This window comes from Urocitellus parryii, chromosome 4 (assembly GCF_045843805.1).
Source record: "Urocitellus parryii isolate mUroPar1 chromosome 4, mUroPar1.hap1, whole genome shotgun sequence".
NCBI lineage: Eukaryota > Metazoa > Chordata > Mammalia > Rodentia > Sciuridae > Urocitellus > Urocitellus parryii.
This window is the reverse complement of record NC_135534.1, coordinates 89,918,125-90,062,303: the sequence shown is the minus strand read 5'-3', so window position 1 is coordinate 90,062,303 and position 144,179 is coordinate 89,918,125. Positions and strand designations below refer to the sequence as shown.

At 35.5% G+C, this 144,179-nt stretch overlaps 1 protein-coding gene across 5 annotated transcripts; it reads left to right on the top strand.

The window, feature by feature from the left end:
• The first annotated feature begins 27,506 nt into the window (after window positions 1-27,506).
• On the top strand, window positions 27,507-143,385 carry Trpc6 (transient receptor potential cation channel subfamily C member 6). 5 transcript variants are annotated; one of them, XM_026392476.2, is made up of 13 exons: window positions 27,507-27,679; window positions 101,998-102,772; window positions 113,012-113,194; window positions 115,137-115,301; window positions 119,310-119,526; window positions 124,923-125,156; window positions 127,497-127,761; window positions 129,037-129,232; window positions 129,855-130,058; window positions 131,676-131,750; window positions 141,060-141,143; window positions 142,705-142,780; window positions 143,234-143,385. In XM_026392476.2, exons 1-13 carry the CDS (start codon window positions 27,507-27,509, stop codon window positions 143,383-143,385), a joined length of 2,799 nt encoding a protein of 932 aa, XP_026248261.1. The 5 variants fall into 5 exon arrangements, with proteins under 5 accessions (XP_026248261.1, XP_026248262.1, XP_026248263.1 ...); XM_026392477.2 differs by lacking the exon at window positions 115,137-115,301; XM_026392478.2 differs by lacking the exon at window positions 124,923-125,156.
• Window positions 143,386-144,179: the final 794 nt, after the last annotated feature.

Sequence of the window (144,179 nt, the reverse complement as noted above, 5' to 3'; positions counted from 1 at the left end):
CAGCCCACAAGACCTCTGAAGAGAGAGGTTCCTGATTGGGAAGTAGAAAGGGAGGAAGTGAGTGAAATATTTGGGTCAAAAGGTGGTTCTATTCCCAGTTTTCCAAGGAATCTCTATACTGCTTTCCATATTGGCTGCACCAATTTGCAGTCCCACTAGCAATGTATGAGTATACCTTTCTCCCCACATCCTTGCCAACACTTATTGTTGTTTGTATTCTCAATAGCTGCCATTTTGACTAGAGTGAGATGAAATCTTAGAGTAATTTTGATTTGCATTTCTTTAATTGCTAGAGATGTTGAACATTTTTTCATATATTTGTTGATTGATTGTATGTCACCTTCTGAGAAGTATCTGTTCAGTTCCTTGGCCCATTTACTTATTGGGTTATTTGTTTTTTGGTGTTTAGCATGTTGTGTTTTTTTTATATGCCCTAGAGATTAGTGCTCTAGTTGATGTGAATGTGGTAAAAATTTTGTCCCAAGCTGTAGGCTCTCTATTCACTTCAGATTGTTTCTTTTGCTGAGAAGAAGCTTTTTAGTTTGAATACATCCCACTTATTAATTCTTTTTTTTCTTTTTTTTATTGTTGGTTGTTCAAAACATTACATAGTTCTTGATATATCATATTTCACACTTTGATTCAAGTGGGTTATGAACTCCCATTTTTACCCCGTATACAGATTGCAGAATCACATCAGTTACACTTCCATTCACTTATTGATTCTTGATTTTAATTCTTATGCTATAGGAATCTTGTTAAGGAAGTAGGAGCCTAATCTGATATGATGGAGATTTGGGTCTACTTTTTATTCTATTAGACCCAGGATCTCTGGTTTAATTCCCAGATGTTTGATCCACTTTCAGTTGAGTTTTGTGCATGGTGAGAGATAGGGGTTTAATTTCATTTTGTTGCAAATGGATTTCCAGTTTTCCCAGCTTCATTTGTTGAAGAGGCTATCTTTTTTCCAACATACGTTTTTGGTGCCTTTGTCTAATATAAGATAACTGTATTTACCTGGTTAGTCTCTGTGTCCTCTATTCTGTACCAATGGTCTACCAGTCTAGTTTGGTGCCAATACGATGCTGTTTTTGTTACTATTGCTTTGTAAATAGTTTAAGTTTTTGTATAGTGATGCCACTTGCTTTACTCTTCTTGTTAAGGATTGCTTTAGCTATTCTGGGTCAAGGACTTAAAAACAGAATACTACAGGGACACAGTCACATCAATGTTTATTGCAGCACAATTCACAATAGCTAAACTGTGGAACCAACCTAGATGCCCATCAGTAGATGAATGGATAAAGAAAATGTGGTATACATACACAATGGAATATTACTTAGCAATAAAAGAGAATAAAATAATGGAATTTGCAGTAAATGGATGGAGTTAGAGAATATAATGCTAAGTAAGCCAATCCCAAAAAATCAAATGCAGAATGTTTTCTCTGATATAAGGAGTCTGATTTGTAATGGGGTTGGGAGGGGGAGCATGGGAAAATAAAACAAACTCTAGATTAGGCAAATGGGAGGGAGGGAAAGGGAGGAGGCAAGGAGGTAAAAAAAGATGGTGGAATGAGATGGATATCACTACCCTAAGTACATGTATGAAGACACAAATGGTGTGAATATACTTTGTATACAACCAGGTATATGAAAAATTGTGCTCTATATGTGTACTATGAATTGTAATACATTCTACTGTCATATGTAACAAATTTGAATTAAAAAATTTTCAAAAAAGAAAGGGAGGAGTTGAGTGAAATAGAGTTTAGAGACTAAATTAGAGACCAGGAATTGTGAGGTCTACAGGTGATATACGGAGATAAGATCAGGTGCCCACATTCCATAAGTGGGTCCCAAGGAGATCTTTGGGGTCCAGTCTTCCATTTGGGACCAGCAAGTGCTATACCTCATCTCCAGGAACTCCGCCCCCAAGACCAACCCTCCCACCATAATACCTTCACCATCCTAAGGATGGAGATATCAGCAAACAACAGACAACCCCACCTATTGGATGAGAAGGGAAGCAGGAATATTGAGCTCCAACAAAACCAATTCTTGAATTTTCCTTTGGGTTTTTTTTTTCTTTTCTCTTTTTCCCCCCTTCTTTTCTCTCTCCTTCTTCTCCTGCCTCACATTCTCAACATTCGCGAAACCAAGTACTTTTCATGAATTGGCATACTGAGGACTGGGATGTCTGATTAGTATATTACAGTTGTCTTGTATATTTTTTTATCTTCTATTTTTACATTTTTAAATTCTTCTTAATTTTCATGTATTTTTTTGTTTGTTGTACTCTCTCTATTGTCTTCCCACTTACTTGTCTTTCCAAAATCACTTTCTCTCTTTTCTCCTGCCAACTTTTTTAGATTCCTCTTTCAAGTATCCTAAGATCTAATAACTCTATATCCTTACCTACTAACCCCTCAACATCTCATTCTACACCCCATCCCCGGTTCTCTCTGCCCATCATCAGAGACCCTTTTGCAAACTACTGTAAATATAATATAAACATATTATAGATAATAATTGAACTCAACATTTTTGTATATTGTGACAAAACCATAAACATCTTAATAGCAGCTATTTGGCTTAAGGCTATGTATTGCTTGTACTGGAATCTGTAAATATTGTTCTCCCCTTAAAGGAGAGGTATTTGAACCCTTCAGGGAAACTATAAGTCTATAGGGTAAAAACTACAACACCTCAGATCTGCAGTGCTAGAAGGGAAGACACATGAACAACATGAAAAAAAAAAACAAAGGAAGAAAGAGCCCCAAACAAACCAAGATGCTACATTTTAGAATCCATGCCCAGCACAGCAGAAGAAATTACAGAGAAGGAGTTCAAGATGTACATAATTAAAATTTTCTGTGAATTAAAGGATAATAAGAGCAAATACAGGCAGCAAAAGATCATTTGATAGAGACCTACATAAGCAAATACAGGAAGCAAAAGATTACTTCAATAAGGAGATAGAGGTTCTGGAAAAAAAAACACAACCAGAAATTCTTGAAATGAAGGAAAACAATAAACCAAATTAAAAACTCAATAGGAAGCATCACCAACAAATTAGATCACTTGCAAGACAGGACCTCAGACAGTGAAGACAAAATATATAATCCCTTTTTTACAAAGATTTTTTTAAAAGATGGACACAATATGTTTACTTTATTTATTTTATTTATTTTTATGTGGCACTGAGGATCAAACCCAGTGCCTCAGATGTGTGAGGCAAACGCTATACCACTGAGCTATAACCCCAGCCCCCAAATATATAATGTTGAAAATAAAGTTGATCACACAATGAAGATGGTGATAAACCATGAGCAGAACAGTTAAGAATTATGGGATAACATAAAAGACCAAAATTTAGAATTATTGGGATAGAGGAGAGCATAGAGTTACAAACCATAGGAATGAACAATCTATTCAATAAAATAATGTCAGAAAATTTCCCAAACATGAAGAATGAATTGGAAAATCAAACACAAGTGGATTTTAGGACACCAAATGTACAAATCCCAACAAATCTACACCAAAGCACATTATAATGAAAATGCCTAGCATACAGAATAAGGAGAGAATTTTAAAAGCCACAAGATAAAGGAATCAGATTACACATAGGGGGAAACTAATTAGGATCTCTGCAGATTTTTCAACCTAGACTCTGAAAGCTAGAAGATCCTGGAACAACATATACTAAGCTCTGAAAGAAAATGGATGCCAACCAAGAATCTTGCATAATTAAGCTTTAGATTTGATGATGAAATAAAAACCTTCCATGATAAACTAAAGTTAAAAGAATTTACAACTAGAAAACTTGCACTACAGAACTTCCTCAACAAAATATTCCATGAGGAGGAAATGAAAACAACAATAAAAATCAGCAAAGGGAGGTAGTACACTAAAGTAAAAACCAAACAAAAGAGAAACCAATTCAAGTTAAATACCAAAAATAAATAAAAATTACCATGAATACAAATCATGTCTCAATAATGACTCTGAATGTAATGGCCTTAAGTCACCAATCAAAAGACATAGACTGGTAGATTGGATTTTTAAAAAGATCCAACAATATGCTTCCTTCAAGAGACTCATCTCATAGGAAAAGACATCCACATAATAAAGGTAAAAGGTTGGGAAAAACCATACCACTCACATGGACTGTGGAAGCAAGCAGGGGTTTCCATCCTCATATTAATAAAGTAGACTTGAAGCCAAAGTTAATCAAAAGGGGATAAAGGCTATTACATACTGCTTAAGGGAACCATACAGCAGCAAGACATAACAATTACAAATATATTTGCCCCAAACAATGGAGCATCTACATACATCAAACTCAACTTCAAGAGTCAAATAGACCACAAAATAATTATGGGTGACTTTAACATACCTCTTTAACCACAGGATAGATCTTTCAAAGAAAAACTAAACAAAGAAACTACAAAACTCAATAATACGATCAACAAATTAGACTTAACAGACATATATAGAATATTTTATCCATCGATGAGTGAATACACTTTCTTCTCAGCAGCACATGGGTCCTTCTTTTTAAAAAAAAAATATTTATTTTTTATTTGTAGTTGGACACAATATCTTTATTTTGTTTATTTATTTTTATGTGGTGCCGAGGATAGAACCCAGGGCCTCGAATGTGCTAGGCGAGCTCTACCACTGCGCCACAACCCCAGGCCCCTACATGGATCCTTCTTTAAAATAGATCATATATTATGCCACAAAGCAACTCTTAAAAAATACAAAAATGTAGAGATACAACCCTGCATGCTATCAGATCATAATGGAATGAAATTAGAAATCAATTATAAAATAAAAAATAAAAGGTATTCCAATACCTGGATAGTAAATAATATGCTACTGAATGAACAATGGATTGCAGAAGACATCAAGGAGGAGATCAAACAATTTTTAGAGATAAATGAGAATACTGATACAATCTCTGGGACACTATGAAGGCAGTACTAAGAGGAAAGTTCATTGGATGGAGTGCATTCTTTAAAAGAAGAAAAAGTCAACAAAATAAATGACCTAACTTTGTATCTCAAAGCCCTAGAAAAAGAACAAATCAACACCAAAAGTAGTAGAAAACAGGAAATAATAAAAATCAGAGCTGAAATCAATGAAATCGAAACAAAAGAAACAATTAAAAAATTTGAGAAAACAAAAAGTTGATTGTTTGAAAAAATAAAATTGATAAACCCTTAACCATGCTAACAAAGAGGAGAGAGAAAACTCAAATTACTAACATCCATGATGAAAAAGGAAATATCATGAAGAAAGAAGACAATTAGAAATTATTTTGAAAATTTGTACTCCAATAAAATAGAAAATATCAAAGGCATCGACAAATTTCTAGAGTCATATGATTTCCCCAAACTGAATCAGGATGATATACACAAGTTAAACACATCAATTTCAAGCAATGAAATGGAAGAAGCCATCAGAAGCCTACCAACCAAGAAAAGCCCAAGACAGATTGACACACAGCTGAGTTCTACAAGACCTTCAAAGGAGAACTAATACCAATACTCCTCAAATTATTCTATGAAGTAGGAAAAAGGGAAACACTTCCAAACTCATTCTATGAGACCGATATCACCCTGATTTCCAAACCAGAAAAAGACACATTAAAAAGAGAAAACTTAAGACCAATATCTCTAATGAACATAGATGCAAAAATTCTCAATAAAATTCTGGCAAATCAAATAAAAACATATTAAAAATAGTGCTCCACAATCAAGTGGGGTTCATCCCAGGGACACAAAGTTGATACAACATATGGGAATCAATAAATGTAATTCATCACATAAATAGACTTAAAGATCAGAACCATATGATCAACTCAATAGATGTGGAAAAAGCACTCAACAAAATACAGCACCCCTTTATGTTCAAAACACTAGAAACACAAGGGATAACAGGAACATATCTCAACATCGTAAAGGCTATCTATGCTAAGCCTCAGGCCAACATCATTCTAAATGGAGAAAAATTGAAGGCATTCCCTCTAAAAACTGGAACAAGACAGGGATGCCCTCTTTCACCACTTCTATTTAACATAGTTTTTGAAACACTATCTAAGCAATTAGACAGACAAAAAACAATTAAAGGGATTTGGATAGGAAAAGAAGCACTATTTGCTGATGACATGATAACTAGAGGATCCAAAAAATTCCACCAAAAATTTTCTAGAACTAATAAATGAATTCAATAGTTATTTCATACTAGACAAAGGCACCAAAAACATATATACAGAGGAGAAAAGATAGCCTCTTCAACAAATGTAGCTGGGAAAATTGGAAATTCATATGCGGCAAAACGAAATTAAACCCTTATCTCTCACCATGCACAAAACTCAACTCAAAGTGAATCAAGGACCTAGAAATTAGACCAGAGACCCTGTGTTTCATGGAAGTAAAAGGAGGCCTAAATCTTCATCATGTCGGATAAGTCCTGACTTCCTTAAAAAGACTCCTATAGCGCAAGAATTAAAATGAAGAATCAATAAATGGGATGGATCAAATAAAAAATCTCAGAAACAGTGAGGTGAATAGAGAGCCTACAGTATGGGAGCAAATTTTTACCACATTCACATCAAATAGAGCACTAATCTCTAGGATATATAAAGAACTCAAAAATCCTAACAACAAACAAAACAATAACAAAAACAACAACAAATAACCCAATCAATAAATGGGCCAAGGAACAGAACAGATATTTCTCAGAAGATGATACATAACCAATCAACAAATACATGAAAGAATGTTCAACATCTCTAGCAATTAGAGAAATGCAAATCAAAACTAATCTCACTCCAGTCAGAATGGCAGCTATTAAAAATACAAACAACAATAAGTGTTGGTGAGGATGTAGGGAAAATGGTACACTCATACATTGCTGGTGGGACTATAAATTGGTGCAATCAATATGGAAAACAGTATGGATATTCCTTGGAAACCTTGGAATGGAACCACCATTTGACCCCACTATCCCACTCCTCAGTTTATACCCAAAGGACTGAAAAACAGCATACTATAGCAACATAGCCACATCAATGTTTATAGCAGCACAATTCAGAATAGCTAAATTGTGGAACCAAACTAGATGTCCTTCAGTATTTGAATGGATAAAGAAACTGTGGTATATATACACAATGGAATGTTATTCAGCATTAAAAGAGAATAAAATCATGACATTTGCAGGTGAATGGATGGAGTTGGAGGATATCAAGCTAAGTGAAGTAAGCCAATCCCAAAAAATCAAAGGCCGAATGTTTTCTGATATATGAATGCTGGTCCATAACAGGAGTTGCGGGGAGCATGGGAGGAATGGAAGAACTTTGGATAAGGCAAAGGGGATGGAGGGGAAGGGATGGGGCTTGGAGGTAGGAAAGATGGTGGAATGAGATGGATATCATTATTCTAAGTACATGTATGAATGAAGACACAAATGGTGTGACTCTACTTTGTGAACAGAGACATGAAAATTTGTGTTTTATATGTGTACTATGAATTGAAACACATTCCACTGTCATTTGTAACAAATTAGAATAAATAGGTAATTTTTTTAAAAAAAGAAGGGAGGTACTTCAAAAAGGGAAGTTAGAGTTCCTTTGGGAATGAGGCAGCTGCTTCCCTCTCCGTGTCTTTCTTGAAATCTGTGTTCCAATTTTATTGAACTCTCAGGGGGTTCCTAACCCTTCCCTTCTGTCTTCCTATTCAGATTATTCCCTCTTACATTCCAACCTCCTCCCCTAACTCCTAGCAACGATAGTCTGTTGGTGTCAGATGCTACAATATCACCTTTGATGCTAAAAATGCAGTAGGTCTCCAACCCAGTCACTTCCATACCATCTTGTGTTTATCCTTATCATAGGTGTCCCACAGCACATCCATCCTGCTTACAAAACAAAACAGTGGACCAAGGTTCTTAGAGTAGTTGCCATTAGAATGGTTCACTATTGGAATTTTTTGTTGTTATTGTTACTAGGGCTTGAACTCAGGGGTTCTTTACCATAGGGCCGTATCCCAGCACCACCCCCCTGCATATATATATATATTTTTTTCTTTTTTTATCATATATATATATTAATATTTTACATTTGAGTTTATTCTTTTTTATTATTTCTTACATACATGACAATAGTTTTTTTTGAAGACAGGGTCTCACTAAGTTGCCTAGGGCCTCACTAAGATACTGAAGCTGGTTCTGAAATCGCGATCCTCCTGCCTCTGCCTCCTGAGTCACTGGGATTACAACCTTGTGCTAGTATGCCTGTCCACTGTTGGATTCTTAGTGCCTCCAAGGTGCCAAACATCAAGTGGAATGCAATACAGTTTTTAAATGAAGATATTGAACAATAATATTGGACTGGGAACTATCTATGCTGGTATTAGAGAAGGGGATCAAAGATATCCAGACAAATGAAATTTAAAAACATTTTTCTCCAAATTCAGAAGTGCTTCATTTGCTCTGAGTTGATACCCCTATTTCTACTGCCTGTAGGAAGACACAGTAGTTACCCTGGAGAAAGCCACTGGAGGAAATGTGTCATAAAAATAAACTTTCCACCTTTCTATTTTCTCTGTGATTGACAGAAACTGAGTTATCTTTGGACCATAAGGCCATTTTCAATGTATTTCAGGACTATCTCAGTACTATTAAGCTGGGAAAAAAGCAAATTTTTTTCTATCCATATTTCCCTCCAATTCCCAAGGGCCTACTAGGACAGAATCACAGACTAAAAATAGCTTAGACTAATTTAGGCTCAGTTAGGCAAGCAATTTCTCCTGTTGTACACAGTTTTTTTTTCCTTTTAAAACATCTAGTTATTGCATTAATGCCATGAAAGCATCTATGTGGTACAAGCAAGACTATGAAATGCTGTGCATACTGAGTCATTTCTGTTAAAGTAATTCTCAGAATTCAGTTTTTGTCAAGCATCCATTTTTTTCTCTCTAATCACACTATTACAATTAAATCACCATATATATAAATAACCATAAATATAAATAACCATAAATCCTGGATTGTCTGCTGATTACTGACAATACATTCAAACAACCAGATTTTTAATACCTAAATATTCTGTTTATAATTGAAAAAAATAAATCGTTTTAAATATTTTTCTTTCTTTAGTTTTAGGATTTTGCAGGTCACTTTATATTGAGCATTTCACAGGTTATTTTACATTGAATATTTGAGTTCCTGTGGTTTTATTTCATATACATTATTTTTTATTCAAGTCAAGATACATTCTGCATTGTTATGCTTGCACACTGCAATCATCCTTCATTAACTCTTTATCCATATTTAGGCTTCTTACTCATTATATCTTTTAAGTTTCTTCCTTCAAAGTGCCTGCAAGTTCTCCAAAATAAATTTATCTTTTCTATTATTTTTGTGAATTTCAGTTTGTGAATCACCCAGAATAGGGGGCGGGAAAGAACAACAGCAAGCGTATTTCTATCTCCTTAAGTACTATCTTAACAAACTATCAAGTAACTGTTTTTTTTTTTAAAGCAATTTCTTATTCCCATCTCACTTCATCAGCCCCATCCCAAAAATGTGTGTCAGTTTTTGGTGCATTACATTTCACTAAATTAATTAAGAGTGAAGTGGTGGAATCAGCAAGACTCAAGGCATAGTTTTAATATGATAGACAATTCCCAGATACTGACTATGTTCTTATATAGGCACTAAGAATTCAGTAGTGAGTTTTATAAAGAAAAGTCCCCACACTCATGGATCTCATAATCAAATCAGGAGAAACAGTCAATGAATGAATTATCTGTCAAGTGGTGACAGTACTATAAAGAAAACTGGGAAAACAGATAGAGTGATGTCCTGAACTTCTTTTTCAAGGATACACTTTTTTATCTTGGATGATCCAGAAAGTTTTTCTGGTGAGGTCACCATAGCAGAGGCATCAATGAAGACAGAGTCAGCTGTGCTGTTGTCCCAGTGGGAGGATCATTTTCCGGAAGGAGGGAGCAAAAAGGATAAAACCCCTAGGGCAGAGACACTTTTCCTGTGTTAGAAACAGAAGACAGGAAGTAGAAATGCAGAACCAAATTTGTTTGCAAGTTTCTGCAGGGACCACATCTGCTAGCACCTCCCTGCCAAGCTAGATACACAGCCAAGAGCGTGAGGAAATCAGCTCCCCTCTTTAGTGGTTGGAACTGCAAAGTCACATGGCAAAGGACATAGAAAAATGGGTGAAAAAATGGATTCTTTTGGAAAGTCTTTACCCAAATCCCTAATTACTCAGAATAAAAAACAGAGTAGGAATTATGAGAAAAATGGTATTTTTTTCCTATACACAGTTAATGTAGGAAATAACTGATCAGATTTTTAAAAATATTAGATCCCTCTTCTATTCCTAGGATGAAGTCAGTGTGTTCATGAGATATATGATTTTTAGGTATTTATATACCTGGTTCAGTAAGGTGTGGATGGGCTTCTGCAGATCGAGAGCAGATGCACTTGAATGAACTTGGCCTCCGATTTTCTTACCTTACATTGTCCAATTTGATTTGATATGAAAGCAATATTGGTCTCATGAAAGTAACTAGAAAGTCTAACCTCTTCCTATTCTATAGATTAATTGGTATCAGGTTGGATTAATTGCTTCTTGAAATATTTAGTGAAGTTTGCCAGTAAAGCCATTTGACACTATTTTCTTTATGAGGCAGTTTTAAATGTGAATTCAATCTTTTAATTGGAACCTAGCATGAGTTCGTATTTATTCTTGTGTTAGTTTTGATGTGTTTTTCTAAGAATTTTTCAGCTTTAATTTGCATTTAGTTTGTTCATAATATCTTTGTAGTATTACTTAATGTCTAAAAGATGTGTAGATATGTGCAGAAATATTCCACACTGCAATTCTGTAATTGCTTTCTTTTGTATTTTTTGATAAGTTTGCAAAAGGTTTATCAATTTCTTCATTACACAAATAATATAAAATATTCATACCTATACTATGCTACTAATTTACATTATACTGATCATATTAACTAAGGCAAGTAGACCACGTAAAAACAACTAGAGTCATGGAGATTAGGGGGAAGAAAACAGAAAACCTATCATTAGTTGCAAATTATATGATATTGCTCCAAGAAAACCCTGGTAAATTAATGATAAATTAATTAAAACAAAAGAATTCAGTAATTACCAGGCATTAAGATTAGCATAAAGAAATCAGTGGCTTAAATTTAAGCAAAACAACTTCTGCTAAGGGGAGGGGGAACAGGAAGGGTAGCAGAATACAATAGACACTAGTATGGCCCTATGTGTAAACGTGGCTGTATAACCAATGTGATCCTGCAATCTGTACACGTGGAAAAATAAGATTATGTACCCCATTTGAATCAAATGTATGATATGTCAAGATCATTGTAATGTTTTGAGCAACTAATAAAAAAATAAAAACAAAAAAAAACAATTTCTGCTTTCATCAGCTTTTTTATCTCTGTGACCAAAGGACCTAACAAAAACAATATAGAGAAAAGGAAGTTTATTTGAGGCTTATAATTTCAGAGGTCTCAGTCCATAGATGTTGACTTCATAGCTGTTGCTAGAGGCCAAGGAGAACATCAAGACAGAAGGGAATGGTAGAGGAAAGCAGATCAGGACTTGGCAACAAGGCAGCAGAGAAAGAGGGTCAAAATATAAACCCCTAAGGCATGCCCCAAGGGGCCTACTTCCTCCAACCACACCCTATCTGTGGAGTTACAGCCCAGCTAATTCATATCAGTGAAACGTGCCACTTTGGTTTATACTCTCATATCCCAATCATTTCTCCTCTGAAAATTCTTGCATTGTCTTGCACATGAGCTTTTGTAGGACATATTCTAACCATAACAACTACTTAGATAACATAATAAAAGATAAAACTATATTTAAATAGTGTGATAAAATTGAAAATCTTAGAGATGTTCATAACAAGAAATGTACAAAACCTGTATGATGAAAACAATTCTAAGAGATGCAAAGACAAATCTGAGCAAATACAAAAGGCATCCCTTGCATTTGGATATGATGAGTCAACATTATAAAGATGTCAGTTTTTCTTAAATTTATTTTATAATTTAATGTGATTTAAATAAAAATATCAACAAACATTTTTTTTGCTGAAGTTAGAGCAATTGAAACCCAACTTCATGAGGAAAATCAAGCACCAAAGAATAAAAAGGATAACAGAAATGCTAAGATAAGTGACTAATCTCACAATATATAAAAAATATATTATAATTTCTTTATAATTAAATCCATGTGGAACTCACAAATGAATTAATGAACATGTCATCTGAGTAGACTATGTCTAGAAATAGACCCTGGTACACATGGAAATTTAATATATGATAAAGATGTTGTCTAAAAACACAGGGATGGAAGTGAAGGGTTTAATAAATGGTATTGGAATAAGTAAAGCTATTTGGAAGAAGATAAAATTGACTCCATAATTCACACCACACATAAGAAAAACTTTCCAAAGAAACTAGATATATACATATAAAAATGCAGCTATGCAAGTACTGAGAAGTATAACTCCCCCCACACCCTAGCTGTAGTAGGAAGACAATTTGTGACTTAAAAACCTATGTTTGATGAGATTTAAAGGAGTTATACAACTGTCTTCTGACCTCCTAAAGTAAAATCATTGGTTAACTGAACAGTTGTTCCCCATACAAAATGTATCATTTTCCATGTCTTTTGTCAAGATCATCTCCTTTAGTTTTCAGCAATTAATTATGATGTGCTTACTTCTATATGGCAAGTTAGGGTTCTTTGTGTAAGACTCCAATCTGCCACATGCAACAAGTACTAACTCTGGAACACAAACACAAAGTGGGATAATAATAGTTGAGAGGAGCCAGAACTTGGAAGAAATCTATATGGTGTAAATTTACCCCTTTTACAACTTGGCAGAGGAGAGGTCAAAACAGCCACCAAGTGGAATGGGTAAATCTGCAGTAGAAAATGCATAATATTAATTGCCTTTTGACAAGTGGGCAGAATTCAGGGCAGCCTCAGATTCTGGGAAGTCAGGGAAGATTCCTGAAAGAAGACATTCTTTCAAACTAAAGTGTTTCTTGTGATTATCATGTCCCAGTTCCATTACTGTATATTGGGTAAGTATGCAGCAAATCACATTTATTTTAACCCTGCAGACAAGACCACTGTTTTGCATCATCAGAAAATTGACTTGGAGTTTGATGCTGTAACTGATGGTGACATTTTTGTTGTTTCTCTCAATGGCTAAAGTCTTTGACACTTGGAAGCCTACTATTTGTGGGTGGATGCTGTTCAACAAACATTTTTGGTTCTTTGGCTACTGGACACATGATAAAATTGTACTTCCTGATTTTGTAGTTGCACTGAGGCCATGTGACTAGTTCTATGAAATGTATTGTGAATGGAAGTGATCCACATCGTTTTCTATCTGAAATTTTAATTATTGATTGGAGACCTCCTGAAATATTTTCATAATATTTGGTCATAATGATGGCAATGTTGGAAACAGTGGCCTTTACATTAGCCTCTGTGCCAGAGTAAGCCAAGATGCACATGTAGTATAAGAAATCAACACATATTATGCCAGTGAAATTTTTATTACCACAGCATAATTCTCATTTTGAAATGAGTGGGGTTCCAAATGGTTAACCTATGTTTTGTCTGTTCTTAGGAATTTCTTTTCCCCTCCCTCCCTCCCTCCCTTCCTTCCTTCCTTCCTTCCATCCATCCATCCATCATTTATTTTGTTCTTTCAGGTCTTGCTATGTTGTTCAGGCTGACCCGAAACTCCTGGGCTCTGGCCATCTTCCTGCTTAGCTTCTTGCATAGCTGAAACTAAAGGCTTGCACCACGGTGCCCAGCTGTGAGGATTTTTAAAAAATCATTGATTTTATGCTTTTTGTTATGATGGTTCTAGGTGTGGATTTATTTGCATTTTTCTTTCTTTTTTCCTTTGGTTCACTTTTAACTCAAGCATTGTTATCATCTATCTCTTTATTCCTATCACCTGTTTTTTTTCTCATAGTTTTTATTTATATTACCTTGTTTTTTTAAATGAACTTTATTGTCTTTTGTTACTGAATATTTTATTTTAAAAGTAATTTGTAGGGGTAATGTGAGGCCTCAGACAATATTTTCTCCATCAGAGAGGATTTTTATTTCCTTCTCCCATATGACTGTGGATCTATAAAAAGTAGGATCTTTTATTCTACCTTTTTGGTTGTAGACATTAATGCCATTATTCGTATATTTACATATGGACATAGGCCAAAGAGTGAAGAGTTTATCAATCCCACACTTGAAGTATGTGGTACTCTGGCTCTTTACCCAAGTTAGAGTAAAGCTCTAACTTTTAGCTATCTTTTTTTTTAATCCTCCTGGGATAAAATATCTTGTATGTGTAGCACTGGTTTATCTCTCTTAGCTGCATATATTGACATATATGTTTTAATTTTTGTTAATTCTTTAAATCTTTTTCTTTTTTAATCTTTTAGTGAATTCTTAGTCTAGCTTTATCCAGATGATTACATATTTTACTTATTTAAATTTTTAAGTTCATTAATTAAAATTATAAAGTGTATGCTATGATATTCTGATATATGTATATATTGTGGATGGCTAAATCAAGGTAATTAACATGTGCATTACTTCATATGTGACATTTTTTGTTGTGAGAACATTTGAAGTCAACCCTTTCAGCAATTTTAAAGTATGCTATTAATTATAGCCATCATGTTGTACAATAGATCTCTTGAACTTGTTCTACCTATAATTAAAATGTTGTACCCTTTGACCAACATCACACTAAGCTTCCCTGGAAGGTCCCCCAAGTGGCACTGCTCTTTACTTGTCTTGACCAAAAAACATAGAGTTGTTCTGGACCTAGCCAGTTTTGTTTTACTCTGCAGGCTTGAAATCAAGCTAAAGCCTTGAACATTTTCAAGTACTAGTAAAGGTATTTAGGTTGTTGCCCAAAATACTGAAAGAAACTAGCCCTGGACCTGAGCTAAATTCCTTACACTCTTCTATGAACACCATGTCCTGAACCTTTTGGCATGGATGTACCTAAACAAATCATCCTTTTCTGTTGATGTCTTCCCAAGGATGTGCTACAGTACCCTGCAAGTTCTGACAAATGTTTTGGACTGATCACTCTCATGTTTAGTGTTTCTGTCTTTGGATTTGCAACTGGCCCCATCTCAGGACAGTTAGGAGCAATTCCTTGTTGGAATTTCCCTGCTGCCACTTTTGGAAAAAAATGTAGTTATAGTATCAAAGGATAACTACCTCCAACACACAGAGTCACTAGTAACTGCTATTATATTATGTTTGTATGAATTTGACTTTTTAGATTACACAACAAGTGAGATTATGCAGTATTTGTCTTTCTATGCCTGACTTTACCACCTTAACATTATGTCCTCCAAGTTCATTAATTTTACATTAGTTTTCTTTCTTTTTAAGGCTGAATAATATTCCATTGTGCATTTATGCCACATTTTCTTTATACATTTACCCATTGACAGACGCTTAGGTTGATTCCATATATTGGCTGGTGTGAATAATGCTGTCATGAGCATGGGAATGCAGTTATCTCTTTAGCACGTTTATTTCATTTTCTTTTGATGTGTTGTGATTTTCCTTTAATTTGATCTAAAAAAATCTTTCTCTGGAGAGTGGTAATAAATTTTATCTTGACCCAGTTGAGGTGGTCAGGAATATGACAATATGCCTTATCTTTTTATCCTGGTAGATGGCTTTATGACTAACTGCCAACCTTTCACAGAAAAAATGATTTATACTGTCAGACACTCTATGGCTCATTTCTTATCTGCATCAATTTTATTCCTGCCGAGATTTCTGCCCTCTATGGAAGTCTTGACTTAGGAGAATTAGGTCTGGGTATGGTCAGGTGAGATACAAAGAAGGCAGCACCACAAACACAGGAAATAATAGAAGCATGGTATTACTAACAGATCCAGGGAGAAGGCTGCCTGCATCCCAGGGATAACAGGAAGGAAAGGAAGAGCATCCAAAACATGTAAATACAACCAGCAAGTGGGGAGTGAGAAAGAGGGAGGGAAGCTTCTATGGGACCAGGGCATTATCCAAATAAATTTCCTGTGGGAAGTTCTAATTGGATTGAAAACAACAGGCACAAGCTCCATGGAGGCATGTTATGACTGAGAGAGGATCACTGTGGCCTATCTACACAGCCTGTGAGGGACGTGGAAGTATGTGGGTAAATTAAGTAGATTGGTTGTATTGTGGTATTCTATGGGAGGTGGTCACTGGGAGGTAGCTGTTAAAGGCAGATATCCAGATCAATCACTTTGAGAAACTGGGAGGAGATAGAGAACTGGAAGCTCTGTCAGTGGTGACTAAGCCCTGCTTCTGGTATGAGAAAGTCCAATTTATGTTTAAAATTAATATCAAGACAACATAAAATTATAGTAATTCATTATAGGAGTTCTAGATTTATTTTTCTGAGGACCCTCATACTGTTTTCCAAAATGGAAAACACACACCCACCCTCTCCTACACTTGTTGGCTCTTGTAGTTTTGACAACAGGCATAGTAAGAGGTGTGACATGATACCTTAGTGTTTTTTTTTTTCTTTTTCTTTTCTTTTTTTATCCTGGGATTGAATCCAGGTGCACAACCACTGAGCTATATCCCCAGCTTATTCTATTTTTTTATTTTGAGACAGGATCTCTGTAAGTTGCTTAGGGCCCTGGTAAGTTGCTGAGGCTGGCTTTGAATTTGCAATCCTCCTGCCTCAGCCTCCCAAGCAGCTGGAATTATAGGCATGTGCTACAGTGTCTGACTTCATTGTGGTTTTAATTTGCACAATTTGGTCTTAATTTCCTTAATGATTTATAGTGTTGAGTACTTTTTTCATGTTTTTTAAAAATATCTTTTCAACTTCTTTGACCATTTTAAAATCAACTGATTTGTTGTTGTTTTTCTTTTTTCTCTTTTTTGGCCATTGAATTGAATTCCTTGAATATTTTGGGTCTTAATCCCTAATCACATATATGATTTACAAACATTTTTTTCCCACTCTATAGGTTGTCTCATCACTCTGTCAAATATTTTCTTTGTTTTACAGAAACTTTTTATGTGTTTGTTGCAATCTCATTTGCCAATATTTGCTTCTGTTACCTGTGCTTCTGTGATCATACCCACAAACTCTTTGTCCAGACCAGTGTTGAAATTTTTCCCCTTTGTTTTCCTATAATAGTTTTATTACTACTTTAGGTCTTATGTTTCAAGTGTTGTGTTTAAATCTTTACTCAACTTAGAGCTAATTTTTGCATATGTATATATTTACTATTTTGGATGTAATATCCTTTTTTTCCAATACCACTTATCAAGAGATAATCTTTTCTACAGGCATGTTTTGGTCCTTCATTCTGTCAATTAATTATGAAGGCCTATATTTATTTCTGGGCTCTCCAATCTATTTCATTCATCCATGTGCCTGTTTTTTGCCCATAACATGTTGTTTGATTGTGACAACTTTATAAGTAGATTTTTGAAACCAGGCAATGTGATATTTCATTTTTTTTTTCTTTTTGCTTAGCATTTCTTTGACTATTCAGGGTCCTTTGTGGTTCTATAAATTCTTTTAATATATTCTCTATCTTTTTTTTTATTTATTGTTGGTCGTTCAAAACATTATATAGTTCTTAATACATCATATTTCACAGTTTGATTCAGGTGGGTTATGAACTCCCAATTTTACCCCGTATACAGATTGCTGTATCACATCAGTTACCCTTCCATTGATTGACATATTGCCTTTCTCGTGTCTGATGTATTCTGCTGTCTGTCCTATTCTCTACTATCCCCCCTCCCCTCCCCTCCCCTCCCCTCCCCTTTTCTCTCTCTACCCCTTCTACTGTAAATCATTTCTTCCCTTTGTATTATCTTGTCTTACCCCTCCTTTCCTCTTATATGTCATTTTGTATAACCCTGAGGATCGCCTTCTATTTCCATGCGATTTCCCTTCTCACTCCCTTTCCCACCCACCTCTCATCCCTGTTTAATATACATCTTCTTCTCAAGCTCTTTGTCCCTACCCTGTCCTTGTTTACTCCCCTTATATCAAAGGAGTCATTTGGTATTTGTTTTTTAAAGATTGACTGGCTTCACTTAGCATAATCTGCTCTAATGCCATCCATTTCCCTCCAAATTCTATGATTTTGTCATTTTTTACTGCAGAATAATACTCCATTGTGTATAAATGCCACATTTTTTTTATCCACTCATCTATTGAAGGGCATCTAGGCTGATTCCACAATCTTGCTATGGTGAATTGTGCTGCTATGAACATCGATGTAGCAGTGTCCCTGTAGCATGCTCTTTTTAGGTCTTTTGGGAATAGACCGAGAAGGGGAATAGCTGGGTCAAATGGTGGTTCCATTCCCAGCTTTCCAAGAAATCTCCATACTGCTTTCCAAATTGGCTGCACAAATTTGCAGTCCCACCAGCAATGAACAAGAGTGCCATTTTCCCCGCATCCTCTCCAGCACTTATTGTTGTCTGACTTCCTAATGGCTGCCAATCTTACTGGAGTGAGATGGTATCTTAGGGTAGTTTTGATTTGCATTTCTCTGACTGCTAGTGATGGTGAGCATTTTTTCATGTACTTATTGATTGATTGTATGTCCTCCTCTGAGAAGTGTCTGTTCAGGTCCTTGGCCCATTTATTGATTGGGTTATTTGTTATCTTATTGTCTAATTTTTTGAGTTCTTTGTATATTCTGGTTATTAGGGCTCTATCTGAAGTGTGTGGAGTAAAGATTTGTTCCCAGGATGTAGGCTCCCTGTTTATCTCTCTTATTGTTTCTTTTGCTGAGAAAAAACTTTTTAGTTTGAGTAAGTCCCATTTGTTGATTCTAGTTGTTAACTCTTGCGCTATGGGTGTCCTATTGAGGAATTTGGAGCCTGATCCCACAGTATGTAGATCATAACCAACTTTTTCTTCTATCAGATGCCGTGTCTCTGATTTAATATCAAGCTCCTTGATCCATTTTGAGTTAACTTTTGTGGATGGTGAGAGATAGGGATTCAGATTCATTTTGATGCAAATGGATTTCCAGTTTTCCCAGCACCATTTGTTGAAGATGCTATCCTTCCTCCAATGCATGCTTTTAGCCCCTTTATCAAATATAAGATAGTTGTAGTTTTGTGGATTGGTTACTGTATCCTCTATTCTGTACCATTGGTCCACCCACCTGTTTTGGTACCAGTACCATGCTGTTTTTGTTACTATTGCTCTGTAGTATAGTTTGAAGTCTGGTATCGCTATACCGCCTGATTCACACTTCCTGCTTAGCATTGTTTTTGCTATTCTGGGTCTTTTATTATTCCATATGAATTTCATGATTCTCTTTTCTATTTCTGCAAGAAATGCTGTTGGGATTTTGATTGGCATTGCATTGAACTTATAGAGAACTTTTGGTAATATTGCCATTTTGATGATGTTAGTTCTGCCTATCCATGAGCAGGGTATATTTTTCCATCTTCTAAGGTCTTCTTCTATATCTTTCTTTAGGGTTCTGTAATTTTCATTGAATAAATCTTTCTCTCTTTTTCTGTAAAAAAATATCATTGCAATTTTGATGGTGATGGCATTGAATCTGTATATTGCTTTAGGTAATATGGATATTTTAACAATATTAATTCTTCAACTTCTATTATCACTTTTGTTTTCCGTGTACAGATATTCTGCTCCCATGGTTAAATACTTTATTCCTAAGTAACTTTTGCAATTATTATAAATGAAATTGCTTACTTGATTTCTTTTTCAAATAGTTACTTGTTAGTATATACAAACATTATTGACTTTTGTATTCTGATTTTGTATTCTGCTACATCACTGAACTTGTTTATTAGTTTAATAGTTTTTATTGTTGTTTTGGGGATTTTTAGGGTTTTTTATATATATAATATCATGACATCTGTAAACAGTTAGAATTTAACTTCTTTTCCAGTTCAAATGCATTTTATTTCCTTTTCCAGCCAGATTTCTGTGGCTGGTTCTTCAAGTCCAAGGGAGAATAGAAGTTATGGCAATGGACATACCTGTCTTTTCCCTGATCTTGGAAGGAAAGTTTTAAACTTTTCATCATTGAGTATGATGTTAATTATGTACTTTTCATGTGTATTCTTTATTGTGTTGTGATACATTACTTCTATATTCAATTTTTTGAAAGTTTCTATAATGAAGGAATGTTGAATTTTGTCAAATACATTTTTCACATCCACTGAAGTGATCGTATGGGCTTTGTCCTTCATTCTGTTAATATAGTATGTTGATTCATCTTTGCATCCCAGAGCTAAATTTCCCTTGATCATGGGGAGTGATCTTTTAATGTGCTGCTGAATTTGGTTTGCCAGTGTTTTCTTGAGGATCTTTTCATCTGTGGTTATCAAGAATGTTGGCCTGATATTTTCTTTTCTTATAGTGTTTTTTTTAAATCTGGGTTTGGTTATCAGGATAATTACAGTTTTGTCAAATGAATTTAGAGGTATTGATTTCCTCTTTGAATCTTTAAAACAGTTTGACAAGGATCGCTGTTTGTTCTTCCTCCTGGGCCCCCTCCTCTCCTCCTTCCCTTTCCTCTTCTGTGCTGAAATTTAACAATGCTAGGCCATGCTCTACCACTGAGTTACACCCTTAGCCCTTCTTCTTTAAAAGTTCAGTAGTATTCACTGAATTCATCTGGCTCTGGACTTTATGGGATATTTTTGAGTACTGATTCAATCTCCTTACTCATTGTTGATCTGTTCAGACTTTCTATCTCTTCGTAGTTCAGTCTGCAGAGGAAATTTATCCATTTCTTCTGTGTTACCCATTTACAGTTGTTCATAGTAATCTCTTATGATCTTTCGTATTTCTGTGATTTCAGTTGTAATATCTCTTCTCATTTCTGTTTTAAATCGTCTTTTAGTTTTTATTAGTCTAGATAAGTTTTGCCAAATTTATTTATCTTTTTAAAAATGAAAACTCATTGGGCTGGGGATGTGGCTCAAGCGGTAACGCGCTTGCCTGGCATGCACTGGGTGCTGGGTTCCATCCTCACTCAGCACCACATAAAATAAAGATGTTGTGTCCACAGAAAACTGAAAAATAAATATTAAAAAAATTCTCTCTCTCTCTTCTGTCTCTCTCTCTCTCTCTTTCTCTCTCTCTAAAAAGAGTTTACAAAAAGAGAACTCATAGTTTTGTTAATTTTTCTATTGTCTTTTCTAGTCTCTACTTAATTTATTATTTTCTCTGATCTTTGTTATTTCCTTCTTTCCATAACTTTGAACTTAGGTTTTTCTTTTTACTAGACAGTCTGCATACTTTACTGAAAGTCTCATGAATGGGCCCCAGAATCTTATTTATTTTTGCTGATTTCATACATATATTTCACATAGGCAATCTTTTGAGTATATTTATGTCTTTGGCATCAAGTGCTTCATTTCCTCATGAAAATAAAAGTTTTTCTTCACTGAAAATGTCTCTTCATGTTATCTTGCATATATGAATTTTTCAAAATTGTTTCTGAAGCTTTTTCTGGGCTTCTAGTGTGTCAAGTCCACTTGTCTACAGCTACTTTAATAGTGGCATCATTGATCTACATTTTCTCACAAGCAATTTTGTTCTTTTCCTAGTCCCTAAGGTTTAGCATTAGGTTGTTTTGTTTTGATAACTTTCTTTTTCTTCTTTTTTTAAAATGTTTTTTAGATGTTTATGGACCTTTATTTTATTCATTTATTTATATGCAGTGCTGAATAGAACCCAGTGTCTCACACATGCTAGCCCAAGCCCCCCTTTCCTCTTTTTAATGTGAATGTTTATTGTTAGAATCTTCTCTTTCAGCTCTCCTTTTGCTGCATCCAATAAATTGTAGTACGTTGTATTTCCATTTTGTTTTGTCTCATTTTTAATTTTCCTTTGATTTCTTTTTGATTCATTGGTTATTCAGGAATAATGTTGCTTAATTTTCTCACATTTGTAAATTTTCCAAGTTTCTTTCTGTTTCTGATTTCCAGTTTCATGCCATTGTGATCATAAATGATACCGATATGATTTTGATCTTAGATTGATATATATATAAAATTTACTATAGCAACATATATATTAAACTCTACCTGTATCTTACTCTAATTTTTTAAAAAAATTTCTTTAATAACATTTAAATTCTTAATGCATTCCACTTGTTGTGACAAAGATATGAGCTAGAAATATCTATTCAATTCATTTAATATTCCTTATTATTGTTCTCATTTTAATTAATGTGTTCTTTATCATACCATAAAATAGTTTATATCTTAAGTTTTTTAAGACTACTTTATATTATATTCTATTAATATTTCCATTTGTTGAGTATCAATTTATTTTATTCAGTGTGGCTTTACTAAATCATTTGATATTTTATAGGCAAAGTTTCTTCCATTGCTTCTCTTTTGTCAATTTTTTCTTGATTTTGACAAAATTATTTTTAGAAATGTGAAAAAGTAAATAGTAGAGAAAACGTGACCCTAGATGGATAGACAATATTAAAAATACTACTTACTATTCAAAGTTATTTATAAATTTAATGTAAGTATAAAAGAGTTATCAGTAACTTATATAATTTGATATAAATTTTAATTCATTGTCTAATTAGGTCTTAGTGAAGTTTTATAATTTTCTTTAGTCTTAACATTCTTCATTAAGTTTATTTCTATGTATTTTATATTTTGTAGCTTTTGATATAGTTTGATTAGATATTGCTAGTCATGGTAAACTACATTTTCAAAATTATTTTCTTTTATTATTCAATATTGTACTAAGCACACTTCTCTCTTTTCAATTCAAATATATTTCAGTAATAAATCTTGTATTTTTACAGTAAAAAATTATATAACCTATAAGCAAATAAGTTTATATTCTCATTAGAAATCTTTTCATCTTATGTATTATGTTTTATTTTCTTGTAAAATTTCTTAGATAACGACTAGTAGCAACTATAGTAACACATTTCTTTTATTTCTTACATTAATGGAAACATCTCTGGTATTTCTCCATATTAGTTTCTTCTAAAGTCTGTCTTCCTTACCATATTAAAGATGTGTCTCTAATTTATTATGGTTGTAATTTATTAATATGATTATTTAAAAATAATCATAAATAGATATTGGATATTAGCAACTCCTGGATCTTTGGAGATGGTGATTAATTTCTAAATTTTAGACTTTTCTTAAGGAATCTTAGGGTTTATTTAATTTTCAACAGATATATTAATTTATTTTAGAGGCCAAGGCTGCATTTAATAAGTTTGAATAAAGAACCTAAAAAACACCTAAAGCAGCTCAATCTATTTTAAACACTTTTATTTACTCAACATTGGTGGCATTTGTCTGTACATCATTGGTCTTTCCAACAGTCTTCTGACTAAGTGTGAATCACTCTTATTACCTAGTGCTTATTTTTCAAATTTGCTGACAAATATGCTCCACCATAACCCTGGCAAGTAGTTGCTAAAAGTATCCCAATAATTCTATTAGAGAAATTAATTTAGTCCAATGTGAGTAACTCCAAGTGAAACCATGTTAATTGCAACTGTTTACAAAATATCCATATGATAAAGTCAGAATTCTGGACATCTGTGTTAAGCTCGAATCAAAACAAACACTAAAATATATCGCTATTTATTTTTCTATATTTGTCAACAGTAACTTAACTTTAAGAGAGGTTCTAAATGTAATATTATAATCCCTTTACTTTGGAAAGTAAGAAATTGAGATTCAAAGATTCACCCACTTCCATTTCATTGACCAGGATTTACCAGGACTTTCATTCATAAAGGAATCCTCTAGGATGCTCCCACTCCCCCCCTGGATTCCATATGAAGTAGGAGTCAGGGCTTTAGGTTCTAACTGCTTTAAAATACCCATGTACATATAAGACTAAATTTTATCTGTAGCTCTGGCCAACTAACCTTAAACTGCATTTCCCAGAAAGGCTCCTTTGCCTTTGTCTCTCTTCAGCATTTCACAAACTGTAGCTGCTCTGAGTTCTGAGTGTAACTGCAGCTCAGCTTCTTGGGTCATTAAGCATCTGATAATGTTTTCTCAACCTTCTGCCCCCAGTGGCATTTTTTCCCCCTTGAGCTCCTAGCCTGAGGCTTTTCAGACAACAACGATTTTTTATTTTTGTCTCTATTGACTTTTTGAAATACTGTGCTATAATAGTAATATCAAGTTTTAAAAAATTAATCATCAATTGAACAGCACAGATATGTACAATGAGGCAAAAGTTCATCTCTGCCCAAGAAAAGGAAGGAACTGTAGAATGAAATTGAGCAAATTATGCTATGTACATACATGAATATGCCACAATGAATTCCACCTTTATGTATATAAAGCATCAATTAAAAAATAAATTAATAGAAGGAAGACCAGTAGAGTAAAAGAAGAAAAAAAGGGTGGGGTGAGGTGGGGAGGGAAAGAGGAAATACTGGGGACTGAGTGGAGCAAATTATGTTCCATGCATGTATGATTATCTATAACTAAAATGCAATAATAAAAACATTAAAAAGGACATCCCTCCATCCACCCACAGAGACATGTAGCCCACATTATCCTCAAGTTTCAGTTAACAACTGAACTGTTCTTATTCCAAAGTTATAAACATGTTACATAAGCACATATAACCCACAACTGCATCAAGCACCCAACTTTGTGAAACTATAAGTTGTTCACTCATCTAATATTTTTAATCTTTATTTTTATTTGTTTATTTTTATGTGGTGCTGAGGATCGAACCTAGGGCCTCATCTGTGCAAGGCAAGCGATCTACCACTGAGCTACAGCCCCAGCTCCCATTCATCTAATATTTTTAAATTTTCAATCTATTGTTCTTTCTCCCAACATTCATTATTCTAGATCTACTCAACACTTCTGTACTTGATTTAGAAATATTGATATAGTAATTTTTACTGGTTTTACTGTGTTTTAAATGTAATTAAAGAGTTAAAACTGCATAGATAACTATAGTTTGTACAAAGTTAGACTGAGGTGTCTTCAGTAACTATAGATCTGCTTACAGATGAATCAACTGAGGCAGAGAGACATTAAATGTCCCCTCTGAAATTACACAGCTTCAGCAGTGAAAGGCTGGAATGAAAACACAGGCTTCCAGAATTTCAGTCATCTGGTCTTTCCACTTCATCAAATCATAATTCTCTCAGAATCCTCTAATCCCTTTACACCACCATCTCCCTCTAGGGAGCTCCATAGATGCCCTGGTTTTATTGGTCTAGAACCCACTGTACTTCAAATAACAGAAAAAAAGGATGTCTTATTTTGCCAAATAATAAATTGATGTAACCTTATAAGTTTACTGTAAAAATTTTTTCAGTGTGAAGGTTGCTATGTGTAAATGAAAAACAGTGTTATGAGAAAAAGCACAAACAGCTCAAACAACTATAACAACAAAATAAATTCTGTCTCAATTTTTTAAAGACTAACACTTAACTAACACCATACATGTTTTCTAACTTTGCTTTAACTTACAGAATTTGAGCCAAGTAGAAAACATTTGAACGTTATATTTCCCTACTAAATTGTTTCCTATATATGGTGTTCTCAGATTACCTCAGCACTATTTAAATAAAACATTTATTAACCAATTCATTCAAATCTCAGAGCTGTTGAGTACTTACAGATAAGTTTCCATAAGCCAATAAATTTCAAGTGGAGTATTTTATTGCTGGGTAAAGTGACCAGGAAATAGAATAAAATCATAGCTCCATGTGTTGAGAAATAAAAAAAGAAAGCTCTTAAATTAAGAATAAACAACTTCAGAAAGATCTAGGTTAGTTTTTCAAGGAAAATGTCTTTTTAGTGTCCAAGAAGTTTTCTTTTTCTTTTATACTTCATCCCTCTTTCATCCATCCACCCATTCCACACACCTGTATCAATCACAGGGCTAGACCCTCAGGGTTTTCCTCTCTGAGCTTTGATTCTTGATGTATTGGCAAAGTAAAACTTTCTAAATTTGCACTCCCCACCCCTTTGCTCACCCATCCATTTCATTGCATACCTGTTCACTGGAAGCAAAGATACCTTAGGTTTTCATACACTAACTTTCTTCAATCCAGTTATAATGTGCTTCTAACATTTTTGTGGCTGGCCACATGTATGTCTCAAGTAGTACCTTCTTGGGGAAGCCTCTTACAACCACATAATCTGAAGTAGTCAGCCACCAGTTAACAAAACATCAACCTGTCTTATTTTCATTGTGCCCTTGTTTCTGATATTTTCTTATGTGCTTCTTTAATCTCTCCCCCCCCCCCCCGCCCCATGAAATCTCTATGAGCACAGACAGGTGTCTTCATTGTTTCTGAATCCTAGAACAGTGCTGGGCATACAGTGGTTTTCATTAAATATTAGTGAATAAATGAATGGATTCCGAATTGATTGACCCTGTTTTTCACTACTATGGACACTGATTCATTCATAATGAGAATTTCTCACATATATGCAGATTATGGGAATTTTAAGTGATGACTTAAAACGGTTTTGAAATATGAGAAACAGCTGTCCGAGAAGAATTCCATCATTCACAGTGATGGAAGGATTCTTCTCCCAAGGATGTAAGAAAATGCTTTTCCTATTTTTGTTGGTTTGCTCAGAAACTGGGAACATCTGGCGTTGAGAATATAGAGTTGTTCATTTTAGAGTAGAGTCTTAGTAACTTCGGGGATTGGGAGTAGGAGCAAAAATGCCCTAAGAAAATGAAGGCAATATGGAGGAAGGGGAGACTCCATGCCCCTTTTATAAAACTGGTCCTTTGTTTCTAAATCGAGTATTACTTAGGGGAAGCTTCCTAGAAAGTCCTCAGTCGGTGTTGTTACTAAATAAGCAGACTCTGGCAGCAGTACCCCCTCCCCCAGAGCGCTTGTCTGGCTCCGCCTAGTTTAGGTTTATTCAGACCCTGGAAGTTGTAGTTGCAGGACCGGCTTTGACTGCTTTCTAGAACGCCCTTCTGATCCCTTTAAAGGTGGGGATCATGACGGAGGATGCGGGGGAAGAAGGCGGGAGCCGAGGGTTGGAGGCTCGCGGTTGACATAGTAACTTCAGCTTGGTTTCTCTTGCTCTTGGTTCTCAGGCTCCGTAGCCACCCTCGGCCCCTCCTGTGCACTCTGTCCCGGCGCCCTGCCCGCCTCCCAGTGAGGTCCGCTCAGCCAGAAGAGCTCAGTTCAAGGTCCCCTTTGCGCCCCCCTCACCAGTGACTTCTCCTTCGCGCGAAGCCCAGACTGCTAGGCGTTTGCATCCTCTGCCTCATCCTTGTCCCTTAGGCATCGGTTTGTCCCGGACCAGTTCGGCAGTTAAAGGGGCCTCAAGGTACCAGGTTCCTGTTGGAACTGCGGACCCCTCCTCCTGGAACAGGGCCCAGGCCAGTGGAGCGTTCTTGCCATGAACCAGAACCCTGCCTTCGTGCCCCGGCGGGGCGGCTCTCCTTCGGCGGCGGCTGCCGGAGCCGGCGCGCGGCGGAACGAAAGCCAGGACTATCTGCTCATGGACTCGGAACTGGGAGATGAAGACTGCCCGCAGCTCCCGCTGCCTCCCTACGGCTACTACCCCTGCTTGTAAGTGCGGATAGCCAGGCGGGGCGGGCTCGGGGTGCACCGCCGGAGGCTGTACGCTCAAAGGAGTGTAAGAGCCAGGTCCGCGCGCGCGCTTGAACTCGCGTGTGTGCCTCTAAGGATTGGTGACTGCAGCTCCGCGCGAGCCAGGTCTGGGTCCTCAGCGAGTAGAGTGGTAAAGGCGGCTCTGGGTTTGGTCTTGGTGAGCATGTAGGGGTCTGTTTGCTCAGAAGATGATACAGCAGAGTGCCAACCGCATTACAGGTGATCAGGTAGCTGGTCAATTTCTTCATCGTGGGTAACTTTGCGCCCCCAACAGATTCAGTATTGCTGCGCAACAGGCATGATTGAATAGGGGGCTGATTCAACTGTGCGGGGGGGGGGGGGGCGTGACAGTCTATGTGGGAGAAGTGACTAAACTCTAAGGGTCTTTGGAGCTGACTTGATGTGTGCAGGGGAACTCCAGAACCCCAGCGCGGGCGCTCTCCCAAGTTGTGCGTCTCAGCCCTTCTGGCGGTGCACACATCTTTGGGGCAATCAGCCAGCCAGAAAGTTCGGAAGTGTGAGTGTAAAGGGTAGACCTGCCTTTTAGCCCCCAGACATCCTCCTGTCCATTCTGGGCGTTGGGGTTAAGCCAGGGAAATAGAACCAATCGGGCTTTTGCATTGGCGGTGCGAAGCTTTTACCGAGGGCGTCAGAGGAGATGAGTCTGTTAAGAGTGCGGATCCAGAGACCCCCGAAATGTAGGAGGGAGGACGTTTGGGTCCTTTATAGTGGCCTCTGAGTAACTGCAAACCTTTAAGTATCTGAACTTTGGGGAGGGAGGGGTTGTGGGCGGGCAGAGGGTGGAATGGAGGACAAGAAAAGTCCTCACTTTCCCACAGGCTATGTGACTGACCATGCCTGCAGCTGGCAGACAGCATTTCTGCCTCTTTGCCCCTTTGATGTATTGGTTAGGTCAATTTCCTGCCCTGTCACATCCATCCGCAAGCTGTTTCCCGAGAAAAGCGGTTCTCATACATTTGAATCAAATGGGGTATAATTTCTCCTTTTCCCAAGTGTACAGGTTGCAGAATCACATTGGTTATACAGACACGTATATACATACAGAAATACTAGTGTCTATTTTATTCTGCTGCCCTTCTTATCCCAAGATCATTGTATTGTCATGAGCAACTAATAAAAATAAATAAATAAATGAAAAAAAAAAGAGAACACTTTACAGGTGATTAGTGAGGAAATTTCAAAGTATATAGAGAACTTTAAAGAATCATTATCTTTTTCACCTTATATTCAGTCTCCCTTTTTCTCAGAATTTAAACTTAGTTAATATTTTAATATCTATTCCTCCAAATAAATAAACAGTATTCATACACACAAAAAAAAGAGAGAAAAAAGAAAAGAAAGAAAAGCGGTTCTCACCTCTGTAAACAGCTCTAGGTTGGAGGGACCTTTCAGCCCGATGGTCTGGCAGACCCTCGGGTGGATGGGCATACCTTTCAGCGTTGGTCAGTGCTGCCAGAGTCAAAGCCAGCTGTGAGTCCCTTGTGCAGTACGAACTGAACCCCAGGAGACGGGACCTCTAATTTTTCTCCAAGATGAAAGAAAATAGTTGGAACTGGTTCCATTCATCCATGTGCTGTACAGTTGTAAGCGTTCACCACAATTTATCCTTTCTTTCCTTTTTAAAAAGATAAAAGTCACATAGCGAAGAATTCACCCATTTTAAATTGTACAGTTCAGTTTTGTTTAATTCATCCCATTAAGTTTGGGAATCATCGCCAATATCTAATTCCAGGACATTTTCATCATCCCCAAAACAAAATTTATACTTGGTGTTAAATTAGAAAATATTTCTAAACCTCATCATATAGAATTTTTGAACCTTAATGGACATAAGAATTTCCTGGAGATTTTGTTTAAATGCAGATTCTGAATCTCTGCATCAGAAATTGTGCCTTTCTAACAATTGTTCAGGTGACATCAGGCTGATATCCATGGACTACATTCTAAACTGGCAAGAAGATACATACCAAGAAAAAAATAGAAAACCAAATCTTGTATATTAGGAATGCAGCGCTTCTTGCTTTGAAAATATATATCTAAAACATAGATGGACTTTTAAAATTGGGTTTAAATTGAGTTCTACTAAGCCTCAGTGTTGTATGCTTGGTAACATTACTTGTTGAGTTAACTCAGTGACTTAACACTGTTGGTCCTTCCTTCCTTCCTTCCTTCCTTCCTTCCTTCCTTCCTTCCTTCCTTCCTTCCTGTCTTTTCTTCTTTCATAAAAAAGTAGATTATCTCATGAAAGAACCTTTTCTTTTTTTATTTTATAATCTCTATTGTCACTTGTTTCTGTGTCTGTGGGAAAGAATGGTTTGATTTTAAAAACTTGTGGTTGTAAGAATAAATAATTCATCCCAAGTTCTCCTGAAAACTTTCCCCAGTGATTTCTTCAAATGTGGCTTACTGCTTAATTGAATTATATATATATATAATTGTCTACAATTTCTCTCCTTTAGTTCAGGAATCCCACACTATCCTTAAAAGTATAGAACTGATAGAGGAATGAACGGAAATATTTTAAAGTGCTTCAATTCAATTCATGGTACTCTCTGTGTCAGGTTTAATGTACTATAATACATTTAAGTGTGAACCATGTTCCAGAATTAGAACTCGGTGTTATCTGAATCTATTATTGCCCAAAGTTTCTATAGATACCTTTCATCAACTGTTTTCTTTGATCAGGATTTTATTTTATTTTTCAGGTGAATAATCAAGTAACTAAAAACTTTTAACCAATAGACTACAATCTATGATGTATGAGAAAAAGTTAAAGAAAATTCCTTTCTTCTGGTAAAAAAGTATAAATAAACTCTCCCATATGTATTTAGCTTGTGATTTAAGCAATTGTGCATATTATTTGTAATAGTGGCAATCAGCAATTACTTTAGATACAGTATGACTGTTTTCTCAAGTCATGGAGATTTTCCCTTAGAAGATTCAAATCGTTGTAAACTGTCATTTCTATGGCATAAATACTGTGACTCTTGTTAAAATATTGTTTCACAGTTCACTTCTATAGGAAGATTTTAACATTTTTGGAATTTTTGTACTGGAAATTGTAGTAAATTGTCTTGTTTGAGAGTAATTACATATTCTCAGGTCTGAATAGGATAAAATAACATTTTGAAATGATGCTTAGAAGAAGAATCTCTCATGTTCTTTTATTCCAACTTTCAGTTGCAAATATACTCCATTATAATCAATTTTTAAATGATGATTAGCAGGAAAAGTTCAAGTCCTGCTAAAGTCCCAGGAGGTATATCAAAGTTCCTTTATTTAAAATTTAAAAAATATAACTCTAGACTATTACTTTTGAACATGATAAAAAATCTCAGACATATCCACTAAGGACTTCTAAAAGAAGAAGAAATGAAACAGTCCTACTGAACTTTTACTTGGGAAGAACTAATTGATTAATTTTGAAAAATTAATCAGTAAATTAAAGGTCTGGCAATATAGTAGACTAAGATAATTAAAAATAAAACTTGTGATTATAAACACCAAGAAATACTGGTGTTTCTGGATAAAATATTTTAAATGATTTAAAAACTTTGCTTAATTTTCAAAAACTAAAGGGAGTACCATGTGCAAGAGCATAATAGTTAAAATCCAGAGTGTAGATTGTGAAGGGATGCTGTGGCCAGTCTGGGAAGTAAGAGGCCTCAGTGACTAAGGCACTTGGGGTCTTATATCCATATGAGACAAAAAGAAGGTAAGGCCTTGTTTTCAAATGGAGCAGAGAGCTGGAACTGAGACATTGCTTGCATAAAACTAGAACCATATTCTATTGAAGAGTTAGGCTAGAAAATTATGCCCACCAGCACAGAGGGAGATCAAGAAACTACTAGTAAGAAGAAAAAAAAAAAACTTCCCTGGAGAATTTTGTTTTAGGGTTTATATGCACATGCCATGTGAGGTTTTAATTTTTTTTTTTTAACTAGACCTAGAAAATCTCAAACTAAAAACTACCCTTGGGACTCCTAGAAGAGTAAAACACAAAGCATGATGAAAGAAACATCCCAACCATGTAGACGGCTTAGAATTTTCATGAATAAAACAAGCCCTGCTAAAGATATATTCACTGTAATCAATGACAAAATACAAGGAAACAGTCCACAAAGTCAGTGGACAATACAATCCATGTGTGTGTCAACGTAAGGTATAACATCACTGTTGGATCCTTAGCGACTTGAGATAATGTAACAACATGAAAGGGAATATAAAATAAATATGTATAAAAGTGCTGACAATATAAAAAAATATAAAACCCTAAGAAAAAGAGTTGCCTTAAAAAATAGACAAAGAGAACATTTATAAATGAAAAATATAATTATTAAAGTAGGGAAAAAACTCAATGGAAGGATTAAAATGCAGATTAGACATAGCATAACTGATGATAATGTGAAAAATGCAGAGACATAGAGAAATAGAAGATATAAATATTGTTAAGAGTTATGAAATTGGAAGGTAGGGTTTCCAAAAGAAGAATGGAGGAAATGTATCATTTGAATAGATAATGGGTGATTTTCTAGAAATGATAAATTCTCATGTTCATAAAGTACAATAATATTAGTGTGTACATAAAAAGAAACCATTTAAACATATCATTTAAATTTCAGAACATCCAACAAAGATGAAAGGAAATATTAAAAATTAACCAAAACACAGGGACTTGGAAATATTTAAAATGGAAATACACTCATATGTATTTTGATATACAGATTATATCATGTGTAGCTTTCAAGAACTATGGTTTTTCTTTTGCATAGAAGCATTCTTTATTGATGTAGAATTGTATGCAAAATCAGTGTTCCAGGTTGATAGGGTTGCTTTAAATGTGGATGTGGACAAACAACTTTACAGGGTTATATCACTGAATCACAGTCCTAGGAGAAACCAAGAACCTTAATTCAATTCCCCATTTCACATAATGAAAACAAACAATTTTTTTTAAAAAAAGATGTCATGGATCTTTTAAAATTTTTATTGACTTCAAGGGGCTTTTGGATAACCTGAAATCCATTTATAGACCTTTAGACCCAGATTTCAACGTTCTGATTTAAGAGAGATACAGTAACCTAATATTAGAAACCACTGATGAATAAAATTCACAAAACACAGCCTTCTTTATTCCAAGCAAAATAAACTCAGTCTTGAACACATTTATGTATTAAATAAGGGAATGAAAAATTCAAACTGTAGGCTAAAAATTTTTTCTGACATTAATTGCTGAGAGAACACACTGCTCTCTTAAGAAAGTTTAAGGTTGAAGTTTGAGTATAGCCTCAGATCTATGAATCATATTAAATTATTTTATACTTTTTATCTCTCTCTTACTTTTTTTGGTAATTATGTTTTCTTAAAACATCTGAGTCACATTTTTTATGCTTGTTTGTTTGCGTATCTAGCCACATCCCAATAGAATGTAAATTTCCAGAGGTGGAGGCATCCTTCATCCATCTCCTGTACTTACCAAACATAGGAAAGAGAAGGTTTTAATTGATTTGCACCTCAGCAAAGATATGTTACTCCTTCTTAATATTTGTTCTAATAAGGAATAAAGTGGTGCTAGCTTCTTTAAAAGAGTAACATCTGGTTCCTCTCAGGTAAAAGGAAGATTGTCTATACAAAAAGATATATTCTTATATTCCAGCTGCCAGTCACTACAATTTGCTTTCTTCTGGGGAATCTTTCACTACTTACTATTGCCACCAACATGCCACCTTTTAGCACTGTAGTCCTGGGCTCATCCCTTGAAGTCTCCCATGCACTCCTGAGATGAGCCTGTATCTTCGCCAGGACCTGCTACCTATGCAGGGATACCCAAAGGGAGTAGATGGGAAAAACTCATGGCTGGCTATCTCTGCTCTTCTATCTCATTTTGGAGCCTTGAAGCCTCTTAAAAAGAACTGATGCTGGCCTATCCCCATTCCTGCCTCACCTCCTCAGACCATCCTCAGTGGATTTGTCCCTCCATAACACCATTGCAGATAAAGGAGAAATAACTTTTCCCCTTTTGTCTTCAATGTGAGATCTGACTTTCAAACTCTATTTCTTTCTTTAGGGTCTCCTTCTTTCCTTTGTGTTCATTCATTGAATCAAAGACCCCACTTAACCACAGACGTGTGGTTTTGCTTGCTGACTCTGAAGGTGTAGTTACATCAGAGCATGACAGCCCAGCAGCAGTATAGAGGATTTCCAAATAAAAGCAAAGTTCTCATTTTCTTACAAGATATAGTCATCAAATTATAAATAAAACCAATAAAAAATCATAATACCATGATTTTAATACATATGTAGTAGTTTAGAATTCAATGAAAGTCTCAATATCCATTATGTCCTCTGAAATAATTTATATAACCCTAAAGTCAAGACCTGGCCTTTGGTCCAGATAAATGTGGCATCTATCATTGGAAAAATACAATTCTCAAAATTAAAAAACTCAATGGATGAATTAAAACAGATTATACATAGGAAAATTGATAATACCTAAAATTCAGATACTTAAAACTAGAAAATGTAAACATTATTTGAAGGTTAAAGGTTTGCATTTTGGAAGCTGCTTCCCAGGAGAAAAAACAAATGTAAAAACTGCCTTTGATAAAAATGCTTTGATTTCCATTCTTTATTTAGGAATCAACATCTCCCCCAGCCACTTGGATTAATGGTGGTTTTCTTATAATTGACTCTCTTGGAGGTCTGTGTTCTACAGGATAGAAACCACCCATTTTGTTTCTAGACCTTCCCTGACTTGAAGCAATCATGTCCACTGGAAACAAATGATGACATGACACATATTTTTAGGGTGCCGACATTGTAGGTTGTCGAGTGATTGCCAGATGTGTTTAAATGCTCACATTTATTCTGTAGCAGAATGTTTGTTTATCTCTAAGAAGACATTGCATAATTTTTTTCTTTAGACAGCTATGTTCCCTGAGTTATAAGAAGTAACTTCATAAGGCAATTCATCTTTTAGAGAGCAAAAATCATAAAAGGAAAACATTTTCTTGAGTCCATTCTTCTTTTCCTCCCTTTCATAAAAAATGCTAAATGTAATTGGATCCAGTTGGATAAAATTACCACTTGTGATTGCTCTTTGTTTTATAATCTTCTGCTAGCTTTCAGTGTATGAAGAAATGCTCATCTATATGCCAAATTTCAATTAAACTTTGGCATCTAAAATTTGGTATGCTACTCAAGACTCTTTAAGACATTGGGATTGACTGAATCACATTCCTTACAGAATGCCCGGTGGAGCAGCATATTAAAATCAGTGTTACAGATACCCAAACAACCTGCATGGTTATAGCATAACTGTTCTCTACCAATTCAGCTAAGTCAGCTCCAACAAAGCAGAGAAATAATGTTAGCTAGAATTGTACACAGTTCAACGTAAGTTGCTGTTTCTGCAGAGAATGAATCTAAAATATGTACATGTATTCGGGGCAACTAACATTTTTTGAATATCCACTCTGTAGCAGTCCTTTTCTAGTTGTCATACAAACATAATTTGCTCTTGAGAGCAGCCACTTTCCTATTTTGTAATGTCCACTTTATAAATAAGAGTGTTAAAATTTATAGATGTTAGGCAACATGCAGGTTACATAGCTGGTAAATTGTTGTCAAGTTGGAAAAACCATCTCAATGCAGACTGTCTGGCATACACAGAGGCCTGAAAGTTTGTACTGGATCCCCTTACCCTCTCAGCATTCCATATGATCATGCTGTTACCAGGCACTGCTAGATAAGGTGGGTTGTGCTCTTAGAAAGTATACAATTATTCCTTCCTCCTCTCTCTTCCCGCAGATATTTGGGAAACCACCCATTGGCCCTGATACACTGTTCTGAGGTCTCTATGCTGTGCTCATTATGTCTGCATTATACTCTGGGTGGGGGGAGGATACCAGAAAAAAAGTTATGAATAGCAGTACTGAGAGTGTTTAATCCTCATTTTGTCTTTTATTGAAAGCTTAAACATCTTTGAAGGTTATTCTACTTCTTTCATTAGTTCATTAATCTGTTTATTCATATAGCTCTGTTGGCTTTATATGATTATGTTCAGTAATAACAAAAATAGATTTGTTGGGGGCTTCTATGTTTTAGGCCTTCTCTAAGTACTTTATAGATATTCATTCATTTAATCCTTATTTAAAAACCTATGAGATATGTACTTTTATACCCTAATTTTTCTGACAAGCAATAAAAATGTCACAGAAATAGCAGGGTAACTTGTCTCTCAATGTTACACAGCTAGTAGTTGGCAAAAATGGAAAGGAACAAAAGATTCTGTTTCATCATTTATCTCAATAAACAGTGAAAGAAGGGTTTGAAAAATTGCCAGGCTTTGTCACCAAAAAACAATTATGACAGGCTGGGCTTGTAGCTCAGTGGAAGAGTGCTTGCCTAGTATTTGTAAGGCACTGGGTTTGATTCTTAGCATCATATATAAATAAATAAAATAAAGGTCCATTGACAATTAAAAAATATTAAAAAAAATCCCTCACCAAAACAATAATGAGTATCCTAAACATTTTACCAAAGATCCACAAACTGATCATGGCTCTTTAAAGATTATCAAAACCAAAGCTTTCTTTTACTCTTCATTTCTGTCATGTGGATGAAAGTGCTTCTATGCTATAATGCAGGTCGTATTAGAGAAACAGACTCAAAATATAGTATGAAACTGAAGGTTTCATTGTAGTATTTGCATAGATTTAAAAAGAATGTTTCTTGGTATCGCATTCTAAAACACTCAGGGTCACTCCAGGGTCACATATAAAACTGGGCCATGCAAAATAACCACACAAGAGACAGAGATACATTTTTCTTTGGGGGTGCTGTGACTGCTCCTCTGACCTTAAGGATCCACACAAAGAGAGAGGGAGCACGTGCTGACCCCTTTTATTGAGGCAAGGGGTCAGGTTTCAAGGGGCTGAGTCTAGCTTCATGATGTCTGCTGTAAGCAGATTGACTGACATCTAGGAAGGTCACACCCAAAGTCAAAGCAAGAGAAGAGGACACACAAAGGGCGTTTCCATGGAACATTCTATCCCAAAGAGGGCAAGGGGGTATATCACATAGGAACAGGTGAGCATAGCTCGACCCACAGAGCTGCAGGAAGGCATGCCCATGCATGAAGGCACATTTGGCTTCATTTTTACTACCCTCAAGATGGGGGCTACCGTCTACAGTCACTTAAAAGTAGCCAGATCATCGGGGATGCCGACAGTGCCTCAAACCCATCAGGAGAGAAAAACGCTGGTCACATGACATGGCAGCCTCCCACAGTGTGGTATTTATCTGGAAGTGTATATTGCTAGATATACGTGGGTAGTCATGTTGCCCTTGATGCCTGTTCATGGCAGGGTTCATGTTTCAGGGACAGCAGCTCTGGTTTCCAGCACAGGGAGAGTTGTCCTGACATGTGGATCAGTTCAGATCCCTCACACAAAACCAAAAAGAGTCTTTTTCATGGGAATAGCTAATGAAATTATCTTGAGAGAATTATAATAAGAATTGAAAATGGCAAGATTTCTAAAGTTGACTTATTTAATCCTTATAAAAAACCTATGAGATATGTACTTTTATACCTTAATTTTACTGACAAGAAATAAAAAAAACACAGAAATAGCAGGGTAAGTTGTCTCTCAATGTTACACGATGTTGAACTTATGGGTAAAACTCATTTTTGTTATTACTATGTTAACCTTCTTGGAACAGAATTTTGGACTGAGTAAATTGGATGGTGGCAGGGGTTGCTTAAGAAAAGCTGATATTTGGGTGGTGCTAGAGTTCCCATATTTACTTAGAGGAATGGTTTGTGCAGTATCCCTTTCCTTGGAGAGGTATTCAGGGCCAGACACTATTCCGTTATTCCATCCTGAAGGATTCATTAATTTATTTTCAACAAACATTTGCTTAGGTTCCTTTAATGTACTAGGCACTGTGTTTGAAAACTATGAACACATTATTTCATCAAATCTAAGTTTTGATTAGTTGTAAATAGCCATCATGATATTTTATGGACCTTCAAGAAACAAGCACATACACACACACAAGAAGAAGGAGAAAACGTGGGGGTTATTATCCATTAAACTATATTTAAGGTTATTATTTTATGTCTACCAAAATGGCTCTTTACATTAAATTAGATATAGATCTGGGTCATATATGTGTGTATTTATACATATATACATATAATACTCCTATACATATAAAAAGAAAATATAAACAAAATAAATTTGTTACAGTATTACTCAACTCTTCTACATTCAAAGGTGTTCTCTTTTGAGTCATTTTTCATCTTGGAATCTTCACTGCCAAGGTTTTCCCACACACTGTGGGAAAAACGGACACTGGTAACGATGTATTCCTCTGTGACCAACGAAATACTGGTGATGATGAATTTCTTTTTTTTTTTTTTTGGCTCCTCCTCCTCCTCCTCCTCTTCTTCTTCTCCCTTTTGTACTAGGGATTGAACCCAGAGGACTTAACCCTGAGCCCTTTTTAGTATTTTATTTAAAGACAAGGTCTCACTGAGTTGCTTAGGGATTTGCTAAGTTACTGAGGTTGGCTTTGAACTTGTGGTCTTCCTGCCTCAGCATCTGGAGTCTCTGGGATTACAGGTGTGCACCACCACATCCAGCTGGTGATGATATATTTATTTAAAGAATTCAAAGAACCCATAATATATTAAAACCCTTTTTTTGGTGTTAGGCAATTAAACTGACCTTACAAGTATATGGAGCTAGCTTATTCTGACTAACAGTTCCAGAATGCTTCTAAACAAATCCAATTCACCATTGTTTCTTATGTACTCCCTGCCGTCCTCAACACACACATACATACTCACACTCGTAGTTTTTTCTTATGCTTCAAAGCAATCCTTCACTTCTATTTCCAGTTTTTATTTTCAAGCCACTGTCATCTATTCTGAAACTTTGGATGCCATTGTCTTTAATCTTTGTAAATGTACCCATTATAAAATCTATGTCATGGTAATGATTTGACAGCTGACTGACAAGGATTACAAGGAGGCTTAGATGATAAAACATATTGTCTTCCTAGGAAGTTAAAATAGAAAAAATATGTGGCTTAGAATCAATGAAATGTGATGTTCAGTGTGCTAGAGCTAGGGTAAGTGACAGAGAAGAGGAGACATGAAAGATTGTAAGACAAATGCCATCCTTTATGGTCTAACCAGAATTTAAGAGGCTTGGGCTTTATTCTCTAGCTGACATGAAATCATTTACTCTAACTTGTTTGATTTTTAAAAGATATTTTTAGTTGTAGATGGACAAAGTACCTTTATTTTATTTATCTATATGGTGCCGAGGATAAAACCCAGTACCTCACGTGGAAGAGGCAACCGCTCTACCACTGAGCTACAACCCCAGCCCCAGCTTGTTTGATTCTTACAGGAAACCTGAGTGGTAGGTAAATTGCTTCCACTTGTAAATGTGGAAACAGAAATTCAGAAAGGTAAAATAACTTGCTGAAGAATCATTGGTTCTCAATTTTTTTGAGTCAGTATTTTACTGTTTTGTCGATTGTTTCTTACCCTTAAGGTTTTATTCTTCTTTCCCTTTGTTCTTGTACCTCTTGCAAAGACTTTGTACACCACCCCCCCAGGTATGGGTACTCTAGATAAAGAACTGTCAACCTAGACCAGGGTTTCTCAAAGTCTGTGTTCCAACATCACCTGGGAATTTGTTAGAAATCCAAATTATTGAGTCCCACCCGGACCTACTGAATCAGAAACTCCAAGGAGTTCATGTGGCATATAGTTCAGAGTAAACCTCACTCAGTACTTTAATAGCTGCCTGACTCAAGTATTCCATTCCTTGGGTCTTTATTGTTCTTATTGCTTAAATGGCGGAAGTATTCTCTGTCTCCTCCATATTTGGTAGGGAGCTCTTAATATGTGACTAGTGCAACACAGCAACTGAATCTAGAGTATTATTTAATTGTATAAATTAAAGTTCTTACATGTGGCTATAGGTTACCAAATGGGACTGTACCATTCTAGCCCCTTTACATGGATGAATTTTTCAGATGTCTGGCAGAGGGAACACTAATAAAGGACATATTGTATGCCAGGTACTATCCTAAGCATTTTACACATATGAGATTCATTTAGTATTTGTTATCTACACTTTACAGGTTAGAAACTGAAAGCTCAGATTTATCTAGTAATTTTTAAAAGTCACATAGTTGATTGACAGAGCTGAGATTCAAGACCAACTAGTTTGACTCCAATATATATATTTGTAATACTCTGTACTTTCTTAATCAAGGTCATTTTAATACTTCTAATATCATATTTCAAAGAGGTTAGGTCAGAAACAAGGACAAAAGCCTTTTGTATTTTAGGCTTTCACTGACAGCAGAAGGTAGCTACCTACAGGTAAGTAGGGATCAAGTTATTTATTATTCAAAGTAGGATTTCTGATATGAAGATTTATGAGGCAAAATTTATATCATGTGTTCTAGTGTGCTAGAATTTGGGGTTTCTCAGAGCTAGGCATTTTCATAGAATGTAATAAGTAAAAAGAAAAGAGAACAGAAGAAGGATTTTAAAACATGTAATTTGCAAAGGGATTTACCCTGGAAATATTCTGGGATGAAGGATGAAGTCGTATGCTTTTTGAATTTAGGGACTGCCCCAAATTCATGTACTAAATATATAGCTACTCATTCAAATTATTGCAAGACCTCTTGAAATTGTGTGATTTCCCTTAGCATCCTCTTTGCATTTTTTCTTTCTTCAGTTGCAATCTTTATTTTTAAATCCTTTGTTATTTTTTTTTTTAAATTTCAGTGCTGGGGTTTAATTCCAGGGTCTTGTGTATGCTAGGCAAGGACTCTGCTGACAAACTACATTCTTAGTGCTTTCTATTTTATTTTTGAGACAGTGTCTTGTTAAATAGCCCAGGTTGACCTCAAACTTGTGATTTTCCTGCCTCAGCCTCCTGAGTAGCTGGAATTATAAATGTGTGTCACCATGCCTGGATCATTATGTCTCTTTCGCTTTCCTTCTGTAACTTGTTTTATCTATTTCAAGGAAGATGAGAGGAAAAAGAGAAGTCAGAATTAAGAGCAACCATAAATCAAGGCAGGTCTGAATTTTTAGGATCATAGGGTATAATTTACCAAAGGTTTACTTTATTTCCCCATGCCACCCACCCCATCTTTTTGTAATGGGCTTTTGTGAAGTGTGCTCCAGACAATTGATTAACAGGAATTAAAGATCCAAACTTTTTAAAATTTACTTTTAAAAAACATTTTATATGTATTCTTTAATATCTCTATATTTATACACAAACATGAATTAATATGTATGTATAAATATATATGAGTAAAGTAATATGTATGTATTTTCTGTATGCTCTTTTGTATATTTGTGTTTATACATCATATATACATACATATACTTTAAAATGGGAGCATATTTTGTCTACTTATGGTGCAATTGTTTTTCTTTCCTTTTTAAACATTATAAAATTTAGGAAATTTATGTTTATCCTTAAAACCCCCTTGAGTTAGTCATCTTTATGTCTCTGTGGCAAGATACCTGAAAAAAAATCAACTTAGAGGATGAAAGTTTTATTTCACCACATGGTTTCAGAGGTTTTAGGCATGGTCACTCACTTCCATTGATTATCGGCAGAACATCATGGCAGGGAGCACATTGTGGAACAAAGCTGCTCACCTTATGGTGGCCTGGAAGGAGAGAGAAAGAAAGGAAGAAGCTGGGGACAAGAGATCCTCTTCTGGGGCATGCCTCCCTTACCTACTTCCTCCAACTGGGTCCCACCTTCAAGTTTCCACCACTTCCCCTAATGCCACCATCTAGGGCAAGTCTTCTTGCTCGGTAACACCTCTATAATACCTCTGATATTAACATGACTTCTCATATGTTTCCACAGTAGAAGAGGGAGTATTGAGACTTGTTCATAACCCAGCTGATACCATCTACATTCATGCCAAGGGAGATTTCCTCCCTTTAGATATTTGTGAGATCACATGCAGAGTAGAAGGATAAAAAGCATGAGAACTCTGTTCTCAAATGCAATCAAGAGTTTGCATAAAATTTTTAAATAAAAAGAATTGATATGGAGTTCATGTATACAAAACAAGTGCTCATCCCAATCTAAATAAAAAACTATTTCTCATGAACTTTATTCTTTACTTTTAGCTTGTAGTATATTAGGAAAAAGCAAATCAGAAGAGGGAGACAGTACTTAAGACTTAATTTTCATTGCTGTCAACTTATCTAGTAGCTTTGTATAAAAAAGATGATTACTCAAATAGAACATTATTAGTATAGATGGAAAAGTCCCATAACCCTTAAACACACTTACAGCATTGATATTTTATTGGCAGTTTGGTATAAGGATTGATAATAATAACAGTACCCTTGAGTCATCAAAAGAAAATTCATCATTGCAAAGATAATTTAAGACAGGAGAGATGTGTGTAATTCATTTAGAAGGATTTTCTACCAATCTAATAGTTAAAAAATATTCATGCTAAAAACATGATAGTAGACTAGAATGTTCCTTTCAGTGTACTAACTCACTGGCAACAATCAAATGTAATCTGAGCCCCTGTTGTGGGACAGCTCAGTGTACTGGTTCTGCAATCTGACTTCTGCCTTCCCTCTCCAATATCACTGTCCTCACCTTCTTTCTGATAATTGTGCTCTACCAATGAATGGCTAATGCTTCTGATTGCTATGATGTTTTCCCACTATTCCTCTGCCTAGATTACCCTGGACTTGTTTTTTTATCAAGTTCCTCCCTTAGGGAACCCTTCCCTGAACTTTCTTCTGCACTTCAGGTTGTTTCTCCCCTCAGTTCTCATAATGTACTGGGCAGATCTACCTTATAGTGTTTACCACATTATAGTACAGCGATTCATTTTCCCATTTGCTCTATGGGGCTTTTGGGTATTTGAGGGCAGGGAGTAGGGTTTAGTACTATGCTTGTTAGTTGTAGAACAGTGTGCTACATATACTATCTAAAAATGTCTTGTGCATTGAAGGATGGATGAGTGAATCCATCTTGCCAGCTCAAATGCCTGGGCAAGTGCTAAAAACAAATAAAGCAAGTCTGGTGTAAAGGCAGGAGGGCTAGGGACATAGACACTTTGAGAAGATGCCCTTCATAAAATTGACAGCTTTGAAAAACAAGTTTTGCCACAGATGTGGAGAAATTATAACCCTCATACAATGCTGGTGGAAAGTAAGATGTTGCAGCCACTTTGGGAAATATACTGATACTAGCAGCTCCTGCAAAAGTTAAGCAAAGTTCTCATATGACCCAGCAATTCCACCCATAAACATACCACCTAGAGAAAGGAGAACATATGTAAACATAAAAGGCTGTACATGCATGTTCATAGCAGCATTATTAGTAATGACTAGAAAAGGAAACAACTCAAAAGCCCATCAACTGATAAATGAATAAATAAAATATATGGTATAACCATACCTTAGGATATTACTCAGCAATAAGAAGAAATTAAGCTCTGATATCTGCTTCAACATGGATGAACCTTGAAAATGTTATGCTGAGTAAAAGAAAACAGTTACAGAAAAAGCCAGACTACATATTGATATGAAATGTCTTGAATAGGGAAATTTATAGAAAAAAAGCAGATTGGTGGTTTCCTAGGGCTGAACAGTGAAGGTAATGTTGGATGATAATGAGGATGGGTTTTCTTTTTAGAGTGATAACAAAGTTCTAATACTGTGGTGACAACGCATAACGATGTAAGTATATTAAAAGCCACTGAAATGTGTATTTTAAAAGTGACTGAATTTCATGCTATGTTAATTATATGTCAATAAAACTGTCACCATTTTTTTTTAATTACAGTCTTTGCTTAGCTTTGGTCAATTGTTGTCATGAGGCACACTAGAGGCTTATGTTCCTAAATGCACTGGTTTTTCTTTCTTTTTTTAAAGAGAAAAAGTAACATTTTTTAATGGGATGTAATAATAAAGGGCCTAAGATGATGAAAGACCAAATGCAACTCCCAGACTGATAACTTATACAGAGTTAGAATGAACAGAGTTAGAATGAACAGGTCCAGGTCAGCTTCCATGAAACTCCAATTAGAGGTTGAACACATTTTGCTTACTCAAATGCTAACATAATAAAGCCTACCACTCCATTGATCCAAACCAGAGCAAAAATATTATCATCTTGGTATCATAGAGATTTTATTTTATTTTGTTAGGCTGACAGATGTTATGTTTTCACAAGATGGCTTGCTTTAAAAATGAACTGTAAAAAAGATTGACTTGATAGTAGATGCTTTCAAGCTTATGGAGAAATAAGTCTTAAAACCATCACGGTGATAAAATCCTTTTCAATTTACCAAGAAAGTGTCCTAATTTCCTGTAAAAGAGAGAGGACCATTGATGTTAGGTCATAATTAATAAGGATTAAACTATCTATTTTGTTGAAAATCTATAGTGATCTTCATGGAAACCTTTCCTTAGGGAACAGTTGGTATTATGCTTCTCAAAGTTTTGTAAATAAAAATTTATTTGCATAAAATACTCAACATTTTATAACCCTGTCTGCGGGGTAAAAAATGACTGGTTCTCACAAAAATCTAGTACAGCCAACTGGAAATTTAAATATTCTTTGACAGTTTTTACATTAAAAGTGTGCATCTTAATCCATAATATTTCCATGTTCTTCTGAAAATAAAATTATTTTTCTACCATCCCTTCTTTCAAAAAGATATAATGTATTTATCCATAACTTTGTGTGTCTCTAGGTCATGCTAAATGGTCAGGGGTATTCATCCTAGGACAGGGATAAGCCAATGACTCGCTGATGGCCATCAGCAGAAAATATCAATCCAAATACTCACCAAGCTTAAGTCATGACGAAATACACCCAGTTCACAGGACCCTTCCTAGACAGGAAAAGGAAATTAGGGGAGCCAAAAGGAAACCTTTAAAAAAGTGAAATAGAAGGGAGGTCCATTTCAGAGTAGTGAAAGAGTAGGATGCCTCATGACAAAGCTGAAAAAAAAAAGTATTTGGGACGGAAGAAATAATATGGAGCCCCCATGTGTTCCATGACCAGTTGACCCCATGGCTATGCATCCTGCCTTTGAAGAACAGGTAAAAAGGATGATTTCACCAAAAAAAAAGAGTTAGCTGTATAATCATCTACTGAGTGAACATTTCAGAAAATTAGAGAATGAGCTCTACAATCTGCAGATCCCGTGTTTGTGGCAGTGTCTCTAGTGCCTAGCATGGAGTGTAGACTCAGAGATTGTCTTAGCACTGGAAATCATCTAAGTAACAAGAAACACATTAATACAACCCGAATCTATGTATGGAGTAGAATTGTTGTGGCTTGTTGTAAGACTCTGAGGTTTAGAGAATAAAATGAGCTTAGGGAAGACAGGAAGGGAGGGAGTCAAGAAGCTACATGGCCACACCTATCGGGACAGGCTGGGGTGGGGAAAGGGCTGTGGTTGATTGAGCAAGCATCCAGTTCTGAGAGATCAGCTGCTATCTGTCTCAGCTTGAAGTTTAGATAACTCTCACTAACTTTTAGCTTGAATTTTAGTTAAATAATTTTGCTTATTGATTGTTTTTTATTTTTATTCTTTATTTTCCCTTAGTCCCTAGATGAAGCATGGAAAGGGATACAGAGGAGCTATGTCTTCACATTGCCCTGTTCTGGGCACCTGCTACTGGTCAGGGCACTGAGCAGAACTGTAGAGGTTAGTGTTTCTCTTTACAGCCAGGAAAACTCGCCATACTCCCAGTCCACATATGGTTTATACATAGATTTATGCAGGAATGGGAAACATTATGGATTCCAGCTTAATCAGATTACTGTTTATTCTCTTAATGGGTTAATTTTAAATTTTTTGCTCAACTTTGGAAAAGTTGTTGATTCTCAGTTAATATACCAAGTATAACATAAATGCAAACAAAAGTTTTAAAAATGCATATATGTAAATCTAAAAATTTTCAACATTTTGGTCTAACTTCTCTGCCACTGTTCCCTTAACAAAAAGGGCAGAAATGAAAAGGAACAATTTCTTTTTTTTCTTGTTGAAATGACACACTATACAATATTTTGTCTTACATATAATTTCCATTGCATATAGTGTTCTATCTGGAATTGATTTCTCCTTCCTCTTTATTTATAAAACTCCTTTGCTTCCAATCATGCATAGTTTAAAAGTCACCTCTATGAATTCAGCTTAGAATCAGGCAGAGTTCAGTGTGTCTGCATATCCATGTGCATTATACATACATATGCTTTGAACATTTTCCTCACCAATAGCATCTAGTACAGAGCATGAAAAATGATTCTTTCCAGCAATTCTCTCATATTACTTTGTAGGTACTCTATTGCTGGTTTGATATCTGGAGCATGATAAATCTTAAGTAACGTTTTGCAGAGAGAATGATGCATGAGTGCACTTACTCTTCTAAAACTAACTATAGAGCCAAAAGAAATGTGAATAACAGAGGTGCTTTTTCAGATATATGTGGTAGAATATTGTATAATTCCTAGTGATATGGTGCAGTATATAATGAAATCTCAACAGATGAGCTGGTTGAGGGGGATGGAAGCTGGAAACTAGTAAAAAGAGGATCTAGGCAGATTCTAAAGTGTTCATTAGTAGTCTAACATTCAAAGGCACAGGACTAATTTTACTTGGTGTAGACTAACATCAGCACCAAGGAGGATCTGATCTGATGGAAGGGAAAGGTAACAGGAATTTATAGGCAGCAAGAAATTTGGATTCAGCCTATGATGTCATCTTTATTTATTCATCCAGTTTGAAATAGCTAAAGGTTCAGAGAAAGGATCATGAAAACTAGTCAGGAAGAAACAAAATCAAATATATATATATATATATATATATATATATATATATTTTTTTTTTTTTCTCTTTTAAAGGTTGTTATTAGGGTAGGCAGATAAGGGATAGATTATAAGGAAGAGTGTAGCCCAGAAAGGCATTAGGTTTCTACATTAGGCCTGTTCCAATGGTAACCTTCACTGGCCAGAGTTGCCGTAGTCAGAACTAGGTCAGTGCATGATTTTGAGTCAGGCAGAGAAAGAAGGAACTGATACTCTCTCTTTTTGTTTCACCCTGTAGCCCTTATCTCACTTCCCATTAGTATCCTACTTCCTGAATTTCTGCCAACCCAGACTTAAAAGAAACTTCTCTTTTCACATGAGCTGAGTATAACATATTTCTTTCCCATTATCTTGAGAAAAGAATGATTTCTTGGTTCATTTTATTTTTGGTAGTTCAGACAGAAAAACCACTTGGGATGAAGTCTGGCAGTGTTTGTCACTATCATTCGTTTTTATGCCATATCATTTACACAACTGTTGTTATAGACTCTACCCAAAACCCAGAATTAGACCCCGCCTCATCCATGAAGGTAAGGTGTATAGTCAATACCAATACAGAATATGCAGAGTTTGAAACATTTATTGTCTTAATTAGACATAGATTTATTTAAAATTAGGCAATCTGGTAGCTGGGAAATAAATTTCTTTTCAAATTTGTTGTTGGAGCATTAACCAATGTTCTCTTTTTGATCTGGGTAACAAATGAACAAACTGAAACGATAAGAAAAGAAATCTCAAAAGCTATGCTTGGTTTCTGACTCATCACCTTGGTTTCTCTTTATTGTTTGGTACAAATTTTTCCTGGACCATTTTGTTTCTTGACATGTAGACTACTGAGACAGAAGGTGACAAAAATATTTGGAGCCAAGAAATTTTGGATAATTAGAAAAATCTGCCTCATGTGGCTCTGTTAATATTTTTTTAAAAATATAGGTCATGTGTGTTGCAAATATGGGTTATGTTGATTTCTTTTCTTCATCCTTATTTCTTACAGCTAAAGATGACCTGATGCACAATAGAAAATGTGCATTGAATGGCTTTGATGTCATTTAGTTAAAGAAAATCATAACCTTCTAGATCCTGAAAATAATAAATAAAAATAATTTATGAGTTCTCAGTAAAGTATACAATCTTATTGGTGTCAAGAGCAATAAAGGTCAGAGATTTTCACTTGTAAATGTATAAGATAGCCTGTCACTATTTCCTGAATGCTGTTAGAAGATGCATACTTCCTGGGTTGAAGACAGTATTTTATGATAGTAATATTATCATTTTTGAATTGGTTTCCCATGCTCCAATTTCTACAAGAAGATACAAAAGGATGAGATGGCAGCTGCCCTCACAGTGAGTTGTGTTATAGGAGAAAAATTCTGATCTTAATGAACCTAAATCTTTTGTAATGGGCCATAACCATGGCTGGTCCTATGTTCTGAAGGGGAACATTCTAGCTTCCAAGGCTGTTTGCTGTATAAGCACACTTGAAAATACAGTTGACTTAAGGGGCAAACTTTGTTTTGTACACAGATATGTAGAAACTCTAGACCCATCTGGGAGTTTTAGGAGTGTTTTTGAGTCATTGATTGGTAGAGGTGATTTATTAGGGGTAAGACTTAAAAATGATTTAGAACTATAGGTAAAAATTGCAAACCTATGCCTAGATGAAGAAGTAATGAAAACAAATTTATCTTAGTTTTGAAATGGTAAGTCAGAGTTTTGTTTTTCCCCCTAAATGCTAGTTCCTCAGAGAATATGTGAAATTACTTATCTTTTTTAAAAAGAAAATTATTAAAGAAAAGAAAAATATTTTAAGTTGTCAAATCCAATATATTTTGGCTTTTTTCCAAACTATTTATAAAAATATTTTTTTCTTGAGATCATCACCCTAGATTGGACATAAATACAGCTTTTTCTTTAATGCTTTACAGTAGGTTGCACTGCAGGGAAATGCAAATCAAAACTCCATTTAGATTCCTCTGACCCCAGTCAGAATGTCTGTTTGAAAAAAAAAAAAATACTGGTAAGAATGTGGAGAAAAAGGAACCCTTATACATTGTTGATAGGAATGTAAATTAGTATAGCTACTATGGGAAACAGTATGGAAGTGCCTGAAAAAGCTAAAAATAGCACAATCATATGATCCAGTTGTACCGCTCCTGGGAGTTTATCTGAAGGAAATGACATCAGTGTCCAAGAGATGCCTGCATACTCATGTTTATTGCAGCACTATTCACAGTAGCCAAGATATACAATCAAGCTAGATGCCTGTCAACAGATGAATGGATAAAAAATATCTGGTCTACATATACTGTGACTTTTATTTAGTTATAAAGAAGAATGAAATTATGTCATTTGCCCCAAAATGGCTAAAACTGAAGGTTATCATGTCAAGCAAAATTAGCCAGTCAAAAAAAGAAATATATTTTCTTTCACATGTGGAAACAAGCAAACACCAAACAAAAAGACCTAAAAATAGAAGATGAATCATTAGGGGAGCCGACAGGTGTTTGGGGAGAGGAAAGAGAAGGGAGGACAAGAGAGGTCTGTAGGAAGGGTGGGTCCCATCTATCAAAGCAGGAAATGTGCTGTATGGAAACCTCACAGCAAGGCTCATTAATTTATACAACAATATGATTGAATAATTATAATTAAAAAGAAATATTAAAGGAATAAATAACCAAAATTGAATATTTAGTTAAGGTTAAGAAAATTCAAACTTAGTTGAGATAAAAGCAACAGAATCTTGAAACTTACTTAATTCAGGGCCTTATAAGACTTCATTAAAATACTTACATATAAAAAAAATAAAAAAATAAAACACGATTGACATACTTCTTAGTCATATGCACACTCTTCTGAAAACTAAGTAAATGATACTTTATTAAAAGTAAATAAATATGTTGTACTTATTGAGTGCCAATTTATGATACTCATTTATTCCTTTAAATTCATTTAGTAGTTTTACTGGCTACATTTACTGATTAAATGTTAGATACTCATTTCCAGGAAATTTGCAATTGAACTATTTATTTATAGAAGTATATTGTTCTTAGAGTATTCCTTTATATGGAAAAACTATTTTCTGATTATTGATGTACAGAAACATTTTCTCCAAGCAAACTAGACTATAGATACTTAATACTTTGTCCTAAATGCTTATTTGTAGTTTTAAGTTCAAAATGATAATGATTACTTTAACTTTTTGTTAATGCAATACTAAAATTTTTTCATTATTAAATCACATGGCTCAAATTTTTAATATTATAATAAAATATAGGAATAATCTATTATCTTACAAGAATATTAAATGAACCCAATGAATGTATAATGAAGCACATATATTATTTTAACAAAAATTAAATACATCCATGTGGTGTGACTCTACTTTGTGTACAAACATAAAAACGAAAAATTGTACTCTATCTGTGTACTATGAATTGAAAGGCATTCTGCTGTCAAATATGACAACTTAGAATAAATATATAAATTTTAAAAAAGAAATATATCCATGTGGAATATTCAAAAGCATTGCATTTGATAGGAACACATTTTTTCCTAAATGTAGAGACCTATATACCTCCTGTTCTGTATGTTCCACATACTTTTTATTATTATTTTTTTTAGTAGTAAATGGACATAATACCTTTATTTTGCTTACTTATTTTTATGTGGTGCTGAGGATGGAACCCAGTGCCTCACACGTTTGAGGCAAGTGCTCTACCCCTGAGCCACAACCCTAGCCATGTTCTATGTACTTTTACAATTTTTATTTATCCTTTTTGTTGAATAAGAACACTACACTGTTTTAAAGTTACGGAAATTATTAGTTGACAAATTTTATAGCAGCATTAAAATAAATCAAAATTAAGAAAAAAAGTATCAGTAACATTTTAACTCTAAAAAATCAAATTATATTTTTCTCAATTACCTTCTTGTAATAGCCCATATATGTGCTTTGTTTACTTCCTAGCACAAATCTGTCTTTTAAAATTTGACATCATATCTTCTTTTTCATATGTACAAAATATATTCTTTATAATAATAATAATGTTAAGTCACATTATTCTATCAAGAAAGTTGAGGACTTTATTTTTAAATGATTAATGTTCTCTTATTGTTGCACATATATAAGATGACTCTAAATTTTTGTTCTTATATATAGTCTTGCAAAAAAATCTTACATTAAAAAAGTTCTTCTTTACACTAAAATCTATCAACACCAACTTCTTTTCTTTTCTTTCTTTCTTTCTTTTTTCTTTTCTTTTTTTTTTTTTTTTTTTTTTTTTTTTGCGGTACTGTTGATTAACCTAGGATCTTCTAAATGGAAGTATATCTCCAGCCCTTTCTATTTTTTATTTTGAGACAAGGTCTTGCTAAGTTGCTCAGGCTGACCTTGAACTTGTGATCCTCCTGCCTCAGCCTTTCAAGTAGCTAGGATTACAGTGTGTGCCACCACATCCAGTGATCAAGAACCTGAAGCACAGAAACAATATATTCATAGGTCTTAGATTATGTTATGAATTTTATTTTGAAAAATGTTCCAATTTCTTTGTCATCAGCAAAAAAAAAGGAGAATATAAATTTTACTTTAGTTTTATGGACTTTCAATGATATCATTCTTTATGGTGATAATTTAGTTTGAAAAATAAAGCTCATTTAGGTTTTAATGTGTGTGTGTGTTTTTTTTAATGTTTTGGCAGTGCTGGAGATTGGACCCAGGGCATATGCACTCTACCACTAGGCTATACTCCTAATCCAGACTTGCATTTATTTGAATATTAATTAATTGTTTGAATATTTTTTCCATGAGTTATTTTTATTATTTATATTTTATATTGTATCAATTATACTTTCATAAAATTTGCCTATTTATTTTTTAGGGCTATAAAATTTTTTTCTTTGCTATTTTTACTGAATTATTTTATTATAAACATTTAAATTTTTTCTTTTACTATGACCTTTTTTAGCTCATCAAATCTTGTAAGTACCAATACAAGAATGAATAAATATTTAATTGTCTTTTCTATTTCCCTGGATTTGTTATTTATTTAGCTAAATTAAAAAATAAATGTTTTATTCACATATGAGTTTTTTGTTATATTGTATAACATGCATTGAGGATGTAAATAATTCTCCTTCCATATGTAGCTTATTAATTATCCTCACATAATTTCAATGAACAATTCATTTTGTAACATATAGTTTAAAAAATAAAACTGTCCAGTAAGCAAAGTGTATTTCTAGGTTTTGCAGTCTTCATCTAATCTAAGATTTTAATACTGTATCTTACTTGCTCTTTAATTATTGCAAGTGATTAAAGCAGGTAAGTTGAGTATTCAGTTCTCTCTGGTAGTAGGCTTTTGTTCTGATATGAACATCAAACCATCATTTTTTCTTTTAGTCATAGAAAGATTTTATTTATATTAGAAATTTTCTTTCAACTTTGGTTCACTAAGATGAACAACCATACCTGGTTATTGTTATAATAGAGACCATTTTAAATATTTATATTTATTTCCCTAGCAGATCAGGGCCTCATTTACCAAACCATCTGCCTTTTGTAGATAATACTATTTCCACACGCACATCCTGATATTACCTCAAATACATGATTAACACCAAGCGATTCTGAACATTTTACAAAAAAGGTAGTTCCTCTCTGTACTTCCTTTTTAGTTTTCTAATCAGTAACAGTGAAGGTTCCACATTCACAACCTTAAGTCATTTTGGACTTCTCCATTTTCTTATGTCCATCTCCCTCAAGTATATTCAGTCATCCACAAACCTTTTGTGATTAAGTCACAGTATCTCAATAACCTGTTTCCTTTTCTCTCTCATTTTTTAAAATACTGTATTTTAATAGTAAAAAAGTAATAGTAGAACAAGAAATAAATCAGAAAATAAAAGGAACAAGTCTTAATCTCTCTGTATGAGTCCTACTTTCAGTACTGTTCTCTAGAGATACCCACTGATATTTCCTTGCAAATCTTTTAATAAAATGTCTATGCATATGCATAGACATATGCATATATATTATTTGATACTGGGGTTTGAGCTCAGGGGCACTCCACCACTAAACCACATCCACAGCTCTAGTTTGTATTTTATTTAGGGACAGGGTCTCACTGAGTTGTTTAGCACCTTGCTTTTGTGAGACTGGCTTTGAATTTGTGATCCTCCTGCCTCAGCCTCCCAAGCCACTGGGATTACAGGCATGCACCACCATGCCCAGATATATATTACTTTTATAAAGCAAAATCAGATTATATCTTTATGTCCTCTACACCATCATTTTTTCAAAACTCAATAGTATATGTATTTTTTAGATTCTTGCATGTAGCAACTCTAGATATTCCATTCTTTTAATAGTTGCATTACATTTCATTATGTAGAAATACTGTTTTTAAAAGTTTTTACTAGCCATTTCATCTCAGTATTCTTTTTGTAAATATGCACAATTATCTATGGATGCAGTATTTCTTGTCTTGGAATGCATGTGAACTTTTCTGTCACAGAGTATTGGATTCTTAGTTTGGTTAAAAGGCTCATCTTAATCTTTGGACAAGCTACTCCTTTAAACCTATTTTCCTAGGCTGTTGGGAAGACTAAATGAGACAGTGAATTTCAACCATTTGGCCTTTCGTACAAGTGAAAGAAGGAGACAACATTTCAGAAAGCCTAGTTTGTTGAAGTTCTCTTAAATTCTAGTTGGTTTAATAGAAATCCTTTCATAGCTCCATTACTAAAATAAGCTTTGATGTATATTGCAAGGCATCCATGCTCTGAACATCCTTTTAGAATCTTATTGTCACAATTGGTATCTTCTAAAGACAGTGTGTGAGAAGTGTGGTTGCATTTGAATGTAGCATATTTATTGACACAACAGTTATATGTTGGTGTCAGAATTATCTAGTAGTCTTATTTTAGTGTTACTTAGTTTGTTAATATTGAAAATTAATTAGTAGAAGAGGCAGCAGGCTAGGAGCATATAGCGCTTACTGAGACCAAAGGAGATGCATCTGTAAACATCTGTTCCACTATCCGTGTCCTTTTGTTTGACACAATCCGTGTCCTGGCATTTGGACAGTACCTTAGGACATGAGTCAGAAATACATAAAGTTCCTAAACTTCTAATCACTTCTTTCTAAATTACAGATTGAAAAAAAAAAACATTCATAAGACTGAGCTGTAACAGAAATTGATGGTGTCAGTGATATGTTTGAGGTATGCTTGACAGAATTGATAGGGTTTGTTTTAACTCAACCCACGGAGAGTACAAGGTTTGGGGATTTTAAAATCAGCTAATATAATCCCACAAAATGTTCTTGACTGCACACTCTTTGTTCGATGCTGTTCGTCTTACATATGCTTTGGAGTACTTGAGTTTTTGTTATTTTCTATATCTAAAAAAAAAAAACTATTTACTATGTTAAGATTTGGGAATCTTAGGGCTTATCTTATTCCTGAAGGCAAGAAGACACTGGGGGGATTTCAAGAATACTGGATGTAAAGGGCCTTTTGTGAGTCTCCTTCTTGGTGCCTTTGCATCTGGAACCATAGTCTTGGGAAGCTGTCTTATCAATTTCTTTCATTCATTCATTATGTTTTCATTATATGATTGTATGTAAGTGTTTAGATACAAGTTCTTGCCCTGAGAACCTAGGTTTTAATGAAGGAAGCCTGACAAATAAATAAACAAAACAAATAAGATCATTTTAGACAGTGGTATTTGCTTCAGGAAAATGAAATTGTGCAGTGGGGTAATAGGCAGGGTGCAGAGCTGCTGTGAGGGGACTGTGCAGGAAAGACCCATCCCAGGAGTGGTGAACTGCAAGACGAGACTGAAACAAACATTACAGGAAGGATAGAAAGACTCTGAAACAGAGATGGGATTGGCGTATTCCAGGAACAATAATGACAGTGAACAAAACCATGGCTTCCGGAGCATACCAGAAGATGAGAAGTGTGAGCCACGTAACCATGATGCCAAAATCTATTTGATTTTTTTTCCTGATTAACCTCAGCAGAAAATTTTGTACTATTTTATTGCAGTGGAAAACTATTAGAGTTTGTCTTTTAAAAAAGGAAAGACACAGAAAAAACATTTAGACCTTGGTGTAAGAGGCAAGAATGGAGGCCAAAGAGACCAGAAAGGAGATAAGAGAACAGGGGATGTTAACATAAACTGGGATTTTATAAGCAGACATATTGATAAGTAGTTGTATTTTAGATATATTTAGAAAATAGGAACACTGAAAAACTTGTTATATAGTTATTAGTTGTATGGAGAAGAGTGGATTCTGGCCTTAAGTAGATGTAGTGACCACTTGTTGAGTTAAAGATAACTGGAAAAAGTGGAATATGACAGCGCTGCTTTGGTTACATTAAATTCTAGGTGCTTGTTAGGCATCAGGAAGCAGAATATCTAAGTCTAGAGCTGAGGAATCAGGCCAGAGCTGGTGAAATGGATTAGATATTTAAAACCAGAAAATGGATGGACTCTTCTAAGGAGTGAATTAAAGTAGACCAAACAAGGGAACCAGGCCAAGAGTACGGAGGCATTCTAGCAGGAGAGGTCAGACAGAGGAGGAGGATATACTAAGAGGAGTAGAAAAGGGACAACTAGTCAGGGGAATTTGGTTTCTCAAAAGCTGTGGGAAAATGTCTTTAAAGATGGAGGAAATATTCATTGTTGTCATTAATGCTGGAACAACAGGCAAGATGGGAGCAGATATATTGACCATGGAATTTTCAAGATAGAAGTCAATAATAACGTTGATAGAAAGTTTTCAGTGGAAGAAGTACAAAATTCTGACAGAATAAATTGAAGAGAGTCAGGCTGAGAAAATGGAGACAGAGTTCTTTACAAAGATTTTGAAAACTTTTGTTATCTGGGGGACCTTTCTCTTGCTTCCTTTCTTTTTTTTTCTTTTTTTTATTGTTGGTTGTTCAAAACATTACATAGTTCTTGATATATCATATTTAACACTTTGATTCAAGTGGGTTATGAACTCCCATTTTTACCCCGTATACAGTTGCTTCCTTTCTAATATGTTCACCTGGTTGAAAATATATTATATACCCTCTTATCTTTTGGGACCAATAGCTAACAGTTTAATTGCAAGTGTCAATTGAAGTAGAGAATCATGAGAAATAATTTATTCAAACTTAATACAATAAGTTAGAACATAATAAGTTGAAACATACATTAAGATCCATTCAATGATTTTTTGATTCAGTGTTGTTTTTCCTGGAGCATTCTGAAGACTCAGGGTCACCAGATTGGTGCTTCATGTCTTTCTCCCATCTATCACACTAAAATGCATCTTAGAGTGTCAATTTTTTTTTTGTACCAGAGACTGAACCCAGAGGTGCTTTACTACTGAGTCAGAGTAGGAGAATATAATGTGGCACATATATTCTCTTTTTTATTTTTGTAATTCCAGCAGCTCAGGAAGCTGAGGCAGGAGAATTCCAAGTTCAAAGCCAGACTCAGCAACGTAGCAAGGCTCTAAGCAACTTAGGAAGACCCTGTCTCAAAATAAAAAATGAAAATAAAAATTTAAATAATAATATAAAATGAATTTCATGGAATTAGTATCAAGACTCAGAAGATTCTCCTGGAGCCGTGTTCCCAGCATGACTCTTATTATCAAGGTCATTTCTTTGTTTTTCCTTTTCATTTGCCATTTAAGTATTTGTCCTTAAACAATATACTATGATTGAGCATCCTATAAATGGATCATGCTATTTGTATTCTTTTATTTCTTGCTTAATTTGCTCACATAGTTTTGAGAGTCAGCAATTTTTTATCTCTAGTTCATTAATTTTCATTACCATATATATATATAATATTCTATTATTTAAATGTATTATGATTTATTTATCCATTCTGTTACTGATAGATACTTAACATTATTTCCAGATTTGGACTACTATTGTTAATGTTGCTATAAACATGCCTCGATGTATATCTTCAGTGCATTTTTTGACGTATTGTAGAACTGCATGGTCAACTATGAAGTCTAATAGGTAGTGATTATTTAAATTTAAATTAGTTGAAGCTAAATAAAATTAGAAATTGAGTTCCTTAGTTGTGGTAGTAATATTTCAGATATTCAATAGTTACATACGACTAGGAGTTATAGTATTGGACAGTACCAATTATTAAAACTTCACTCCAGAAAGTTTTATTGGAAAGCCCTACTGCAAGGTATATATCCTAGATAATGTTCAGGACCTGGAATATACATATCTTCAACTTTACCAGATAATGCTCAAGTGGTTTTCAGTGAATTTTCAGTTTATATTCCACTTGACAGTAGCTGAGGATCTCTACTCTTAATTCTTCTACCACTTCAACCCTTGGCTCAGCCTTTATTAGTTTCCTGGTGGCTGCTTTCTGTAACGAGGTTCCCCAACTGGTGGCTTAAGCAACACAAATTTCTTGCTTCACAATTATGGAAGCTAGAGCCTGATATGAGGTGTTAGTAGCTTGACTCCTTCTCGGGGTTGAAAGGGAAAGGTTTCCTCCGGCCTTCTCATGGCTTGCATATGACCATCTCCTTGTCTTTACATTGTCTCCTATGTGTATGTGTTTGTGGTTCCAAATTTCTTTCTTTCCCCTTTAAGAAGACCCATTTTACTGGATTAAAGCCCACCAGCATGATTTATTTAATTTAATTTTATCACTACTGTAAAGACTCTATTTCCAAATGAGGTCATTCTTCATGGTATTGGGGGTTAGGACTTTACTGAGTGAATTTAGGGGATGGGGAGAAAAACTCAACCCATAAGGATATTTTAGACGTCTTAATATTTGCAAATCTGGGGGAAGTACAATGATATTTCATATAATTTCAATTGTAATCCCCCTGATTACTAAAGAGATTGAGTATATTTTTCATATACTTATTGTTCACTAGGTAACCTTTTTTATTTTTTAAGTGCCTGGTCAAAGTTTTGAACCTTTTTTTGTGGTTTCATATTGCTTTATAGAAGTTCTTTTCTATATTCTGAGTATTGGCCTTTAAAATTATATGTGCCACATTATATTCTCCTACTCTGTGGTGTGCCCACTGCTTGGTTTTTAAAATAAAAATACATTCTTAAATTTAACATAACACATTTAGTAAACATCTCATTTGTAATTAGTGTTTTTGTGCCTTGTTAAGAGCTCTGTCCATATCCTGAGGTTCTGAACTTTATTTTTCTATGTAGCCTTCCAAAAGCCTTGTAGCTTTGTTTTTCTTATTTAGGTCAATTTGGTACCTGGAATTGTTCTTGTTTATTTTAGGTAGGTGCAAAATTTTATATTTTTCAATAAAGAAAACCAATTTTCTCAGCTACGTTTATTGAGAATTCTGTTCTTTCTCTGAAAGCATGTAATATTATCTCTTTTGTACATAAAATGTCCATGAGTTGGTTTATTATATGTTGTTTGCTTCTGTTGGTATGGTTTTCCACCTTACATCAGTGTTAATATCAAGGCCCCATAATAAGTCTTATCCGACAGGGTGAGTCAGCCTAACTTTTTGTTGTTGTTGTTTTGTTTTGTTTTGTTTTCGAGTTCCATAGCTACTATTGACCTTTTGCATTTCCTAGTTTCGTTCTTTCTTTTTATTTTTTTTTTATTTTTTTTTTATTTTTTAAGCTTACTTTGTAGACTAAATTACCTTCTATTCCTAGTTGGAAAAAAACCTTTATTTTTAAAAATGTTGGATAGAAGTTGCATTTTTTCAAGAATTTTCCTGTAGCTGCCTTTTACTTTTTTGAAAATCTACTGCTTCCCTAAGGATGTGATAGATGCTTTACATACATCCTACTAATCTTCAGATCTGTTTTACATGATTACTCCCATCTTGCAAATGAAGAAGTCAAGGCTCAAAAAGACTAAGTCGTTTGCCCAAATTTCTGGCTACTAAATGGAACAGCTGGAATTGAAACTCAGATTTCTCTAGCCACTTCATTCACTAATTCATTAATCCATGCAGTATTTATTCCATAAATTGTTAACTGAGGAACTTCCATGTTCCCATGAAATTTTTGCATTTGCTTCCATTACCTTCTTATCACTTAAGTCAAAGTATAAAGAATTCCAGAATGTGATGTTAGATCAATCACTTTCTACTTCCTGAACTGAAATAATTTATCTTCACTTTCTCCTCTTTATTATTGCCCTAGTCTCAGAATGGAACAAATTTATCATCATAGGCAAACAAATAAATGGAGGGCACATCTGTGAAAACTTGGTGGCACCAGGAATGCTACAAGGACAAGTGGGTTAGATAAAATTGATGCTGTTCAGTATCTGATAGGAAGAGTGAAGTTCATCTCAGTAGATGAGGCAAGTGGAGAGAGGCCACATCTAAAGCAAGAAAAAGTAATAAAGGCTTCTATCATCTGTTTAAAAATTATTTTAAGTAGAAAAAGATATCTAATGTATTATCTAAACTACAAGAAATGCATTAAGGCTGAAGCTAAATGACTACTTCATCCAACTATTTGGTTTTCATTGGACACTCTGTGATCTAGTTAGCAGAGTATTAGAATGAAAGTCAAAGGAACCAGGCAATTAATAACTTAAAGAAAACTATTTTTTATGGATTATAAAACAGAGGTGAATGTGCCTTATAATCATATCAGTTCCATTTATTTCAAATACAGTGGTAATATTTTGGGTACATATATATGATATGCATGTATGTAAAAACTAATACAAAACTATTTCTCATCCGGGACCAGAACTCTTATAGGAATATCCTACTTAGAGGGCCAGGTGACTTCATGAATCAAATAAATTCCCAAGATGCCATTTCACAGGGCAGGGTTTCTGTGATACCAGACTACTACTGGTGCTCCCACTGCATTCCTGGAAATATTTTAAAAGTATCATCAAATTTGAAGACCAGTAAGCAAATGTGCTTTTATTTATTTTTGAATTGGATTTTTGGGTCATAGAGTACATTTAATTTTATAAGAAACTGTCAACGTGCTTTTTAAAGTGGCTATTTACCATTTTGCATTCCTATCAGCGATATGAGAGTTCCAGGTATTCCAGACCATTGTCAGACAAGATATAGTGAGTATTCTGATTTAGCCATTTGATAAGTAATTATCTTGAACAACTTTTCACTTGCCTATGGGAAATTTTATTTTTATTTTAAAATCTTTTGTCCATATTTAAGGTTATTTGTATTATTGAGTTGTAAGAGTTCTTTATACAATCTGGAAAAAAGTTCTTATTACATAGGAGTTTTGTAAACATTTTCTCCCTGTTTGTTTTGGCATTTTTTCCTCAACTGTGCTTCAAAGAGCAGAAGTTTATAATCTTAATGAAGTACATTTTGTCAATGTTTTTTAGTGGTTCCTACTTTTTGTATCCTATCAAAGAAATCTTTGTGTTAATCTAAGGTCACAAAATTTTTCTCAAGTTTTCTGCTTAAGTTTTATCTCTAGGTTAAAGTTGCAAGTCTTCATAGAATTTTAACCTATTTAAGTTCATCTTTAATTTTTATCATTTGTAATTATGCACAGATCATATCTACTAAGTATAAAAATATGTAAATCTAGCTATAAAGACATTCAAAATTTCTTTTTAGTGGCCTTCATCATGGCAAAATGTGTTTATTTTTTAGTAGGCATTATTCTTTCTTCAGTTTTCTTTTATGTGTTTTTGGAATACTGTCACTTTTTAGAATTCATAATAAAGGGTTTAAGTTTTAGATAATCACTAATTATTGGAAGAAGCATGATACAATCTTCACTTGGTTTCTAATATGAACTGGGTTTTACTGCTGGCTTTATTAATGACATCATCTAGCTAATAGAAATCAGTAATTTCACAAGACAAACCTGCAAAACTACCCAAGAGAGCTAGATCTGTACAAGCAAGATATGTTTTTAGATTTTAATTTAAGGGAACTATCTTTATCAGTAGGCTTGAATAGAGTGACCAATTGATAAATTTTAAGTCAAGAGGAGGTAGCAGCCTGCTTATGATTTATTCTAGTGTTAATTTATTATCTATCTAAATAGATACTCCAAGCAAATGCCCCAGAGACCTTGTACTTTATTTGACTTTTTGTCCTAGCTGGCTGTAGCCTCGAAGTTACAACAGTCAAGACACAACCAGTAAACTAAATGCAATTGTGGACCAAGGCACTATCAGTAAACTAAATACAATTTTGGTTCTAATTTCAAATCTTTTAAGAGTTTATCTGGGGATCCTTCTTTTCTTCCAATATAGAATGAACCATACAGACTAATAACATTTCAGACCTGACGATTGCTGATATCAATCTGAATTGTCCAAGAGTTGCCTGCTGTTGCTAGATATCTCCCTCTTCCAGACATGTTATATTTATCAAGATAATAGAAACTACATGGGAGGTTTCTGGTTGGAGGATCTCTGCTTGAGAGTGGTCCAGTAAGTCACATCACATGATAACACAGTGCTAAACCTGGATGTACATAAGCACCTTTAAGCTATAGCTCTTGAATTATTAAGACTAATAACAGGGAAGTACTTTTGCATTCCTGCACTGCATAATAATCAGAAAAGGCATCTTCCAGCACAACGTCCTCCAAGATGTTCTTCGTTCCTTAGTAGAAGTAGATATAAAAGGAAATAGAAATTGCCTGTGAAAAATTCCTTCAGCACATCTCATCCACTCAGCCTGCCCTTGGCTTAAGCCTTCTGTTTCATATAGACTATGAAAAAATGTTATTTTTAAGAAGAAATTTATTTATATAAAGCCTCTGTCCCATTCTGCCAAAACCTCACATAATTAGATGATAGATCACCAGGAAGCCAAATAGTTTTGATAATTTCTGATATGTTTCCTCCTAGAAAAAAACTGTCTGGCTTTTATCTATTTAAAGTACATTTCTGAGATTAGTACAACTAAAAACCACTTTGGTCTCACAAAGAATTCCAACCAAATTTCTTTACTCATAAACAATAATATATTTTTTCTATTATTCAGCAAAGGCATGTTTATTTTTGCTTTGCTATCCTAGATCTCTTAGACTATGGTGATTTGTGAAGATGCATTCTTAGCTTGATTTATTACATCTGTCTACTAGCAATTTTAAAAGATTGTTTGAAGGGTGAAATTTTTTGGTATGTAAAGAGTTTTATGGGGTTTTTTTGTAAGTTTTTGTGAACATCATCTGATCTGATCCTCACAATTCTTTGTGTACCTTTATCTCTGCTTTGCAGAAGTGAAAATACTCAGAAAATTCAATCAACAAAAATTACAAATTTGACAAAATTAAGAATATAATCAAATATTTTCACTTTTAGCTTAATTTTATTTAGACTGAATATTCAAAGTAATTGTATGTTTCTGAGCAGAATTGTATGTTTCTTTCTGAATTATTTATACTACTGATCAGAGTTGTTTTTGGTGTACATCCATTTCCTCTACCATTTCACATTAATAAAATGGCTGTGACATCTGAATTATATATTCAGTTGCTTCAGATATCTGCTTTACATTAAATATAACGACACAGCTAAACAAGAATGAATTTTATTATACTCCAAGCATGTCTGGTGTGGTCATTTGACACTATACAAAACCAGGAAAGTGTTCATGATAAAAACTTTTAAAAATATACAGTGAAGTGTACTCCATTTTTCTTTTCCAATGCACTCCATTTTTATTATTCTTTAAGAATAATAAAAATAAAAAGATAGTTTAGTGTAATTTAATATACTGCTCTGAGTACCTAAGTCTAACTTAATTTCCAACATGATCCTTAGCTTGCATTACTTTTGGTTTCCTCACCTGATCTTGCTCCACTTGTGTTCTGCCCATCATAGGTGGGGAACAGAGGCCTTGGGCAGTCTTCCATGTGTCCCCACATGGGTGTGGTCTCAGTTTCACTACTGATAATTGTTTTGGCATCTCTTAGAGAATAAGAAGTTTTATACATTTGTATTGCTAAGGGCTTAAATAGGCTAAAAAAGTTCGGGATAACTTTTTCACCTTATATAACTTACTCAATTTTTTGTCATATTTTGATATAACAGGAAACTTAAAAAAGATTTAATATTTCAAATATAAAAGTAATTACAGAACAAAAATAGATGATCCCTTTGAAACTTCTGTGATCAACCCTTCTATCATTATCTGCCAATTCTTCAGTATTGATGTACCTAGAGAGGTGGGCTTCACTTCCAAACACCCCAAATCCCACCCAAAACAGATTGTCTAGGCATTATTGAATATATTTTAAAGTAACTCTTTATTTACACAAATCTAAACTAAATTTCTTCACAATGGGAGCTGCCATTGGGAGATTGAAATATGGTCTATTTTAAGAATATTCATAAGGTTACTTTTCAAAAGTATGTCTAAAGTAGGCCCAAAATTCTGGGAAGATGGTGATAGAAGGAAAAGCATAGTTTTAAAAATGTCTTCAAATTCTCACACGTGAACAACCAAGGCAGTTGTTCAGCAAAACTAAAAACTATGGACACTTATGACAAAATTGGTGACAAGGTATCTTCACAGACTGGTGACAAGGTATCTTCACAGACTCTGAAAGACCGACAAGCAAGCAACAGTCACAAGAATTACTTGGTACTAGGATCAGTACTGCAGAAAGCAGAGGGAAGCTCCATGTGCCATCTGAGAAACTGAGAACAAGTTAGCTGCACACAGCCAGGAGATATCTACCGGAAAGCCCAGGCAACTGGAGAACAGCAGCAGAAACTGGGAGGGTTTTACTCACTCTAATAGCAGAACACAAGGATTTTTGGTAAATTCTAAACTTGGGAACCATCTAGTCCCTGGGCTGGAAAAATATGGAACTCCAAAACTGAGGTGTTAGGGCTCCTTTGTAGAACAAACCCCTGCTATGAGGAGTCGAGTCAAACTTGAGCCTGATAATGATGATGAAGAGAGAAAAAAAAAAGAAGGTTCAAATAAAAGTGGGTGTATTTGTTTTCAAATTTGGTGACTTAAAACAACATAAATATATTTTCTCACAATTCTGCAGGTCAGAATTCTGGGTGGGTTTGGCTGATTTTTCTGTTCTGAGTCTCATAAAACCATCTGGGCTCTTATTGGGAGACTCTAGGAGTCCATTTCAGCCATTCAGGCTGATGGCAGAACTCTGCATTTCCCTGCTGTCTTAAATCTCTCTGACCTTCCATTTTGGCTTATCTCTCCTGCCTCAAGTTGAAGAAAATTCACTGCTTTTAAGGGATAATATAATTAGATTGGGTTTACTTGTATAATCTAGGTTAATTTCCCTTAATTTTATTTTATGGTCCATAACCACCTTTGGACCACAACTGCAGAGTCCTTTTTGCTATGTAATGTAACATATGCACAGGTTCCAGGGATTAGGACATGGAATCTTTGAGATCTATTTGACTTTCCACACTCTAGAAGAGGAGTACAAACCAAGAAGTCCCAGGAAGCAAAGCTGCTGTACAAAAATGAAAGAAGAGGGAGCTCTGTGACATTAGAAGGTAACTCTGAACTGAACTGCATGCCTCCAAAAAATTGAAAAAAAATTACATAAAAAAGGCAACAGGAAAATATACACGTGGCCTTTTATTTAAAAAAAAAAGTTGAAAGACTTAAAAAGGTGATACATAAGAAAGTTGTGTGTGTGTATGTATATGTATATATGTATATATATGTATATATATATATGTATATATATATGTATATATATACCACAGTGAATCTCACACAATCATGTATATCCAGAAGATACCAATTTAAAAGAAACTATAAGTAAATAGCAGAAAGATGAGCAAAGAAGAGGGTAGGGAACAGGAGCAGGGGAAAGTGGAGGGGAGTAATGAGGACTGAATTAGAGCACATTATATTCCATGCTTTTCTGTCAAAATAAATCCTAATTTCATATATAACTAAAAAGAACAAATGAAATTGAAAAAAGGAGGACATTGTGTTGCATGCAGGCTATCTACTATTTAGCTGCTTGAATGTAATCTGTTAAAGTGTTTTACTTAAATATCTCCCTTTCCCCATCTTCCAATGATTTTCTGGTACATATCAACCAATAGACTGTTTGTTTTTCCGTGTTACTACTACCAGGTGACATGTCAGCTTTGAATCAATTGTAACTTTGAATTAAAGCTGATAAATTTAATTATAAGATATATTCAATTTTAATATGTAGTATATTAAATTATATAATTTTAATATATAAGATTATTTAATTTAAAGTCAAAAGAAAAATGTCAATACAAGATGATACAAAAAAATACTCATCAGACTGAAAAAAAATTAAGAAAGGAGATCATAGATCTGAGGTGTTAGAAATAAAAAAAAATCAACACAAGAGAGAATGAACATGACCGAGAACTCTTTAAAAGAAAGAAAAGATGAAGAGGGATAACATATTAATTTTAAAAAAACGAAGAAAGAGGTTTAAAAATTAGAAAAGTTAAAAATATTGAGAATAGGCAAAGGAGTTCAGCATAAAGGCAATTGAGGTCTCTGAGAAAAAAATAAAAACAAGGGAAAGGAACAGAAAAAATACTTTTTTTTTTTTAACTTTCCACACTAGTGGAAGTGCTCCTGAAAAATATAATGCTACAAAAAAAATATAATGCTAAGTGAAGGTAGCTAATCCCCCCAAACCAAATGCTGAATGTTTTCTCTGATATAAGAATGCTAATTCATAATGGGGCTGTGGGGGGAGCATGGGAGGATTAGATGAACTCCAGATAGAGCAAAAGGGAGAGAGGGGAAGGGAGAGGGCATGGAGGTAGGAAAGATGGTGGAGTGAGATGGACATCATTACCCTAGGTACATGTATGAAGACACGAATAGTGTGACTCTGTGTACAACCAGAGATATGAAAAATTGTGCTCTATATGTATAATATGAATTTTTTTCCTCTGGTAAAAAAAATAAAAGCAAGGGAAAGGAATAGAACATACTAACAACTATAATGGAAGAAAACTGCTATTTGAAACTAGATGCTGAGTGTACACTGAGTACCTAAGAATGTCAACCCAGAGAGACCAACATTAAAACATTCTAATGAAAAGATTACTGAAGTTTTAAAAAAATGTGGTCACTACAGAACTTAGACTATATGATGTTGTAAGGGAGTATATGATGTCTTTATGTTCCAACAAAATATAGTAATATAGTATAACTATATAAAACAACTAAATGAAGAAAAAATTAACCCATTATCAGTAGTTATGTAGGTGATCATAGTAGCAGCCATGCTGTTCTGAGATTGTTGTAAGTGCCTAATGTAAGAGAGTCAACAAAAATGTGAGAAATTATTCTACCATCCCTTGTGTCCTTGGGAATCAGGATTCTTGACATAAATGAACAGAGATACAAACATAATATAAAAGCAGCGAAGCTAAAAATTGCAGTCCTGAATTTGTATTGAGTTGCAGCATCAGTGATTTTTATCTTGTAAAAGATTTTCTAGAGAAAGTGACAATCCTAACACTTTAGTATAGATGGCACATTCTTTATTTCTTTTTGTTTGAACATTATAGTTGTTCATAGTAGTTGGGTTTATTTTGAGAAAATCATTCATGTGTGGACTTTGATTTACTCCATTTCGGTGCCTATTCCCTCCCCTTTTCCTTACCCTTCATCCCTCATTCTCCTTCTTCTACTTTAATTATCTTAATTTTGCTCACTTATTTATTTATTTTTCATTGCTTTCTCTATATACATAAAGACAAAATTTCCTGTGGTATGTTTTTATGTGTACATAGCATAAATTTGTTAAATTCATTCTGCATTTCCTCCCTTTTCTTGTTCCTCCTCCCTCCCTCTCAATCACCTTCTTCTATTTCACTGATCTTCCCTATCTTATTGTGGTGAGCCGTTTCTGTGAACTGTGGCCGCCATTACAAGATGGCGCTGATTTCCCCTGTAGTCTGTGACAAACAACTCCTTATCAGAATGAGTTGGCATGCTGTGACTTGGCACCCTGTGAGAGAGGTCCACGTGGCAGCTTTGCATTGGGGCTTAAGGTGCTTTATTAAGGCTGGGAGGGGCATCCAGGGGTTAAGAGGAAAAGTATCAGGGACCTGAATAAACGGCTGAAAGAAGATTCCTGAGTTGCGTCTTCCTTGCGGGCAAGGGGTCGCGACATCTTATGATATCTTATCCCTTCTTTTCCTTTATTGTACTCTGTCTTTTGCATGTGAGAGAAAACAATTTGACCCTTAATTTTCTGAGTCTAGCTTATTTCACTTAGCATGATATTCTTCATTTCCACTCATTTACTGGAAAATGCCATAATGTCATTATTTTAATGGCCTAGTAAGACTCCATTGTGTGTATATACCACATTTTCTTAATTCGTTCACCTACTTATGGGCATCTGGGCTGGCTCCATTATTTAGCTATTGTGATTGTGCTATAAATAATGATGTGGCTATATCACTATAGTATGATGATTTTAGTTCTTTTGGATAAATACCAAGGAGTGGGATAGCTGGGTCATATGGTGGTTTCATTTCTAGTGTTTTAAGGAATCTCCACACTGCTTTCCAAAACATTTGTACTAATTTGCAGCCCCACCAACAATGTGTGAGTGTACCCTTTTCCCTACGTTCTCACCAGCATTTATTTTTATTGCAATTACATTTTCAATGTCAAATTTTCACATAAACATGGGGGTTCCATAAAGAGAAACCCATTGGCTTATTTCCTACACTTTCCTCATTTCCTCGTACATAGTAAATGTTGATGAAATAAATATTTATTGAACTAATTAATGAATGATGATCTAAATAAACAGGATTGGAGCATCAAATAGTTTATGACCTTGCTCTAATTTTTGAATTAATTAAACCAAGTGTGATGTCATCTGTTTTACTTAAATGTATGTTAATTACATGATATTCTTACATACCATAGCTATTTATTTGGCTACCAAATTTTTGTTATTAAATTTTCTCTGGCAGGTAATTTTGATTATCTGTATGGCATTGTATTCTTTCCATAATAACTTCCAAATGCAATAAAAACTGATTAACAATAGCCCCAATCAATAATAATAATAATAATAATTTTTTCTGTAAGGACAGATTTATTTCCTGCTAAGACATATGTTTCCTGTCTCATAAACATAATATTTTTATTCTAATTTGTTATTTATGACAGCAGAAGGCATTGCAATTCATATTATACATATAGAGCACAATTTTTCATATCTCTGGTTGTACACAAAGCAGAGTCATACCATTCGTGTCTTCACACATATACTTAGGGTAATGATGTCCATCTCAAATACACCATCTTTCCTACTCCCATACCCTCTCTCCCTTCTCCTCTCTCCCCTTTGCTCTATCCAGAGTTCATCTAATCCTCCAATGTTCTCCTCCCAGCCCCACTATGAATCAGCCTCCTTATATTGGAGAAAATATTTGGCATTTGGTTTTGGGGATTGGCTAACTTTACTTAGCATTATATTCTCCAGTTCCATCCATTTACCTGAAAATGCCATAATTTTATTCTTTTTTAATGATGAATAGTATTCCATTGTGTACATATACCACGTTTTCTTTATCCATTCATCAACTGATGGGCATCAAGGTTGGTTCCATAGTTTAGCTATTGTGAATTGTGCTACTATAAACATTGATGTGGCTGGGTCCCTGTAGTATTTAATTCCTTTGGGTATAAACTGAGGAGTGGGATAGCTGGATCAATCGGTGGTTCCATTCCCAGTTTTCCGAGGAATCTCCATACTGCATTCCATATTGGCTGCACCAATTTTCAGTCCTACAGCAGTGTATGAGTGTGCTTTTTCCCCCACATCCTCACCAACACTTATTGTTGTTTGTGTTCTTAATAGTTGCAATTCTGACTGGAGTGAGATGAAATCTCACAGTAGTGTTTTTTTTTTTTTTTTTTTTTTTTTTAGTTCTCGGCGGACACAACATCTTTGTTGGTATGTGGTGCTGAGGATCGAACCCGGGCCGCACGCATGCCAGGCGAGCGCGCTACCGCTTGAGCCACATCCCCAGCCCTCAGAGTAGTTTTGATTTGCTTTTCTCTAATTGCTAAAGATGTTGAAATTTTTTTTATATATTTGTTATTGATTGTATATCATCTTCTGAGAAGTGTCTGTTCAGTTCCTTGGCCCATTTATTGATTGGGTTGTTTTTTTTTTTTGGTATTAAGATTTTTGAGTTCTTTATATATCCTAGAGATTAGTGCTCTCTTTGACATGCATGTGGTAAAAATTTGCTCCCCAGATGTAGGCTCTCTAGTCACCTCCCTGATTGTTTCTTTTGCTGAGAAGAAGCTTTTTAGTTTGAATAAATCCATTTATTGATTCTTGATTTTAACTCTTGTGCTATAGGAGTCTTATTAAGGAAGTCAGGGTCTAATCTGATATGATGGATATTTGGGCCTACTTTTTCTTCTAATAGATGCAGTGTCTCTGGTTTAATTCCTAGGTCCTTGATCCACTTTGAGTTGACTTTTGTGCATGGTGAGAGATAGGGGATTAATTTCATTTTGTTGCATATGGATTTCCAGTTTTCCCAGCATTAGTTGTTGAGGAGGCTATCTTTTCTCCAATGTATGTTTTTGGTGCCTTTGTTTAATATAAGAACATGTAGTTATGTGGATTTGTCTCTGTGTCCTCTATTCTGTACCATTGGTCTACAGGTCTATTTTGACACCAATATTATCATGCTGTTTTTGTTATTATTTCTCTATAGTATAGTTTAAGGGCAACACCCATAAATCAAAGGCATTTCTGTATATCAGTGACAAATCCTCTGAAAAGGAAATAAGGAAAACTACCTCATTTATAATAGCCACAAATAAAATAAAATAAAATACTTGGGAATCAACTTAATGAAAGAGGTGAAAGACCTCTACAGGGAAAACTTCAGAATGCTAAAGAAAGAAATTAAAGACTTTAGAAAATAGAAAGATCTACCTTGTTCGTGGATAGGCAGAATTAATATTGTCAAATGATCATACTACCAAAAGCACTATACAGATTTAATGCAATTACAATTAAAATCTCAATGACATTTCTCATAGAAATAGAAAAAGAAGTCATGAAATTCATCTGGAAAAATAAGAGACCCAGAATAGCTAAAGCAAGAAGAATGAAGTAGGTGGCACCAATCAATAATTATTTTATACTTTGATTTATTAGAGTAGGCAAACCACAGAGGGAAATACTCTATATCAGAAATTTTATGGACATGTAAGCAAAAAAACTAACATTTCCTAGAGTCATCCCAATTTTCTGTATTTGAGGTAAACACAAATGTTCACCCATTTTGCAAATCATAAAAGAAATGGATATTTTATCTTGGCTCAAACATTGAAAAGTGTTTGTTATAAAGATTTTTAGTAACAAAGGTTAAATCAAAAAATATGGTTGAAGAATTATTTGGTTGGTTTAAATTGTTAATACTAGCCAAATAGTAACTAGAACATCTTTTGTACATTCTGGAAAGGCTTGATTATTCTTCTGTGTTACTACACATTTGTTAATTGCTTTGGTTCCCCACATATTTAGGTGTTTGTTCATTTTCTCATAAGTCTTATAGCTGTATGTAAACTGCATGTTTCTGAGGCAAAAGTAAGAATTTCCTAATAAATAATTTTTTTTAAATTTCTTAAAGCTCATATTGGATTAAAACCTCAGCTGTGAAGTGTTGAAAAAATGTGAGCCATTTTTTGCATAAGATGAATGAACAATTAATTCCAAATATTCACAAGTTGTTATTTAATCTCCCTTTCACATAGGTTAGGGATGAATAGAGTTACCAATCTTTTGTCTATAGCATTATTTAGCTACCTACTTTAAAGACACTTTCTTGACATCAAAATGTAATTCTAGGTAAATTCACTAGTTTTAGGAAAATGTGGTTTAAACAACTTTACATCAAATCCTTATCATTGTTGCTTGGAATAATACTCAAGTATGGTTATCAGCATAGATTATATAAGCCATGCAGGTAAGGTGAGGCCCATTTCAGAATCTAAACATTAGGGAAAGAAGAGAACCCTGGGGACTTCCTGACTCTAGAGCATGATTCTGGAAGAGAGACCTCCTCGGAATGGAATGGATGTTTCCAGATAATCATGTACAGCATAAGAACTTGCATAGAGTGATGATCATCAGCCATAAACCAACACATTGTAGCCCCTCAATTTCCTAGGAAGTGCTGTGACAACACCAAAGTAGCTGCCTTGTATGCTGGGCTGAAGTTTAAGGTAGGATTAAGACCTAGAATGAAATAGAATCCTAAGCAGAAAGAAACAGGAATAAAGACAGAAGTTCATAATTATGGAGTGAGATACTGTTAGAAAGTAGGGCCCAAAACTTAAATTTAGGGGTAACATCAATATCCCAACATGGTGAGACTCTTTGCTGGGACTCCGTGGACTTGGCACTTTAGTTTCATTGAGACTGGAGACTTCCTACTCTTACAGCCATCCTTCTCATCCCTGATTACCTCCCAAAGATGGAGTCCCATCCATTGTTAATGTCTGCATTCTTAGGCCCATTTTTCTAAAGTATTCCCATACCCTATACTTTACTCATAGGTATCCTATACCTATACTTATAGGTATCCTATACCTATACTGCTCACCCTCTTTTTGCCATCCTTAGGTAACAGGGAGTGGAAAAGCTTCTCCCTTTCTCCCATGTACCTGTACCATCTGCTGACTACTCTCAGATAATTCTTTCTCCTCCCCAAAGCATCCTTATTATCAGCCTAAGTTCACTATCTCAACCATGTTGGCTGGGGGGTGGAGTCACACTTTTGATATGATCTCTCTCTCTCAAGTTCTTCTGACCAGCCCATGTGCACTAGGACTGAAATAGGCAGGAGTATAAGGAGAAGACACGTCGGACACTTCTGCAGTAATCCAGTGATAAGACTTTGAACTGCAGTGGAGCAGAAAGAATGGGGAGAAAAAAGAATAAAACTAATTTGTGATAGGAGATTAAAAAGTAAAAATGTGATATGCAGTGTCACTTCTGAATGGGAATAGGGAAAAATGGATGTGGAAAAGTTGCTGATATAGGGGTTGCATATTTAGATTGATTGAAAACATGGCAGATAGTAAAACTGTACATTACATACACAATTCCTCAAATTATGTTTATTCCATTTCTTATATTTATGGAATTTTGGAGGAGTAGTTGGTTAATCTTCCTTTTGTATAACCAAATAGATATTCTTTGAATCAAGATTGTGAGTCAATTTTTTTTTTTTTTTTTTTTAGAATATGTTATTGTTTGGATCAGAGGTAGCCACCAGAAGCTGATCTGGGAGACAATGCAGGAGTATTCAGACATGAAGTGATTAGATTATGAGCTATAAATTAATGGGTAGATTAACCCCACTGATATAGATTAACTGGGAGATAACCATAGATAGGTAGGGTGTGACTGGAGGAATCTGGTCACTGGGGGCATGACTTTGAGGTTTACATTTGCCCCTGGTGAGCAGAGTTCTTTCTGCTTCTTGGCTAGCTACCATGTCCTGAGCTGCTTTCCTCTGTCATGTCCTTCTGCCTCACTTCAGGCCCAGAGCTATGGAGTTGGCTGATGGCTGACCATAGACTGAACCTCTGAAACCATTAGCCAAGATAAACTTTTCCTCTTTCTAGGTTGTTCTTGTCAGGTCTTTTGGTCACTGTGATAAAAAGCTTACTAAAGCAGAGTAGGTGGTATGCATGTTGTCCATACACAGGACACAACCTTTCATACCTAGAAAAAGTAACACTGGGTACCTACCAAGATAAAAGCAAGTTATTAAAAAGGTTAAAGGTATAGACTCTGGGGCCAACTTCCTGTGGTCAAATCCATGTTTTGCCATTTAGGATCTGTGCTATCAAGGCAAGTTATTTATTCTCCTTCCTCAGTTTTCCCATCTGTAAAATAGAAATACTAATAGTATGTACTTCATAAATTTTTATGAGGATTGAGTTATCCACCTCCCAGCACTATTGAGGTGTAATTGAAGAAGTAAGCACCTCTTCTAGTTTTTACAGACTGATTTGGCAGGTAAGGATGCTCTTCTCTTGGGTTCCCAGGCTGATGGGGTTGCCACTGGTATTGCAGTTGAGCATGGCTTTAGGTGGTTAGGTGATTGCTGCTGGGTCTGCAGTGGGCTATATAATTGACAGACCTTTTACCATATGCTTGAGTGGGCATATATCCTGTCTAGGACCTGGGAAGATTGCAGTACTGTCAGGACCTTGATCAACAGGGCCAGTGCTGGGATAAGGGTCTGCTTTAGCATTTTAAGATGACGTACCTGTTACCAGGTGTACACACAGTTGTGGTCCCTTCTTGGTCCCTAGAAAGGATACTGCTATGTTGGTAGGTAGGTCTAGCTGGGGTTAGTGGGGAAAGGCTGAAACCAGGGCACAGGGCTACTTCAGGGTCAATAGCCAAGATTGAGATCTACCGATCTGTCTCTGGGAACACAGATGGGTGTCTCCTGCTGGTTTCCTGGGATGGGCAGGATTGCTTCTAAATTCTAGCTAAGTGGTACTAGAGACAAATTTCAGGGCCATTTCCGAGTCTGCTGTGAGACCCATATTGGCAAACCAGCCTCCCAAGGTGTGACTCCAAGTAGGTCCCTGGGAGGGCAGAAGTCCTCTCAGACCACAGTTGATTGGGGCTGGAGTCAAGTCACAGGGCTGCTGTGGGCCTGAGGTCAATAAGCCTGCTTCACAGGGTGGGAAGAACTGTTGTCAGACCTTAGCTGAGAGGGGTTGAAGTTGACTTATAGGACCACTGATGGGGTTCACTTCTAGGACTGAGATTGGTAGACCTTTCAAACAAGGCATGGGTGATCATGATGGCTTCAGGGTTCCATGGTGGATGGTTCAGAGGAAAGAACAGGCTCAAATAAGGTTGCAGCCAAGTCCATAGCAGACTGACGCCATTTCTGGTCTGTACTCTGCACCAAAGTGAGCAAACCTGACAGCTAGGTGTGGATCTCTCCTTTCAATACAGCACTTTTTTTTTTTTTTTTGCCTGGGCTCCACCAGAGTTTTGCAACCTTCTCTTTGGATTCCAAAGTTCCCATAGTAGCACTTCTATCTGTGGACAGTTGCCAAATTCTTGTTCTTGGGTAAGATATGTGCAGGGACTTCTTATTTGGCCATTTTGTTGAGTAGCACCTAATTGTTTAGAAAACAATGTTTAGACTTGCACCTGGCATATATGTGGTAAGCAATATCTAAATATTTCATAAGTAAATACATGTTTTCTAACATTCCTCCTGAATCTTAGAATATATAATTCTATAAAGCAATCTATTCTGCCCAAGATTTAGCATTAGTTTACTTTGACATCAGATGATTGTACATTAAGACAAACAATTTAAAACACCATGTATGTCAGAGAGTCTCATTAGAGGACAAAAGACTACTCAGGGCAAACTAATGCTTTTATCAAGGTATTTACTTTCTTTAATGAAATAGCAGCATCTACAATTTCCTTGGGGGAGTACTCTGAATGCAGGGCTTTCCTCACCAGGATTCTGCCTGGATATGTATCCTGGATGTCCATTTCCTCTGTCCCTCCATCCTTCCTAGTTAATAAACTGTATTTGCATTATCCTACTCCCATCCTCAATCACATGTATCAGGTGGTGAACTCCCTTAATCCTTTCTGATCTTTCTAAGCTTTTAGTGAAGTTTGAAGCTTTTCTAACCTTTTGATCAAGTCTGGTATTTAAAGTACATGAGAGTTCCTTAGAAAACGTACTTCTTATTCCTTACTTTCAGTTGAAATTCAGCCCATTAGCTATTAAAAGGAGGAAAATGGTGCCTCTCTATTGTAGTACTCCTGCTTCCTAATGTGACTATGCACTCATTAGTGGGAATTTTTCAGAATATATTGCTTGGGGAGAATCCTTAAGTGTTTTCATGAATGCAGATGACAAGTGACCTGTAATATTTTTAAAAATAAATTATCCCTTTGTATGTACTGTTAAGTCAATTTAGCCTTCCAGAAAACATTTAAGATCTTTCAGTCTCTCAAATTCTATTTGGCTCAAAGAACTTTTATTTACACATTACTTATCACTTTACATTTCTAAGTGTTTTTGTATCTTTCTACTATGCACAAGCCAAGAAAGCACCACATGGCAAAGGCAATGGTCCTCCATTCACATAACTTTCTATGATAAGACAAAACTACACATAAGTTAGCAATAATAACAACAATAAAATGACAATAATAGAATTTATTGAGTGTTTAATGTGAGATTAAACACTCTATGTGAGATTATAGAGGCCAACAATGATCTATAAAAATATCCACATTTTAAAGGTAACTGTAAGCCAAAATATTTCATAATAAGTTCATATTGCATTTATTACTTGTGACCTACTTTTTTGCAATTAAATAAATTTATTAATAAACATTTCATAAATTTAAAATACATCTTGAATTATAACTTTTACTAAAATACCACAATTCTCTTATCACACATGAATGTAAACTTATTCATTCATAATGTATTTAGTTTGCTTGTACCAAGATTTAGTAAGCAAATTTTGGGTTTTTTTCTTTTTTTAAATTTATTTACTTCTTCTAATTTGTTATACATGGTATCAGAATTCATTTAAATTCATAGTACATGTATAGAGCACAATTTTTCATGTCTCTGGTATACAAAGTAGAGTCACACCATTCATGTCTTTATATGTGTACTTAGGGTAATGATGGAACCACCATTTGACCCAGCTATCCCGCTTCTTGGTTTATACCCAAAGCACTTAAAAACAGCATACTACAGGGACACAGCCACATCAATGTTTATAGCAGCACAATTCACAATAGCTACATTGTTACAGCAAACTAGATGCCCTTCATTAGATGAATGGATAAAGAAGCTGTGGTACACATACATATTGAAATATTACTCAGCATTAAAAGAGAATAAAATCATGGCATTTTCAGGTAAATGGATGGAGTTGGAGAATATCATGCTAAGCAATGTAAGCCAATCCTCAAAAAATCAAAAGCCAAATGTTTTCTCTGATATGTGGATGCTGATCCATATTGTGGGAGGGGGATAGAGCATTGGAAGAATGGAGGAACTTTAGATAGGGCAAAGGGAAGGGAGGGGACAGGAGGGAACATAGGGGAAGGAAAGATGGTAGAATGAGGTGGACATCATTACCCTACTTTGTTTTTGGAGATCACATATAGTAGTCATCTTTCCATGTGAGTATCTAAAGACCTCTACTAATCTTTTGTCTGTTCATGTGGATAGATATAAATCTGGCTAGAGATATGGATATCTACGTATGTGTGTGTATAAAATCTATAGTATATATAAAGACAGGCAGGTAAAAATATTTTGTACTCTGTCACATTCTGGAAAAGATTTATGGTATCAAGAATTTGAACAAAACTAAAAAGCAAAATAAGACAAAAGTTTAAAAGGAGCAACTATTTAGTTATTTCATCATAAAATGCCTTTTTGCAAATAAATAATTTCATAAAATTGATAATTTGGAAATTTCAAATTGTGCACCATTGTCTTATAAAGGTTACAAAATATGAGAAGAACACTGTCATATAAATACCACTTCACAAGTCTGTCTACTCTTCTAGTAGCCTAATCCAGGCATTTGAGTTTAGGATGGATTGCATATATGGGATACCGCATAGTGCTAGGAGATTAGAATGGAGTCCCTACTGATGTGGTAGCTGTGGTAACATCACAGCCCAATGAGTCACCCACATATTTGTGGTGATGCTGAGTGAACAAGTCTAGTGTACCACCAGTCTTGTACACACAGGATTCTATAGAGTTTTTAATATTTGATTATAATGAATGACTATTACTGATTTGATTACCTTACTATGCATTTTATTATTCTTTTAGAGTGTACTTCTTCTACTTATATAAAAAGTTTACAATTGTAATTAGGAAGAATAAGTACATTCTGTGGCAGAGTAGGATAAATATAGAAAATAATAGTGAATTGTATATCTTAAAATAGAAGAGAGGAATTTTAATGTATGTACTGAAAAGAAGTGATAAAAATTTAGTGATGCATATATACTAATTGCCCTGAATTGATTATTAACCAATGTATACATGAATCAAAGTATCAGCTGGGAACAGTGGTGAACACCAGTAACCCCAATGACTCAGGAGACTGAGGCAAAAGTCTCACAAGTTCAAAGCCAGCCTCAGCAACTTATCGAGGCCCTAAGCAAGATCCTGTCAAAATTTTAAAAATTACAAAAGGGCTGGGAATGTGACTCAATGGTTAAGCCCAACTGAGTTCAATCCCCAGTACCAAATACCAAATATATGTATATATCACATTATAGCTCAAAAAATGTGCAGATATTATGTGTCAATCAAAAATTAAATAAAATAAGTTTACTATGAAACAGGATGCCATGTTATACAGGCAGCCACCTCATACATCTCATGTTTACTGTGTCTCCTAATTGTATCAAAAAGCCAAGTTGAGTGATTGATTATATCATCTAGGCTTGTTTAAGTATACTGTATGATGTTCACATAATGACAAATTCACTTAATAACAAATTTCTTAGACTGCATCCTTATTGTTAAGTGATATATAACTAACTGTATGTAGCATTGGGACTATCATCAAAAATGTAAAATTTGAAATCCTGTTTCCCTTCAGTATTACATAAAAAAACTTGCTTGCCCAGTCAAATCATTATGACATGAAATGATCAAGCAAAAAACTTTGATTCATACATTTTTAAAATTTTCCTAGAGGCTTCTATTATAATTCAATGTAGCATCTTCAAGTGTTGTCTTTTAGAGTTGAGAGTAATTGTGAAAACATTTAAACAAGATTTAGAGGCAGTAATTCAACAGAGCTTTGCACATCTGAGAAAACCCATTTAGCATTTTCAGAGGAAGTATAAATTCCAGGGGGTAAACAAATATGTTGTAATAAAACAAAAAAAACAAAGAAGAAATTATTTTTACTCCTGAAAGATTGTAATTAAAATTATTCTTATATTGCCAACAATGTAGTATGTCAGTATTAATTATGCTTTATAAAATACTGCACAGCTTGTTACCTACACAATTTTTTAATTGATAGAGTTTTTCATCCATTCAATATTTATGTATATAGTAAATAGAAAAATTATTTTAAAATATGACCTAATCAGTTATATTTTAAAAAATGCACTCCCCATAATTTGGAAGCTTAGTTTACTTAATTAAATCATTTTATTCAGAAAATGCTGGAAGTTATATATACATATACATATATAAAGAAATAATTTGGGAATAACACACCTGAAAAGTCCACTCAGTAAAAAACTATACCACTGATTTTGATTTAAAATGAAGGAGGAAAACTAAAATACACAGAAACTGTTTTATGGCATTAGCCACTAAATGCATGGAATTGGAGACGATCATGCTAAGTGAAATAAGCCAGTCCCCAAAAGTCAGAGTTGTAATGTTTTCTCAGAGATGCAGAAGCTATTTCAAAATAAGGTGAAGGGGGAGGGAGAATGGAAGAAAGATCCATGGAGTAGACAAAGGGGTATGAAGGGAGGAGAAGAGGGATGGAATAGGAAAAGTCAGTGCAATCTCCTCATCATGTACATCTACAAGACACTAACAAAAAGAAAAAGAAACTATAAGTAACTATCAAAAAGATCAGTAGTAGACCAGAGGGAAAGGAACAGGGGGAGGGAGGATCAGAGGGGAAGAGGAAGTATTTGGGACTGAATTAGAACAAATTATATTCCATGCTTTTATAATTATGTCAATACGAATTCTGTTGTCCAATATAATGAAAAATGAACCAATAAAAATTGCAAGAACAAAAAGTTCAAAAAATATCATACATGAGTATCTAAGGGCAAAAGATGTGCCATTTTAAAGTTAATGTTCAGTGTTTGATACAATTTCACATGGAAATTAACACTGCAAGTTTTTTTCTTTTTCTTCTTAGGATAATGGCAGTCTTTTCTACATTGGAGGATATAATTTCATTAGTTAGAGTGTCTACATTATCCCTATGAATGGCCATTGTTAGAAGGAGAGGCACAGAGGGGGACTGAGAGACTCACATTTGCACTTCATCAATGCACATTTACTGAGCACTCTCCACGTGTCAGAAATGGTGGGGGTTATGAAAATAAATTTTAAAAAATTAAAATAAATAAATAAAAAATGTGCCAAACAAACAAACAAAAAAAAAAAGAAATGGTGGGGGGAACTGGAAACCAGACCCAGGTTTTGTCAGTTCTCGTCCTACTGGGATTCATTCCCCTGTGTAGTGAAGGGTATTGGGACAAGCACAATGCCCATAGGGCAGAAAGAACAAAGGTCTGTGGGGCCCCCAAAAGAAGCAGCTGCCCCCACCCTGAGGGTGAGGGAAGGCTGTCCTGGTGTGTTCTCTCAGCCCTGAATGCTGCTTTAGTTCCCTATGTACTTTAGGTCACAGTGTGTCACAGTGGCTTTTAGCCATACTCTCCTTACTGGTTGTCCTACTTTCTACTCTTTGCTTCTTTCAAATCCAGATCTGACTTAGAAGCTTCTAGTTTCTACAGGTCACCTCCAGAATAAAGTCCAAATATTGTATTATAACCCAAAAGTCCTTTCATGGTGGGCCCATTTTCCTCCCACCTTCCTCTCTAGCTACGCTGTTGCACTGAACTCTCAAGGCATCCTAAACTACCTTAAGTTCTAAGAGTATGTTATGTTCTCACTTTCTTTCTGCTTTTTTTCATGGATTACCTCTCTCTGGAATATTTCCCCCTTCTTGAGCCTTTATTTGGAGAATTCATGTTTATTTTTCAGGTCTCAGCACAGTCAGAAATGGGTCAAGCTACTTTTTTCCCTTTACCTTTTACTTTCCATTCATTCCATCATCAAATCTTGAAAAATTCAAGACCAAACATCTTTTTTTTGTGGGCTAAATTACTTGTTCAAGATCATACACTTAATATGTTACAACGCTAAGATTCAAGCCAAATTTTATCTAACTCATAAGCCAAAATGCATGATGGCACTGCCTTTCCAAGACAAGAAACATGCTAATGACTGCTACATGCTTGTCCCAAACTATATTACTTTGAGACATTTAACTTCATTTTGCTTAATTGTTTCTCCCATGGTTATGCTAAAATCAGTGGCTAACATAATTGGCAATAGGCTTTTAAACATTTTCATCTCTTTAACAACTCCTCTAAGATTTCTGCTTAAAGCAGTGGCTATTTTAAGTGAGCCAATGAAACTTAATAGTTGCATATGTATTTCTAAGTTATGGAAATTGAAAAATAATTAGAAAGGGAATGAAACAGTGTATCATTTTCTGTCAAGCAAAATATATTATTTAAAAAGTATTATGGGCATGCTGTAGGGATTTCATGAAATAATGACTAAACATAAGTGAAAAATACAACTACCTATAGTTATACTACCCATAGGTAACTACTGCATCAAATTTTGCTGTCTATATTTTATAGATGAAGTTTGTATGTATAACTCTGCATACATACATATTATAACACCTGCTGCTCACTGTTTCAAGAGATGGGGAATATTTAAATGAAAGCTCCAATCTTGGAATCAAAAAGGTTTTTCAGAATGGTAGAAATACATTTAATGGTAGGTTTATTGCAATAACATACAATTCTACTTAGATACACTTAAATTCAAGAAATGAAAAGGCCTGAAGAAGGTTGAGGCCCTGTCTCTCCATATGTCAGTAAATCCACCTGAGTGGTCATGATGGACTACAATCTTAAATTTGTAAAAGGAAGACTATGGTGGAGATAGAAAGTAGTGTGAATAAGAGGCTACTTTTAGATTGGAGCAATAGTTACTAACCACTTGGACACAAGGAGGTGCCTGTCTGAGCTAGGCTATATTGACTTTACAAAGGACAAAGCCTATACCTCTCAGAGAGATGCTTCTCAGGTTAACAGCCATAATAATTTTAAGCTGTAGAAGGATACGGGGGAGAGAAGAGTAACAGGAAAATATATTTTACTCAAACATTATCAGGGAGAGAGAGAATTTCACATTAAATCATATCCATTCTTAATCATTTTATGCAGTAATAGGAAAACTTTTAAAAACTTTATTTTCCACATGCACATTCCTTTAATGACCGCTGTGAGTAGAGCAGACTATTAGAGTAGAGACTGGATACATTTTCTCCAATATAAAGTCACTGAAATGGTTTATTGTTTTTCAATTTGTTCTATTCAATTTCAGCCAATAAAAACTACCTGTAAAAGTGAACTCCTATCTAACCTGTTGGAAAATATAGAATTTTTGTTTTCTTACTGTCTACTGAAGATTGAAATTGTTTTCATCACAGTTAGTGTCCAGAGTTTAGTGGAATCCATGTTATATTTTTGCTACTATTGATTTCAAATTTTTCACAAGAAAGACAAAAGAATAGGTAGCTAAAAAAATTTTAGGTAGCTGAAAACAAGGGCAACTTGATAAGCTCCATCTTCCAGTATCTCTTAGAAAAAACATGGAACAAACAAGACAAACACACTTGCATAGGAGCCATTCCCTGGGCATCACTTGAGATAAAGAATGGTCAAGGGGGCTGGGGATGAGGCTTAAGCGGTAGCGCGCTCTCCTGGCATGCGCAGGGCACTGGGTTCGATCCTCAGCACCACATAAAAAATAAAAATAAAGATGTTGTGTCCACCGAAAACTAAAAAATAAATATTAAATACATTCTCTCTCTCTCTCTCTCAAAAAAAAAATTGTCAAGCTTTAAAATAACTATAATGTGAAAACAAACAAACAAACAAACTCCTGAAGGATCATCCATTCTCCTTCCTCTCCTCCTTCACCCTGGTGTGCTGGGGGGCAAGCAAAGACAGACCAAGAAAAATTATAGGGAAGAGAGAAGAAAGCTAGTGAATAGCTGCAGATTCATCTTGAAACCACTTCTAGAAAGACTATTTGTTTACCCTCAGTCTGAAAAATATTTTTAAAAGGTACCTTGATAGATTAGCGCATTAGCTATAGGGAAGTGACTGGAACACATGCATGGTTTAAAAGAGCATTCTTCAAAATGTGTGACTTCTGTGGCAGAAAGCAAAATGAAATGAAAGTGCCTTTTGGATCTTGAGTAGTAGAAGAGAAAATCCCACAGGGGAAAATCTGGGTCTTGGGCAACAGTAGAGGTGGTGGTCAATTTTATGTGCCAGATTCATTGGACCCTAAGAGTCCCCAGTACTTGGATCAGTGTATTATTTCTGGGTGTCTGTGATGGCGTTTCTGGAGTTGAGCATTTGAAATGGTGGACTGAGTGGAGCAGATTATCTTTATTATGAGTGGGCCTCACTCCACCCCCCTGAAGGTAGAATAAGTTACACACTGATCTTCGCTCTGTGCCAGCTGTGTGAGCTGAGCCATCATCTACTTACTCTTGCACTGGAACTTGCACCAGCAGCTCTCCTGGTTCTCCGGCTTTCACACTCATTTTTCTGAGTCTTTTGCTTGAAGGTGGCAGAATTGGGAACTTCTTAGCCTCCAAAATTGCATAAGCCACTTTATTATAGTAAATCTATTCCTTTGGAGAACTCTGGCTAATACAACAGAGAATCAAAATATTGGAGGACACAAAACTTGACAGGTCAAGGAAACAGCAAACAATCCACTAAAATTCCTGAACTTTACAATACTGACAGAAGAGGGTGCCATTGAACTAGGAATCTTGTTGGAGGCAGAAAGAAGACTGGCAAAAAGTGCCAATTGTCCTAGTCCTCACCAAAACATGGTATGATCATTCTTTTTAGTTTTAGATATGTAGTTAGTATCTCAGAGGTTATGCTTTGCATTTCTTTAATGGCCAGTGATGTTGAGCACCATTTCCCAGGGCTTTTTTTATCCCTATATTCTATGATGAAATTTCTGCTAAATTTCTGTTCACTTTCAATTGAATTCTTTGTTTTATTGTGTTCTATTTTGCCCTTTTTATAATGCTTCTTATTTTTTGTGTTCTGAGAGTTCTTTATACATTCTAGTTATAAGGGTTTTTTTTTTAACCAGGCATGTTATTTGAATACATTTTCTTCCAATGCGTAGTTTATCTTTTAATTCTCTTAAGAATGTCTTTCAAAGAGTGAGAGTTCTTCATTTTGATGATGTTCAGTTTAGTGATTTTTTTTGTTTGTTTATGGTCATGGAGCATGCTTTTGGTTTCATGTCTAAGGTAAACTCTTAAGTACAAGTTAGTCTGTAATATTTTGTTACTCTTTCAACATCTGTAGACTCTGTAATGATATTACCACCTTCATTTTTGGTATTTGTAATTTGTATTTCCTATCTTTTTGTTTTTAATGTTTGATAGAGATGTATAAATTATATATATTTGTAGAGAGCTCTATATAATGCTGATACTGAATTTATACCTAGCATGTCCTTTTAGGCAGTACACCCAGATTATATCTGTACATGTTTTCCTTTATTCAGCAGAGGTTTACTGAGAACCTACTAGGTATAGGCTCTGTCCTGTGCACTGAGAATGCATTACTGGGGTAGGGTATGTACTCAAACGTCAGGGAAGGTCTTTCAGGCAGAGGGTAGAGGAAATGCAAAATCTCAGGTATGCTTGGAATAAAAAGGACAAGTAAGAAGGTCAGCATGGCTGTAGCCAAGGGCCTGAGTAGTAGGGTGGGGGTTAAGAGAACCAGTGTGCAGAATCAGACTGTGCTAGGCCTGATAGGTCAAGTGCCCAGATGATATGAGCTAAATAAGGGTGGTAGCAGGAGTCGTTCAGGTTGTGGATAATTTGTGAGTACAGTTCAGAATTTCAAGTAAAAGTAGGGGCTGGGGATGCAGCTTAGTAGCAGAGCATTGATTGGCACATACAAGGCTCTGGGTTCAATCCTTAGCACCATGAACAACACTGCAAGTGAAGCACAGAGAGGAGTTTCTGATTAAATAGTTTTGGAGTATAAAAAAAAAGAAATGAGTCAGGAACACCATCAGGATTTTTTTTCCCAAGTAACTAGTAAATTGAAATGCTATTAACTCATGCAAGTAGCAAGGTTGGAGAAGCAGATTTTGGAGAGAACATAATTTGTAATATGTTTTCCCTAATTCCTTAATACTCAGTTTAGTCTCTGTCTTCCAAACTGTTGAAAATGCAGGGAAGTATTCCACTTATTTAAAAATAAGAGACAGAATCAAATATTATATTGACTAGAGGGACCTCAGAGACTGCTTAAAAGCAAGGAAACAGAAGACCAAAGAGTATAAATGGTGTTTTCTGGTGGTAAATGTCTGTCTGATCCAATTGGCTAGGTGCCACCACAGCTCCCCGTGAGCAGAAACACTCATGATTTATGTAATTACTCTGGGCTTCAGCTAGGGCTGAGGAATATTGACTCAAACAACCTTTTGGCCTAGGCCAATTATGCTTTTATCTGGCTATAATCTGAATGAGAATAAATTTAACAACAGCTTTGAGACTATTTGGGGAACATATGTTGTTTCTTAAATTTGATCTTCATCATAAGAAAATCCCTCTTCATAAGACCAGAAACTAATATCCTTTAAATAACATTTATTTTGGGGTAATCACATTTTGTAATGAAAATGAGTCAGTAGTTTAGAATTATAAGCAACTATTTGACATTGGGCAAATTACTTTGGGCCCTGGTTTCCTCATGTAGAAAGTGACTATATAATTAAAATAATTTTTACACATTTTCTTTCTAGGAAAACTTAAGGCAGACACTTGAAAAGCATTGAGGCTGAAAGAGATAATTTCTAAATGTCTTTCTGCACTTCCAGGTTGTGGTTCTACCATTATTACTTTGGTAGGTATAGTAGAAGTGCTGTAGAAATGTATCTCATATATGTAAAAATTTAAGTATGATTCCCTCATTGATTAATGGCCTTAATAAAGAATCTCAGTGTAGAAGCATAGAGGAAATATGAACCTTGGGCATATTTAAAATTTTCCAATATAGCAACATATTGCAGTTAATAAAAAGGGGTTTGAGTTATATTTGCAGGGGCTGGAGAAGTTCATTTTTACCATAAAAGAGAGGAAGATAAGAATAACTTCTCTATGGAAAATTGGGACAAAGGTTTTTGTGCATTTGTTACCAAAGTAGTCAGGTGTTAGTCACCTAGGTTTGCTTTGTTTGTACCAAAAGAGTGGTTTCACTGATTTGACTAAGTTTGTGTTTTCCTTACTTTAGGGAAATTATATAACTTCTACAGCTAGAGTCACCTTGAAAATCCCATTTTAAATAGAAGCACATTGGCCGCATCCCTGAAAGTTGAATATAGTTGTAAATGGAAAAATTTATATTCCATACTTGGCTCAACAGAATTTGTTGCTTTCCTACCACTGGCTGATCACTGTGTAGTCTTCAAAATACTTCAGAGTTTTGTTTTGGTAAAATTGGTATAAAACACCAATTGAAGAGGAGATCAAACAACAACAACAACAAATATGATTAACACCCTTACTACTAAAGGCAATGTAGAATTGTCCAAAAAAGGTTTACCCACTCTGAGGGGATGTGCTTTGTCTTCCCCTTTTGGGGCAGAGTAGAAAGCAGCAGATGTGGGGCCAGATGCCTAACCAGATGCTGCATTTTTGCTGAACCTTATGTTCCCCCAAACTCACTAGTCATCAGTGCTCCTAACTGATGCACCGGGTCTTTTAAAGCTCTCAGGAGCAATGAACCACTGACTCTGTTCTGCTTACCCTGTTTCAGGAGCTTTCCTCCAAGAGGGTATGGCAATATTGCCTCCTCATTCTGCTGTCTTTGTGCCAAGTACTTCTTTTTTCCAACCTAATCTATATTAATTAGGATGTACAAAGGTGGAAAAGATATATCTTTATATATCTATATTGAAAAAGAGAATGTTTAACATAAAGGCCAGTCAGTGGTTTCTTATTGGGGTTCAAGGAAGAGAGTGGTTCTCAAATAGACACACAGTGGTTCTTAAAGTTATTGGTGATATAATTCTTAGGTGGGGAAAGACAGGGAAATAGAGATGATCTTCTTATTAGTTTTAAAGTTGTAGTTCTCTACAGCATGTATGTTTCACACTAATAAACATAAGATTAAAAAAAAGATGTCTGAAAACCTAAATTTACAATCTTGTTTTACCATTTATTATTCCTATGAATTTGTTGTATCTATCAACTTAGTATGGTAATAGAGTTATAAGTGGAAATTTCCAAATTGAGGAAAAAACATGCACAACATTGAAACCCTTCCACCAATTCTGTGATAAGGAACATTATAATTCTCATTTTGCAGGAAGCCAGACAGTTAACAAATGGCCAAGCCAGAACTAGTCCATGTCTGGTTACTCTGCGTCTGTGCTTTTAATCACTGTAAATCTGGGACATTTGATGAAAATCTGAGCATAAAATGAGAACTTAAAAGTGCCACATAAAAATGTGTGACATTATGATGCTAGGAATAGTATGAGGATAAAATTGTTGAAAATACATTGCTTTTAAAAGTCCTTGGGCAATACTTACTAGGATGCTTTCTAAAACTTTGCCCTATGTCTCAAAGTCACCAACTCATTTTAACAGAGGATTATGGATTCTTAGCTGTATAAAGTGAGTAAATAAAAATTGATATATTTAATCTTGTGACCGTTTTTATATAATATATGCAAATATTCTATTCCACAGATCTGTGATATATTATTAATTAGATTACATCCTTTTGGTAAAAGAAATCCTAAATGAATTGTCATTTTGTGAGAAATGAGGCAAACATGATAACACCTATAGAGGAGTCCACTTCCCTTCCCCTTAGCCTCATGAATGATGCAGAACCATTAGGAAGAGTCACACTTCCTTGATTGATGCACTTCATTTTAAAATTTAACTCTCTGGTGTTAGAGGTTATTTGTATGGTATAGTTGTTATGCATTTGTTTATTCATATAACAAATGGAATTCTAACTCTATTATGAATTTTTAAAAGTTTTTTGATACAGAATAAAAGAGTTTGAGAAACTTCTAAAAATGTAACAAAGCAGAGTGGTACCAATTCAGTTTTTAAATTCTTTCTTCTTTCTATTGCTTATTTATTTATTTGTAGATTTATAAAACATTTTGTTCTTGATCTTATGCTTGGCCCTGAACTTCAAAAATGAGTTTGTGTTTTAAGGGCACATGTATATAAGAAGAGAAAGGGAAATATATAATCAAGAATGAAGACAAAGATTAGAACACATTTTAAGAACATATCAGTAACGCCCAAACACAGAGCATGCTGAAGATTAAAAAATAAATACTGGGCAATGAAAATGCCCTTTTGGCCATGTTGACATCACAGACTTTTTTTTCTTAAGGTACTTATTTTATTTTTAATTGATACAAAATAATTTTATGTATTTGTAGGGTAGAGTGTGATTTTGCAATACAAATATACAATGTATAGTGATCAGATCAGGGCAATTAGCATATCTACCACATTTATCAAACATTTATCTTTTTTGTGAGGAGAATCCTCTCTTGTAGCTATTTTAAAATATACAATGAGTTATTGTTAACTATGGTCATCTTACTATACTGTAGAGCAATGGAACATATTCCCCCTTTCTAACTTTAACAATGAACCATTAACTAAATTCTCCCTATTCGCCCTTCTTGCTATCTTCCCAGACTCCAGTAACAACTGTTCTCCTCTCCACTTAAGGGATCGACTTTTTAGTTTCCACATGAGTGAAAATATGAGGTATTTGTCTTTCATGCCTGGCTTATTTCACTTAACACCATATCTTCCAGCATCATCCATGTTGCTACAAATTACAAGGGTCCATTCCTTTAAGGCTCAGTAGTATTCTATTGCCTATGTGCACTAATATTTTTATACATTTATCACTTATTGGATACTTAGGTTAATTCCATTTTTGGCTATTATGAATAATGCTGCAATCAATATGGACATACAGAAGTCTCTTTCACATACTGGCCTTATTTTCTTTTTTTTTTTTATTGTTGGTAGTTCAAAACATTACATAGTTCTTAATTCATCATATTTCACAGTTTGATTCAAGTGGGTTATGAACTCCCAATTTTACCCTGTATACAGATTGCTGTATCACATCAGTTACCCTTCCATTGATTGACAAATTGCCTTCTAGTGTCTGATGCATTCTGCTGTCTGTCCTATTCTCTACTATCCCCCCTCCCCTCCCCTCCCCTCCCGTTTTCTCTCACTACCCCTTCTACTGTAAATCATTTCTTCGATTTGTATTATCTTGTCTTACCCCTCCTTTCCTCTTATATGTCATTTTGTATAACCCTGAGGATCGCCTTCCATTTCCATGCGGTTTCCCTTCTCACTCCCTTTCCCTCCCACCTCTCATCCCTGTTTAATGTAAATCTTCTTCTCAAACTTTCGTCCCTACCCTGTCCTTGTTTACACCCCTTATATCAAAGGGGTCATTTGGTATTTATTTTTTAAAGATTGACTAGCTTCACTTAGCATAATCTACTCTAATGCCATCCATTTCCCTCCAAATTCTATGATTTTGTCATTTCTTAATGCAGAGTAATACTCCATTGTGTATAAATGCCACATTTTTTTTATCCATTCATCTATTGAAGGGCATCTAGGCTGATTCCACAATCTTGCTATCGTGAATTGTGCTGCTATGAACATCGATGTAGCAGTGTCCCTGTAGCATGCTCTTATTAGGTCTTTGGGGAATAGACCGAGAAGGGGAATAGCTGGGTCAAATGGTGGTTCCATTCCCAGCTTTCCAAGAAATCTCCATACTGCTTTCCAAATTGGCTGCACCAATTTGCAGTCCCACCAGCAATGAACAAGAGTGCCCTTTTCCCCGCATCCTCTCCAGCACTTATTGTTGTTTGACTTTCTAATGGCTGCCAATCTTACTGGGGTGAGATGGTATCTTAGGGTAGTTTTGATTTGCATTTCTCTGACTGCTAGCGATGGTGAGCATTTTTTCATGTATTTATTGATTGATTGTATGTCCTCCTCTGAGAAGTGTCTGTTCAGGTCCTTGGCCCATTTATTGATTGGGTTATTTGTTATCTTATTGTCTAATTTTTTGAGTTCTTTGTATATTCTGGTTATTAGGGCTCTATCTGAAGTGTGTGGAGTAAAGATTTGTTCCCAGGATGTAGGCTCCCTGTTTATCTCTCTTATTGTTTCTTTTGCTGAGAAAAAACTTTTCAGTTTGAGTAAGTCCCATTTGTTGATTCTAGTTGTTAACTTTTGCGCTATGGGTGTCCTATTGAGGAATTTGGAGCCCGATCCCACAGTATGTAGATCATACCCTACTTTTTCTTCTATCAGATGCCGTGTCTCTGATTTAATATCAAGCTCCTTGATCCATTTTGAGTTAACTTTTGTGCATGGCGAGAGATAGGGATTCAGATTCATTTTGATGCAAATGGATTTCCAGTTTTCCCAGCACCATTTGTTGAAGATGCTATCCTTCCTCCATTGCATGCTTTTAGACCCTTTATCAAATATAAGATAGTTGTAGTTTTGTGGGTTGGTTACTGTGTCCTCTATTCTGTACCATTGGTCCACCCTCCTGTTTTGGTACCAGTACCATGCTGTTTTAGTTACTATTGCTCTGTAGTATAGTTTGAAGTCTGGTATCGCTATACCGCCTGATTCACACTTCCTGCTTAGCATTGTTTTTGCTATTCTGGGTCTTTTATTATTCCATATGAATTTCATGATTCTTTTATCTATTTCTACAAGAAATGCTGCTGGGATTTTGATTGGCATTGCATTAAACTTATAGAGAACTTTTGGTAATATCGCCATCTTGATGATGTTGGTTCTGCCTATCCATGAGCAGGGTATATTTTTCCATCTTCTAAGGTCTTCTTCTATATCTTTCTTTAGGGTTCTGTAATTTTCCTTGTATAAATCTTTCACCTCTTTTGTTAGGTTGATTCCCAAGTATTTTATTTTTTGGGGGGATATTGTGAATGGAGTAGTTGTCCTCATTTCTGTTTCAGAGGATTTGTCGCTGATATACAGGAATGCCTTTGATTTATGCGTGTTGATCTTATATCCTGCCACTTTGCTGAATTCATTTATTAGTTCTAATAGCTTCTTTGTAGACCCTTTTGGGTCTGCTAGGTATAGAATCATATCATCTGCAAATAGTGATAATTTAAGTTCTTCTTTTCCTATTTTTATGCCTTTAATTTCTTTTGTCTGTCTAATTGCTCTGGCCAGTGTTTCGAGGACTATATTGAACAGAAGTGGTGAGAGAGGGCATCCCTGTCTTGTACCAGATCTTAGAGGGAATGCCTTCAATTTTTCTCCATTCAGAATGATGCTGGCCTGTGGCTTATCATAGATTGCTTTTACAATGTTGAGGTATGATCCTGTTATCCCTAATTTTTCTAGCGTTTTGAACATAAAGGGATGCTGTACTTTGTCGAATGCTTTTTCTGCATCTATTGAGATGATCATATGGTTCTTATTTTTAAGTCTATTGATGTGGTGAATAACATTTATTGATTTCCGTATATTAAACCAGCCTTGCATCCCATGGATGAATCCTACTTGATCATGATGTATAATTTTTTTGATATGTATTTGAATCCGATTCGCCAGAATTTTATTGAGGATTTTTGCGTCAAGGTTCATTAGAGATATTGGTCTGTAGTTTTCCTTCTTTGAAGTGTCTTTGTCTGGTTTCGGAATCAGGGTGATGTTGGCCTCGTAGAATGAATTTGGAAGTTCTCCCTCTTTTTCTATTTCCTGAAATATCTTGAAAAGTATTGGTGTTAGTTCCTCTTTAAAGGTTTTGTAAAACTCTGCTGTATACCCATCCGGTCCTGGGCTTTTCTTAGTTGGTAGTCTTTTGATGGTTTCTTCTATTTCCTCTATTGTTATTGGTCTGTTTAGGTTGTCTATATCCTCCTGGCTCAATCTGGGCAGATCATAGGACTCAAGGAATTTATCTATGCCTTCACTATCTTCTATTTTATTGGAGTATAAGGATTCAAAGTAATTTCTGATTATCTTGTGTATTTCTGAAGTGTCTGTTGTGATATTGCCTTTTTCATCCCGTATGCTAGTAATTTGGGTTCTCTCTCTTCTTCTCTTCGTTAGCATGGCTAAGGGTCTGTCAATTTTATTTATTTTTTCAAAGAACCAGCTTTTAGTTTTGTCAATTTTTTCAATTGTTTCTTTTGTTTCAATTTCATTAATTTCAGCTCTGATTTTAATTATTTCTTGCCTTCTACTTCTTTTGTTGTTGTTTTGCTCTTCTTTTTCTAGGATTTTGAGATGAAGTATGAGATCATTTATTTGTTGGTTTTTTCATTTTTTGAGGAATGAACTCCAAGCAATGAATTTTCCTCTTAGAACTGCTTTCAATGTGTCCCATAGATTCCAATATGTTGTGTCTGTGTTTTCATTTAACTCTAGGAATTTTTTAATTTCCTCCTTGATGTCTTCTAAAACCCATTGATCACTCAGCAACCTATTGTTCATTCTCCAGGTGATACTTGATTTTTCCTTTCTTCTTTTATCATTGAATTTCAGTTTCATTCCATTATGATCAGATAAGATGCATGGTATTATCTCTACCTCTTTGTATTGTCTAAGAGTCGCCCTGTGACATAGTATATGGTCTATTTTTGAGAAGGTTCCATGTGCTGCTGAGAAAAAAGTGTAGCTACTTGATGTTGGGTGGTATAGTCTATATATGTCAATTAAGTCTAGGTTGTTAATTGTGTTATTGAGTTCTATAGTTTCCTTATTTAACTTTTGTTTGGAAGATCTGTCCAGTGGTGAGAGAGGTGTGTTGAAGTCTCCCATGATTATTGTATGGTGGTCTATTAGACTCTTAACCTTGAGAAGAGTTTGCTTGATGAACACAGCTGCACCATTATTTGGGGCATATATATTTATGATTGTTATGTCTTGTTGGTGTATGGTTCCCTTGAGCAGTATGAAGTGTCCTTCTATATCCCTTTTGATTAGCTTTGGCTTGAAATCTATTTTATTAGATATGAGTATGGACACTCCTGCTTGTTTCCGCGGTCCATATGAGTGATATGATTTTTCCCAACCTTTCACCTTCAGTCTATGTATATCTTTTCCTATCAAATGCGTCTCCTGTAGACAGCATATTGTTGGGTCTTGTTTTTTGATCCATTCTACTAGCCTGTGTGTCTTAATTGGTGAGTTTAAGCCATTAACATTTAGGGTTATTATTGAGATATGGTTTGTTCTTCTATCCATATTTGTTTATTGATGTTACTAAACCTGATTTGTTATCCTCTTTGACTACTTTCCCCCCTTTACTGTCCTACCTCCCATTGTTGGTTTTCAATGTTATTTTCCATTTCCTCTTCCTGTAATATTTTGCCAAGGATTTTTTGAAGAGATGGTTTTCTAGCTGCGAATTCTTTTAACTTTTGTTTATCGTGGAAGGTTTTAATTTCATCTTCTAACCTGAAGCTTAATTTCGCCGGATACAAGATTCTTGGTTGGAGCCCATTGTCTTTCAGTGTTTGAAATATGTTATTCCAGGATCTTCTAGCTTTCAGAGTCTGTGTTGAGAGATCAGCTGTTATCCTGATTGGTTTATCCCTAAATGTAATCTGCTTTCTTTCTCTTGCAGCTTTTAAAATTCTCTCCTTATTCTGTATCTTCATTATAATGTGTCTAGGTGTGGATCTCTTATGATTTTGCACATTCGGCGTCCTGTAGGCTTCTAGGATTTGGGATTCTGTCTCATTCTTCAATTCTGGGAAGTTTTCTTGTATTATTTCACTGAATAGATTGTTTATTCCTTTGGAATGGAGTTCTGTGCCTTCCTGTATCCCAATGACTCTTAAATTTGGTCTTTTGATATTGTCCCATAATTCTTGGATGTTCTGCTCATGGTTTCTTAGCAGACTTGCTGAGCTGTCTATGTTCTTTTCCAGTTGAAATACTTTGTCTTCATTGTCTGATGTTCTCTCTTCTAAGTGATCTACTCTGCTGGTAGTATTCTCAATTGAGTTTTTAAGTTGGTTTATTGTTTCCTGCATTTCTAGAATTTCTATTTGTTTGTTCTTTATTACCTCTATCTCCCTGTGAAATTGATCTTTTACTTCCTGGATTTGTTTGTCAATGTGATCTTTCATTGTCTGATTTTGCTGTCTCATGTCTTCCTTGAGACTCCAGATCATCTGAAGCATATATATCCTGAACTCTTTATCTGATATTCCATCTGTTGCAGCTATTACCTCTTCTAAAGTTGAGTTGACCTGCATTGCTTGTGGTCCTTTCTTTCCTTGTCTTTTCATACTGCTCGCGTTTCTTTCTGCTTGGTGCAACTGTAGTGTTTTTGAAATTTACCCCCTATTTATTTATGTTGCTCTTGTATAGTTGAAAAGTCTCCCTTGCAGGTGCGGGCGGCGGCTGTGCCCCTACTCCAATTGGGGTGACGTGTCTACCACGCTGGCGTCTCTCTGGGCCTGTTCCGGGAGTGGAAGGCGGCTCTGCTCTGTCCCTATTCCAATTGGGGTGTTGTGACTACCATGCTGGCAGGTCGCTGGGCCTGTTCCGGGCGTGGGCGGTGGGCTTGGCTGGCGGGATTCCACCTAATGGCAGTCCCTAACCTCCCTGCTTGCTAATTAATGGCTTCTCTGAGGCGCCACGCCTTCTGTAGCTGCGGGGCAGGCCACGCGAGTCAGTTGGCCTGGATCTCCGGGGTCCTGCTGCTGGCTGTTTTGATGTTGCAAGCTGTTGGAGAGTGGTGGTGTATCCTTCAGTTTTCCCGGATGGTGGCCGCTGACTGCCTGGATGGAGTGTCCGCTGTTTTGATGTTGCACTCTGAAGGAGAGTGGCGGTGTATCCTTCAGCTTAACCGGATGGTGGCCGCTGACTGCCTCGGTGGAGTGTCCGCTGTGGGGGATGGGACTGTACCGCTTCCTTCCCCTTCTGAGATCCCGTGCTCGGCCCAAGGGTCCGTGTGGGCTTGGCTGGTGGGATTCCACCTAATGGCCTTCCCTAACCTCCCTGCTTGCTAATTAATGGCTTCACTGAGGCGCCACGCCTTCTGTAGCCGCAGGGCAGGCCGCGCGAATCAGTTGGCCTGGATCTCCGGGGCCCTGCTGCAGTTGGGATCCCTGGCACTCTATCACTTTGATTTTTTTCTGCTTGCCCCTCCCCCAGCGCTGGCTAGCCAGGTTTCCTTTTGGCTGCTACTGGGAGGAGGGGTTGGAGGTCAGGTGTCTCTAGTTTCCCCCTAGTCTTTATGGAGGCTCAGCTTGATACTCCCTCTCCCGGCAAGCCTAGGAGAGATTTTATGCGAATTCCCGCTGTCTGGGGGGTGAGCTGAATGACACCAACCTGTTTTGATGTTGAACTCTGAAGGAGAGTGGCTGTGTATCCTTTAGCTTTACCGGATGTTGGCCGCTGACTGTCTCGGTGGAGTGTCCGCTGTGGGGGATGGGACTGTACCGCTTCCTTCCCCTTCTGAGATCCCAGCTCGGCCCAAGGGTCCGTGTGGGCTTGGCTGGCGGGGTTCCACCTAATGGCAGTCCCTAACCTCCCTGCTTGCTAATTAATGGCTTCACTGAGGCGCCAAGCCTTCTGTAGCCGCAGGGCAGGCCGCGCGAATCAGTTGGCCTGGATCTCCGGGGCCCTGCTGCAGTTGGGATCCCTGGCACTCTATCACTTTGATTTTTTTCTGCTTGCCCCTCCCCCAGCGCTGGCTAGCCAGGTTTCCTTTTGGCTGCTACTGGGAGGAGGGGTTGGAGGTCAGGTGTCTCTAGTTTCCCCCTAGTCTTTATGGAGGCTCAGCTTGATACTCCCTCTCCCGGCAAGCCTAGGAGAGATTTTATGCGAATTCCCGCTGTCTGGGGGGTGAGCTGAATGACACCAACCTGTTTTGATGTTGAACTCTGAAGGAGAGTGGCAGTGTATCCTTTAGCTTTACCGGATGGTGGCCGCTGACTGCCTCTGTGGAGTGTCCGCTGTGGGGGATGGGACTGTACCGCTTGCTTCCCCTTCTGAGATCCTGTGCTCGGCCCAAGGGTCCGTGTGGGCTTGGCTGGCGGGATTCCACCTAATGGCCTGGCCTTATTTTCTTTGGACATAAACCCAGGAGTGAGATTTCTGGACCATATAGTAGTTGTATTTTTAACTTTTGGAGATTTTCCATGCTGTTCTCTATAATAGCTGTACTAACTGACATTCCCACCACAGTGTAAGGGTTCTCCTTTAACTGCATCCTCACCAGCACTTTTATCATTTATCTTTTTTAAAAATATTTTTTAGTTGTGGTTGGACACAATACCTTTATTTTATTTATTTTTACCTGGTGCTGAGGATCAAACCCAGGGCCTCGCAAGTGCTAGGCAAGCGCTCTACCACTGAGCCATAACCTCAGCCCTCATTTATCTTTTTGATAATTACCATTCTAACTGGGGTGAGGTGATATCTCATTGTGATTTTGATTTGAATTTCTCTGATGTTAGTGATGTTGAAATTTTTTTCTAAACCTTCTGGCCATTTGGTATGTTTTCTTTGAGGAATGTCTGTTCATATCATTTGCCTGCTGTCAGGGTCTTGCAGGTCTTGATTAAGGAGGATTTGAAATTGATAATAGATGAGGCATAGAATTATCTTAAGCTGAATTACACAAATCACCAATTATAGTTAATATAAAAAGTTGGTTTAACACCCTCCTCCCAGTTTTACCACTAAGAAATCTGAGATGCAGAGAGAAAACACAGATAGTAAACTCCAAGATCAGGATTCCTAATATGGTCTGTCTTCCTTCAAAGCTGTGTTCTTCCAAATATTTTGAGAGGTTTCCCCAAAATTGCCTCAAGTCCAGATCTCTAAGGACTCAGATCTCAGTTCCCTTAAAATTCTCCTTCAGTATTCTGAACTCAGGACTTTGAATTCTAGAAGCCCCAAATGCCTCAGAAAAACAAAACAAAACAAAACCCTTAGGCTGGTAACCCAGTAACTGAGTTCTGAAACACAGATCTCCTAAGTTGGAATCCTGATCTCTTAGGAAATTATTTCAATCTTCATTTTTCTACCCTAAAGTAAAAGTTCTGAATGTTCAACTACGAACATCAATCTGAGTCTCAGGCCTTCAGTTAAACCGAGCCAGGAACCAGAAATTCTCCTGGGGAAGGGGCAACTCTTGCACATTCCAGTATAAGGGACTACTGACTTATGCAAGCATGGTTTTCTGTGCCTGGAGGTGTACTTTTCATCTTGTCTCTTCGCAAACCCTCCCGCATCCTTAGACAAAGTGACATTTTCTCTGAATGCTTTCCCTGTCTCCAGACTGGGTTGAAATCTGCTTGCTATTCATTTATATGGCATTAATTTCCCTTTGATAACATTCACTATTTACTACCATTCCCTGTCATTCCTTGCTTTCCCTGTGTGCCTAGCACAGTACCTGAAACATGTTGATAAAGATAATAGTGAACATTTGAATTGTTGAATGCATGGATTGAGAAATGGATGAGTTTGGTAAGTATGATAAAATCATACCCCATTGCAATGAAAGGCATTCTGCAATTTTGTAACAATAAATAAAAACCATGCATTGCTTGGTCCAACCTTCTCTTTCTCTGCCTGTGCTCTGTGACAAGTGGCAGGCTCATATGGACTGTTTGGATCTAGCCCTCTTGGAGATTGATAGCATATTCCAGCCCTATTAGTGATGTCTATTCTTACGCAGCACTGTTATCTGTGGGAATCAACAACTTTAGATTAGTCTCTTCACAACCTTTTCCAATGTGTATGTTTTATACAAACAAGATGTCAATTGAAGATCAAAACAAACAACCAAAATTAGATTAACCTTCTTCTCACCTGAAAAATCTGAGTTGTTCTTCATAAACTTCACATGAGCATCAACTTGAAATTCTAATGGATGAATCTTACTTACAGGCTCATTTTTAAGATAATGGACTGCCTGAACTTGAATGTGGGTGTCTTTTCTGACAGATAGCTTATAAAAGGGGAAAAAAATAAGCTCAGAAAGGTGAGAACTGATGAGACATCAGTGACTCATAATACAAATGCACTTACCATTTTCTTTATGCCAGTGTTTCCGTCAGTGATTTCTGAAGGAGTTTTTATGGCAAAGTCAAATTCACTTGCACAGCTGTGCTGTGTGGTGTGAGCTTGGCCTTCCTGCTTCTCTCTCCACACTTTTTGCACACTGCCCTCTGTCTAGTGGGGACAATGTCACTGTACACCTCTGTGGATGGCATCAATGTGCTCATTTGTCCCCAGACTTTGAGCTGGATTTAGCCGTAGGAGGCACCTATGAGATATCAAGAGGTAGGAGAGTGAGATCAGTAGCCCTAGCTTTCTCCTTGAGGGTGGTCTGTTATCCTCTGTCAAAGGCCAGAGCCTCTGTCAGGTAGCCCTTGCTTACAGTGACCTTGCTTAACTTTTGATAACTGCTCCTTCCTTATGTCCCTTCAGGCCTAAACCTATATTGTCCTACATATTGGCACCATGTTGGATTTTCCCAGTTCCTGCCTACACACTCTTTTCCTTCATTAAATGCCACATATGTGTGATCTTTTTTTTCCTGCCCAGAGTCTGTCTCATACAGAGGTTATTTGTGGAATAGGAAAATATTTTTGCAAAATACACAGGATTTTGACAGTTGTTGATAATAGAAGCAAAGGTTTAAACTTCCTCCTTTGATGAGATAATTGTAATACATTTTGCTTGTATTACACATAAACTTTTTAATATTCCCAAGAGTACTCTATCAAAATAGATCAAAATAAATGCCTGTGCCCATAACTCTACTGAGGAGCATTTTAAAGAAGAAAGACATGACACATGAAATAAATTAAAACGCAAATTGGAGGGTAAAAAGGAAGTATGACATTTCAGACATAGTTGTTTTATAAAAAGCCAAGTTTCTATAACTGTGCCATTATTTACTCAGGTTCTCATTCTCTCACAGTTTGGCTTTTGTTTTATACAAACAAGATGTCAATTGATGATCAAAACAAGCAACCAAAATTTGTAACATGCACAAGATATTTTTCAGTCACACTTTTGCTAGCTCCCACGGAAAGCAGCAAATAGCTCAGGCTCCTATCATTTAGCCCATGGAGTAGTGAGGCAGCCTGTGATGTAGGGTGACTGATCAAACAGAAAGTTGGGATGTGATGACATGAGAGGAATTCATGGGGAAAATTGAAGCTAATCAAGTCAGAATGAAGACTTTGCTATCTAGAAAGCTATCTGGAAGTTAAAGGGATTTGGTAGTGTATTGTGAAGATGGGTGGTCATGCTCTATGTGCAATGTCAAGGACAAGCAGAAATCAGGGCAGCGGGGAGAATATTAGTTCTGCTTTTAAGGATAAGAAAATCTCCATGGATGACATTAAAAAAAATAATACTTTTCAACTTTCTGTGTTCCCTACTGAGCTTTCTGTTTATGTTTCTGAATACAAAATATTACATATAATCTACCAGGACACACTATGATTCAACCTTTATGTTTTGTTTCTTTTTTGTGTAGGGTTGTACATTGTAATGATTTGAGGTCAGGTTAATAGGGAACGAAAAGACTGTGAACTTTATTCCTTCCGCAGAAGCCATTCATGCTTATGACAGTTAGGTACTAAGTGCTTGCCATGGGCCACTCTGAGTGGTAAATTCTCTGTGAATACAGCAAAATACTTTTTGTTTTCATGGGACTGAGGAAAACCACTTTAATTGTCTACTGCTTCCTCAATCCCAGAGAAAGGCTTGGGATTTGTGGTAAGAGAGTAACTTGACAGGTTAAAAACAGGTTTACTGTTATAAGATTAGAGTAAAGGTACTTTTCTCATTCACCCTGCTAAAGTAGTCTGCAAACTTGCTAGTTGTATAATTGTTGAACTCTAAATATTCAAGTCAAATTCTCCCATGGATAATTGTGCATGTAATAAAATAAAGATTTGGGGATTTCCTTAATTTCTGATTTCCTAGGATGAATCCACAAAATCTATTCTTGTGTCTTCAATGTTTCCTAGAATGGTTATTTTAGTTATATGCCATTTATATTTTTAATATTTCTGCCTCAGTAGAAACATGCTTTAATTAGAATATTTGCAAGGATTTTTAAACAAAAATTAAAAGTTAAGCTGGGTCTTTTTTTTTTTCATTTTTTTCTCCAATTTTGTTTCTATTTTCACCTTAAAGATTTTCACCTTCCTATCTCCCTCCCGCCTAAGCTGGGTCTTAATAGTGGAGATTAGTTTGAACAACAGCAATTCCATTTGATAAAAGTGCATCGTATTTGAACAGGAAGTAGAGAAAATTACTCCACATGCTCTGGACTCAAGCTCACAGTCCAATCTACTCAGAAGCTAATTTGTGTGGCTGGCATTTTCGATAGAGATAGATTATTCCATCCCTCACTATCTGGGGCAACAGCAGCTATTTTTTCCTGCAAAAACAATCAGGGAAATGAGGTAGGTAAAGGCTTGATTTTCATCACCTAATCAATATTTGAGTGTCACAGGGCAGTGTCTAATTACACATTTTCCTAGAACTGGTATTTACATATTGTGATAAACAAATTGAAAACTTCAAACAGGAAAATGTAGGCTTTTAAACATTTAACCATGCTAAAAATAGCTAAATACATAAAGGAAATTTCTTAATTTTTTTTTAAAGAGAAGAACTGACTTGGAAAAATTGTTCTTTAGCTGAAATGAAATATCTGTTTTGTTGCTATAGTACTGTGAACTGAGTTGTTCTATTTTTTTAATAGATTGTTTCTCTATTAATGCATAATTCTAAAATATAGCTATATAAAATCAATTTTCAGAGAGGTGATATAATCTACTAATATTTATTATCTTTCTTGAAAGGTTTCAAATGTTTGTTATTTAGGAAGTTGTTTTACATATTTTGCTTTTGCATTTAAAAGCCGGAGATGGTACTGATGTTTTTCTCACACCACTTGTAACAACAAAACAAAACAAAAAAGTCTTTAGTTGCTTCACTACACTGCAGTTAAGAAATAGCAGGAGAGCAGCAGAAAAGGCATATTATTCTCGTAACATACAAGCGGCTCCATGTTCTCTCTCTACTCCATGCAATAGGTACTGACTTCATTGTGCATGCATTTAAAAAAAAATCTTTCCAAAGCAATAGAAATGTTTATGTAAACATTCTGTATCTGGATTTTCTATTGAGAGAGTGTTAAAGAAACAATGATAATCCAGCCCTTTTAATAAAAATATATCTGAAATTTATGTTATTCCATTTTATTAATATTTGTGGCACAATGACCAAAACAGGAGATATTTTAAGACTGACGATAATTTTCCCTCTCTATGGAAATGTCTTTGCTGTTCCTTTAAGAGGATGGTAGTTATGGCATGAACACAATAAGAATGGAAACCATAATCATGTAGAAGGAAAGAGGACATGTTCTCAGGAATATTAGCTTGTAAAGATAGAATTTGCCCCCTGCCCTCAAATAAATGATAATTAGAATAAAAAAGCATTATTTCAAATTTTTAGAATTTGAGATGTCGCAACTCCAGCTTATTCTAGTTCAGTGTAAATTTAGATGTATCACATGAACAAATAAACCTGTGGAAACCAGAATTTAAAAAAGGAATTGAGATACAAGTAAAGTTACTGATAATATTTTTTATTTCCTTAAAGAGACAAAGGTCACTTACACCAATTTCCATCACAGTTCTTGACTTTTTCATGGGTCTTCTGATCAAAAACAGATAAGTAATGATAAGTCCAGGCATCTCTCTCAAAAATACATTTTTCTGTGGGCATAAAAGTCAATACAATCCAAGTTTAAGGACTTTCCACATTCATAACTCCAGTTGACTCTGAAAATAATTATTTGAGATAGGTTAGAATATTTTATCTCCAATTTTAACAGACAAAATGAACAAAAGAGAGGCTTGATCCTTGATCTCTTGGTACTTGGAACTATTTTCTGTCACATCTTTGGTTCTGTCTTCTAGCTACTTGAGAACTTTCCTTGAAAGTTTGCACTCCCAGTACATCACTCTATTCTTATGAATCCCCTGATCCTGGTACATTTCTTCCTTAGTTTTATATATTTTTTCTTTTTTAAAGCACTGTCCATGTTCACCTGACACTTTTTCTTCCCCTAATCTTTGAACTTTCTCTTTTCTGCCGCAGAAACTATGTAAAATAATAAATGCAGAAGAGAGAAAGTGGAAGGCTAAAGATGCCATCAGAAGCCATAAAGGTGACAGAGAAGGAAAGAGGGCTAAGAATTTCAGCAGGATGGTGACAGGTGGCTGCTCATGTAACTAACCTTGTGTCTTTTCTGCCTCATCTGTCCTGTTAACTCAGAAATAATGCTGCTCTTCTAGAAACTCCCCTCCAACTCAGGATCACCTCTTGCCAAAATCAACATTAGGTTCAGCCTAGCTCTCCTAAGGGAAAACGGCACTCTTAGAAATTGCATTGGAAGAAGTATTTCTTTAAAAAGTGGAAATGAGTGTCTATTAAGGATCAACAGCAATTTGTGGGAAAACTCTGATGTAAAATACAGAGACCAAAGTAAACAAATATAAAAAAGCAACTTGGGAGTAAGTTCTCTGAAATGTGTCCTGCTTAGACAGTTTTGACCATGACCCCAGAGATAAGAAAATGGATTGTACTTTTGGTAACAGAGAAGTGTTACAAAATGAAAAATTTAAAGAAAAAGAAGATGTTTTTGAAAATTAAAAATAAAACAGCAGAAAAAAATTCTTTAGGTATATTAGAGGATAAAGTTGCAGAAATCTCCCACAATAGAATGCAAAAAAGATAAATCATTAGAATAGGAGAGAAAAGATGAGAAAATTAAAGGACAACTTTGGAATGCTCACCATTAAAATAAAAAGAGTTTCCGAAACAGAACTCTGAAAGAAGAAAATAAAATCATCTGAGAAATAGAAAATCATTATTTTTCATATTTGATTTGAAAAGTTTACATTATTACCTTTACTTTTAAAAGGTTGTTTCTCACTCTCTCATATTGGTGACTGATTATGGGAAAAAGAGTTATTTCCTAAGTCTTTACCACCTGTGATTGAGAAACGCATATTAATCTCTATATGAATGATATGGAAAAATTATGGCAGTTTCCAGTCTCCACCCCAGATTGAAATGTTAAAATCTGTAAAGAGATTGGTGTTTTTTAAAAAGTTCTTGGAATCCATTAACAAACAAATGCATCTTCATTTTATAATATAGTAAGTCTAGAGATGATGAGATAACATCTAATATATTGAGGATTGCATTAGATGACTGGCACGTCATTTGGCACACTAAAATGCTCTTAATATGATTTGTTCACAATCTTTCTCGTTTATTGCAGCCGGGGCACTGACAATAGACTGACTCACCGGCGGCAGACGGTTCTTCGTGAAAAGGGGAGAAGGTTAGCTAATCGAGGACCTGCATACATGTTTAATGACCGCTCAACAAGCCTATCTATCGAGGAGGAACGCTTTTTAGATGCAGCTGAATATGGCAACATTCCAGTGGTGCGGAAGATGTTAGAAGAATGTGTCTCCCTCAATGTTAACTGTGTAGATTACATGGGCCAGAATGCCCTGCAATTGGCAGTGGCCAATGAGCACCTGGAAATTACAGAGCTGCTTCTCAGGAAAGAAAACCTCTCTCGGGTTGGGGATGCTTTGCTTCTAGCTATTAGTAAAGGTTATGTTCGGATTGTGGAGGCAATTCTCAGTCATCCGGCTTTTGCTGAAGGCAAGAGGTTAGCCACAAGCCCTAGCCAGTCTGAACTGCAGCAAGATGATTTTTATGCCTATGATGAAGATGGGACACGGTTCTCCCATGACGTGACTCCAATCATTCTGGCTGCTCACTGCCAGGAATATGAAATTGTGCACACTCTCCTGCGGAAGGGTGCTCGGATTGAACGGCCTCATGATTATTTCTGCAAGTGCAGCGAATGCAACCAGAAACAAAAGCATGACTCCTTTAGCCACTCCAGATCTAGGATTAATGCCTATAAAGGCCTGGCAAGTCCAGCTTACCTGTCATTGTCTAGTGAAGATCCAGTGATGACGGCTTTAGAACTTAGCAATGAGCTGGCAGTGCTGGCCAACATTGAGAAAGAGTTCAAGGTAGGTCTTTAGCAGCAGGGATTTCATCCTCTTTAAATTGAAGTCAAGATGTATTTATAAGCTTCCATGATGTGCTAGTTACTGTACATACTAGGTAATTTTATATTTTTATTCAACAAAACTCCTTATAATTATTATAGTAAAAGTTAGGATTGCTATCCTTTAATAATGATTAAATCTACCAGACATCATCTTACATTTTTCATTTCTCAACATTATCACAGCCTGGAGAAGATATTATTGGTTCCTGTCCAGATGGAGAAATAGAAGCATAGAAAAGTAAGGCCTAGGCTTAACAAGTTGTAAATGACAGAGCTGGGATCAGAATACAGGTGTGCTGCACTATAAGACTCAGATTCTTTCTCCTTTGAAGCACTGTTTTTATGTTCAGAGCACAATGAAAATAAATGAATCTGCTTAAAGAAGTCACACTTGGACTTGAAAGATAATGTGTACATGCATAAGTGTAAAGAAAAATGCAGCTGCTAGGTAGAGTTGTAAGCAACGTGCATAGAGGTTCTGAGAAAGCAATACTTAGTTCCTACCAGGTTGCAGCAAATTTACATACAAGATGGAATTTCACCTGTATATGGCAGAATAAATAGATTTTGGAAGGCAGAGAATGAGGGAAAAGATATTTTAGGTTAGGGTAATGGCAAAAACAGAAGAAAAAATACTTGTAGATATGAATAAGCAGGCAATTAGAGAGAATTTTAAGCAGTCTCTTAATAGAAGGCATCTGAAGAGAGAAATGGTATCAGATACTGCCATTGTTCCTGTGCTCTGTGCTGTATTTGGAGAGGATTAAAGTTCAGATTCTTACCTCCAAAGAATCCCCTGGCACACTTCTAAACTCCCTCTGTGGGTTATCTGACCTATCTTACAGTGTTCCTATTCTATCATGCATTGCCATTGTTTAAGATGAGTATTCCGCCTTACTAAGCTATATGCAGCTTGGAATCAGCTCTGATGTATCAGTTTCAGTGTTTTACACAGTAAATAATGATCTTTTTTTCTTTCTATGCTATATGTTGTGAAGAAAACTTGTTTCTATACTCTATACCTTGGGAGACTGAAGCCCAGGCTCTCTTGAGAAGCTTCTTGATGCCACTGAAAAATGGTTTTACATTGCTCTATGGGATGACATTTGTCCATCTATCTAGGTCCTATCTCTCCAGGAAGGAGGGGAAAATGTGAATGGCGATAGAAACACTTAGAATGTGCTTGACTTCCAGGATGAAGGCAGGTGTTTTCCCTCTAGCTATCTGGCACCTAAGAGTGCAGGACAAGTGAATGATCTTTTCCCTCCTTTGGAATAGTACAATTTTTTGTTTTGCACTTTTCATTAAACTCCTAGGACTCAGTGATTCAAAGAACTGCAGATTCAAATTAATGTAATTTCTTTGAAATCTGATGAACGTTTCACTTGCCTACATCTTTTCAACTTCTGTTTTACATGAGGATGGAGATGTAAAACACATGTAGACAATTCAGTCAGCAATCCTGCCCTCTATTAGTTTACAATCTAATGGGAGAGAAAAGATCTTTGTGGAGTCACTAATATTATACGTGACCCCGTGGAGTGAAGAGCAGGCTAGGCTCAAAAGTGGGAAGAATCACAACTAGAATGTGAACTCCCTGCGGTCCCTAAATGCCTTGCAGAAAGTGGAGGTCTCCATAGGATTATGAGTATTAGGAGATCTGCTCATTCTATCACTGACTCATCACACTTTTTTCCTGCTCTTTTAAGTGTGATGTATGTATGCTGAGGCACTTTTTCTCCACTCCACCTTGCTCTGTTAGTTTCACTGTCTTTTAGCAGTTGTTTAGAGGTCTTACACTCTACTTCAGTGAGTGTTAAGGCAGAAGAAGAGATAATTCTGAAAACATAAATCTTTTTAGTTGTTATTCCTAATGTCTTTAAAAGTCATTTTCAAAAATTAAGTTAGTTTACTGTTTAAAGAGGGCAGTAGTTTTTAGAGTATTTTAAAAAGTATTCCTAGTACTTGGCAAGCACCAGTTTTTTCAACTTAGGAACCCGACTTAAGGGTCCTTATAATACACAGAGAAGAAAAGCAAGTTTATCCGTCTGTTCCTCCCTCCCTCCCTTCCTTCCTTCTTTCCTTCCTTCCTTCCTTCCTTCCTTCCTTCCTTCCTTCCTTCCTTCCTTCCTTTCTTCCTTCCCTCCTCTCTTTAAATAAAACAGCCTTTTACAAATGCAAATCAAAAACCAGTATGTTTCTTTCTTGCCAGCCATCAAGCATTAAAACAAATATTCTATTCTTTAACACATTTGGGCAGCGAGGTAAAAATAGTCTCAAATGGGCGTGAGCTTTGTGTTGACTCCTAGAGAAGCCCACATTCTCTTACTACCCATGGCTCCTGTCACAGGGCTGACAAGACAACAGAAGTTAATGTCTCTGAGGTGAGCTTTCCTGTGAGTTCTGCAGCTTTTATTCTTCAAAAACAATGTTTTTCTTATTTTGAAACAATATGTAGTCATGTTAGAAAACAATATTATAAAAATAAAGAAAGTTTGAAAAATCATTCCTAATTCTGTTACCAAGAAACAAACATGGATACATTGCCAATATGTTGCTCATATCTTCTAGTCAGGTCCTGTTTTCAGGTCCCCCCCTCCCCCAGCCCCCGCCGCCCCCGCCCAGCTTAAACAGTCAAGCTTCTTGGAGTTTCAGGAAATAAGGCAGCTCAGTTTGCAGAAGCTGGACCAACTCAGGTCTGGTCTACCTCACAGGGACCTGAGAGATTGTTTATCAGGAAATCCTTCCACCTGTGTCTTCAAATTCTTTGGCTCCCTTTCTACCTGAAAGGCATTTGAAACATTCTGTGCTAATATGCAGATTTAAAAAACTGATATCTCATTTTTTTTGGGTAAATTTAAATATTTTTAAAAAATGATTTCTGCCTAGTGTACACATTACCATTCAAATACAGAACTCAACTTGCTCTCTTAGATGTATGCAGCGGACTCTAAATGCTATGATTTGGTGCTGATCATTGGCTGTTTTAAAAATACGTGACATTTTTAATCCTCAGAATAGTCACATCTTCCTTTTTCTCCTTGAATTTTCATTTCTAATCCAATTTCCTCTCCAAAGTGATTTCTAATGTAATATTTTCTTACTGTAAAATCTCTTAACAATCACATACACACATATACACACACTTATGTATATATATGTATATGTAAAGCATATACATAGAAGTATGTAACATATGTGTATATGATATTTTAGAATTTGTTTATTTTTCCTGTGATGATAAGCCTCTAGGTATTAAAATTTTTTGAAGAGAATTACCATCACATATACAGACCTAAACCAATAAAATGCCTTTTTGTCTCAATAAACATTCATTGTACTTTCTGCTGTTTGAGGTGTGAAAACAAAACTAGCACAAATCGGCTTTTCCCTCTTCACATTTTACAGATAGAAGATTCATTCATACCATGGGTCTTAGCAAACTCAGCATGTAATCTTTTTTTTCCCTCAAGTCAAGAATTTCTACTTTTTACTTAAAAGAAGCACTTAAGGGCTTCTCTTTTGGCAAATATGCATTGCTACACTCTTAAGCTTTAGGATCATTATTAAGTAAAATAAGAGCTTCTCAAACACAAGCACTGTGATACCATAATAGAAAATTAGATAATAAGATGGATGCTAAGTGACTAATGGGAGGTAGTATATACAACATAGATGCATTTGTCCAAGGGATAGTTGATGTCCCAGGAGGGACAAAGTGGAAGAGTGAAAGATTTCATTATGCTACTTAGAAAGGCATACAATTTAAAACTTATGAAATGCTTCTCTCTGGAATTTTCCACTAACATGAACAGGGGTAACTGAAACTATAGAAAGTGAAACTATGGATAAAGGGGAGTATTATATCCAATAGTCCTTATTGATGCTCTGCTCTTACTGGACTTTCACTCAAGAGGGATGCATTCTTTTTTTTTTTTAATTTTTATTATTGGTTGTTCAAAACATTACATAGTTCTTGACATATCATATTTCACACTTTGATTCAAGTGGTTATGAACTCCCATTTTTACCCGGTATACAGATTGCAGAATCACATCGGTTACACATCCACTGATTTACATATTGCCATACTAGTGACTGTTGTATTCTGCTGCCTTTCCTATCCTCTACTATCCCCCTTCCCTCCCCTCCCCTCCCATCTTCTCTCTCTACCCCATCTACTGAGGGATGCATTCTTTGACAATTTTATAGAATGAGGAGGTGAACTACATTAAAAATGATCTCTATTTCTGTCACCATATGTCACTATATGTATGAACTGAAAGCATTATAACATGAGCCAACATGTTGTATTTCTATCACTGTTTCATCTTCAACAAAAATCCGTATTAATGCAGGACTTCCTGTACTTTTATAGCTCCTTGGAAAGTCTATGTGTTTCTGCTTGAAGACAACTAATCTATTTTATGATGGTCAGAGAATAAGAACTTTCACAACTACTTTCTAAGCTCCAATGTATAGCTTCTCTAAGTTCCCTCCATGTTTTTCTACTTCCATAATAATCCATAGTCCATTAACAACAGAGACTAGGGGAGTCGCTTCAAAATATCTCAGGCAATTTTAGACTTGTGCCTAGAATATTCTAAGCCAAACAAGTTTCTTTATTACTTGTAACACCGAGCCTGTAGCTGGCTCCAAGCAGAGGTGGTTTTTTAGTCAGTTTTTTTGCTTCTGGGACTAAAAGATCTGACCAGAACAATTTTAGGGGAGGAAAAGTTTATGTGGAGGCTCCACAGTCCATAGAAGGCCAGCTCTATTCCTCAGGGCTTAAGGTGAGGCTGAACATCATGGGAGAGAGAGGGAAGCAGCTCACATGATGATCAGAAAGCAGAGAGAGAAGTCTCCACTTGCCAGATACAAATATATACCCCACAGCTACGTTCCCCAATTCCCACCTCCTCCAGCCACATCCTACCATTTCAGTTCCCACTCAATTAATCCCTACCAGGGGATTAATTCACTGATTGGGTTAAGACTCTCACAACCCAATCATTTCTCCTCTGAAGCTTCTTGCATTATCTCACATGTGAGTTTTTAGGGGACACCTCACATCCAAACTATAACAAGAGGGGACACCAGACCACAGAAAGAAATCTAACAGATGGAGCAAGAAGAAGAAGAAAACCAGTAGGCCTTAGAGAGTTGTAAGCCTTTAAAAGGAGAATGAATATTCAAAAGACTTCTTACCTTGTATTATTGTATTGTATATTTCAAATGAGCTAGAAGCTTTTGAATGTTCTTACCAAATAGAAACGATAAATGTTTGAGGTGATGGATATGCTAATTATCCTGATTTGATCATTGAACAATATATAAATGTATTAAAACATCGTATTTGCTCCATACAGACATATGATTATTATCTATCAATTACAAATAAACTAAAAATTTTAGAAAGAATTAAAAAGTTTTTTACTCATCTAAATTCAATATTTTATTGAATCTTAATCAATAGCTTTAGGCTTTAGTAGCATGAAAACTTGGGCAAATTAAGCTTAAAATTGAGTTAAACCTAACTTCAGCTGTACACACAGACTTTATAAAAAATAGAATCCTCAGATTGGCTGTTTTGATATTAAAGGAGAGGCAATATTCCTGATTTATATTCTTGATTCAAGTCTAAGATCTTAGCGGGAATGAAAAGCTTAAAGGGATACAGATCAATACCAGGGTCAGTCTTGTAAACAAATCCATTTCCCTAGATTTCTGATTTCCTTTTAGTATCTCACTCTGTACCTATGACTTAGGTCTCTAAGCCCTTTTCCGAATGTGCTTATATTGTAGTTTGTAGCAATACACAATGTTTCCTTTTATCTTTCCTAAAATAATTTATTTTAGATAGCAAGATGGTCCTTATCACTGTCATTCTGGATAGATAGCTTTTCTGGAGCTTTTCCAGCTCCTTTATGTCTTCCTAAAAGTCGGTGTGCTGACATGCACATGGCCCTCCAGATGCCTCTGCTGCAGACTTTAAGAAAGAGGGATGGTGGAGAGACTCGCTCGTGCTGTATCTGTTTCTAAGTCATTGCTATGTTCTGGTGTATAATGTTAAAAAATATCTAGTGTTGTTTGGGAGAAATATCCTGCAATAGACTGGCTTAGAAAAGTAGTTTTTGTTAGCAGGAAGGCAATATGATTGTTATCAGAACTTCCAGACATGTGAAGTAGTCTGCACGGCAGAATCACATGCAGGACTGAGACTGACCAAAGAGAAGGAGGAGATATACCATTATTGAGCCTGATGAATTATTCTAAGTGATTTACACTCTGAATTTTTGATATAGTAACACTTAAGTCCTCCATAATTGGGGGAAAGGCCAGAAGTGAAGTAACTTTTCCAACATCCAGATAGGTTTTTTACCCAGCCACATTCTTCTCTTTGTGTCAGTCAAAAAAATTTATTGATCACCTATTCTATGCCTCCCAGTGTGCTAGGCTGTGCAGTTTCAATGACAAGTAAGATAGGATCCTTGTCTTTAAAAATATTTGAGTCCGTTGAAAGGAAGCAGATATGTAAGCAAGTAAACATAGTTAAATGATTATGTGTGAGAGAGAGCACGTGTGTGTTCTAGAAGTTTGCTCATTGAGTTTCCTTCACAGCTTAAAATAGATGGGGTAGAGAAACTCTCATTCTGGCAGAAATTTAGGTTATGACAAGTCAGCTTTCAGGGAGGGAAGTTAGTATGGCAATATGCTATAGGAGGGTCCACAGTTCCCTCAACTGTATAGCTTTAATAGGACCTGAAAATTTCTATGCTTAGGTAAGAATAAAAACTGATTATTCAACCATATGTTGAGTTAAACAAGCAGCCACTACTAATGCTAATAATCAACAGAAAAGTCAATAGAATCCGAAATAGCTAGCAAAATGTCTTCCTTTACTTGTTTTATAATTATACCCCATTTCTTTTACCTTTCCTGTGGAATAGTATCTGATTAACTTTTATGTCTCTTAAAACCCCACATAGGTCCTCCATAATGTTTGCTAATCATCACCACATGCACTGAGATGGAGCTCAGTGATCATTGTACCATTTAGTGACAATTATCCCAAGAGTTCCAGAGTGACATTTGGTTCCCCACGCATGACTGGGGAATGAACCAGGATCATTCATCGCCATCTCAATAATAGTATTCTCTACTTACCTCACATTTCATGACGTACAGATTTTTATTTTACAAAACTTCCATCTTTGCAAGACTGTACTATCTATCACAGTGCCAATGCTCAGAGCATGCATGGATCATTGTTTAATTTCAGTGCAGATCACACCCAGGAATCCCAACATGCCTTTACATTTGTTAGTAAAGGTTTTATAATAACTGATTGAGGACAGCTGGATATTGTTTATGCCATAATGAAAATAATAATAATTACTGCTGATTAGCACTGTCCTGTGCCAGGAACCTGGTATTTGTTACCTTGTATAATTTTCACAGCACTCTTAGAAGTGGTTAATATTATTGTTCTTGTTTCGCCATGAGTGTTATGAGGCTTTAAGTCAATTACTAATAACTAGACTCAGTGTACTTTCAAAACCAGGTCTACTCTTCTTACAGTTGATTACCAAGAACCAAGCCTTGTATTTTTCCTGACCCTGTTGGTTTCCTGGGAAGTCAACTTTATTCTTTCTATAGAAAAAACACTCAGAGATTACAATTATAGATCACAATATTTCTTCTACTGTATAAAATCCAAGGGTTTTAGGATGACATTTTGAAAGAACTATTTTAACAATATTTTTTTCTGAATAGTTTCTAAATTCTTTTAACTATTGTCAGTTATCTCTTCAACTGGAAGGACAATGGGAAAGCACTCATTTCTAATTTGTTAATGTAAGGTATATGTGTCTGACCCAAAGACAACCCAGTGTTAAATCAACCTATTAAGTCAACCCTTTACCTTTGATTTTCCTCTCAAAGAACCACAATCTCAGTGGTACACACTGGGTAAAAACTACTGCCAACATTTCATTTTAAATGAATTGACATGTCAAGTTGAGAGAACTTAGGATATGAAAGCATTTGTAAACGGATCCCTATGTTAAAAACAAAAGTTTGTTTTTCTGAAAGCAGAGTCTATTCCTTTATTTTTCTTCTTTTTAAGAAATAGGTATTTTTGCTTGAGAATGTTAATTAGAAAAAAAAAGTCTAGGTCAGTTATTAAATATCACACAGATGAATAGGAGTTTGCCATTCTACATAGTTTCTGCTAAAAAAATTTCCCCCACACTTGAAGGATCACATATGCTCTCAAAATACCTAGTTTTTCTTGAGCCTTCTTAGAATCCTAAACAGTATGGATTTTGGCAACTACTTTGCTATCTTTTAAAGGAAAAGGAATACTTTTAAAATTGAACCGTATATACAATAAAGCTAGGAACATCACGTTTTGCTATAGCTCCATGTATGTTATGAATACACAGAGATGGCCTGTTTCTAGATTCTGCCTTGGATGACATGAAAAAAAATAGTTATACTTCATTGAATGATTGATAAATTCTCAGTAGCATATGAAGTACTTTGCATTTGTGATCACTTTAACACTTCTTTAATTCACTTTCAGTTTTCTGACCTGTAAAATAAGTGTAAAAATAGCACTCTCAGAGTGATTTGAACTTATTTAAGGTCACATGGCCAATAACTTGAAGAGCTTGGATTTGATTACAGGTCTTTGTAGCTCTAAAAGCCCAGGATCCTAACCACTATAAATAGTAGACGGGCAACATCTGCACTTCCACATCTCAACATTTATACCCTGGCCCTAATCAATTATGTTGTGAAAGGGGCAAAGCTATTTCCTCATAACCCTGTTTTCATAAATATCCAACCAGACACCCGTTTAGAAGTAGTGTGGGCCATTCTTGGTCAAGAGATAGTTTGCTTTCTCAGTTTGCTTTTATAGAATCTGTTTGGACTTAGCAAAGTGTAGTCTATTAAGAAGTTACTGTTTTGAAGTTCACATGGCATATTTCACAGAGAGGAACCTACGTAGGTGTTTGACACAGACCTACTATGAAACTGTGCCCCAGATAGACTCCCCCAAATACTGACTTATTGGCAGACATCCACTTACACACACATTTCTCCAGAAAGTTCCTCTTGATCCTTCCAAAGAATTTTTTTCAACCTACAACACATAATAGTTTTAGGATGGGGAGAAAACTAACTTTGAATCTGCAAAGTTGAGTTTAAGAGCAAACTTTCCCGCTGAAACTGTGACTTCAGGGAACCTTAAATTTTTCATCTGTGAGATGGGAATAGCATTTGCCCCACTTTGCTTCACACCCCATATTTATTTCAAAAAATCAATGTAGGAAAGCATTCTATGAAGAAAAAATGAAATGGCACTATTTTTAAAGGCAGGGACTTGGTGCCAAACAGATTTAGCTTTTAAACCAAATTTTAACACTTACTGGCTGCATGATGTTGACACATTATTAACCCTTAGCAAGATTATTGTGAAGATTAAATGAGATAATAATGATTCCCCTGCAACATAACAAGCTCTAGATAATAGGTTTTCTTGATTAAAATTTACATATGTGTGACCTTATTAAGAAAATAAAGAGAAAGGAAATATTAGAAAGATCTGAATGAAGATGTGAATAAATGTTGTATAGAAAGATGACTTGAGTTTATGGTAATTTGGGTTTGACTTTCACTCTCTAAATGACTGCAGAATATTAGGCCACATGGTACAAGCTACAGAACAATAACAAAACAGTGAAAGCATTTTCAATAAGTTTTCTTTTCTCTAAGGAGAATCACTCAATTTTTAGGGTTTATATCTATACCTCATCTTTTGATCCCGTGTTTGGCATATAAAGTTGCTTGATAATAACAATTGGTTAAAAAGATAACTGATATGTGCTTGCTTCTCCTGGAACCTTTCTAAATGTTCAGTCTCTCAAGTTTACCAGCAGTTCACAAAATCTATCAAAGATCCATCAAATGTGCATTATGAACCTAGATGAAATTATGACCATGAAGCATGCAATGTATGCAAAGCACGAAAATGATGCTGTGGAAAGTATGTTAAAAAAAAAAAACTAAAGATGAATTTTTCTCTTGAAATGTACTATCCCTTAAGACGCTGGTAACTTCTGCTGTGTAACAGAGTAAAATCTGCTACTTCTATATTATTGTTTTTTTTATTTTGCTTTGTTTTTCTTAGAATGACTACAAAAAACTGTCAATGCAATGCAAAGATTTTGTGGTTGGACTCCTTGATCTATGCAGAAACACTGAAGAAGTTGAAGCCATTCTGAATGGGGATGTTGAAACACGGCACCCGGGTGATCACAGCCGTCCCAATCTGAGCCGTTTAAAACTTGCCATTAAATATGAAGTAAAAAAAGTAAGGTCAGGCATGAAGCCCGTTTTCATTATTTCAGTTCCTACCACTGCTAAATGAGGATGAAGGCTTGGCATTGTTAGACTGAGCTGGGTTTTTCTAATTTACAGTTTCACTAGGCAGATTCTCTAATGAATCATACACACGAGAGGCACTCAATCAGCACCACATGTCAGTTTTTTTAATTTAGACTTATTTATGCAGAACATAACAGTGATTGCCATTTTCTTGATTTAAGTGATGATATAAAAATAGCCTTGTGTATACAAATTATAAGGTGATTGTTGCATGATAGGGATCTCATTAGAGTATTTCAAACTCAACTACATTTTTCCATTTGTTGATCTTTTTCAATACAGAGCCAATACCTTTAATTCCTTCTTTAGAGCATTTGAATCCCCTCCAGCTGTATCTTTATCTGAAGGATGTTTTTTCAGTTTTTGTCTTCATGCAGTGGTGCCTACCCCTTTCCTAGGATATGTAAGATCTTTTTGTCCCCCACCCCCATACCACCCCCTCTAAAGGAGATTGAACCCTGGGGTGTTTAATCTCTGAGCAACATTCCCAGCTGGTTTTATATATTTTGTATTTAGAGACAGGACCTTGCTAAGTTGCTGAGTCTGGCTTTGAACTCATTTGTAATAAAAGTAATCCCTGTTTCTTGCAAGTATTCAAATAGTACAGCCATAGCTTACCTTATTCTGTCCAACGCTTAATGGAGAGTGACTAACCATTGTCACATTTTTTCTCTCCACAAATTTATATCTTGGATATCTTCATGTATCAGTCAATAAACATCCACTTCTTCTCTTCAAAGCCTCCATTGTTGTATCAGTTTAATCAATTTACTGTTTAAGGATGTTTACTCCATTCTTTAGTTAGTAATTTATTACAATCTTGACTTTTTTGTACAGTGCACACATTTATGTAGCTTGTTTACTTGCATGAGTCATATCTGTAGACAAAATTCCTGATGTGGAATTGATATGTCAAATTTTCATTTTTAAAATTTAAAACTTTTGTTAAGTTTTCCTTCAAAGCAGGTGTACTAGTTTACACCCACCCACAATGTATAAGAGGGTTTACCTCTTCCACCCACAATGGATGTTACTAAACTTTACCATTAGGAGTACATAAACATTTTATCTAGTTTTAATTTATTTTCAAAGTTAACCATCCTTAAGACTCATTTGTAGTTCTTTTATATAATATTTTAATATTCTTTACTAAGTTCTATTTTGGGTTATTGTTTTTATATACTGAATAAGTTTACTCTCTGTTTTATATAAAAACTCAAATAATTGAGAAAAATATTTGTAAAAAATAAACATTTGAGAATAAAAAATTCTGTAAAAAGTGATATTTAAAGTTTTCTTAGTTGAATTTCTGTCATAAGAATAAAAAGAGCTATCAGTGGAATGGAACAGGCAGCCCAGAAACAGATTGACATACAAAGGGGAAGAGCAGAAAATAGGTTCAGCATTTTAGGTTAGTGCAGGAAATGTGGCCTAATTTTTAAAAAGTCTACACATTTAGGCTAGTGTAATCTTAACCTCACTTTTAATAGAAAGAAACACACACACACACACACACACACACACACATACCATGCACAAACACAAATCACAAAAGCCCTTGTGGAAAATATTGATAAATCATCTCATAATATTACATTTCAAAACAAATTTTATATGCTTTGAAAGAAAGCCTGTTAGTCATAAAAGAAAAGCTTGATAAATTGGAATCTCCAAATTTATACCATATGCAATAGAGCCTCTTACCATCTTGCTTGATGTCTGTTAATTAGATGTTTCATGTTTGTTCTTTAATTCCAACAATATTTTTCATGGGAAAGAACAAAGCTAAATATTAGAACATGTGAGTATAATTTATGCTGAACCGTTCTTTAATCAAGCTGTTAAATGTTTTCTCACTGCCCTGCTAGTTTGTAGCTCATCCAAATTGCCAACAGCAGCTTCTCTCCATATGGTATGAAAACCTTTCCGGTCTAAGGCAGCAGACGATGGCAGTCAAGTTCCTCGTGGTCCTCGCTGTTGCCATTGGACTGCCCTTCCTGGCTCTCATTTACTGGTGTGCTCCTTGCAGCAAGGTAGGTCTGTGAAGCCTGCAGCTCTGTTATCCTCCAGAAGTATGTGATAGGAGGGAAACATTCTATTTCCAAAATGAAAATTTCATGGAGGTATAAGTAGTGTTTAAATAATCTGTTGTTCTTCATATCACAAAATAGTACACTTTTTGCTAGGGAAATATAGAAGTAAAAGTGGAAGAAGAAAAAATTCACCTCTGATATTACTACTGTTAATGTGTGAAAGAAAACCTTAGTTACTACATTAATTTATCACCTTTCAGTCCTTTCCCTAGGCACATCTATGCATATACTTTTATATGTTTTAATGGAATCATCATAAAAATTATTGATTTCTACTCTTTGTTTTTCCTCTGGCAATGTTTGAGATGGGAGTTCTGTTTTGTGTTTATTTTAGCTGATAGGACCAGACAGTCGTAAATGACAATCATGTAAATCCTCATGTGAACTTATTTCAGTTAAGAATATTTATATCAGGGACAAAGTACACCAGAAACCAACAACAAAAATAGACTATTTTCTTAGCAAAATCTATTTAACCAGGCTTCGGTGAAAAAAAGTTCCAGTGAACTTTGTGAGGAATATCAACCCACTTGTCTCTTAACCGCCTAGAAATTTGTGTCCTGGCTTGCTAACAATCCTATTCCTCATGTGTTTGAAGACTTCTTTTTAGATCTGATTAAGTTTATATGTGAGGCAAATTGAAATAATTCTAAAGCTGCCTGTGTTCTGGAGCATGTACATATGTGCTATGTGGAAGCATCAGCTGATCTCCCATTCTTCCATCTTGCCATTCTTAAACATGTACCCAGCTCATCTTCAGACACATGTAACACATGGGTACAGACATATACACCATCATGCCCAACATATCGCCTTCTTATTACTTAGTTACATGGTCGATGTTTCAGCCATTTAGAGAGCTCTCAAAATGATTCATTCTAGAAAGCTGATACAAAGTCATTCACACAATGGGAGATTCATACTTATTTCTAGTGACCGTGGTAGGAACTTCTGGGAACTAGACATTTTCTTATGACAGAAAAATCCAACATCATAGTTTTTTCACCTTAATATATATATAATCAAAAATCAATCTCTAGAAATAACATGAATGAGGAATATAAAATGAAAATAATGAGATTTATTAGAATAGCATTTATTGTGACAGATTTTCTCCTAGAAAGTTAGATTGTTCCCTCTTTTCACAGGAAGACAAATTTCACTTTGCAAAATAATAAAAAAAATCTAAATGGTCCTCAATTGAACATAAGTTGCATCTATGTATATATTTTGTTCTACTTCAACTCATATTTTCTGTCTTTGGAGATTTAAGCTGAATTATCTGTTATCACTGTGATCTGTTAAAATATTCTTTTCTGAAGTTAATAATTATCCTTTCCTATAACCATAAAATTCAAAAGCACAATGCCTTTTAAAGCATCTGGTGCTTTGAAACAGGCTATTTAAAACAGTTCTTTGATTTACACATTTCGTGAATTTTGATTGAATCCTAATTAACCTGATTTCCTTCACTATTTCTTCTTCTCTGGCCATGTTTTTTTCTGGCATTTGTTTTCCATCCTCATTTATGAGCAATAAGGCAAATAATCACATTAAGTGGACATTTCAAAGGATTTTTTTTCTGTTTTACTTTTTTTCGGTCTTTTGAAACATCATGATAAAATCTATTTTGTAATTTTTCCCGTTAGCAATGAGCATAAACATTATTTGCTGGTCACAGGATTTACTTTTTACTGGAGAGGGGAAATAGCTTCCTTTGAATGGATGCTTTTAAGGTATATTTAAATTATTTTAGAATTTCCAATATGTCCCATGAGAATTGATCCAGATCTGGTTGTTGTAAGCATCTGTCTCTTCATAGAAGCCCTGTTTCTGTTTATAGTTGGTTTTCTGTCCTCAGAGGGCTTTTCTCTTTCCTTTTCAGAAATTATTTGTCCTTACTTATTCACATTCTTCTATAGCCCAAATATTAGTTGCCACATGCTCATGACAATAATAATAGGTTACACTGTGACTTCAAATAATCTTGGTTTAAGCTAGCCTTAACCTTTTTGATTTCTATGGGTTGGATATTCAGGCATTTGGTCATAAACAGATACCTAAAAAGAGTATTATATATAACATTTAAAGTCAAGCATTTCTTTGTATTTACCCTTAAATATTTGCCAGGTACACCTGTTGTTCAACTTATTCCACAAACTCTCTCCTTATTTTTAGTGTTTTTTTTTAAAGAAACCTGTTTATATTCCAGAAGACATACATGGAAATTTTATTAAGATGGATAATTTACTTATGTTCCTAAAGTCCACTGACCAGTGACAACATTTTCCTTACTTTAAAATGAAATGCAACTCTCAACTGTTTGTAACAAAAAATGAGGGATATGAGAAAACTCACCACTTGGGTTTCCTGACAAGCCACTTTTTGTTTGTCTGTTTGCTTGTTTTTTTTATTTTTTAAGAAGAAACAGCAATGCCTGGTTTGATTGTTCACTCTCCCTTCAGAGTAAAATGAAGGGATTATATTATATAAGGGTGAATAGCCCAGTGGAGAGGAAGACAAGCCAGGCAGGGTACAGAGAGGTCAGGTGCTGCACTTAGTTAACCGTACATTGACTTCAGAGATGTCCAGGCAAGCCAAGCTAAGCTTCCAGAGTTATCAGAATTATGGCCCATTCTAATGTGGGTAGTTTTATTTTCAGCCCTGTCTTATGTCCCCAACCTCATTTTGTCATCTTTCATTTCTTTCCTATTTATTTGGTTCTATTTTAATTTATGTTATTTTGTATTTTTGGTGTCCTTGAAGCTTTTGTCTTATTCTTGCCAAAACAAGGCAAGTAATACATCATCTATCCATGAATTTCACTACTAGCAGATATTGCCCCCAGTTCCATTTTGTCCAAAACAACCTAATACATTTTTAATTTGAAAAGAAATTGGTTTAAAATGTATAAGTGCTTTTTCCATGAGGAGATGCTGAATCTGGCAATAGATTTTTGTTTGCTTGACTACGTGATTAAAATAAATCACATATACAACATAGAATTAAAATTGTATATATGGCATACCATGGAGAAAGAAAGACATATTGATGTTTATTATTATGGGTTCTTCCTTAAGGAAAACAAGAAAACAAATAGATTACACACACATACTGAATTTTGTTCCCCATTTGACAGATGCCCAGATCCCCTGAAACACAATCTAGATCCTCTGTCTCCATAGGCTAAGATCTATGCATTTCAGAAAAATAAATGCTATACTATAGGGACACTATAGTTTTTACCATCTCCATATTTCTTACGAAGAATCTGATTTTCATATAATTTAGGAAATGTGCTCATTGTCACTCAGTTGATGAGAGAATGAAGCTGAAATCTCACCTGAAATGTTGGACTTTAAATCCAGTATCCTTCCAGAACATTGTTCCAATATATTATGGGAACTGTTCTCCCACCCTGTCCTCAGTTGGGAGTTTCTCTTCTTGGTACTCATGACTTTTAATCCACTTATACTTTCACCAGGATAGCAACTTCAGCTGCCTCAATGGCATGAACATCAATGAAGTAGACGTAAAGGCAACAACAGGGATTTATACACTGCAACGAAGACTCAGTTCAATACTTTCATTGTTTCCTCAATACTTAAAGCCTACTATACTAATTTACTTTCTATGAATAGCCCTGATATATGTTCTGTGTTTTTTCACCAATATCGTATAGTATCTTAAGAACTTAAATATCCTTGATGTAAAATTTGGTTTATTCAGCTATTAATTAAGTACATCAGCACATATAAGTGAAGAATGTGATCAAAATGTTATAATGGCATGCAGAAATGATTATAACACCAATTATATAAATATGAATAATTATTTTAGGAGGACTTTGAATTATGCAGAAGTTTTTTTTTCTTATATGTATGTGTACGTATTTTGCAAAATGCACAAAACAAAGTTAAGATTTTCTTTTGGTGTGTGTTATGACAGATAGGAAAGATAATGCGTGGACCATTCATGAAGTTTGTAGCACATGCAGCCTCCTTCACCATATTTCTGGGACTTTTAGTCATGAATGCAGCTGACAGATTTGAAGGCACCAAACTTCTTCCTAATGAAACCAGCACAGATAATGCAAAACAGCTGTTCAGGATGAAAACATCCTGCTTCTCATGGATGGAGATGCTTATTATATCCTGGGTAATAGGTAAAGGCTGATTTTCTGTCATCATTTCTTTTTGCAGGCTTAGCAGTTGGACTGAATGACACTGATTCTTTCACACATCAATTATACAAATATATGCAGCATGACACAATACATCACACATCATGATTTCCTTTGTGTTCTTAAAGCACGGTTGCCTTGGGTTCATTATTGATGTCCTAGTCTCCTCATATGACATGTGCTTTTTGCATTTTTAAAACAAAACAAAACAAGAACAAAAAAAATCAAAGCAAAAAAACAGGAAGAGAACATCATGGTATTAAACAAACCCCACTGGTGATGAAGAACTATCATTCATATTTTTGGAGAGCTGGGATTTCAAACTTGAATACAACCACATGATTTTATGTTGAGATGTAGTAGAAACTGAAGCTAATAGCCCCTTGCTTTTATTAAATATTTATCATATGTGCCAGGAATTTTTCAAAGCACTTTACATACATCAAATCACATGATTTCTCTGTGCCTCAGTCTTCTGGCATGTAATATATAATAACATCTATCTTTTGGACTTATGTGAGGATTAAATAGCTTGCTTTAGATCTCTCAAATGACAAATAAAGAGAAAGAATTCAGTCTTATTCACTACATGTTTTTTCCTTAGAATTCAATATATCCATGTCATGACATTAAATATAATACAAATGAGACAAACATTTCAAATGTGTATTTATTAATAAAGAAATTCAATAGCTATTAAGTGTCTTCGTGAGGTAATAAGGACACTAAGGTGAATGAGAAGCAGTTTTTGCACTTGAGAAAGGTAAGTCTAGGAGACAAGTCAATAAATCAATCAGTAATTAATCTCAACATGACAAATGCTATACTTTGGGAACTGTTAAGATCTTATGAATATATACAAATTGTGCATCTAAATCTGAGTGAGGTGAAGTGTGGAAGGGGCATGGAAGTTTTACCTGGATAGTAGCTTCAATTTGAGACTTCAAGGAAAAAGGAATGTTAGCTGGACAGAGTGTTTGAGAGATAGGGATACTGCAAGGCTTGGGAACATTAGATGCAGAGTTGTGAGACTCCAGGGTCTGGTGTTTGTGGATGTGGGTAAGAGGAGATAAGGGTGATGAAATGGACAGAGGAGATTTTCAGTGGTTGGTGATGTGATCAGATCACATTTCAGAAAGGTCTAAGTGGTTCTGGGGTAAAAGGTGGCTTCAATGAGTGGTAGGTCCAGAGGCTGAGACCCAGTTATGTGATCTCTGTGAGGAGGATGAGGGCCAGAACTCAGGGGATGGTGGAAAGGACCTGAGAGCTGCTTAAAAGATAAACTGCAAGGAACTTGGTGATTCTTACACATTGAAAGGGAGATCTGTGGATTCATAGATCAGTAGGTGGATGGTGACTGAAATTCTGTAAGAGGAAAAATATAGAAGGAAGTCCATGCCTGGGACTAGGAGAATGAAAAGTTGATAAATACGTTTGGGTTTGGCTTTGAAATGCCCATGGAATTTCCAGGTGGAAATGTCCGCTAGGTAATAGAAAGTATGATTTTGGTAAAAGCTGATGGTTAAAATTCCAGCCATCCTCAATTTCCAAGTGGCACATAAGGCTCTGAGTATGCATAAAGTTACCTAGGGTGGTATTATATAGGTGTCAAAAGAAGAGAGCACAGGGGATCTGCCTAATAGACTTTTAATAGTCCATAGCTTTCTTCCCACCCAGACCCCCCTTTCCCATCTCACCTCCCTTCTGTTACTTGGAGAGAAATCTTAATCACTTTTCTTTTACTTCTGGGCCAGAACATGTTTGGTTTTTTTTTTGTTTGTTTTTTTTTTTTTTTTTTTTTTGCTTCTTCACATTAGAGCCAAGTGGGATGATCAATTGAAATATGAGGAAGAACTGTGAAAATTATTGAATAATCCTTTCAAATGCATGTGAGTTAATTCAACAGACATTAGAGAGTTATTTATTCAAAACTTTGAATCTCTTCATTTTCTGGATACATTTGAAGGAAAAAGATTAAGCAGTAGCTTAACATGTAAATTGTATCACTAAAGTAATTATAAAGTTAAAATAAAGAAGAGTTCTTTAATTTTCACTATTTCTTTTTTCATTTTTTATTATGGTTTCTTTGTTGACTCATAAGTTATTTTTTTAATATTTATTTTATGTAGTACTGAGGATCGAACCTAGTGCCTCGCACATGCGAGGTGAACGCTCTACTGCTGAGCCACAGCCCCTTCACTATTTCTTTTTTAATTTAATTGATGAAACTAAACAAATTGCATTTCATCTCTAATATCTGACTTAAGAATAAATAGCCTTTGGATATTAGACTAATAACCTATGTGCTACAGTTTATTTTAAATGTATTAGAATATGTACAATACATAATACAGTACTTGGTGCATAGAAAATAATCAATAAATTTCAGATAATTAGATTTTTCACTAAGAGTCTATGTAACTTCTGTGTAGAGCTAGCATTTCATACTGAATACCTATTAGGCAAGATTCCTTTAGTTCAAGATGAAACTTTGAAAAAACTAAGTTTTATACAAGAGCATTAGAGAAGATGAATGTTCATTTCTTTCTTTATCATGATCTACCCTCCTCATAGTAACTTTTTTATTATAAACTTCAGAAGTTTTTTTTTTCTTTTTCATTTAGAAATGTAAACCAAGACTATTAAATTAACCTTTACTTTTGTGAATAAAAGCATTTTTCTTGGAATTCTTGTCCTATTCACCTTTGTATTTCACTTCAGAGACTATCTCACTGTGTTTATTTAAAGGGAAAGTAATGAACAACACAAAACAGATAGCTATGTATTTCTAGCACGTTAGACTCCTGGTCCAATTATTGACTCTGGTAATTATTTCCCTTTAAATTGTTGTAGAACCTTCTGGAAATATTAATAAGAAGTGGCCTATCTAGTTTAGAGCCTGGATGTATTACATTCGCTTGAGGGAACAGATTAACATTAGTGATCACAGAATTCAAACTTATCTAATTTTTAGTTGAGGAAAAAAAGCTGAAGGATAGAGCTAACATTTCAGGATGTCTTGACAAGGCAGAATGGCAAGCTTAACCAATGAGACTAGGGGTGGTGGTAAGGGGTTGAGTGAGATCCAGGAAACCTGAGGCGTATTTATTTGGAGGGCCCTATTTAGAGAAAAAGAAGACAAAACAGCCCTGGACAAAGCATAGGCAAGTAGGGTTATCTCAAAGCTGAAGCTTCATTAGCTTTACCTTAAACCTGTTCCTGCTGGAGAAGAACAAATTTAATGAGCACACAAGTGGGTTGTTTGTTAAAAAATTTTAGAGGCAGAGGGAGCTGATTCATTCTCTACTGCTCTAGAGGGCAGAAATAGAACCAACAGATCCATTTCGAAGGGCTATTCCTGAAAATTTGACAGTGGGATGAGCGGCCTTTAGAAGGAGCAAGCACCTGTCTCCAGATGCATTTGAGAAGAGAGGAGAAATAAGACACTCTCGCTTCAGGCAAAATAGTTCAGGGTTTTTGTTTTAGTGTGTAAGCTTCAGGAAGGTATCATTTGTACCAAGAATTCTATTCTGAGAGAGAGAGAGAGAGAGAGAGAGAGAGAGAAGATAGAGAAAGGGAAGATTTGAAAACTGCAGGACTGTATGTATTCAGATGTCGCTTCAGTCTGTAGTCCCTATGCTTGTTGCTCTGAATGATCCTCATCTCCTGTTGAGGCTGGCAGGATTTTTCATTTCTGTTTTGAGACAGAGAGGAGAGACGGGGGCGGGGTGGGGAGAGAGGGGGCGGGGCGGGGAGAAATGCACTCATGAAGTATTTCCTATTACAAATTTGACCCACTAGAGTACATGTGAATTCAATTCTTATCCCTTTTTAACTTGAAAGAGCTGGAAAGCATTAGTGAAGTTGTCTCAAGTTCACATTTTCTATGCTACACTGAATGCTGGTTTTGAGAAAAGCATATGACATGCTCTTGGAGGGCAGAGGCCATGACATTTTCTTCATCTCAACAGGGCTCCATGACCATTTATTTGGCAGGTTCTGTGACAGACATTTAGGCCAAATGTGAGAATTTGGGGCAGGTGGTTGCTGAGGATAATCAGAGAAGACTAATTTTAACCATAGACTTTGAAAGTCCTCCTGGTGGAAGGAGGTTTTGATTAGTTGTTGGTATTTGGATTATATTTCCTCAGATGGCTAGAGGGTCAGACAGATGTCAGAGAGCAGGGTATCTTAAAGTAACTTACTTTTAATCAAGTAACAATCTCCAAAGTAAGAAACAGAATATGTACTAATTGCTGTAACTTCTTCTCATCTTTCACTATGCTTGTTTTAAATGTGAACTCACAGTGTACATAATATTTTAAACTTTTAAAATTTAACTTTATGGCATAAAGATTTTTCAGATGTGTGTTAGGTCCTCCAAGAAACAGGCACAATGATTAAATGTACAATAGTTGGATTGGGAAAAAAATGGAAATTTTATTAAGGAACACTTTTTGTGAGAGAAAAATGAAGATCTTGCTGGGAAGGTTGCAAGGACTTTCAAATTTGGATGCAAGTCTAACTCTAAGGGTTTTAGAGAGGGAAGGAAATCATCTTAGGTTGGGGGCATCCTAGCTCTCAATGAAGACTAAAGCAAGTTTGGCAAGAAATCCTGAGCCAAAGTGAACCATTAGAAAAGACCCATGGATCCTAAGAAGGGGCACCCTCAGTCATTGGCCAGGAGCAGCCATGGGAGGCAAAGCCTTGGTTAAAAGATATAATGATTTTCAGAAGGTAGTACCTGAGGTCCATGGACAATAAAATTCCTGTAGTTGGAAGTCAGTAAAGCACATTCTCATGGTCCCATCTCCCCATGAAAATTAATAAGTTATCATATCAAATCCCTGTTTGATTGCCTATCTGTGGAAGTCCCTTTGGTTTTTCTATTTTAAGTGTGTAAGAGTGTTTGTGTGTTTTGGGTATTATAATGAACATCTTCTGAACATTTCTCTATGTGTACAAAGAATAGACCGATAGAATGCTTTTTGTTTTAGGCATCTTGATGAAGTTTGTCAGATTGCATTCTGGTGATATACTGATATTGCTGGACTGTGAGATTGGTGGGGATGTGAGAATTATGGCTGTGCGGGAAAGTTGGGGCCAAATTTGGAAGGATTTTGAAAAGGAAATCTCTCTTAATCATGAGAATCATCTTCTTATATCACTTGGATCAAATGGCTAACAACCAATATCTATTGATGATGGTTCCCTCATCTCAGATTATTTTTCTCTTGTCAGTAAACATAGTTTGCATTTGAATTATCTATATACAATGGAATACTATCAGGCTGAGAACTTTCAATTTTATTTTGTTTCATGGAAGAGCTAAGGCTGGAATGAAATTGACTTGATATTTTAACCTCTTTTTGATGCAGGCATGATATGGGCTGAATGTAAAGAAATTTGGACTCAAGGCCCCAAAGAATACTTATTTGAGTTGTGGAATATGCTTGATTTTGGTATGTTAGCAATCTTTGCAGCATCATTCATTGCAAGATTCATGGCATTTTGGCATGCTTCCAAAGCTCAGAGCATCATTGATGCAAATGATACTTTGAAGGACTTGACAAAAGTTACATTGGGAGACAATGTGAAATACTACAATTTGGGTGAGTTTTCATTATGCAGTCTACATAAATTCATAAAAATTCAGAATTTTCTTATACAAGAGATGTCACTAGTAGTCAGTAACTGCCCAATTCTCCTAAAATTATTATTTAGTTTTAAACATCTGTATTTGAAGAATGAGAAGCTGTAAATGAAAAGTCCTACTTTGTGCTTTTTCCTTTGATTTATCTACTGGGTAGAAATCTCTCTTAATCATGAGAATCATCTTCTTGTATCACTTGGATCAAACGGCTAACAATCAATTTCCATTATTGCCTATCTCATCTCTTAGATTATTTTTCTTTTGTCACTAAATATAGTTTGCATTTGAATTATCTATATACAATGGAATACTTTCTAGCTTTATAAAAGAAGGAAAGCCTGTCATTTATGACAACATGGATGAACCTGGAAGACATTATGCTGAGTGAAATAAGACAGGCACAGAAAGACTCCAAGAGCTCACTTATGTGTGGAATCTAAAAAAAGTCTGACTCATAGTAGAGTCATGATGGTTTCCAGGAATGGGGAGAAGATGACCAACTGTATAAAGTTACAGTTAGGAGGAATAAGTTCTGATGTTCTGTTGTACAGCGTGATGACTATAGTTAATAATAATGTACCATATACTGGAAAATTGCTAAGAGAGTAGATTTTAAATGTTCTCAATACACATGAAAAAAAAAGTATGTGAAGCAATGGGTATGTTAATTAGCTTGATTTAATCATTATGAAACATACATATATGTCAAAACATTATATCATACCATATATATATATATATATATATATATATATATATATATATATAATTTTAAAAAATCCACAATTGAGTGCTACTTCCATTTAAAGACATGTAACTTATTTGAAAGCAAAGGAATATTTGAGTTCTTTCAGTACTCCCAGTAAAATAACTAATACCACCATTTCCCAACCAGGCTTTGAACTAAAAAACAATGTGGAGGCCTACAGTAAGCTCAAATACTAATGAAATTTAGGGTAGATGACATAGATCTATTAGTCAATGGGATCGATAATATTGAATCCTAGAATTAGGAAGACTTATTCTCCCAGTTTCCAAACAACAATGGACTAGAGCAGTCCTTCCCACCAGGAGTGGGTGGCAGCAAGCACCTAATCATGGGAGATACCTCTGTGGAGGACACAGAAGAATTCCTAAGAGGGTAGTGCTGAGCCATGTACACCCAATTAGTCAGTCATCCCAGTTTAGCAATCAGATAAGTCCCCTATCTTCCCAGGAGACAAATGACTAAGGGGTGGAAATAGTTTCAGTTATTTGCTTAAGAAAAACTCCTCCTTGTTAGAAATTGGAGTTGGGAAAAATATAATCCCTTTGAATACTTATTTCAAACTCTCTGATAACAGGCTAACACTTAATTGGCACCTCTGTGGGTTTCATGGTTATATCATATAAGATCTCCTCTTTGCATTATAAATTTTTAATGTTTATTATAATCTTTAAATACTTTAAAAATATGAATAATTTTAGAAGATTTCTATCTATAGATAATGCTACTTATTCAAAGCACTATAAAAAGGAAACTACATTTATTAGTTTTTTATTATCTTTTCCTAATTCTACTATTCAGAAAATAAGTGAATACAAATTTATATTTTCTCTGGCAGTGTTTTGCTTTTTCCTCCATAATGGTTTTCTTGATTGGGTTTTTGATGACTTGATATAATAATGCCAGAAAAATTCACAAATGAATTTTTGCAACATTTTTGTGGTAAAATAGACTTGTTTGAATAACTGATAAAAATTATTTCTAGTAAGTTTAAATAACTGCAAGTATTCCACAGGAACCAAATTACATTATAGTGTAATTAGTTTAAGACTAAAAAAATAGGAGATACAATTTATTAAGTGCCCAGATACTTTCTAAACACTGAATATATGTAAACTTACTAAATTTTCACAACAGATAAGAGAAATGGGAGTGACATTATCTCATTTTTAGAGGGGGGGAAATAAACAAAGAGAAAAGTAATTTGAATAAGTTCTTTCAGTTGTGATTATCAATATTATATTGATAGTTGATCAATCAATGTACAGGAATTCTCAGTTACTGAGTCTATAGGTTCAGCACTTAAATATTATGCTATACCCTTATGGGAAATTGCTAGCAAACCAGAAGTCATCATCTTCTCTCAATGAATGTCAGAAGCTCCGATACAGCTGACACTAAAGAAACCCTTTAAGATCAGAAATTTCATTTGTGAGCTATATTTTTAATGTAATTATATATGATTTTTTTTCTCAGAGAAGAAGTTATCTACATAAGAAACTTACCATCACTCTTGTCTTTGATTTTTCCTAGCCAGGATAAAGTGGGACCCTTCTGATCCTCAAATTATTTCTGAAGGTCTTTATGCAATTGCTGTAGTTTTAAGTTTCTCCAGAATAGCATATATTTTACCTGCAAATGAAAGCTTTGGACCTCTGCAGATATCACTTGGTAGAACAGTAAAGGATATCTTCAAGTTCATGGTCATATTCATCATGGTGTTCGTGGCCTTTATGATTGGAATGTTCAACCTCTACTCCTACTACATTGGGGCAAAACAAAATGAAGCCTTCACAACGTACGTTGTCTCAGCTGTCTTGATGATGGAAATTGCCGATTGAATAAGCATTCATTTAGCATTGTTCATATAATTCCATGCTTGGGTAAAGACTTCCTCTCTTGTTCTTTAGCAAAATGTGAGATCTTAAAATGAGATCTAAAACATAGGAAACTAAAATAACAATAGCTAACTTTTTTAGAGCCAGTTATTGTAGTAAATACCTTTAAGAATAACTTAATTATCCACATTCCACAGAAGAAGGACATTGAAATTCACAAAAGTTAAATAATTTGCCAAATGTTCCATAGCTTCTAGTATGTGGGAAAGCCAGTTTGTAGCCTCTTTTCAATGACCAGCATCTATTGCCCTAAAATGCTCTCCTATTTACTAGGGATCTGGGGCACTGAATATGATTAACAGCTGCATTCCTAATTCAATTTCTCAGAATTTATCTTTGGGAAAGTTCAAGTTATCAGTGATAACAAGAGTTTTGACTAAAGTTCACCATGGGCACATGTGTTTTTTATAAAATCTGTTTGGAATAGATTACTCAAATGTTAGATCTTCAATGTTACAATGAGAAAAATCAACTGAAGCAGAACCTACTGTTTTCCATATTCTTCTAAAGTTCATTTTTTTTTCAGGGAAATGAAACCACCTGGGTTAAGCAGATGGGTTTAGCTCTGATGAGTCATTATGCCTAAAGCACTGGAATTTCTACCTAAGGCATGTCAGTGATTTGGGTAACACTGACTTGTGTACACTGTTATTTTTTTCCTTAAGATGCATTCTATTGTTTTTTATTTATTAGGTATGAGTAGAAGCACAGATAAGCCAGAGACCTAAGAAGACTCTAACAAGTTATATTATTTTTATTAAGCAATACACTTAACATTTTCATTGTCAAAGTTATCAGTTATTTAAATGTTAGTATCTTTGGTTATGAAGTTATGTTATTGCATTTATTGATTGCCTATTCTGTGCCATAGATATCAAGTTACATGCTTCTTAAGAACACTATCACCAATGCTTGCAACGATCTTAAATATTATTCTAGGGGATATAGCTCAGTTGGTAGAGTGCTTGCCTTGCATGCATTAAGCCCTGGGTCCAAACTCCAGCACCACCATAAATAAATAAATAAATAAATAAATAAATATTATTCTATACAATTGACAGAAAAGAGACATTCAATGTTACTGAATCAACTCAATTTTACTATTGATTTTACTACTATTATTATATATATTTATATACTTTCTTACTTTGTTTCTTTTTTTTATTTGTCCCCAGAGTTGAGGAGAGTTTTAAGACACTGTTCTGGGCTATATTTGGACTTTCTGAAGTGAAATCAGTGGTCATCAACTATAATCACAAATTCATTGAAAACATCGGTTATGTTCTTTATGGCGTCTATAATGTTACAATGGTCATTGTTTTGCTAAATATGCTAATTGCAATGATTAACAGTTCATTCCAGGAAATTGAGGTATAATTTCTACACATCTGTATAGTCTGTGGTTTCATATTTTGATTATTCCAGGGCCCAGCTAAGCAGTGGGATGAAGTTATGAATTACTAGTCTTTCTTTATTGTTTCCCTGTTTATTTATTTAACCCAGTAATCCAATATAGAAGGGGGGTGGTGGAACTGTAAGGCATAAGGAGCATAAATGTCTTTATTTTAAAATATTCAAAAACTATTGCTTATGAATAACACTATTCCCCATCTTTTTTGAGTGATATTTAAAACCTATCTTTTCTCAAGTTGGGAGTGATAGTGATAGTGATAGTGATAGTTTTTATTCAAGAAATCCTGGTCTGTGTACTGAATAATGAGTGATCGATTACAGAATAAGAGAGATCATTTTTCAGTGTTTTTCAGAGTGTAGGAAAATATATTTTTATCTTTCAGTATATTTATTTATAAACACACGTGAGTTTTGAGAACTGTAATTGGTAAAACTAACAAAATTTTAAATATATTTAGAAAAGAGTGTGTGAGTAAAGCATTAAAATTTTGAAAAAATCCTGGAGCATTTTTCAGAGTGTTAGAACAATTTTTTTGTGTGTGTGCATTTCCCTGCTGAACAGTCATGTGTATCTGTGTAGGATGACGCTGATGTGGAGTGGAAATTTGCAAGGGCGAAACTTTGGTTTTCTTACTTTGAAGAGGGAAGAACACTTCCTGTTCCCTTCAACCTGGTACCAAGTCCAAAGTCCCTGTTTTATCTCTTACTGAAGTTTAAAAAATGGATTACTGAGCTGTTTCAAGGTCATAAAAAAGGTTTCCAAGAGGATACGGAGATGAATAAGGTAATTTAGTTGATCTTTATCATTATGCTCTTAAACCCTATGACCATTGTAATCACTGAGCCACACTCTAAAAAGTGTCAGTCTATGATGAAATGTCCATCCATGCCCCAATACAAGTTCTTTAATGTATTAAATGCAACACTGTTCTTTGCATTATGTGTTTTGACACAAGCACTCTGGAAAAGTTATACAATGCTGTTCAAATAATATATTACATTATCTGAAGTGGGTACCAAAAGGGAGAGTTATTTTGGGCCCCATGTTTGGCATGGTGGCTACAAGTTCCTTATTTCACCATCCATTTACAGAGCCAGGTAAAGCATCAGCCATTGTTTGGTGGGAACCTGGCACATGCTTAAATTGGTTTACATTGGTTCAGAAATCAATTGCTCACATGCTACATGGTAGACCAGTGTTGGCACTGAATAGCTTTAGAAAGAAAGGTCCAAGTATACTGATTTGAAACAATAATCCCATGAATTAATGCAATTGCAAGAAGACATAAAAGAGAGGGTAGGATGCTTGCAAAATGTTCAAATGTGTTTACAGCACATGAAGAGTGTTGTGTATCATTGGGGGTCCCGGGCAGAGGTTTTCCCTGTGCAATGATCTCTGCTGGTTGCAGGACACTGCACCAAGAAGAGATGTGGAGACACTAGGTAAACCCAGAGGAGGAGGACTAGGATGGGGATAGGTATGTTGTCATATTAGGGAGAATTGAGGGACTGGGAAGTTTTTTCTGAAAAAGGAAAATTGAAGGGGAACAAGAATATTTTTAGACTACCCACTTTTTATTAGGAAATACACTTATTTTTTGTCTCTTCAAAACTAGGAAAAGAGGTAATGAGCAAAAGTTACAAACGCTTCAATTTTAATTTTATGTGAGAACAAACTTGGAACAATAAGATTTGTCCAACAGCGCAGCAGGCTGTCTTAGAAAGTAGACAACTCTCTAAAACTGCAGATAATAAATTCTGGATGACAGATATTAGGAATTTCTACAAGATTCTTCTTCCTAAGTTGGTGGGCAAATGGACCAAATGATTATGGAGGTCCCTCACAATGATCCAGTTCTATCATTGAATAGAAGGGAAACATACTCGAATTGCTGTTCCCTTTTGCACTTGTTGCCTGGGGTTCTCAAGTAACAAGCTCTTTAAGTTCTAGTTGCCACAACTGTAAGATAGGAATAACAATTACATCTACATCATGAAAATCAAGTCAAATAAACATGTAAAAGTGTTTTGAGATTTCTAAAGGCCTCTTGAAATTTAGTAATTAGATTGTAGGAATTTTGTAAAAATGTTCTACCAATGTTCTTCTTCCAGATGTATGATTTACTGGACTCAGTGAGTTGTATGGAAAATTTGCTTATTTTATTCAATGCAAAAGAGTGTGCAGTTTGTGTGTCTGATTGGAATTGCAACCTGAGAGAATTTGGCATCCGCAGGAAAGGTCCAAGCACTTATCCAAAGTGTTTTTGGCAAGTGCTTGGACCTATGAGAATGTGTTTTTCTTGTTAAAACTTCAAGAGTTAGACCAGTTAGCTTTTAAAATATGGACTAAAGAATTAAATCAGCTGTCGATTGTACTTAATATACCATCTATCTTTAAAAGAGAAATGAAGAAAAGAAATTTGGAATTTTGGGAAGTCATGAAGACCTTTCAAAATTATCACTTGACAAAAAACAGGTAAGATAATATTTGAAAATATGAAGCTATGCATATCATTAGTGTATCTTTTCAGAGAAAAAAGAGGCCAACATTCGGAAGCAATTTCAAGAAATAAAGAAATAGGTAACAGACACATTAAGGAATTTGACCCCATAGTAAATTTCACCTTTATTTATATCTATAAAGCATTAATTTAAAAAAACTAAAAATAAATAGAAAAAGACCAGTAGAGGAAGGGGAACAGGGGCAAGGAAAAACAGAGAGAAAGTGGAAGTATTGGGGACTAAATTGGAGCAAATTATAGCCCATGCTTGTATAATTATGTCAAAATGAACTTCAATATTGTGTACAACTAGAATTCACTAATAAAAATTATAAAAATAAAAAAGAATTTGACAATGTTCACAAGAATCTATTATTGAGAGGTAGAAATAAGCCTATGTCTAATTAGCAAAAAGAATTATGTATATACTTAATATATATGTTCAGCATATATGTTCAGCATATATTTATTTACTTATGGGTGATGGAATAAAGGGTAGGGAAGAAAAGGCAAAATTAAGAGAGGAATCTGTCGGGAGCCCGAGGCCTGGTATGATTAACTTAACTCTGCAGCTCAGGAGGAACACACACAGCCAGCAGTTCCTCCTTATTTGTCAGTAATCAAGAAGCTGTCAAAAAAAGCCCTGTGGGAATTTTGTAGCTATTGTGGTCAGCACCATTTGTAATGAGCAATGTGTCCTAAAGATGCATCAACTATAGAAGAAGCACAATCCTTGGTGGTGATCAGGATATTTGCTTCCTTTATTGTTGTGCACACCTAGCAGAGGATGATAAATACTAAAGTGATATTAGAAACAAGTGAATTAGGAGAAGGCAGTATATTAAGTAGGAATTCTGTTCAGTTGCATATAATAACCAAAATCATGATGTTTTAAATAAGACAGTTGATCTCCACCCTCTTATTTAACTCTCCAGAATTAGGCAGTGTAGGGCTGTTGTTGGGGCAAGTGTCTGTGATTTTCCTGGATTTTTTTGGTCAGAGTCAGATACAAGATGGCAGCTTTCCCTCCTGCCATTATGTCCACTGTTGAGGCACAAAGGAGTTAGGGCAAAGGAAAAGTGAGGCATGCTAGAAAATCTGCTGCCACCTCCAGAAGCTCTTCCCAAGAGTGTCCATTAGGAGGTTTCACTGGCCAGAATTGTGTTGCATGGAACACAAATGCCAAGGAGGAAGGTCATTTTGTTTATTTTTTTTAAGTGGATATTTTACCTACACCAACAAAATAGGAAACTTAGGGCCTATCTCCAACCTCTTGACTTCCTTTATTAACCATCCCAGCCACAGGTATATTGTCCATTCTCCATTTCCTATCAGAACCCAAAGGGGAATTTTAGGGAAAAGGAAACCCTGGGTCATAAGCCCTGGTAAAAATAAGGAGTATACTGTGAAGGATTTCTAAAGAATAGAATCCCAGGCAGGCTGTGGTGGGATGTGTGAATGTGGAGTATGAGACTCATGCAGGAATTTCACCAGGCCTGCTGCATCTGAGGCTCTGCCACACCATGAGGCAGCTTGGGCTGAGGGTAAAACAGCCAGAAGGCAAGATGAAAATAATCTCTGGTCTTCCAAGGCAGGTGGCATTCAGGGTTTTAGAAAATTGGCAGAATCTTGCTATTCAGAGAAGTTTTGTTTGTGTTGCCTTTAGGTTACCAGGTGAATCTGGATTCCATTTTAAAATGGTAGAGGTAAGGAAAACTTATGAAGTAAAAAGTAATGCATACAATAGAGCTTCACAGTCAATTTCACTCCAGAGAGAACAGTATAGTGGTTAGGAGGGTAGCTAGGGAGTCTGCAGACTTTGGCTTCGGGCCTCATTTGGTTTTCTGCCTGTTTTGTTTGGTGACATAAAATAAAGGCTGTGTGTGTGTGTGTGTGTGTGTGTGTGTGTGTGTGTGTTGGTTTTTATATTTCAGAATTTTGTGGAGCAGGGGAAGAAAGAAGGATATAGGATATATGACAGACTGAATGTGAATCACAGAGTGCAAAATATTTATTATCTGGCTTTTTATATTAAAAGCTTGCTACCCCTGGTCTTATGCTGATAGGTATCATGAATAGAAAACTTAAAAAACACAGACAATTAGGTTCAAATATTTTATAAGCAATTTCTATCATTGTAATACATGCCTGTGTCTGATGTACATAGAAAGTTGCTTCACTAAGACTCTTGACTCATTTGTAGAATGTAGGCGGTAATTGTGCTGACATCCAAGGGTGGTTCAGAATATTAAATTAGTACATACATGTAAAGTTCTTACAACAATATCTGGCACATAGTAGGTACATAATATTTCTTATTACTAGAGAGCAGAAGGAACACATATAACCACAGTTTGATAGTGATGCAATTACAGAGGAATAAGACTAGTCCTAAAAGTCTTAGAGAAAGAACACAAACAGAAAATGAAAAAAAATAAAGACTCTTTGTGAACTTTGTCCTACTATGTGTACCTATGGTCTCTCCAATTATTGTTTTCTGGACATTTTGCTCTACCAAACTTATACAGAATGAAGTATTGACAATTCCACTTTTTTACACCTCTTACCACATTGTCTGTGTTCTTTATTCTTTTTCTTTTTCATTTCCTAATAATGAGTTTGATATCAGCATTTCTCATCTTGTAGGTTCATTGTAGGACCAGTGAGGAACACTAAATAAACTTTTTGTTATTCATTAGGAGGAACAAGTAGGCTTCCATCTTTGGAATTCTTTACATTGCTAGAGGTAGACACGGTTATGGAAATGTCCAGTTAAAAAAGTAAATGGATGTATCTGTAAAAAATGATCTGAAATAATTGAATTAGTGAATGGAGGAAACTGTAATGATAATGGTGACTCATAATGTCAGAATAAATTTGGAAGCCAGCATATATTAAATGAAAAATGGCAACAAAATTAGCATTTGTTGTGTATGCTTGGCAGTAACATGCAGGTGGACGCACGCACACACACACCCACACCCACCCCCCCACACACAAATGTTAAGTTAGCTGCACAAATGCTGCCTTCACATTGGCTCCAGGTACACCACAGAAATCGGTAAGAAGAGCCATATAAAAATATTTTTGGAAACACGGTAGGCAGGCCTTTCATTATCTCCCATGACATCCTCAAATCTAATGGCCACTGGCTTTGGTGGTTGCTAGCATTAGCTTTTCAGATACATAGTCTGAAGGAGAGTGTAAATAAAAGTTGATGTCTGCCACATACTGTATCACATGTAAACCTGAAAGCACTGAATAACTTCGTGAATAATTGCTGTTTCAGCTTCAGAACAAATTTCCCTCAAATTGTTGGTTATAGAGCAAGCAGGTTTTTATGCCCTCTTGAGTTGGTCTGTTCTGCGCTGTATTGAGTGAGAATTTTTCTATTGGTCATTTGTCCAGGAACTGTGGTTTTTAATTACTGCTTAAGGCAGAGATATTTTTTTTTTAAATCATCTGATGAAACAATTACAGAAAAGCGTGGTGCCAACTGTGTTCACTTGGCCAGGGCCACTTCTTCATGTGATTTTCTATTTTCATATTCCAAGTACCTTTTCCCAGATCTATTGAGTTGAAATCTGGCAGGATGTCATGGAAATGTGTATTTTAATAAGAATTTAGGTGACCAGAATGCTAATCTAGCAGTTATTGACAATGGTAGAATTCCTGCTACAGTATCTTACACATTCTATACACCTTATCACTTTATCCTCATGTTAGCTAGGAGGTAGGTGAGAGTATTTTCGCTATTCTATACCTAAGGAAACTATGAGGAGGAATGATCTGTCCAAAGTCCCACATCAGCCAACTGGCAGTCAGAATTCAAATCCACATCTACTTGGTTGCAAAGCAAGACGAAAGCTCAGTGCAGCCCTGCTCCATTCCACACTGCGCTCCCTGCTGCCCGAGTATCGGGCCTACACCTTTTCTGTTCACTGTTTTGTTTCAGGCTTCAGGCCATTTAATACTTTTAGAAAGAGAGAGAGAGAATTTTTTAATATTTATTTTTTAGTATTTGGCAGACACAACATCTTTGTTTGTATGTGGTGCTGAGGATCGAACCCTGGCCGCACGCATGCCAGGCGAGTGCGCTACCGCTTGAGACACATCCCCAGCCCCACAAAAGAGTCTTTATTGCTTCCAATTAAAAGGACTCTTCACTCCCCACCCTGTGGCAGGATAAATACTGGCACAATCTACAAATAACTAAATATCTACGTTTAAATGCTACTCATATTGCAAGTTAAATTTCCTTGTATGTACAGAAGTACCAAAGTGTTACAGACCTTACTTTTCAGATTTTAAACTATTTTGGTAGCTGGACATGGGAACAATTATATATTGGGATTTTCTGCCACCATGTGGTTACAATGCCTCTTTGCATATTAAATTTTATATACTGTTTCTCTGTACTATTCAATTTTTTTTAGTAAAGATTTATTGAATTTCTGTGATATATTAGAAGCTGACTAGGAATTTTTGCTGAAAAGACATATGTTGTATTTCCATGCACAACTTGATATTTCAGATTTAAAGCAGAATTAGTCACACACAAAAAAATGATCAAAATGGAGTTGTAGCTGTTTAGTCATAAACCATTAACTATATTAGTGGTTCTCTGTTGGGTGATTTTGATTTGATGTCGTCACATTTTGGGTTACCAAAGAATGGGAAGGGAGCTGCTATTGGCATCTGGTGGTTAGAAGCAGGGATGCTGCTAAGCATTCTACAGTGCATTGAATATCCCTCCCACCAAAGAATTTCCCAGCCCAGCATGGCAATAGCATCAGGATTGAGAAACTAAGCCTATCCCCTCTGAATGTGTGCAGGGGAGAGCAGAGTGTGCTGCTGAAACTGTGTGAACACACTGGAGGTTGAGACATTGATACTTTCATATCCACACTCTAGAAAATCGTATATGTTCTCAAATGAGCAAACTACCATTTTCTGCCTTTCTTGGCATTGCTACCCAATCTGTTCAAGTTTGTAAGCGTCTGCCTCATGCCTTAACACCAATTCCCTGTTTCAAATGTGTCTTTACTATGTAGTTGAGTAGGAATCAACTGGTTCATGAACCCAGACTATACAAGTTTGGTAGAGCAAAATGTCCAGAAAACAAGTGAAGCCCATTAGTGACAAAAAAGCACTTTTCCTTCATTCATCTAGTTAATGAACAATTTTTGTGCACTTGCCACATGCCAATATAGGCACTAGGGACCCCGGAATGAACAAAATGAAGTACCTCCTTCCACAGAGCCTGGGAGAATGTAGACAATAACCATGCTATCAAACCAGTGAGGAGAAGGACTGTCAGTATTGACATGTGTTATGAAGTAAACAAAAGGCCTAGCTTGCTTTTAAGATCTATTTTTAATGGGATGGGTAGGGAAAGCTTCTCTGAGGAGCTTCTGCTTTAATCTAAAATACAAACAATAAGTCAGAGCAAGTCAGCAAGGCCAGGAAAAGTGTTTCAAGAATTAGGGCTGGGGTTGTTGCTCAGTGGTAGGGTGCTCGCCTGGCACTGGGGTTTGATTCTCTGCACAGCATATAAATAAATAAAATAAAGGTCCATAGACAACTAAAAAAGTTTTAAAAAATTGACCTTCAGTGAGAAGTGAAAACATATGTTATTCATAAAATGCTAGGTTTGAAATAAGAGCATCTCCACAGGTCTGGTGTGTCATGGAACTGCTTAAGTGAGAAGGATTGAAAGGCATGGATATTAAGAACCACAGATTTTCCTTCTGAAATTTCCCAGAGAAGCACATTTTAAATTTTTCTATTTCCACTAACACTTTATCAATGTGTAATTGCCCTCTCAAGAAAGGAGACACCAAATAAATTAATAGTGGTTATGAGGTTGTGAGTTTATCAATGGATAGAAAATCAAAGCATAGCCCACCCATATTCTCTTTCTGGGTGTTGTTGCCCTGATTATGAACCTGTCTGTCTTCACCCTTCATACTGTATCCTAAGAGGGGTGGCGGGGTGAATGTGAGCTTGATCCTGGTCCTTATATTTAATGAAGTTCTTAAGGAATAAATCATAGTTTGCAAGCCAGATTTTTTATTATAAAATGTTAGTTAAAATTTCCAGGCTTTTCATGAATTTGTAAATTTGTAGGGGGCCACTCCCGTCTTTAACAGAAGGGATTACAGTAAGTTAAGCGTATAGCCTGATGTCTAAAACTAGCTTCTGGCAGAACGAGATTGTAACTGAAGACATTTATGGTCCCATCAAGTGCTCTTTTTGAAATCCCCCCGCATTGCATCTTTTTGGTTAATTTGATAAATTGTTTAATATTATCCTATTGATTTTAAAAATCAATATACGTAAAAATATATGGAAAGTTTGCTGACATTTTTAGAGGAGGTTAACGAAAAAGTTACCTGAAAATGGACTCTCTGTAAATAATTGTTTTCAAATTTATGTGTTGTTTCTATGATTTTTAATCAGTCTTTACATATATTGCCTATGATTTTTTAATTCAGCTGGACTATAGTATTTATATTCTGCTTTGAATATTCAGAGCCCAGCACTACACTGTATGTATAAAGGATTCTCAATACATACTTGTTCAGTGGGTGAATGTGTGTGCATAGTTATTTTAATTTGGCATGCGGCTACCTAAAGCAACAAAGCATTGAAGTTAAAGTGAGAATTTTACTTGAGTCTTATGGAAACTTACTTGTAGCTACTGAGATTTTGGGAAGTACAAATCGTGTATTTTTGAACATACTCTTAGAGTCTCTCTTTCCCAGAAGACAGCTTCTACCCCAAACATGGAGATTTGGTGCTGCTGTTTTGCTGAGGTTTTCTTCTTCAGTTGTAAAACCCATTTCCCTACAGAAAATACATTAGTTTTTTAATCATCTTTTTAACGTGCTAATATGGTACGTTATCACGTTTATTACATATTGCTTTAGTATTTTGTAAATCAAAGATCAAATGTTCTCTCTGATATGTGGATAGGGAGGAAGGATAAAAGTTCAGTGGATTAGACAAAAAGAAATGAAGGGAAGGGAGTGGGGATATGAATAGGAAAGACAGTGGAATGAATCTAACCTGACTTTCCTATGTTCATATAAGAATACACCACAGTGAATCTCTAATGTACATCTATTAGACTGGGATCCTAATTAGAATAAGACATACTCCATGTTTGTATAAATATATCAAAATGAACTGTGCTGTCATGTATAACTAGAAAGAACAAATAAAATAAATATTAAAAATTTATGAAGGTCACAAGAGAGGAGTATTTTGTTTGTTTTTGTCTTTTTGGTACTAGGGATTGAACTCAGGGGCACTCGACCACTGAGCCACATCCCTAGCCCTATTTTGTATTTTTTTTATGTAGAGACAGGGTCTCACTGAGTTGCTTAGTGCCTTGTTTTTGCTGAGGCTGACTTTGAACTCTTTATCCTCCTGCCTCAGCCTCCCCAGTAGCTGGGGTTACACGAAGGGACCACAGCACCTGGCCAAAGAAGAGAGGAGTTAGGAGTTTGAAGCAACCAAAGACAAAAAAATTATATATATTAATTATCCTAAAAAGAAAAAAAAGTAAAGTCATACTAGAATGTTATGTGAAAATTGTGTACCATACAAATTCCCAAATTCAAATGAATTAGTTAGTGCTTTCTTGGCCTCTGAATTCTGTCCCACAACATAGTCTTACTTTGCTGTTTCTTCAGGATCTTCATCAGACCCTACACCAGATGTGATTGTTGTAGTTAGTCCGTTGACTTGTTGGGCTCTTGTCAGTGGACACTTGAGATCAGCACCATTATTTCTCCAATGTGTTTGCCTCTTCCTCTATCATAATTGTACATATGGAAAACTCATAGCATGAATCTTGTAAAACATGATGCACAGCCACCAAGTCTAACAGGCTCCTCAGGCAACCTCTAATAGCTATTGAGGGACTGTCATACTCAAAGTGCCACTATTTGTATTAGAAGACTGAATATTAAGCAAGATAATATATGGATGAGGTTATTTTTTATTTTAAATTTATTTATTTATTTTAATTCATTATACATGATAGCAGAATGCATTTCAATTCATAGTACACACAGAACACAATTTTTAATGACTCTGGTTGTTCACAATGCAGAGTCAAACCATTCATGCCTTCACACATTACTTAGGGTAATGATGTCCATCTCATTCCACCATCTATCTGACCCCCATGCCCACTCTCTTCTATTCCCTCCCCTTTACCCTGGCTAAAGTTTCTCCATTCTTCCCATGCTCCCCACCCCCAAACCCATTATGGATCAGCATCTACTTATCAGAGAGAACATTCAGCCCTTGGTTTTTTGGGATTGGTTTACTTCACTTAGTATTATATTCTCCAACTCCATCCATTCACCTGCAAATGCCATGATTTTATTCTCTTTTATTGCTGAGTAATATTCCATTGTGTGTGTGTGTGTATATATATATATATATATATATATATATATATATATATATATATAACAGTTTCTTTATTCATTCATCTATTGAAGGGCATCTAGTTTGGTTCCACAGCTTAGCTATTGTGAATTGTGCTGCTGTAAACATTGATGTGTCTGCATCCTTATAGTATGCTGTTTTTAAGTCCTTTGGGTATAAACCAAGGAGTGAGATAGCTGGGTCAAATAGCGGTTCCATTCCAATTCCAAGGAATCTCCATACTGCTTTCCATATTGGTTGCACCAATTTGCAGTTCTACCAGCAATGTATGAAGGTGCCTTTTCCCCCACATCCTCAATAACACTTATGTTTGTATTCTTAATAGCTGCCATTCTAACTGAAGTGATATGAAATCTTGTTGCATTTCTCTAATTGCTAGAGATGTTGAACATTTTTTCATATATTTGTTGATTGATTGTATATCATCTTCTAAGTGTCTGTTCAGTTTCTTGGCCCATTTACTGATTGAGTAATTTGTTTTTCTCTTTCTTTCTCTCTCTTTCTCTTTCTTTCTTTTTTCTTTCTTTCTTTTTGTTGTTGCTGTAAAGAAGCTTTTCAGTTTGAATCCATCCCATTTATTGATTCTTGATTTTAATTCTTGCACTATAGGAGACTTATTAAGAAAGTTGAGCTTAATCCGACATGATGAAGATTTAGGTCTACTTTTTCTTCTATTAGGCACAGGTCTCTGGTTTAATTCCTATGGTTGAGTTTATTCACATACATGAGACTATGTATTAGTTTATGTATATAACAAACAATCCCATATTATTTAATATAAAATTAAATTAAAAATCACATTTTTATTCTAATTACAGCTTGGGCACAACAAACAATCAAGTATAAGGAGCTCTGAGGATTTCCATTTAAATAGTTTCAATAATCCTCCAAGACAATATCAGGTAAGCATGAATTTTTTTAAAAATAAGGCTAGTTATTTCTAATATTTAGATTCACAATTAATTTGTTAGGTAAAATGATATTTTATCATGAGGATTTTTTCTCAATATTAAAATGATAAATTAATTCAACAAATATTTATTGAATATATACCATATTCCAGGTACTTTCTAAGTGCTAAATACAAAAGTAAACAAAATAGAAAAAAAAAAATTAGAGTCATATAACTTAGAACATATGTGTTCATTGCAAAAGGCTAATCTTAAAAAAAAAAAAGAAAGAAAGAAAAGAAAATTTACCTCAAATCTCACCTCTAAGAAATTAAGACTGCTTATTTGTGGCAAATACTCCACGTGACGTTATATGTGTGTGTGCACATGTACAATTTTTATATAGTTAATATTCAATATTATGTGAAATATTTTATAAACAAGTTAACAGCACTTACAAAATGAGTAACAGTTTTATATCCTATGTTTTGCACTCTATGAAACATATTCCTATTAATATATATGTGTGTGTGTATATATATATATATATATATATATATACTTGCTATAAATAGATTTTGATTTATTAAAATAATTCTCTATTTTTTGGCATGTAAAAAGTTTTTCCTATTATTAATAAAGGTACTGATATAAACATACTCATCGACGTAGCCCATTACATTCTTAGAATAAGTTTTTTTTGTTTATTTGTTTTTGATTTTTTTTTTTTTTTTTGTATTAGAGATTGAACCAAGAGGTCTTTTACTACTGAGATACATCCCCAGCCTTTTTGGTCTTGATTTTGAGACAGGGTCTTAATAAGTGGCTTAGGTGCTGAGGGCTTCACTAAGTTGCTGTTCTCAAACTGACGATTCTTCCTGCCTCAGCCTCTCAAGTTGCTAGGATTATAGGCTATGCCACCGTGCCCAGCTTAGAATAGTTCTTGAATATAGAGTTTATTTTCCATTATTTAATTTTGGGCTTAGGTGATAAGATTTGGTTTAGCCATATATCCCTACAGAACTTTCTACAAACATTCTGAGACTCCTGATTTTCATACAAAGTAAACAATAAAAGCAACATCTGTATGATACAAACCAAAACTGGAAAAACTTTATCACATTGAAATTTGCTATTCCTCATTAAAAACAAATATAAAATCAACCCTAGCTACAAGTCTTTGTGGAGTGGGGTGGAGACATAAACAACTGGACATTTGCTTAATTCCCCCTTTGTACATGCAATACTGTGGTCTTTAACCTGCCCAACAGAAAGGTTAAGTCTGGCTCCATTACTTTTCAAATAAAATATAACAATGTAGATAAAGAACTAGATGCTTATTTCAAACTCATTTTTCTCAAGAATTAACTTTTCAGTCATTATTTCAGGTGCTGTGAGAATTATTTCCAAAAGAAAAACAAAATTTAGAGATATTATGTGTTCCCTGACACATCAATCATTGATATTTACTTCCAAAATGCTTACTGAAGGGAGTAAGCTTTGGAAATACATTCCAAATGAAAGATTGGTCATGAACTTAATAATGAGATAGATTTCTCCTTTCTCTGTCTAGAAAATAATGAAGAGGCTCATTAAAAGATATGTACTGCAAGCCCAGATCGATAAAGAGAGCGATGAAGTCAATGAAGGTGAGTTGAACACAGGGACAGACAGCTCCTGATGCAGAGCTGATGGAAAACTGGGAAAGGAGGGTGTGGGAAGACTACACCCCAGGGGGAAAAGTAGAACAGATCTTACCATCATCAGCTTCATGATGTCATGGGAAGCAGACTGTTTTTCCACAGATGTCACTTGCTAGACAAAAAGCTATTGTTGTGGAGGCTTGGAGGAAATGGTTGGGACAGGTGAAGGGGACTGCTTCTCCTACCTTGCAACATTCACCATTTCCTTTGAACTTGCCCCCGGGAGGACTTATCTGAGATAGTAGAAACCTGGTGCTCCATTAGGAAATACTTCTTTTGAAAAGATTCAAAATGAAGATGTATGTAAAATTGTGACTGGCTTTATCCTGTCCCAGCATTGAATCACTGGTTTCCCTGTGTTACATATTTATAGTTAACTTCTTACCACTCACATTTCAGGGGAACTGAAGGAAATTAAGCAGGACATCTCAAGTCTCCGTTATGAACTCCTTGAAGAAAAATCTCAGAATATGGAAGACCTAGCAGAACTTATTAGAAAACTTGGGGAAAAATTATCCTTGGAGTCAAATCAAGAGGAAAGCAATAGATAATGCCAAGACTTCCTCAAAATTTTGTATTTATTTGTCCACTTGAAGCTATATTATTTTCTGATTTATTTTTTTAAGTGCAAATGATAAAAAAAAAAAATCCTTAAAAAAATGCTATCTTGGACTATCCTATCATCTGAAACCTACCAAATAGTTCAATATTCAAAAAAACCCTCAAAATATCTAATATCTTTTGTTATTAAATTGTATCACTGAGGCCACGATTGTAGAGATGATGGAAATGTTGCCCTGTTGCTTGGAGTTTGCTTTATAAACGGTTTTCTTGGGTGTAACTATTGAGATGATGTAATTACCATGTAGTGCTTGGCTGGGAATGGCAGGGGACAGATCCACATAATTTTCTGTGTAGTTTTTCCTCCAAAGGTAAGTTCAGGCATTTTCCTTCCTGTTTGGTGGATCCCCCACTGGTGACTCCCAGCCCTGAAATATTGGGGGAAATAATCTATGGCCATTTAAAGAATGCTGTTCTGTCATCATTGACCTCACATTACCCCCAACAAATATGACCAATACTATGTGCAAAATGGGCTTACATCTATGTCATATGTTCTGATTAATCTATTTGAAAACATTATCCTTAATAATGAAAAGGTATTTCCTTTTCTGAACCCTGGAAACGTGTGTGTGTGTGTGTGTGTGTGTGTGTGTGTGTGTTTTGACTGTATGTGTGCACATGAAAGTATGTATACACATACATAAAATGCTTGCCCTATTTCTTTTGTAGTTGATATAAACACTCAAGAGCTCTTTATATTATGATTTTTTAAATTGTGACT

Coding starts and splice junctions, on each gene's coding strand:
- Trpc6 (XM_026392476.2), top strand. CDS start 27,507: ATGAACCAGAACCCTGCCTTCGTGCCCCGGCGGGGCGGCTCTCCTTCG. Junction 27,680..101,997: donor TACGGCTACTACCCCTGCTT/GTAAGTGCGGAT, acceptor CGTTTATTGCAG/CCGGGGCACTGACAATAGAC. Junction 142,781..143,233: donor GAGCGATGAAGTCAATGAAG/GTGAGTTGAACA, acceptor CTCACATTTCAG/GGGAACTGAAGGAAATTAAG.